Source organism: Adiantum capillus-veneris, chromosome 9 (assembly GCF_014529385.1).
Source record: "Adiantum capillus-veneris isolate H3 chromosome 9, ASM1452938v2, whole genome shotgun sequence".
NCBI lineage: Eukaryota > Viridiplantae > Streptophyta > Polypodiopsida > Polypodiales > Pteridaceae > Adiantum > Adiantum capillus-veneris.
In genome coordinates, this window is record NC_140939.1 from 1,136,020 (window position 1) to 1,280,198 (window position 144,179).

General features: G+C 43.2%; 1 protein-coding gene across 2 annotated transcripts; it reads left to right on the forward strand.

Moving 5' to 3' along the window:
- Positions 1 to 13,352: 13,352 nt before the first annotated feature.
- On the forward strand, positions 13,353 to 75,698 carry LOC147450019 (Major facilitator superfamily protein). 2 transcript variants are annotated; one of them, XM_086519387.1, is made up of 10 exons: positions 13,354 to 13,696; positions 13,772 to 13,916; positions 35,895 to 36,063; positions 73,689 to 73,947; positions 74,046 to 74,134; positions 74,218 to 74,400; positions 74,509 to 74,594; positions 74,714 to 74,798; positions 74,908 to 75,022; positions 75,163 to 75,698. In XM_086519387.1, exons 1-10 carry the CDS (start codon positions 13,483 to 13,485, stop codon positions 75,186 to 75,188), a joined length of 1,371 nt encoding a protein of 456 aa, XP_086375513.1. In that variant the 5' UTR covers positions 13,354 to 13,482; the 3' UTR covers positions 75,189 to 75,698. The 2 variants fall into 2 exon arrangements, 1 of the variants encoding a protein (XP_086375513.1); XR_015189076.1 differs by lacking the exon at positions 75,163 to 75,698 and having other exon boundaries at positions 13,353 to 13,696; positions 74,509 to 74,590.
- The last annotated feature ends 68,481 nt before the right edge of the window (positions 75,699 to 144,179 follow it).

The following is a 144,179-nucleotide window of genomic DNA, read 5'->3' on the forward strand; positions in this document are numbered from 1 at the left end:
TTTGGCTAGTTTAGCATAATACTTTTGATGGCCCATAGGATTTTTGCCCGTCGTTTGCCTCAATCAAGCCTTAGGAAACTTAAGTAAGACCCAATCATTTTCTTTGAACGTTAAGGCCCTTCTGTGATTGTCAGCAGCAGCTTTTTGCCTTAGTTGGGAGATGGATATAGCCTCCTTAATCTTTTGAAAAGATGTTTGCAGGTCACGGCTATACTCATCGGCAGCGAAGATCTTCCCATGTACTTTAAGTAGCAAGGAACCTTTATGTCTTCCTTATATGATTTCAAGAGGTGCTTTTCCTGTAGAAGTATGGATAGTATTATTATACGCATACTCTACAAGAGGTAAGTACTTTTCCCATTGTGAGCGTTGATCTACTTTTGTAACATAGGTCTTTAGTAGATTAAGAATCGTAAGATTGGCTATCTCACTTGGCCATCCATTTGTGGGTGATAGGCTGAAGAGAAATTCAATCTTGTACCTAGATTTTCAAAGAGACCTTTCCAAAAATTACAAGTCATTCTAGGATCTCTATCTGACACACTGGATGTTGGCAATCCATGGTGTTTGAAAATCTGGGATATGAAGAGAGTTGCCATTTGGTGTGCCTTAATAGTCTTCTTGACAGGGATAAAGTGTGCTTGCTTGCTAAACATGTCGACTATTGTCCATATTCCTGTATTCCCATGGATAGATTTTGGTAATCCAAAGATAAAATCCATGGATATACTCTCCCATGGTGAATTAGGAATTGGCAATGGCTGGAGTAATCCAGGTTGCTTCCCTCTATCATACTTGGTCTTTTGGCATACTGCACATTTTGAAACATACTCTTGTATGTCCACTTTCATGGTAGGCCAATAAAAGTACGTCTTTACTCCTCGAAGAGTAGGTTGAATACCTCTATGCCCCACATAGGGAGGAGCATGGGATTCATACACGAATTTCTCACGAAGGGAGTGGGTAACACATAGCCTATTGCCATGGAGAAGATAACCATCATGCAAGGTGAATGGTTCCTCTTTCTTCCCCAAAGCAAGGGCTGACATTATGTCTTTAAAGTCAGGGTCAGTAGCATACTCATCTATCATAGAAGATAGATCATTGTGAGTTGCTATTGACACAACATTAACTTTTGGTTGTCGTGAAAGTGCATCAGCTACTTGATTGTGCTTACCATCAATGTGAGCAATATGGAAATTAAATTGTGAAAGAAAATTTGCCCACCTCATTTGTTTGTCTCGGAAAGCTTTGTTTGCGTCATGAAGTACTTGAGACTTTGATGGTATGTTTGTAAGATGAATGGAGTCCCCAATAGATAGTGCTTCCATGTGTCTAGGGAATGTAGAATAGCTAACATCTCTTTCTCATAAATGCCTAAGACCCGTTCATCCGTGTTGAGCCTTCGGCTCTCGTATGCTATGGCATGCCCTTCTTGAAGCAAGACTACTCCAAGGCAATCACCACAAGCATCACATTGGACCTCAAATGGCTTTGAGAGATCCGGAAGCATAAGGACTGGTTGGGAGATAAGCTTCTCTTTGAGCTTGTCAAAAGCACTTTGCTCCTTAGGAGTTCATGAATACTTAAGGTTTTTCTTTGTTAAGTCATGTAATGGTCCTACTATTTGAGAGAATTGTGCTATGAAGCGTCAGTATGCACACATACCACTAAAGCTTCTTAGCTCATGTAATTTCCTTGGATTAGGCCATGCTTTTATTACCTCCAACTTTGATGGATCCATACGGATACCATCTCGAGAGATAATATGAGCTAAGTATTGAACCTCTTGAAGGAGATGCTGCTTGTGTTCCTCCAAGGATTGGAGTGGATGATGATATCATCAAAGAGCACTCTAGTGAATTTGCGATAGGGTCTAAAAATATTCTCTATTAATCGATTGAATGTAGTTGTTGCATTAATCAAGCCAAAAGGCATGAGTAGATATTCATAAAGGCCAAACATTGTACGAAACATGGTCTTTACGATATCTTCATTCACTATCCTTATTTGATGGTAGCCAGTTTTAAGGTCAATCCTACTGAAGTAGGTAGAGCCTTGTAGCTTATCAAACAGATCTTCTACCCGAGGTACAAGAAATCTTTTTTTGATAGTGATATGGTTTAGTGGGTGATAGTCCACACACATGGGGTATGTACCATCTTTTGCCCTAAAAGGACTAGAGCGAAAAAGGGAGAGGAGCTAGGCCTCACCATTCCTTTGTCTACCAATACTTGTACTTGCCTCATGATCTCCTCTTGTTGAGCTTGTGAAACTCGATAGGGAGGCTTGTTAGGCGGTGAGCTTCCTGATAGGAGCTCAATTTGATGGTCATCATCCCCTCGTTTTGGAGGTAATTCCATAGGGATATCATCAATGAACACATCTTGGAATCCTTTTAGAAATTTATACAAGTCTAACTCTTCTTGATTCCTACCATTCACCTTTGATGAAACATTAGGACCTTTTAGGGATTCTTTGAAAAAAATCATGTACGCAAAAACTGAGCTTTTCATTGATTTATCAAGGGCTAGAGGATTTACAAGTGGTATAGTATGACCAGACTCATTAGCATGTATATACATATTCTTTTCTCTGTAGGTGAAGTAGATTTTGCTTTCAGGGAACTTCATGTTGACTGCCATGCGGTTGAACCATGGTATCCCTAGGATAGCATCCTCACGTTGGAGAGGAGAGATTAAGAAGTCTTATTTGTCGACATAGCTTTGGACATGAAGCCTCAACTTCCCAATCAAGGGAGTAACGGAGGCTTGATGTCCCTTGAAAGCGGCATCGACATTTACAACATCTCCCATCTCAAAGCTTGAATGCCCAACTTGGTGGCCAACTCCATTGATATGAAGTTGAGAGTAGAACCATGGTCAAACAAGATGAAGGAATCATGCTCCCTTACCTTTCCTCAAGCATAGGAGAGATGTGATCCTTTGCAATGAGTATCCTCTTTTGGAGCTTGGATAGTGGAAGCTCTAGGAATCTCATTGCGAGCATTTCTTTTGGGGCAAGAACAATAGCCATGTCCTTGCTCCCCACACTTAAAACATTTGTGATCCTTGCAAAAAGTTTCAAGCTCTTCATGAGAGAGTTTATTTTTACCTTTGTAAACTCCTTTCTCCTTGGACCAATTGTTGTTGTTGTTGTTGGAATGGCCGTGGGAAAAAAATTGGGCATTAATTTTTCCCTTTGCATCACTTTTGTCTTTATTTTCCATGGGTTTGACATTCCGTCTAACCCCTTTTTCAAAATTGATGCATGAAGCAACCATGGTATGGTGTATTACTTCACTGATAGAGTCAGGCCGTTGAGAGTTGACATACTCGGCCATCTCTTCATGTAATCCCGCACAGAATTGTTGTTTTTGCTCATCAAAGTCTATCTTTTGAAAGAAGTAGCCTTGAGATGTAAATCCCAAAACTTGTCCACATATTTGTGGATAGACTCATGAGAGAGAAGCCTTAAACTCCGCCATTCGATGAGCACTTTGTCCTTTGCATCGCTTGCAAGGAATTGCTTCATGATGGAAACTCGTAGAGTTTTCCATGTCTTTGGGGCTTCGCCATTGCCACGAAGGCTAGCCCACCATTGACGAGCCGATTTTTGAAAGTGCATAGCTACATGGCGTAGCTTGGAGGACTCCATGAAGCCCTCGTCTCCAAAGGCCGCATCAAATTGTTGGATGAAGGCCAATACTTTGTCGGTAGCACCAAAGGTGCCATCATAGGTGAGAAAAAAGATACTCTTTCCTCCCTCTTTGAACTTCTTGAGCTTTTGTGACCTTCGCCATGCAGGGTAAGATTTGCGATGTCCTCCCCTCTTAAATTCTCTAGGAGAATAGCCATAGCTTTCATCGGTAGAGGAGAAAAGTTGAAGAAGAAGGAGAAGACGGTGACATCTTTCTTGCCCTTTTCTTCCTTGGTTTCCTCTCTTCCCTTTTAGAGTGACAAAGAGAAGGACTATGTGTTAACCGTATCCTCTTGGGAGGAGTTGGCGATCTTTTAGTCCGCCTTCTTCGTGGAGCCACATCTTCGGAGGAATTTAGGGATTAATTCCTTTCTTGATCTTTGGATTCCTCCTCTCGTATGGCAGAGAGTCTTCTTTTGGGGGTCTCTTCAAGAGGCCCCGTAAGCTCTCTCTCCTCTTGGAAAGGAAAGGAAATCCCATAAGCATGAAGTTGTTGAGTAACTTCGGCTTGCAAAGTGGGGTTGCCCATAGCTTGTTGCAACCTAGTGACAAGATAATTAACAAACATGGGGGCATCATCATTGGCATCTTCATGTGCAAAATCAAAGTTATCTATGTTCATTCTACTCTTTTGGTTATTGTCAGCCATGCTAATTAAACTTATGTGTTTACTTAGTGTATGCTTTGGCAATTCAAAACCTTAGTTGCTACTCTTCTTAGCCTTTGAAAATAAGCACTTAATTATCTACACCCACGGCTCGAATTGGTTAATTATAGAGAGTAGTGGAGTGAGTCTAACATAGCAAAGTTGTCGAGGGATAGCTCCTTTCGGACTTCTTATGGCTCAATAATGGTAAAGCCGTAGGCAAGTCTAAAAAGATTCCATTATTAAGACCAAAGCTCCCGAGGTGTGCACCATACCCCACATAGTGGGCTCAACAAAACCGATAATAGATCCCAAACCCACTTACCCTAATATAATTAACAAAAACAACCATTAATAGGCTACTTAAGGACCTCTCTTCTTAAGCAAGAAAAGAGAAACCAAATGCTCTGATACCAATGTAATGGAAATTGCCTATGAACTTTGAGCGTAGCGGAATTAGGAAATTAGGTGAAGCACTTTTGAGAGATTCTTTGTGAGCATAGCGGGTGAACTTATTTGATGGTAGCAACATAAACATGGTACTTAGTTAACTTGGCATGAATAATACTTTTGCAAGAGAGAGAGTTTAGAGAAAATGACAATAGTTGAGGACCGGATTCATATGGAGCCGGTCCCCCCTCCAATAGGCATTTGTATTATAGTTTCTCCCGTCAAGAGAGACTTGGTACAATACAATCTTTGTGTTCCTTGTGACCTACGTGATGGAATGAAGATGGAAAGCTTCATGCATCACAAGCATAACATAAACTTAAAGAAAGCATTAACTATCCCAAGCCTCAGTTTCAAGGTGTAAAAAACTTTCGAAGGTGGAGAGAGCTAGCGGGGAATGAGGATAGGAAAGAGGAAGAAGAAACATTCCATAAGAGAAAGAAATAGTTCCTCACTTATCATTACTCTTCTTGCTAGCATACATAATAGCATAGTAATGAAGATGCAGAAGATGGCAAGCTTAAGCATTGAAGCATGACTCTTGGTTGGATTTGCATTCCATAGCCAAGAGGTTAGTGTAGGCTTTCACTCTCACAAGCTTGGAGAAGGAGGTGGTGTTCCTCAACTTTCACCAAGTGAGAATGGTGTACCAAATGAGTGTGTGAGATGGTGTATTTCCCCCTAGCACCCCATCTCGTTGATTTGGGCGAGTGGTAGCTTTTCCACATGCCTCAAGTTCATTGGACCCCTCTCCCCTTAGCCAATCACATGCAGCATGCAGTCAAGTACATGGGTAGTCTTTTGACAAGTGTCCTCCTTACTCCTTAGAGAGAGAGAGAGAGAGAGAGAGAGAGAGAGAGAGCTTTGAAAATATCTAGATATTTGTTAGATGGAAGTAGAAGCTCATTGGACCCCTCTTTAGCCCAACCAATAGCATTCAAGCACACCATGTGGTTAAGCTTAGTAAGAGTCTACATGTGTCCCATGTGCTCTTTTAGAATTCCCCTAACTTTGAGATTTTTATGCATAGGAAGTTTTTCAAGCAACTTCCTCATTAAGTGTGTAGGTTCTCTTTTTGATACCCCCAATGCATAGGAAGCTTCTCAAGCAACTTCCTCATTAAATGTGACAAGTATCTCAAGTACTTTAGTCATCAAGCATGACAAGCACCTTAGGTGGAGTTCCCACCTCAAGCACAGCCCTAGCTTGCTTAAGTTTAGGTGGGTTCCCACCTCAAGCACAACCCTAGCTTGCTTAAGTTTAGGTCAGGTTCCCACCTCAAGCTCAGCCCTAGTTTGCTTAAGGCCAAAGGACTTTTAACACTAACCATTGGAGGTCTTTAATGAAGTTAACCCTAAGGTATTTTAAGCTTCATTAGTTAACCTTGCTCTTTGACATACCATCTCTCATTTGGGCCCCTTTACCATTGGCCCCGTGTTGAAATAGATCCGTAAGCACATGTCTATATTCTAACCCTTGTTCCTGTTTATTATCCCATATTAAATGGTCAGTTTAATTTGAAATCATTTGGGTTGGTTAGATATTGACGCGCTTGGCAAGTAGTTGAAGATGGTTGAGAAGGAGCAGCAAACACTTGTCGACAATACAAAACCATAGCATTAGCAAGTTCTTGCTTCAAAGAAGTCCAAGCACCTGAGGGAAGCATAACCCGCTTGATTGCTTGTGAGACCCTTGTATGATGCAGATGCTTAAAAATTTCCTTTGAAGCATAACCTTTATCCATAAAAGCCTATTGACGGGCACACATTTGTCATCTAGCAATTTTTTGCTTATCATTTTTTTTAATATACACATAAGCAACACACCACACACACATAAAGATAGACTTATGAGGTTTGTTGAGACTATTCCTACAATGTTAAAAGTTCTTCCGCTATCTATACTATAGTGGCCGGTAGGGACCTCGTTCCAAATTGTAGGGCTGATAGAGGCCTCGTTCCATGCTATAACTTTTACATGACACGTTCCATTAATGACAACACTTTTGTTGGAGAAATAACTGAATGTATTGAAATAAGGAAAAAAAATTCAAAGACCCCTTAAGAAGGAAAGGGATAATCCTAGCTAACAAAGATAAATCTATAGAGCTATACATCAAAAGGTTAAAAAATTGAGAAATATCTCATAATCAGATACATTCTAGAGGGTACATAAAATGAGAGGATGGAAACTCTCCATCTTTTCCATCTAACGGTTGTTTGGAGGTCTTTAAATTCCATAGTTGCAGCTTCACTGATACAACCATAAATTTCCTTCATAGCTCTCAATAAATCTGGCAGACAATGGTATTGCAGATAGGGAGTAAGATCTCCCAAAAAGGGCATTATGCCTTGCTACCCAAATATGCCACAAAGAAACACCTCCGAGGTAGGTCCAAAGGGGTACATCACCAAAATTGCATTCCCTCAACAAAAGGGATCTGTAGTTACGCTTTGAACCATCAACACCAAAAAAAAATTGAAGCTCTGATTTGAACAATATGTTGAATTCACATTGAACAAAAAGGTGAATCAAAGATTCTTCATGGCACTTGCACCTTGGGCAAATACCATTAGCAATCCCCTGCTTCTTCACTTTTGCACCTGACTAGACCACTAGGTGTAGGACAAGCCACATGAGACAGCTGTGCTCTACGTTAAGTGGCTAAGCCCAAAGACACTTGGATCTGTAACTCCACTGCTTGGCATTCCATGACAAATCCCATTTGAGATTAAGCTTTCTAACAAGACTTGGCTCCATAATGCATTTAGAATATTTAGCAAGATATGTGTGAGAACAAATCTAGGAGAGATAAGTTGTATGACCCTTGGCACATCTTTGCAGCCAGTCTTGAAACTTGAAACATCTTGTTAAGACTAAATCTGCACACCCTTGGGTGATCTGGAGAGTTCTTCAAAAGGAAGTTTCCCTCTTTTTACACATCTTTTGAGCATCTAATACCCGCTTTGAAGCATTTATGTGCCCTCCTGGATAGCTCCCAATCTTCTGTAAGCCCAAACCTTCCAAACTAGATGGAGTCTTAAAGATAAAACTAAGCTGAGAATTCCCAAATATTAGGAGGGGATCACCTGATCTTTTGGTTCCATGCTTTCCAAAACCTGCATACAAGGTTACACCCTCTAGGAGTGATATTAGCATTAGAAGTTAAATTTTCTTGAAGAGATAGATCAGTCTAGGCTCTATAACCCTTGAGGTGGAGCAAATGGATCTTCCTTTTGATTAGAATGGCTCGGAATTCTGTAGAGGAGACTGCCCTCACGATCCTTTTACTAGCAAGTTTATTGGAGAGGTGCTGAAGATTAAGAATTCACAGCGGTCCTTGTTCTTTCAAGCATCTAAGACGCGCTTTGAAGCATTTATGTGCCCTTCTGGACAGCTCTCAACCTTGTGTAAGTCCAAACCTTCCAAACTAGATGGAGTCGTAAAGCCAAAACTGAGCTGCGAATTCCCAGATTTTGGGAGGGGACCACCTGATCTTTTAAATGTTCCATGCTTTCAAGAACCTGCATAGAAGGTGAGACCCTCTAGGAGTGAAATTAACATTAGAAGTTAAATCTTCTTGAAGAGATAGCTCAGTCCAGGCTCTATAACCCTTGAGGTGAAGTAGCTCTTCCATTTGATTAGAATCGCTCGAAAATCTGTAGAGGAGGCTTCCCTCATGATCCTTTTACTAGCAAGTTTATTGAAGAGGTGCTGAAGATTAAGAATTCATAGTGGTCCTTGTTCTTTAGGACTGCAACAAACCTACCATGAGACTTTTGGAATTCTACCATCTACTTATCTCGTTTGAGCCCCTCATAGAGAAACCTTCTTGCAAGAGTGAAGATCTTGTTCAATTGGTACTCGGAAGGAGACCAACAAGACGAGGAAAAGACCAATTTTCAAGTAATGATTTAGCACAAAAACTTTAGCAAAAATGTAAGGCTGATGATTTTTCCAGCATAACAGTTTCTTCCTTATCCATCTGTGGTTGAAGGAGACGTTGAATCCCATGGAATACCAAGCAACCTAAAAATTTGACCTTCTTCGATAAGTTTACATCTAGCCTGAATGATGATGGGACAAGTACCTTTGGACACTCTATAACCTATCTTATCATCATTTATGACGGAACCACTAGCCAGACAGCAGATGTTAAGGCATTTCCAAAAACTCTTCACAGATTGTTGATTGTTCTTAACTAGAGCATTACTATCATTTTCAAATTGTTGCAAACAAGATTCTCATCGCAATCTGGAATGTCAATTGCATTGATCTTACCTTGATGAATGAAATCTTTGACAAGCCATCCTAGAGAAATTGCATGAAGTAATGGAGATAAAGGACAACCTTGTCTGATAGATGGATAACTTGAGGCGAGATAGCAACATGAGGAGACGTCGTGTCCTCATGGCAAGGGATAACAACGTATCTACAAATGGTGAGAGTAAAATGGAGATCAATAATGTTAGGCTGAGTGATGGTTGTTTCTCATAGAAATCTTGGTAGCACTGCTAGTTTCTAGTTCATCACTTCACTCCACTCGAAACCACAAGCTCATGTAGCTCTTGTCATCCGAAGGATTGCCTTCTCACCTGCCTTTAGAAGGGAAGACGATGGGTTCCATGAAATTTTCAGCATCTTGTGCAAGAACTTTAAATCACAAGCATGGGCCGCCAAACAACACAAAAACAATCTGCCATACAAATGAGAGGCTCCAACACAATACGAGAATATGTTTGAAGGGCCAACATGGCTTCATTAAAGGAAGGTCAATATAAAAAAACATTCTACAAACGATGGTCAGCAGAATATGCAAACTTCAGAGTGTATCCTTCTCCAATTCGACCTTGATAAATCTTATGATGGGGTCTCTTGGTTGTACATTGAAGAAGTAATGAAGGCTCTAGGCTTTGGACCCATATGTGTCAGATGGTACACACCCTTGGAGCAGGCAGCTTTTTAGAACTTCTCTTTAACAATAGAGTCGGAGCCTTCACACTCCAAAGATCAATCAAACCAGGCTTTCCTTTGGACACTCTTTTCTTTGCAAGTGGCTCTCACCTCCTTGCTACCACACGCAAGAAAATATTTGAGAAAGGGGACATTCAAGGCCTCTCTCTCCTAGGTAACAAACAACTCCTGGCCAAGATCTTTGTTAAGTATGGAGCATGATTTACCCTTGTAATACTTATTTTAGAAATGCACATATGTAAGGCCCTGTTATGAGGAGAATCCATCGTTCAAGAACCACTCACTGGAATATTCCTTTTCACTAAAATACCTTGGCCGGGCGGTGGTCGAAAAGTTGCCGATAGACACATGACCAATGGTCAATGGCTGGTGGGTGGCCAGTAGGCGGCGTTCAATGGCCGATGCTCGATGGTCAATGGTTGGTGCATGATTTAGGGTGGACACGTCTACACATGGGCGGCTACCTCTAATATGAGAGGGCAACCCATAGAGGCTCCTTTGCATCTATAAAAGGATGTCTTCTATACATGATGAAGAAGCAAGAAGTGTAAGCTAGAGGGAGAATTGGGCAAGACGACCATTAAGGGCTTCTAAGCTCTTTGTAAATTACTTCCTGTTTGAAGTGTAAAGCCATAGAGTGGCTGCTTTCTCGTAGAGGTAACTCACACTTGAGTGACTCTCTCTCTCTCTCTCGTGAATGTTACATCTCTCTCCATTAAGTACATAACTCTAATCTCTACCTAGTAACTCATTAATCCTAACAATCTGTGTTGATGACTCCTTGATGTTCCTAAAAGCCACTCTGCAGCTTCAACGATAGTGATCATACAAATTTTTGCCACCGCCTCGGGCTCCAAATGCAACATTGAGAAGTCAAAATTGATCTCCCTCTCAAAAAATGACTCATTTTCTCCCATCTGATTAATCGGGAGAAATGTCTTTAGAAGAACAGTGCTTCGCCACCTTGCGGCCCCACTGGGGGGCGGCGGCAGCGACGGGGGGGGGGGGGGGGGGATCGTTGACAAGCAAAGGTTTCATTTGGTTACGGATAAAATCAGAAGCAAGATGAAAAGCTGGGATTATGTGGTTCTTCCCTTCCACAACAGAGCAAATGTTGTCAACTCAATAGTGCTCCCTTACTTATTCGAAAGATGTCCAAATGCAAATGGAAAATGTTTTTGAAACCTATGAAATGCTTTTTATGGGAAAACATTTCCAAAGCCATGACACTGTGGCAGTGGGGAAAACGGGAGTGGGTTTGTTAGACCTAGGGAGCAGGGTGGAATTGGAATACTCAACCCGACTATTCATGCAGAAGCCTAAAGTGCCAAGTTTGTGGTGGAAATAATGAACAAGGATCAGGCTTGGGACACTATGACATGGGATATGATGGACAAGGTAAAGCTCCCGGTAGGAGTGCACGGCAAACTGCTTGCACTAGTATGGACCAATCTAAAACTAAGCGGCATCACGTGCGAGCTTGTGCATAAGTGAGCCAAAGCTTCAGAAGCACTTGAATGGGGGGAGGAAACCGAATACTTCATAAGTTCCGTCACCCACCATTGGTCCCCCTGGCTCACTAAAATTGGAGGTGTTTCATGAAAGCCCTTATGGAGCCAAGAAATTCAACAATAAAGGATTAATATACTTATCTCAGATCTAGGATAGTAACATGACCAATTGACTACCCAGTCCGACAACGGAAATGAAAGCCTAAGTCATTCTTGAAGAAACGGATCTTCCAAGTCTTTACTTGGTGAGCCCAAGGTTCTTTTTGCAGTATCTCAACGCAGAAGCCACCATGTGGCATTATATATATATTGTAAAAAACATCGCTGCCATGAAAAGCTCTAAAAAAAACTCCGCTATGAAAAGCTACTAGGTGAATAAAATAAAAAAAGACTTCGGGTTGCCTGCATTGCAGTTCGATCTTCTGTTCGCAGATAATCAAGCTGAAGGGTGCTTCGGATGCTTTTGCCAACGTGATGAGCACTCAACTTGATTATGATAAACTGACAAGATGCATACAATGATAATGGGTTGGAAATGTGTACAAGAAAATAACTACTTATATAGTACCTGCTAGTGGCTGGATGCACCTCTCAAGGGTCACAGGTGCCTTTTTTCCCCAAGGGTCAATGGGCAACTCTCCAAAGGTCAAGAGTGGCTCCATAAAGTGTGGAAAAGCCATGCTGATTGGGATGGAAAATTGGACTCTTGTGCAACTCATTTGCCACATGTGCTAAGCCATGTGCCCTCACATGCTTACTTGTTTACTGGATTGCTTAATGTACAAGAGACGATTCTCACACCAGCTGTCGGTGTTAGGCCAAAGTTCGCAAACCCAATAATGAGCACCATTTAGAATACTACCCGGGGGGGAATATTGGGCCATCACACCGCCTAGGCTTGAACCCTCGATCTAACGATGATGATTTCACCATGAATTTGCTAACCACCCAAGCAGTGGGCGTTGCGTGTCTCAACACCGACTCAAAAACATATATTCACCCGTCTTTTTACGGGCCCCTTAGGCCTATTATTACAACAACCTCCTTTATTAAAAGCTTTCCACGTTTCCCAATTACACTCTCAAGTCTTTATAAATGTGTCCATCAACTAATAAGGACATGGTCACGCGAGGCTTAGTTTTTTATAATTCGCGACAGATTCTAACCACAGCAGGTAAGACAACTCAAAGGGTGACGGGGAGGAGTCTCTAGTGAGAGGGAGTGTGAGGTGCAGACAGGAGAGAGAAAGGAGAACTCACCGGCACGCAACGGGCTTAGTTTGAAAACTACACCAAAAAAGGCATAGTCACAAGTTTCCACAACACTATGCCGGTGGAAAGCTGCATGCTGTCAGGCTTGGTAGGCCGTTGTCTGTGGAAACTAAGCCTCGAGTGACCACAGCCTAAGACATTTCTTGCTTTTTCGAGATCTAAAAAAGTAATTTTCATTAACAAAAAGGGAAGGCATCATTAAGGCCGGTTACACATCAATGGGTAGGCACTCATAGTCACTTTGGGGTGGGCGGGCACGTAATGGGCTTAGTTTGAAAACTACACCAAGAAAGGCATAGTCACAAGTTTCCACAACACTATGCCGGTGGAAAGCTGTTTACTGTCAGGCTTGGTAGGCTGCTATATGTGAAAACTAAGCCTCTTGTGACCATAGCTTAAGACATTTCTTGCTTTTCCAAGATCTAAAGAAGTAATTTTCACTAAAAAAAAAAGGGAAGGCATCACTAAGGCCGGTTACACATCAATGGGCAAGCACTCATAGTCACTTTGGGGTGGGCGGCTGAGCTTTACACACCTGCCTGCCCAACTTAAAATATTAATTAAATTCAAGCTGCTCATTTCAATGACTGCTGCGTAACCGATTGGTTGCGCCTAGTTGCGGGTGCTGTCGCAACGTGAGCTCAACCCGCCCAACGAAGGACAGGGGAGCTTGGCTGTCCCTCTTCTTGGGCGCCCCTCTTTTTGTGCAGCTAACGGCTGATCGCCACTTGGAATCCACGCCAGCACGCCCAAGCTTGGGCAGGGAGTGTGTAACCAGCCTAAGGCCTTTGCCCTTTGGGCAGGCCAACAAGCAGACTGTTTTGCTTGGGCAGCAGACTACTCACTAAACTGAAACTTTTTGCGCATTTATACTCACCTTTCCCGCCTCGGGATCTGCAGGGGGCGAGAGTCGTGTAGAGCTCGTAGAGCAATGGCGTTAGAGGACGATGACGAGCTGTGGCGAAGTCCTGGGTGGCTTTACCCCGCCATTCTCATTGCCTCGGCGGCCGTCCTTTCTTATCGCTCTCGATTGCTGTCCACCAAGGATCACAAGGATATCAAACCTTTTCTGCCCGCCTCCTGCCCTCCCGCTTCGTTTCTCTCTTCGCAGCGAAAGTTTTTGGGCGTCTTCTTCCTTGCATTGGGTGAGTCATCTAATTTCTCACATCGTGGTGTCTAAAGCGCCCATAATTTTTCGTTAACATAGCTGGATGCTGCAGCTGCCCAGGACCTTCAAATCATTTATGGAGAGTCGTTCCTAGCGCACAAGGGCTTTAAAAGGGATCGCATTGCTTTGTTTTTCATCTTCTCGCACTTGACCTCCCTCCTTCTTGGCCCCTTGATTGGGATTGTGGCGGATCATATGTTAGTTTACTGTCTCTTATCTTGGTTTCAAGCTAAATTCACAGGTTGAACTATTGCTTGCTCTTATTGCTCATCGTGCTGTACGTCCTGGATGTAAATGCATCCATCTTCAAATCCTTTACATTCTTATGTTTGTTCACAATACTGACTCATTCACCTTCAATAACTACTAACTAAATTTCATTTTCTAGTCTAGTAGCTGATGCTTCTTTTTGGTAAATGGCATATTTTCTAGGGTGCCCTCCTCTTGTCATGTTGTGTATGGGAGTTGGGAATGTAGAGGTTGCAATGTAGTCTGTGCACATTCTTCAAGATCCGTCGTGCTGAAAAAGAAGCGTAAGTGAACAATTGAGCGATGAAATTGGTTGAAAAAAGTGCACGGTCCTACTGGCAATGGCAAGCTTGCTGTTTCGAGAGTGGGAAGAGTGCTCCGAAACACTTCAAAACACGCAAACATGAGTTTTTTTTCTTTGAGTTATGGTTAGTGCAACAATGAAAATCTTCCATACTAATGTCATGCCTAGAGGTTGACATAAACGTGACAAAGATAAAAATCACACTAACCCAAAAACACCCCCGATTGTGCTACTACTTAAATCCTTGGTTCTTTGCTTAGAGAAAGTTCCTGGACCTTCGTGGAGAGAGAGCAGGATGGGGTTCCAGCCAATCCCCTCAATGGCTTCCCACTACGTCACCAAAGTGGTATTTGCTTCTCAATTGCACAAAGGATGGGTACAAAATGCGTATCAAGATGCGATGAGATGCTTGAGCAATACGTTGCAAATATCGATTTTGTAGACATCTTTGATAGGGTACAACGTATCCGGGAAGGTTATTTGATGCTAAAATCCATGTCGTGCGTGATACGTGGTTTGAGACAAGGTGTGTTGACGGAATGTCCTTTTGTTGGGCACAGGGGCATAAAGGTGACATTGAAGTGACTTGAGAAGTACTTGTATTGTTCTCAGCTTAAGAAGGATGTTGATGCATTTGTCTGTACTTGTTTGGTATGTAGGAAAGTCAAATTTGACGGGCACAAGTTGGCAAGACTCAGACACTCTTTACCCATCCTAGACCAATCGTGGGAAAGCATAGCGATGGATTTTATCTTTGATCTTCCAAGGAATCAGGGTAGGCAGGTTGGTATTTGGACCATTGTAACAAGCTTGACACCCAAAGCGAGAAATCAATAGCAACACACAAATAGAACCTGAACTTGAATAGGGAGAGAGGAAAGAAGAGAAGAGTCAACATGAAGCATTGGCCCCAAAGATTGGCGTGTGATTCTAACATGGCAAGTGATGTTGATACCTGCAAGTCAACTAGTGGGTACATTTACACCCTGGCAGGTGGTGCTATTTCATGGTGCTCTAGACTTTAGAGGATAGTTTCAGTCTCTACTACTGAGGTTGAATGTGATAGCCAGAGTGCAATTTGTTTGGCTAAAATTGCCATGTTTCATGCGTACGCCGTATACTAAACACATTGATATGCGGTACCATTTTATCAAACAAATGCTTGATGATGGTTTGGTCTGAGTGATCGAAATCAGCATGTACGAAAACCTTGCAGATGCTCTTACCAAAAATCTGTTCAAGGCACAACATGAGCATTGCCTACAGATGGTGGGAGTTATATAGCTTAAAGGTGACTCTTTGGGCTTTTAAGTGGGAGATTGTTGGAGGTAAATGCCTAGAGGTCACTGCTGATCTCCTTAGGACCGTTTCCAACGCATAGATGTCACGTGCGCACTACACTTGCGCCACGTGCACAAGCTACTGCTACAGTCTAGCGTTAGTCTTAGCTAGCTTAGGATCTAGCCTGGCATTTTGTTAACCTCTAGAAGGACGTGCATGATCAGGCAGGTCATAGTTGCATACCCTCACTCGCACAATATAGGCATATGAACAACACTTAAGTAATTTATTAATAAGTGACTTTGACATGACATTTTGTAAGGTGCAACGGAAGCGAATGTTGAACTTTGCTCAAGATGAGTGCTCCGAACTGTGCTCAAGGTTCCTTTTACTCACGGAAGGGAGAGCCTTCCGTGCCTTTAATGAGAGAGTGCAAGTGATCACAAACAAAGGGAATAAACACGTGAATGAAGGTGATGTCACGTGACACATCCAACCCTATGCGTCCGTGGACAAGCTACAACATGATCAGGGTTCAGTCAATCCAGTCAGTTTAGATTAGAAGTGATCTGGCACTTTTGTGAGTCTATTAGTAGACCGTGCATGCCCAGACACTTAGTGTAGATGCATATCCTTTGGTTGCACACAGCATGATCATCAGTATTCCCATCAGAATCCATCAGATTCCATCAGGGGAATTTTCCAGTGCATTTAGCCTATTTTACCTATTTTAGACATTTTTCACTTATTATTTTTAAGTGACTTTTGTTGGAAAGTAGGTAGGGCAATTTTGCTAAGTTTGTATATAAGCAAACTAGAGCTAGCACTATTTGGCAGAATAGGCAACAGGAGCCAAGCTCAGCAGGCAACTTTTCAACAAGACCTTGGTGGATTCCCTCCAAGCTTGAAGAACCCTTGTCCCTAGTGTTTTTCTCATGAGCGGATCCTCGCCAGAAGCAAGATTAGACATAGCGTTTTTGCACCAGCACACCATCGCCAGAAGATCACAGCAGATAACGTTTTTGCATCAGTAGCCATCGCCAACAGAAGACCTTTCCTAGCGTTTTTGGGAACTTCAGCCTCTAGCATTTTTGGTCCCAAATTCAGCCCTTGCAGATTCAGCATGCAGCGTTTTCATCATTAAAGAACCGGCAAGATCAGCCCCTTAGGAAGTAGCAGATTTGGGCCAGAAAGACCATCAGTTTTCAGCCTTAAGAACCTCTGTTTCAGCCCTAAACCTGCAGATTTTCAGCGTCAAAGACCTACAGAAACAGTCCCAGAATCAGCGTTTTTGGACTAGTCGCAGATTTCAGCCCATAGCGTTTTTGGACAGCAGATACAAGATTGCAGATTTCAGCCCTTAGGTCGGTCTCATCGTCCTCGTCGTCATCGCCGACATAGCCTAGACTTACATCGGTCTCATGCATACCGTTTGTACCAGATTGTGCAATCATAAGTAGACCACTCTCGCCGATGAGAGTGGGGCCTTTGGAGGAGGGTTTTACAACGTCTCTGGTGTCAAATCTCTCTTCTCTCTATCTCTCTCTCAGTTTCATACACTTGCACGCACAGTGTCCATTCACTTTGTTTGTGATCATAGCATTCTCTCATTAAGAACGGAAGGCTCTACCTTCCATAAGAACAAAAGGAACCTTGAGCACAGTTCGAAGCACTTATCTTGAGCAAAGCGCAAACATTCATTCTGCTGCACCTAACATTGATATCAGAGCTTTGGCAGTGTTCTGTATCACTCAAGGAAAGAACCACAAGAATCAAAAGAATTTTTTTTGCTTGTTGCGGTCGCACGAACCCAAGTTCGCTTGGGCATGTCGATTCCTAATCGTGTTTTTGAAGAGTGACAGGAATCCCAAGAAAGAAGGGCTTGTCGAGCCTCCCCTTGTGTCTCTTTTCAGTCATTGAGAGCGGACCGTGCACTTAGTGGCCCGGCCAATCGACGTGAGGTGGGAAAAAGCAACCTTGGTGTGAGCGCAAGGCCGCCAAGGGGTGCGCCTGCAGAAAGGAGTAGAACTCGGGTGAAGAGAAGATCCTTCTCAAACAAGGTTTGCAAGCGAAAGAAAACCTCAAGAACCTCAAGAACCCAAGAACTCAAGTTCCTCGTGAACTTAAGAACCCAAGACCACAAGAACCCACGACTTCAGAATGGTCATCACTCGAAGTAGAATGGATACTTTGCTTGGAGGTGATGAGCATGAGAGAGGCGAAGAAGAATTTTCCCCACCAGGAGGTTTTTCCGACCCTTCCCCTTTCCTATCTACATCAAGGATTGCACTAACTCCTATGGAGGCTTTGGAGCTGATGTTTATGGAAAGGAACTTAGAACGCGAAGCAAGAAATGCAGAAAGAATAGCAGAAATGAATCGCAGACACACAGAAATAAAAGCAGAAATGGATCACAGGCACGTAGAAGACAAAGCAGAAAGAGAAGCAGAAAGAAAGGCAAGACAATAACAGCGCGAACGACACATGCAAGAGTTCTTGCAACTCTTTTCTCAAGTGCCGGCACAGATGCAAGAGATTCAGGAGACGGAGACTCTCTCAGTCTCTTCTTCTCCAAAGCATGACACACACGATTTGCATGATGATGATTTGATTGACAATGATCAGCATGATGATTTGGATGATAAAGACAAGCATGATGATTTGCATGATCAAGATGTGATTTCTCACAAGCATGATGCGTTGCATGAAGATGATGTGATTATTCACAAGGATGATGTGTTAGTGGATGGAAGATGCTTTTTCTAGCGAAGCTAACCTCGTTGTAGATTCGATCAATCACGAAGAACCGATCTTGGCTTTCGAGTCGAGGTCTAAAGAACCCCCACAGGACGATTTGATCATTCAGGAAGAAGCGATCTTGGCTCTCGAGCCTAGGTCCAAGGACCCCTCACATGAAGTATTATGTGTTCGCATGATTGATACGCACGCATTGTTCGAGTGTTTCATTCGTGATCGTTTCCTGTATTTTAGTCAGTGTCTTTATGTAATCCCTTTTTCTAGGCATGACATATTGTACATTGAGCACGTTTCACTCATGGATGAGCACGAATGTATGCGGATTTTTCATGAAAAACTGACAAGTATGCATTCAAGGAAGTCACAGTCCATGTCTCTTCCTTGGCATGACACATTCGTAGAAAGAGCACATGAAAGTATGAGCGCTAAGCATGGGCATTTCCGCTGTGAATGGCCACAGTTGATTGCTCTAGATCATAAGAGAAAGATTCGATCTCATTCTTTGCGTGTGTGTGGTGAATGATTTGGCACTCAGTCTCTTTGTTCATCTACATTGCATGCACAGTCTTTGAGGAAGTCAAAGATGTTTTCCACTCACTTTACATGGGATAGGTATGTTCATGGTTTTGTGTTGGAAATGGTTTCAAGAATTTTCAGCCATGGAGATTTTTGAAGAAGGAAGAAGCACGACTCTAGACAAAGTTGAAGCATCGAAGGAGCCACAGAAGACTTTGTGTCGCTTTCGGCGCGGCCCAAAGAAGAAGACTTTGCAGACCTTTATGAAGTTCAAGTACCGCATGACCCACACATCAGAGTGGGCTGGCGAAGAGTCCCTTCCAGGATTTCGGATGCTGTTGGCGATCTCCCTCGACGCCATACTGTTCGGTACCAGTATCTCACTTTGAAAAGGAGGGGATGTCACGTGACACATCCAACCCTATGCGTCCGTGGACAAGCTACAGCATGATCAGGGTTTAGTCAGTCCAATCAGTCTAGATTAGAAGTGATCTGGCACTTTTGTGAGTCTATTCGTAGACCGTGCATGCCAAGACACTTAGTGTAGATGCATATCCTCTGGTTGCACACAACATGATCATCAGTATTCCCATCAGAATCCATCAAGGGAATTTTCCGGTGCATTTAGCCTATTTTACCTATTTTTGACATTTTTCACTTATTATTTTTAATTGACTTTTGTTGGAAAGTAGGTAGGGCAATTTTGCTAAGTTTGTATATAAGCAAACTAGAGCTAGCACTATTTGGCAGAAGAGGCAACAGGAGCCAAGCTCAGCAGACAACTTCTCAACAAGACCTTAGTGGATTCCCTCCAAGCCAAAAGAACCCTTGCCCCTAGCGTTTTTCTCATTAGCGAATCCTCGCCAGAAGCAAGATCAGACATAGCGTTTTTGCACCAGCACACCATCGCTAGAAGACCACAACAGATAGCGTTTTTGCATCAGTAGCCATCACCAGCAGAAGACCTTTCCTAGCGTTTTTGGGAACTTTAGCCTCCAGCGTTTTTGGTCCCAAATTCAGCCCTTGCAGATTCAGCATGCAGCGTTTTCATCATTAAAGAACCGGCAAGATCAACCCCTTAGGAAGTAGCATATTCGGGCCAGAAAGACAATCAGTTTTCAGCCAAAAGAAACCATCAATTTTCAGCCTTAAGAACTTCTGTTTCAGCCCTAAACCTGCAGATTTTCAGCGTCAAAGACCTACAGAAACAGTCCCAGAATCAGCGTTTTTGGACTAGTCGCAGATTTCAGCCCATAGCGTTTTTGGACAGCAGATACAAGATTGCAGATTTCAGCCCTTAGGTCGGTCTCATCGTCCTCGTCGTCATCGCCGACATAGCCTAGACTTGCATCAATCTCATGCATACCGTTTGTACCAGATTGTGCAATCATAAGTAGAACACTCTCGCCGACGAGAGTGGGGCCTTTGGAGGAGGGTTTTACAACGTCTCTGGTGTCAAATCTCTCTTCTCTCTCTATCTCTGTCTCATACACTTGCATGCACAGTGTCCATTCACTTTGTTTGTGATCATAGCATTCTCTCATTAAGAACGGAAGGCTCTACCTTCCATAAGAACAAAAGGAACCTTGAGCACAGTTCGGAGCACTTATCTTGAGCAAAGCGCAAACATTCATTCCGTTGCACCTTACAGGTGCTGAGACTGAGAGATAGAGAGAGAAGAATACGACACCAGACAAGTTGCCAAACCCTCCTCTGAAGGCCCTTCTCTCGATGGCGAGAGAAGTCTATGCGATTGATTGCGCGAAACTGGTACAAGATGCTGATGCAAACTCGTGAGGCTATGATGCAATGTATGTAGACGACGGTGACGACGACGACGACGACTGGCTGAATTAGCTCTTTTCGGCCTTTCTTTCTTTGCTGAATTTTTTGATTCTATCTGCTGAGTTGCTGCTGAAAAAATGCTGATTTGTTGCTGTCCAAATACGCTAGTTGCATGGCTTCAAAACGCTGAATGGCTGGTTATGAAAACACTAGTTTTTGTTGTCCTAAAACGCTGATCTGCTGTACTTGGAAACGTTGGAATGCTGCCTTTAAAAACGTTGGTTTGATGGCTTTAGAAATGCTGGAGTTTAGGACTGAAAACGCTGATGGTTTAGGGCTGAAACGCCAGGGCTTAAGGGGGTGGTTCTTGCTTGAGAGAGCAGGAGAGATGCCTGTCGCAAAGTACCTTGCTTGTGCACTTCCTCCTCTTCTGCCAGACACTAGGGCTAGGTTTTCTTTTATATTGCCTTGCTCATTTGCCCTACCCAATTCCCAACAAAAGTCACTTAAAAATAATAAGTGAAAAATGTCTAAAATAGGGAAAATAGGTTCAATGCACTGGAAAATGCTCCTGGTGGATTCTGATGGTAATGTTGATGATCATGCTGTGTGCAACCAGAGGATATGCATCTACTCTAAGTGCCTAGGCATGCATGGTCTGCGAACAGACTCACAAAAGTGCCAGAACACTTCCTAAGCTAAACTGACTGGACTGAACTGGACCCTTGTCATGAAGTAGCTTGTCCACGTACACATAGGGTTAGACGTGTCACGTGACACATTTATTAAAAGTAGGTAGGGCAAATGGCTAAAGGACCTATAAAAGAAGCCCTTTGGGCGCCAGTAGAAGGCAGAGGATCAGAGAAGCAAAGCCTCTCAAGGACGAGCAATACCAGTGTTTTTGCAACCTTGCATCAGCTTTTTTCAGCCAAGTTCCAACAACATCAGCGTTTTTCAGTCAGCATTCAACCCTACCCTCATCGTTGATTTTCGCTCTTCGCCTCATCATCGATTCAGCCCTCAGCCATTAGCAGCACCAACGATTTTCAATTTTCAGCCATCGCCACTCTCTGCGGTAGCAGATCAGCCCACAGCCTCGTCGTCGTCGTCGTACCAAGCATCTCCACTAGTACCCATTAGTACCTCAACAACACCGCAATACAAGTACCCTCGTCGTCGTTGTCGTCATCGTCATTGTATTTTGGCTTGGCTCCTACCTAGCTCAGCGTAGGGATCATCAGGATCTCCGTGTCCTTAGCACCAAAGTACCTTCAATACCCAGCAGTATCCGCAGTACCAAGTATTAAAGTACCCACAGAACCAAGCACCAAGTACCCGCAGTATCCAGTCTTTAGCCTCTCAGTATCCAACACCTCCAACAAGTATCCATCAACACCTCAACATTACTCAATATCATTAGCATCAAGTAACCATTAGCATTAGCATCTCAACGTCTCATCATTTAGCATCATTGTATCAACATTTTTGTGCAAGAAATGAAGCAAGTACTTGCTCAATGCTCTGGCAACAAAGCAAGGGGGCCCTTGAGGGTGGTTGGGACGCGACATGCCGTGTCGTCTCTTTTCTCCCTCTCTCTCTCTCTCTTGCGTCTTTCTCTTTCATTCAGTTCAGTTTAGTTCTTTCAAGTGAACTAAAGTAACCTTGTGTTTGTGCGGAATACTAGATTTGAGCTCAATCCTTAAAACACTTACGTTGCACCTAACATTAGCTTTGCTGGAGAGCTTTGCATCTATATTTTTAATGTATTTTTAGCCCACCATTTTGGGCATGTACATGCATTATCCTTCATTTATTGACCTTTGGGCCACTTGGACTATTTTTAAAGGTTCACATTGTCCAAGTGGCCAAATGGCACATTTTAATAGAAGAGTCCTAAAAACCTCATCACTTGAGTTTTTGGACTTCTTAAAACTTACGTAGCCTCTTCTCCTGCAACCAACACTGCCTCTCTCTCTCTCTCTCTCTCTCTCTCTCTCTCTCTCTCTCTCTCTCTCTCTCTCTCTCTCTCTCTCTCTCTCTCTCTCTGTGCACTCCACCTGCACACACGCAGCACCGCTCAAAATCACCCAACCCGGGCTCGCGTACCTCCTCTTTTAGTTTCAAGGCATGTAACTTCGGCAAAAATTTTCTTGAAAGCTTGCGAAGTTCTTGGAGTGTGCGGCTTGGTAGCTATAGACATTCACCACTTCATGGCATTGCCTCTGAGAAAAATGGTGGCTCAAACAAAAACTTTGATCCTTCTCTTGCAAGTGGTCTTGCTTCTTAAAGGCTTATGCCCCTTAAGAGAAAGCGAGAAGACGTGAGCGCGCCCGGTGCGTGATGGACTAAGGGTGGGAGTGGCTATTATGTCCGGGGTAGGCTAGTAAGTCTAGGGTAAGGACACGAGTGGCTAGTAAGTGGGGGGCAGGGACATGAAGATTCTTTGATAGAAATTTCTGAAAAATTAGGAAGCGCCATCTTGCTCTTGCTGCTCTTTGATAGGACCGGTATACTTTCAAAAAGGCATACGATTGCAGCTTTGATACCATTGTAAGGAGGGCCCACGTGCCAACAAAAAGAACAGACTGAACAACTTTAAGCACTTCAAATAAGGATTGAACTGAAAGAGATGCACAACACACGAGACGCAGAGTTCCACTCCAAGAGTGTCACTTGCACATCTAACCCTATGTGCATGTGGACAAGCTACTTCAGGTCCAGGGTTCACGTCAGCTTAGGAAGTGTTCTGGACCTTTGTGAGCCTGTGTGCAGGCCGTGCATCTTCAGGCACGTAGAGTAGTTGCATATCCTGTGGCTGCACACAACATGATCATCAGCATGACAGTCAGTAACCATCATGAGCGTTTTTCGTATGCACAAAATCTATTTTATCCATTTTTCACTTCTTATCAATAAGTGACTTTGTTGTGAAACTGGATAGAGCAATTTTGCTAAGCATCTATAAAAGAAACCTAGCGCTAGCACTTTTTGGTAGACGAGGTAGCAGAAGTTCCCACAACTTGCAGTGCACCTTCTCAGTAAGACTGGAAAGAGACCCTCGCGTTTTCAACCAGCAAGACAGCTTGGCGGTCTGGACTCTAGATCAGTAGCCAGCGTTTTCTAGATCCCAGCCCTAGCATTAGCAGATTGTAGATCAGCATAGCGTTTTTTGCAACAGAATCAGCCTTGCGTTTTTCAACAGATCAGACTTGGCATTTTTGCAGATAGCATCAGTGTTTTGCAATTTTTCGGCGTCAGAGCAGCCATTACATCAGCGTTTTTCAGTTTTCAGCATTTAGACACAGCAGATCCCGCCCCTAGCCCCTAGCCGTACGGTCAGATCAGCCAGCGTATTCAGATTCAGCCCGCTGTTCGCAGATTTCAACATCTGCATTTTTAGTGCTTTGTCGTCGCGCCCTCGTCGATACAGTGTCAGAATTCAACAATTAGCAGATTTGCAGATTTTAGCCCTGTCATCATCATTGTCGTCGACATCGTGGGCAAGTCCATTGCATCTAGACCATTGTACCAAATTTGTGCAATCAATAGCATAGACCTCTCTCGCCATAGAGAGGGGGGTCCTTGGAGGAGGGTTTGGCAACCGTCTGGTGTCGTATTCCTCTCTCTCTCTCTCTCTCAGCACCTTCATTCACAGTGTCGTCACTTTGTTTGTGATCATTGCACTCTCACTAAAGGAACGGAAGGCTCTCCCTCCCGTAAGTTAAAGAAACCCTTGAGCACAGTCCGAAGCACTCATCTTGAGCAAAGTTCAACATTCACTTCTGCTGCACCTTACATTGGTATCAGAGCTTTGGCACTGTTCTGTATCACTCAAGGAAAGAACCACAATAAATTTTTTGTTTGCTGCAATCGCACTTAATCCAAGTCCACTTGGGCGTGTTGATTCCTAATCGTGGTTTTGAAGAGTGACAGGTAACCCAAGAAAGAAGGGCTTGTTTGGCCTCCCCTTACCGCCTTGTTGAGATCTATTGGATTGAGTACTTCGACATCATACTTGATATACTCGTCCAATCCGTAAAGGAATGCCTCTTTGTGCTCATCATCTGATTTGCATAATTGGGTGCCGAGCTGCAAAACACAATTAGAGAAAGGCATAACTGGCATACCATTTTGCTTGAGACCGCGCCAATCGTCTTTCAACCGTGCTAGATACTGAGGTGGCATAACTCGCGCCTTGAGCTTGTCTCGGATGTCGGCCCAATTGAAGGAAAGGGACGTGCCTTCCTCGGCTTCCTCTAGGTGCGTGGTCAATTGTGCCTCTTGCCATGCGTGGTACCTAATGGCATCACCGACAAGGTACATGGCTGCCGTCAAAACCTTGCTATTTCCTTGTAAGGTGCAGTGGAATGAATGTTGTATTTTCTCAAGATTAGTGATCCTTATTGCTCAAGGTTCCTTTTAGTTCTTAGGGAAAGAGAGCTTTCCATCTTATGAAGAATGCTATGATCACGAACAAAGTGAGTGGATATTGTGCATGCAAGTGAATGAGACTGAGAGAAGGAGAGAGAAGAGATACGACACCCGAGAGGTTGTAAAACCCTCCTCCGAAGGCCCCACTCTCGTCGGCGAGAGTGGTCTAACTTGATTGCACAAAGGTGTACAATGCATATGCAATGGACTGATGCAACTTGGACTATGCCGATGAAGACGACTTGGTGGCTGAAATCTGTGGTCTTCTAACTGCTGATTTTCGTGGACTGTTCGGTGGCTGAAAATGACTGTTTTGGCTGCGTTTTTATGGCTGAAAATGGAGGAACATCTGCAACCAACTTGGGGCTGATTTGTTGCTATGTCTAAGGCTGAGAATAAAAAATGCTGGCTGGATCTGTCTCTTGCCAAAAACGCTAGGCTGATCTGCATCTTCAAAGCAAAAACGCTGAAATGCTTGTAAAAATGCTGAGATGGCTGATTTGTGGAAACGCTAGCAAATCTGATGGATCTCTGTCGATGGCAACAATCTGCTAACGCTAGGGTGTTGAGTGTGATGGCGATGGTCTGCCATGAGGAAACGCCAAGGGAAATGAGTGGATGTTGCTGGGAACAGAAAATGCTAGGGGTCCTTGAGGGGTACTGCTGAGAAGTTGCCTGTTGAGCGGGAAGCTCCTGCTGCCTCTTTTGCAAGAAAGTGCTAACTTGGGTTTGCTTATATATTAACTTAGCAAAATTGCCCTACCTACTTTTGTTGGAAAGTCACTTAAAAATAATAAGTGAAAATAACCAAAAATAGGAAAATAGGCTAAATGCACTGGAAAATTCCCCTGACTGAATCTGTTGGATTCTGAAGGGAATATTGATGATCATGCTGTGTGCAATCGGAGGATATGCATCTATTCTAAGTGACTGGGCATGCACGGTCTACGAATAGACTCACAAAAGTGCCAGATCACTGCTAATCTAAACTTGATTGAACTGACTGAACCCAACTGTGGTGTAGCTTGTCCACGGACACATAGGGTTGGGATGTGTCACGTGACATCCCCTCCTTTTCAAAGTGAGGTACTGATACCGAACTGTATGTCGTTGAGGGAGATCGCCAACAGCATCCGGAATCCTGGAAGGGACTCATCGCCGGCCCACTCTGCTGTGTGGGTCGAGCGGTACTTGAACTTCATAAAGGTCTGCAACGCTTGCTTCTTTGGGCCGCGCCGAAAACGACTCAAAGTCTTCTGTGGCTCCTTTGATGCTTCAACTTCGTCTAGAGTCCTGCTTCTTTCGTCTAGAGTCCTGCTTCTTTCGTCTTCAAGAATCTCCATGGTTGAAAATTCCTGAAACCATCTCCAACACAAAACCATGAACATACCCATTCCATGTAAAGTGAAGGAAAAAAATCTTGTCTTCTCTAAAGATTGTGCATGCAATGTAGATGAACATAGAGACGGAGTGACAACCCGTTCATCAAACACATGCAAACAATGCGATCGAATCTTTTCTGTTTGATCGAAATCAATCAACTGTGGCAAATCCCAATGGAAATGCCCATACTTGGTGCTCATACTATCATGTGCTGGTTCGGAAACTGTGTCATGCCAAGGAAGAGACATGAAATGTGACTTCCTGACATACAAACTTTTCAGCTTTTCATGAACAATCCGCATACATTCGTGCTCATCCATGAGAGAAACGTGCTCAACATGCAATATGTCATGCCTAGGATAAGGGATCACATAACGCTGCTGACTAAAATACACGAAACCTTCACGAATGAAACACTCGAACAATGCGTACGTATCAATCATGCGAACACATAATACTTCCTGTGAGGGTTCTTTGGACCAAGGCTCGAGAGCCAAGATCAGTTCGTCCTGAATGATCGAATCGTCCTGTGGGGGTTCTTTGGACCTTGACTCGAAAGCCAAGATCGGATCTTCGCGAATCTACAACGAAGTTAGCTTCGCTAGGAAAAGCATCCACTAACACATCTTCCTTGTGAACAATCACATCATCTTCATGCAACTCATCATGCTTGTGAGAAATCACATCGTGATCATGCAAATCATCATGCTTGTGAGAAATCACGTTGTGAGCGGGATGAAAACACACACAGCGCCTCTATAATGACCCGACACACACTCTTGGAAAGATACACACACACACTATGGGGCACCACTCGGCTTACACAACACACCTGGCCGAGACAGGGAACACACCTCTAGAGTGAGAGGAGAGAGACTATCCACTTTCCCACTCCACACAGACACACACACACACACACACCCAAAAAACTCAGCTCAAAAGAGGAGAATTTCTGATGTTTAGATATAATTGAGCTTGGGCCAACACCAATGGGGCAAACAGCTCACACAATATGGGTAAAATAAGCCAGATACAATCACAAACTGGAGCAGAAACTTCGCTCATAGGAGAAACTTACACAGAAAAACAGCAGGAAAAGAGTGAGGAATTTGGCAAAATGGACAGCGCCATCGCGTCCGGAACGGCCCAAAACCCCAGTCTACAATGTCAAAGTGCTCAAATCCGACCTCGGATGAGCAGTTTACGGCCAAAACAGGCTCCAAAATGAGCAAAAACACACCTGCGGCTGTTCCTCCTCTCTTCTCCACGTTTTTTCTGGTCTTCTCTCTCTTTTTTCAGTTCCCACACTTAGATTTATTATTTGGGCACCCTTGGCCTTTTAGATGACCTCAAACGGACCCCGAACAGGCCAAAAACTGACCTCGCAGTGCATAGTTGTCACCTTTTTGCATCATTCGCACACCTGGCACTCAGCTTTTTTCCAATAATGCATCTCGCCACCACGTGAAGTGGCCCCAAAAAAAGGTCCTCATGATGACCTTTCTGCATAATTCTCACAAGCAAACACCCACGTTGTGTCCGTCCTCATCCGCGTGCAAATATTGACCTCGTTCGCCCTCCTGACGCCACTAGATGCCTTCTGACGTACCTGCTGACCTCACGTCGTCGGCCCGCGGATAGCTTCCTCGAGAAGTTTTACGCGCTACCAACTCCTCCTTATTGTAGAAAAAACACACTAATACTGATAATAGAGAAAATCGTTGCACTATGTACATGCTGTCCTACCTGTACACATGTGGGCCCCACGTAACCACCTGGCTCTGGAAAATGGGCAATCCTTTATTTGATGCACCATGCATGTATATGTACATATGCGCAATCCCTTGCTCCAAAAAACTCCTGACAACGTCTTGATCATGCAAATCATCATGCTTCTCATCATCATGCAAATCATTGTGCTTATCATTGTCGTTCAAAACATCATCATGCTTCATACAATCATGCAAATCCTGTGTATCATGCGATGGAGAAGAAGAGACTGAGAGAGTCTCCTTTCCCCAAATCTCTTGCATCGGTGTCTGCACTTGAGAAAAGAGTCGCAACATCTCTTGCAGGCGTGCTTTGTTCTTCCGACGTAATGTATCCTCCTACAATTCCTTGTGCTACCTTTTCATATGGAGTAAGCTTAGGTTTAGCAATTGTGTTAGCCTTACCGTTAGATTCGTTGGAAGAATTCTTTGATGAGAGACTGTTGGAAGGTTGGTTAGAAGAGTTATCATTCTTACCATTCTTACCGTTCTTACCGTTATGCGGGTTCTGAGAAGTCTGCTAGGTACTTGTGGAAGTCTTGTTCTCCTTAGGCTTTCCCTTGTTGTGCTTCATCTCCTGTGCGAGAGCAATCGCTACCGCCTCGTTGAGATCGATTGGATCGAATACCTCGAAATCGTACTTGATATACTCGTCCAATCCAAAGAGAAAAGCTTCTTTGCGTTCATCATCCGACATGCGTAATTGGGTACCTAGTTGCAAAATACGATTAGAAAAAGACATAATTGGCATACCATTTTGCTTGAGAGCGCCAATCGTCCTTCAATCGTGCAAGGTACTGAGGTGGCATAAACCGCGCCTTGAGCTTGTCTTGGAAATCAGCTCAACTAAAAGAGAGGGGCGTGAAATCGTCGGCTGCCTCTAGGTGCGCGGCTAACTGTGCCTCTTGCCATGCGTGGTACCAATTGATGGCATCACCAGCAAGGTACATAGCCGTCGTCAAAACTTTGCTATTTCCTGTCTTCTTAGTTGTCGCAAAATAAGCATTAAATTGATGCAACCAAGAATGAATAACTGTAGCATCCATCTTACCGTCATACTTATTGAAAGTCAACTTTTCTGTAACTGGATGGTTGGGATCCGCGTCGTGGCTTGCGCCACTTGACGAACTCCCATGATCTTTGGGTGGCTCTCGTCTTCGAGGCTAGCAATCGGGAAATAAATTCTTGATTGCGAATCTCCCTTTGAGCTTCTCGCTCGGCGTCCCTTTCTGCTTTGCGTTCATTTCGTTCATTGCGCTCGCGTTCAAGAGCAACTCGATTTTCTTCTTGTTGTGCGGCCAATCTTGCGTTTCTTTCGTCGCGCTCGCGGTCCTTGGCTGCTTGGTCTGCGGCCATTCTTGTAATTCTGTCGTCGCGCTCCCGGTCCTTGGCTGCTTGGTCTGTTGCCATTCTTGCAATTCTATCGTCGCGCTCATGGTCCTGAGCAAGGCGCTCGCGTTCTAAAGCAAGTCGTTTGTCTTCCTGTCTATCCATCATGGCCATCATCTGCTTGACCATTGCCTCCATAGGGTCTGGTGCACTTGGTGGCGTAGATGGCGAAGGGGGAGGGTTGAAGGAATCATCTCCGGGTGGGGACGAGTCTTCGGCGCCTCTCTCATGCTCATCACCTGTATACGGAGTATCCATTCCGCTTCGAGTGACGACCATGCACTATGATCTTGGGGTCTTAAGCTCGCGAGGAACTTGGGTTCTTGAGGGTCTTGAAGTTCTTGAGGTCCTTGATTCGTGAGAATCTTGGGTTCTTGAGGTTCTTGAGTCTTGAGGGACTTGGGTTCTTGGGTTCTTGAGGTTTTTTTTTTTTTTTTTTTCCGCTTGCAAATCGCGTTGAGAAGGATCTTCTCTTCACCCGAGTTCTACTCTTTTCTGCGGGCGCACCCCTTGGCGGCCTTGCGCTCACACCAAGGTTGCTTTTTCCTACCTCACGTCGATTGGCCGGCCGCTAAGTGCACGGTCCACTCTCAATGAGTGAAAAGAGACACAAGGGGAGGCTGGACAAGGCCTTCTTTCTTGGGATTCCTGTCCCTCTCAACAAAACACGATTAGGAATCGCCACGCCCAAGTAAACTTGGGTTCGTGCGATCGCAACAAGCAAAAAAAATTCTTGTGGTTCTTGTGGTTCTTGTGGTTCTTTCCTTGAGTAATGCAGAACACTTCCAAAGCTCTGATACCAATGTTAGGTGCAGCGGAATGAATGTTGTATTTTCTCAAGATTAGTGATCCTTATTGCTCAAGGTTCCTTTTAGTTCTTAGGGAAAGAGAGAGCTTTCCGTCTTATGAAGAATGCTATGATCACGAACATAGTGAGTGGATATTGTGCGTGCAAGTGAATGACACTGAGAGAAGGAGAGAGAAGAGATACGACACCCGAGAGGTTGTAAAACCCTCCTCCGAAGGCCCCACTCTCGTCGGCGAGAGTGGTCTAACTTGATTGCACAAAGGTGTACAATGCATATGCAATGGACTGATGCAACTTGGACTATGCCGATGAAGACGACTTGGTGGCTGAAATCTGTGGTCTTCTAACTGCTGATTTTCGTGGACTGTTCGGTGGCTGAAAATGACTGTTTTGGCTGCGTTTTTATGGCTGAAAATGGAGGAACATCTGCAACCAACTTGGGGCTGATTTGTTGCTATGTCTAAGGCTGAGAATAAAAAATGCTGGCTGGATCTGTCTCTTGCCAAAAACGCTAGGCTGATCTGCATCTTCAAAGCAAAAACGCTGAAATGCTTGTAAAAATGCTGAGATGGCTGATTTGTGGAAACGCTAGCAAATCTGATGGATCTCTGTCGATGGCAACAATCTGCTAACGCTAGGGTGTTGAGTGTGATGGCGATGGTCTGCCATGAGGAAACGCCAAGGGAAATGAGTGGATGTTGCTGGGAACAGAAAATGCTAGGGGTCCTTGAGGGGTACTGCTGAGAAGTTGCCTGTTGAGCGGGAAGCTCCTGCTGCCTCTTTTGCAAGAAAGTGCTAACTTGGGTTTGCTTATATATTAACTTAGCAAAATTGCCCTACCTACTTTTGTTGGAAAGTCTCTTAAAAATAATAAGTGAAAATAACCAAAAATAGGAAAATAGGCTAAATGCACTGGAAAATTCCCCTGATTGAATTTGTTGGATTCTGAAGGGAATACTGATGATCATGCTGTGTGTAACCGGAGGATATGCATCTATGCTAAGTGACTGGGCATGCACGGTCTACGAATAGACTCACAAAAGTGCCAGATCACTGCTAATCTAAACTTGACTGAACTGACTGAACCCAACTGTGGTGTAGCTTGTCCACGGACACATAGGGTTGGGATGTGTCACGTGACGTTCCTGTTTTTTTAGTTGTCGCAAAGTAAGCATTAACTTGACGCAACCAAGAATGAATAATAGTAGCATCCATCTTACTGTCATACTTACTGAACGTCAACTTCTCAGTAACGGGGTTGTTGGAGTCCAAATCTCTGCTTGTGGTACTTGATCATGTAAGGTACAGCGGAATGAATGTTTGAACTTTGCTCAAGATGAGTGCTCCGAACTGTGCTCAAGGTTCCTTTTGTTCTTATGGAATGGAGAGCCTTCTGTTCTTAATGAGAGAGTGCAATGATCACAAACAAAGTGAACGGACACTATGCGAGAGAGTGTGTGAGACTGAGAGATAGAGAGAGAAGAGAATACGACACCAGAGATGTTGTAAAACCCTCCTCCGAAGGCCCCACTCTTGTCGGCGAGAGTGGTCTACTATTGATTGCACAAACTGGTACAAAGTGGATGCATGTGATTGAATGCAAGTCTAGGCTGATCGATGTCGACGACGGGGATGACGAGACTGAAGTTGTGGCTGAAATCTGATGCTCTTTATCTGCTGTCTAGAAATGCTACTGGCTGAATTCCGCTACTGCTGAAACGCTATGAGAAACACTGGTTTGCTGGTCTTTATCGCTGAATTCTGCTGCTGCTGTTAGGCTGAATTTGCTATGGATAGAGGGTGACAATGGCCTGCTGAAAACGCCCAAGTACTGAGATCTGTGGCGATGGGTGCTTGGAGGAAAAACGCTAGGCTGAGAAGACTGGACGATTGTGGTTGCTTGCTAAAAACGCCAAGGGCTGAAGTCTTCTAGCGATAGTGGCTTGCTGATGAAAACGCTAGGGGGTGCTTGCTTGGAGAATCGCAAAGGTTTGGTCTTGTTGAGAGAGAGGGTGAACCTGCTGCCGAGGGCATGTGTTCTCCTTGCTCATCTGCCAAATAGTGCTAGCCTTGGTTTGCTTATATATTATCTTACCCAATTTGCCCTACTCAGTTCCGAACAAAAGTCACTTAAAATTAATAAGTGAAAATTGTCAAAAATAGGGAAAATAGGTAAAATACACTGGAAAATTCCCCTGAAGGATTCTGATGGATTCTGATGGGAATGCTTATGATCATGCTGTGTGCAACTAGAGGATATGCATCTACAGTAAGTGCTTGGGCATGCACGGTCTGCAAACAGACTCAGAAAAGCGCCAGAACACTTCTAATCTAGACTGACTGGATTGATTGAACCCTTGTCGTGCTGTAGCTGGTCCACTGACACATAGGGTTGGATGTGTCATGTGACATCCCCTCCCTTTCAAAGTGAGGTACCGGTAGCGAACTGTATGGCGTCGAGGGAGATCGCCAATAGCATCCGGAATCCTGGAAGGGACTCTTCACCGGCCCACTCTGATGTATGGGTCGTGCGGTACTTGAACTTTATAAAGGTCTGCAACGCTTGCTTCTTTGGGTCGCGCCGAAAGCGACACAAAGTCTTCTGAGGCTCCTTCGATGCTTCAACTTCGTCGAGAGTCATGCTTCTTTCTTCTTCAAGAATCTCCATGGCTGAAAATTCCTGAAACCACTTCCAACACAAAAACATGAACATACCCATTCCATGTAAAGTGAGTGGAAAAGTTCTTGTCTTCCTAAAAGAATGTGCATGCAATGTAGATAAACAAATAGACGGAGCGTTAAACCGTTCACCACACACACGCAAACAATGAGATCGACTCTTTCTCTTTTGATCTAAAGCAATCAACTGTGGCAATTCACAACGGAAATGCCCATGCTTGGTGCTCATACTTTCATGTGCTCTTTCTACAACTGTGTCATGCCAAGGAAGAGACATGAAATGTGACTTCCTTGAATGCATACTTTTCAACTTTTCATGAACAATCCGCATACATCCGTGCTCATTCATGAGTGAAACGTGCTCAACGTACAATATGTCATGCCTAAGAAAAGGGATCACATAAAGACGTTGACTATAATACAGGAAACGATCACGAATCAAACACTTGTACAATGCGTGGTGACTAATCATGCAAACACATAATACTTCCTGTAAGGGTTCTTTGGACCTAGGCTCGAGAGCCAAGATCTGTTCGTTGGGTCTGCCTGGGGGGTTGTTGTGGACCTCAACTCGAAAGTCAAGATCGATTCTTCGTGATTGATCGAATCTGAAACGAGGTTAGCTTTGCTAGAAAAAGCATCAACAAAACCATCATCCTTGTGAACAATCACGTCTTGATCATACAAATCATCATGCTCATGAGAAATCACATCTTGATCATGCAAATCATCATGCTTGTCATTGTCATCCAAATCATCATGCTCATCATTATCAGGCAATTCATTATGCTTATCATCATGCAAATCATGTCTGTCATGCTTGGGAGAAGAAGAGACTGAGAGAGTCTCCTTTTCCTGATTCTGTGCAAAGTGTGCCTACACTTGAGAAAAAAGTCGCCACAACTCTTTCATGTGTTGATCGCTCTTCTCTTGTCTTGCTTTGTTCTCGCGGTCATATTCTGCTTGTCTTTCGTTGTTTTCGCGATCAAATTTGGCTTGTCTTTCTTTGGCTTCCAAGCGTGCTTGCTAGTACTTGTGCTCGATGGCTGCCAATCTTTCTTCGCGTTCACGTGCTATGACTGCCCTTCGTTCTTCGTATTTCCATTCTATGGCTGCCATTTTTAAATTGCTTTCTAGCGTATTGTCCATCATCATCATGTTGAAAGCTGCCATAGGATCTGGTGCAATCTTTGGCGTAGATGGGGAAGGGGGAGGGTCGGAAAAACCTCTTGGTGGGGAAAATTCTTCTTCGCCTCTCTCATGCTCATCACCTCCAAGCCGAAGTATCCATTCCGCTTTGAGTGATGACCATCCACTGAAGTCTTGGTCTTGGGTTCTAAGTTCACGAGGAACTTGGGTTCTTGCGGGTCTTGGGGTTCTAGGGTTCTTGAGGGTCTTGAGGTTCTTGAGGTTCTTGAGTTCTTCTTTAGCTTGCAATCTGTGTTCGAGAAGGATCTTCTCTTCACCCGAGTTCTGCTCTTTTCTGCGGGCGTACCCCTTGGCGGCCTTGCGCTCACACCAAGGTTGCTTTTTTCCACCTCACGTCGATTGGCCGGCTGCTTAGCGCACGGTCCGCTCTCAATGAGTGAAAAGAGGCACAAGGGGAGGCTGGACAAGCCCTTCTTTCCTAGGATTCCTGTCACTCTTCAAAAACACGATTAGGAATCTACACGCCCAAGCGAACTTGGGTTTGTGCGATTGCAACAAGCAAAAAAATTCTTGTGATTCTTGTGGTTCTTTCCTTGAGTTATACAGAACACTATCAAAGCTCTGATACCAATGTAAGGTGCAGGGGAATGAATGGTTGAACTTTGCTCAAGATGAGTGCTCCGAACTGTGCTCAAGGTTCCTTTTGTTCTTATGGAAGTGAGAGCCTTCCCTTCTTAATGAGAGAGTGCAATGATCACAAACAAAGTGAACGGAAACTGTGCGAGAGAGTGTGTGAGACTGAGAGATAGAGAGAGAAGAGAATACGACCCCAGAGACGTTGTAAAACCCTCCTCCACCCTCTCTTGTAGAGGAGGTTGTAGCCTTATGGGCAGTTTCATTAACTAATAGAAGGATCTTTTTCTCGGAAAAAAAAAACATATCATAAGATCATGCATAACTTGGGATCCATATTAAACTTAGAAGCATCAAAGTTAGTATTTTCAATCTCAACAAAGAAAGCAATAAACCATCTGCATTGCAACAATCTATGGCATGATTGGCAACCATAGGCATCTCATCAAATAGGTTATACATATAGACAAAGTCTTCATCCATGCTAGTATCATGGTGAGAACCCACAACACCATGATGATCCTCCAAATCAGCACTTTCCACGCAAGAGGAGAGTCCATATGGTTTACATCATGAGTTTCAGCCGTAACTTTAGCATCATCTCTCACAATGATGCATTTTTCATCTTCTCATCAAACAACCCATATGTATAAACAATCTTCATCCATCTCAAAGTATGCATATCAATGGCACCAAATCCTTTACAAAAAGCATCTAGAGTAGAGTTTTCACATCTCAGCACGATAATCAAGGAGGCAATTGAATCATATTTATCCATGGCACATTCCACATCCACATCCACATCTATTTTATGATCTGGCATTCTCTTTTGATCCTCTTTGAAGTGTGTCTCAAGCTTCCTTCATTTTATTTACGAATTAAGTTTGGTTAAATTTCTTTGCTTCAACTGGACAGACTCACTGAATGTTATGAGAGTGCCATGGTCAAATGGTAGGAATTTGATTCTTCTGAATGAGCTCTTCAATGAAACAGCCGATTTTTTGTCTGCTCTAAAAATGGTTTTTGTTTTGTCTTTGAGCAGTGGGCGTAAAAAGGCTTGTGTATTCTACTGTCTCTTGCAGTTGATTGGTTCATTAACCAAGCAGTCTGCAAACAATCTTATTTTATGGAGTGCAAGCATTAGCCATGGGCTTGCAACATCATTACTTTCATCGACATTTGAGAGTTGGTTGGTAGCAGAGCACGAGAAGGTATCAATGTTTTCTTTTTTTTGTCATAGTAGTCAAATGTACTTCATTGCTTTGTGATGATATTTGATCCTTGATGGAAAGTGATGGGCATTTGAGACTCATTCAGTAATACCTGTATTCTGTTTCCATCATTGGTATTCACTGAGTGCTAATAAGGAACAAGGGTTTGCTGTATGGGCAAGTTTGTTAATACGACATAAATTATTGAGAGGCTAAGCTTCACTTGCTGTAGGGGTTCTCCATTAAGAATGATCTAGGGTTAAAGCACTCTATAAAAAAATTCAAGGGTGAATTCTGAGGCAGTCCGAAAATACTCTTTGGATAAATCAAACCTTGCTTTCTCAGAAAAAAAAGAAGGAAACACTGCATTCCTCAATAGTGTGTGTGTAATGAGACCTGATCCTCTATAGGTTTTGCCACCACCATCTAATTGCTTGTGTCAAAATTTTCTAAACCTTTAAAGAAAAAAGTGAGCTTTGACTCTATATTGCTGCCTTTCTAATGGCCAAGGAGGCTGGCCAGTGGCTTCTCATCGATTTGAAAGCGACTATGGCTGAGGCTATTGTAAGAGATTTTCTCGTTTTAGATTTGCCCAAACTAACCTTTATGAATAAATTAGTTTTTATGAAATGCAACCTAAAAGGAAGTTGAAAACCTACTCCTCCTCACATCTGAATCACAAGAACTGTCCTAAAGCACCTGGAAACCTTTTGACTCTAGATTGCTGCCTTTTTAATGGCCAAGGAGGCATCCATTTGAAAGAGACTATGGCTGAGGCTACTGTAGGAGATTTTCTCGTTTTAGATTTGCCAAAATTAGTTTTTATGAAATGCAATCTAAAAGGAAGTTGAAAACCTACTCCTCACACCTGAATCACAGGTACTTTCTAAAAACCTTCAAAAGTATGTGAAAAACACGACGTACATACATGTGGGATAACCTGTCCATCTCATAACAAAACTCTTGCAACCATTCTGTCATTGCAGCATACCAAATGCGATCTTCCCTTGGCTCCACAAGTTTTGTGAAGCCTCGTAAGCAAACATCTCCTCGTTTCGAGCCAAAGTTGTTCCTCCGCATCTAGATGCCTTATGGTTCCATCATCATCGCTATCTACCCTTTTGCAGGTGACCACGAATATAGTCTTGCATAAGCTGTTTGCTTTTTTGTATGCTCAAAAGTGCTCAGTTCTGCCCCAATTGGAAGATCATGTCAAAGTGAGCAACGGAGGAGGAGACACACACACACACACACACACACACACACACACACACACACACACAACACACTTTCTTTTGTAAATCAATTTGATTTAACTATTTGTGGGAAACCTCAAAGAGAGGAAAACCCACCAAAAAGATGTACAAGGAAAGGAACACAACAGTGTTCGGCTGTAGCCTGTACAAAATATCTAAAAGCATTCATAAGAAAGCTGATGTATCTCTGCCGTGATATCACCAACTTCCAAGGCGAACCGCAAAGATTGCCGAAGGGAAATCTTGAAGAAAGGTAGGGGATCCGTATGAATGCGATGGAACATATAGCCATTACGCTGTTGCCACAGGCTCCAGTATACCCAAAACTTGACCCACATGAAGAAGGCTGCAAAGCACTGCAACGCCGGCGAGAAGATACCAAAAACCCAAAACTGCTTATGGAAGACCGTCGTGGGAAAACGTAGCCGCATACCCGACGAAGGAATTCTCGAGTGACACAGCAATCCCACAAGAGGTGACAAACATCCTCCTCGGCAGATAAGCAACGGACACATGATGAAGGGCGGATACGGCGCATCCTAAGAAAGGTACCCACTGGGAGCACACCAAGTAAACACCGCCAAAGAAACAAACGTTCTTTCAACGGCAAACGGCTTTCCCATATTGCAAATATAATCTTGCGCCACCAAATATCTGATTTATGTATGTGCCAAATAGCGTTGCAATGATCAGCAATCCATGGACGAGGCAGAAGAAGAGCATATGCCCAGCCAACAGAAATATCTTGAAATGGCATTTCCCCAAGCTTCCAGTCAGACATGCGATCACCATCAGCCAAAGGTGAAACGGGCAAGAAACCTGCCAACATTTGCTGTAATTCTCTCCAAAACATGCCCAATCCAAAGCGGCGAGCGGCAAAATGGAAACTCGAAAGTGAAACCAGCTGCATCCACCACATCCTCAACCACTCGAATGCCACGGCAGGAGAGAAAATACGCCTGGCGAGGCGAGCGGTCGACCAAAGTAAGAGAAAAAGCCCGACTCCAATGAAGGCTCTCCGCACGAAGTGAGTTTCCTTCCCCTGAGCATTCCATGAGAGATGAATCGTAACCTGTTTTCATGCAGAAAGCAAGGTGGAAGAAAGTGGGCATCCAGGAATATGACCATCCATCTTACCAAATACTGCCTCCCACATGGATGATTGATAGTGACCAAATGAGGATGTAACCACATGCTGACTCAAGTGTGCAAACATAAGAGTCCAAGGCTGAGATTGTTGCACGAGTGTAGGCAAAAGCATAGCCTTTCTAGCAATGACATGCCTACGCAGGTCCAAAATATTCAAACCACCAAAGCGCTTTGGTGTACAAAGTTTTGCCATCGATATCAAGCGCAAACCTTTTTTGTGAGCACGCGTTCGCCACAAATGAGACAAAATGGCCGACATGAGAGAGTCAAGACAATGATGGGGCCAATGCAACAATGGCAAAAAGAACTGAACATATGCCATGAGGATACTCTGAACAATTCACAGGCGAACATGTAGCGGCCAGGTAGAAAGCTTCCAGTAATGCAATTTAACATTCAAACGCTTCATAACTCAATCCACTTTTTGCGTGTGAGTAACATTCCATCCAATTGGAGAACCCAAATGCCTAGTGATTACATTTGGAAGAACAATCTCTCCTGGCCACAACAGAGCATGCCAATCACAAGAACGAAGTGGCAGAAGCTTTGATTTACGGAAATTGACTTTAAGACCAGCCGTAAGTGCAAACAATTCCAAAGCGTTCATAATCTCTTGAACATTGTTTTGCTGATTGCAGGGCATAAATAGCGAGTCATCTGCATAAGCCTGCCCAATAAAAGTATGACCTGATGGTAGCTGCAAACCATGAAGACGTTGCGCAGAGGTCAAGTGATCAAGATACATCAAAAAAGGATGAGAAGCAATTGCATACAACAAAGCACTAATAGGGCAACCTTGCCTAACCGAACAACCCAACGGCCACGATTCTGTCAATTCCCCGTCCATGATTCCTGAAGACGTACTACAATCATACAAGAAATAAACCACATTGGCCAACTTAGGACCAAGTCCTAGACATCTCATTGTGGCAGCATTGAAGTCCCAGTGCACAGTGTCAAAGGCCTTTTCAATATCAACTTGCATGACCAGCACATCTTGTTGCGTATACTTAGCATATTCCATGCCAATCATAATATTGGCCAAATTGTCCATGATTTGACGACGAGGAATGAAACCATACTGAGCCTGATAAAGTCCTGTAAACAAATAGTCCTTTATGCGGTGGACCAACGTTTTAGCCAAAATCTTGTATATCACCGGCATCAAAGCTATGGGCCGCCAATGAGAGAACTGCTCGCAAAGTGCTTCCTTGGGCAACAACTTAAGTAAGCCCTCTTTCCATGAAATTGGTAGATCCTGTTTTTCCATGCCACATTTATCATGAAGATCAGGGGTTGTTTAAGAGCATCCCAAAATGAGAGGAAAAATTCCACAGTAAGTCCATCCCAACTAGGAGATCTCCACCGGCCCAATGCAAGCAAGGCACCATACAATTCGGCGACAGAGAAAGGATCCTCAAGGCATTGTGCCTCTTGCGAAGACAGGATCGGATGAACATAAGAAAGCAACAATTCACGCGCTCGACAAGCTGCCGAAGAAGGCTGAGATGGAGCAGCAAACACCTTACGGTAATGTGAAACCATAACCTCAGCCAGTTCCTGCTTCGAAGAAGTCCAAGCACCCGAGGGAAGCATAACCCGTTTAATTGACTGTGAGACTCTCGAATGATGCAAATGCTTAAAAAATTTCTTCGAAGCACAACCTTTATCCATAAAGGCCTGTTGACGTGCACACGTCTACCACTTAGCAAGCTTCCTCTTATCATTTTGCTGAATACACACTTTAGCTTCACATAACTCCGTCATCTCAGAGTCAGACAATGGACGGAAATCAGCCAATTGTTGTAATCGTTGACTAACCTGTTTCGCATCACCGACATTCTCCCGAATACGCTGCATATGTTGCCTACCATAGTCAGAAATCACACTTTGTACTCTCATGACAAAAAGATACCAAGCAGCATCCAAATCAATATGCATTTGAGCCAACAACGGAGGAATAATATCGGCAACCATGTGACGAAAAGCTTCATGAGTAAGATACGCTTTATTAACATGCAACAAACACTTCCTGTGAAGAGGCCGATCACAAAGAGATTGTCCAAAATACAACGACAGCAAAAGAGGATAATGATCTGATAACTGCAGAGCATAATCTATCAACTGCAGAGCATAATCTATCCTCATGTCACATACAAATTCTTCATATTGTTGCCCGTTAAGCAAATACCAACGATCCAATCGTGCTCTATAAGAGGAATGAGCAGCATGCTAAAAGGTAAAACCAGAGGCATCAGGATGCAAAGAACGCCATATATCAATCATTTGAGCAAAGGCAACAAGAAGATCCCAGTTATGTTTCTGCGCAAGCAGCATATGCGAATTTCCTATGGTGCTGTCAAGCAAATCAGGAGTATTATTGAAATCTCCACACGGAAATGCATTCGATGTCCATGAGTGAGACGAGATTTCTCGCCACAAAGCAGCTCTTTGCCCAGAGGCCGTATATGCATATGTACCTCCAAATTCATGAACTCGACCATTCAACAAACACTGTACAACCATCCACCGACCATGCGGATCATTGTATAACAGAACAAGCTGAAGCTCATGTCGAATCAGCATCAATACACCATTGCGAGCTAGCATACGCAATCCAATATCCTGCAAAATAGGAACATTGACCAGCAAACTCGTGTTGAATGTGCTCTTGCAATACAACTATGTTCTCCCTACATGTATGTACATAGTGCCAGGTCAGCTGCCATTTGTCAAGGTTGCATAATCCAGGCACATTGTATGCGATGCATTTAATACAACTTTGCATTGGAAACATATGTACACAAAGCAACAAGTATCAAAATCAAGTGGAGGTGCCCATAGACAGCCTCCATCCACTGCATCCGTACGAGGACCCATCCTCTGAGTCAAGGCAGGAAACATGTCCACAGTGTTCACATGCGATGTGGAAGGCTCACCAAGGAGTACATCTTTGTAAGAGTGCATCGCTTTGTCCCATGCATCAATCAACGTGCGATTGTCGTTGCATGGAAGTTGCTTAAACGATGCTTCTTGTTAGCATTAACAGAAGGAACGTAATTACGAGAAGAAAGTGGCGTGCGAATCTTCAATGCTTTTTTCGGCACCACCCATGTATTGACATCAGCAGGTCCAACATTCTTGCCTTTAGGAGCAGTCCCATTCCCAGGATCAGTAACTTGTTGTACCTTGCCTTTCCCTTTGTCCACATTCGAAGCTACTTTAGCAGTAGAAACTCTACTTTGCTCGGCGTCACTTGTGGGTTTCCCAGCAAGGATAGAGGTGGACAAAGGAACAGCAGAGGGAGGAGGTTGCAAGACCGGCTCTGGACATTCGGGTTGCATATGACCAAATTTGCCGCATCGAAAACATGAATTCGCAAATTTTTCCCATTTAATTTTAAAGGGATGCTTGTCTACCCACGGATCACTTGAGTCAACGATAATACCATCAGGGGTAATCTTGTCCGTGTCCCATAGAATACAGACCCTGTTGGTATTCGCATCCAATTTTGGAGGACAGATAACCTTTCCAAGCTACGCAGCCAACAACGGCAGGAAATGTCTCCACGTGCGGGGGAAATCAACAATTTCCACCCACACCGGGCATTTGTGACGAATAAGACTCTGGTAGTCTTTAGTGAGTGCCCACTGGAGAACATGTGTCATCTGCGTATTAAAAAAGAGGGGAGACATCTCAAGAAAAAGATTTTGAGCTTCTATATCTGCGAGCAAAACTTCATAAAATCCACGCGCCCCAAAGTAAACACCACGGACAGCTTGTCGCTTAAGTAGAAAATCGACCCATTGGCCGACATCTTGCGCAGTAGGCATTTTCCCCGGGAAAAACAGAATAACTGCATTCATAGCGTACTGCGCAACTGGGTCCATGAGGTACTGTACTGGAATGTGCACCTCAAGAGTAGGCGCCTGACCATTCCATTCCTGTCGAGCCTCCTCAAAGTCCTCATACAAGCATGCCTTGATCTCAAAAGCTGCCTCCGACGTAGGTTCCATCGCTTTCCGACGCTTAAAGACGCACAGCGAGTCAAACATAAATTAAAAGAAACCCCTCTTCAAACAAAACCTACTGGCGAGAAAATTCTGCAATCTACTGTGGAGAAAACCTTGCAAATAACATACGAAATAACATACGAACCACAGCTCTGTACATACTTCACAGAAAGCAGCAACCAAAACCCACAGCAATATACATCTGCTGAATTCTGCCCAAAGAAATGGAGCTTGACTAAGACTCTAACCTGTATACAATCTGCCCTGCCAGTCCTGCACAGCGAGACCACAACTTGGCGTGCAAAACCTGCTGCACTGTCACTGACAGACGTGCTGGGCAATACTGCACTTCTCAGCTGCGACGAGCATGAGGGCGTGCTGGAGCAGTCAGGCAGGGGCAATAGTGCGTACCCCAACACACACCCTCGCTGGCGAAACGATAGAGGGCTGCTGTTGACGCGCTGTCACATACACACACACACGTGCAGACCTGCTTACTGCTGATTACTGCTGTTGTGCACAGGGAATTCACGCGACAGGAGAACTCCACGCATTGTCCTGCTTACTGTTGATTCACACACACACACACACACACACACACACACACACGAGAACAAGAGAGAAACTGAAATGAAATGTTATATTAAGTTTTAACGTTGGTTCAGCCAAAGTGTGTTGATCCTAACAGAGGGCACATGCAGTGATGTGTATGCTTACAGATGCATAGCAGAGGGCTAGAGCAGATGGGAAGAGCCTGGGCAGGCAAGTGACAACGGAGATGTATGCTTTATGTGATTTTCTAGGCCAAAACGGCTTCAGATAAGTCCTGACAGGGTGGCAGATGAAGGGTGATCAAAGTGTTGGTTTTTTGGTCGTGACATGTGGAGCTTGAAGTGCTGAAGGAACAGGTCCAGACGGCCCGTCAAACGGAGCCATAGTGTGTAAGATACGGGGCTTTGAAGTTGGAGGTGGTTGCAGATCTGAGACGGATAGGCCAAGTGATGCCAGGTGGTCCGAGCCAGTTTGAAGCTATGGGCGTGTAGTGCTTGATTTATGGAGCGTGTCAGTCTTCTCAAATCGGCCATCCGAGTCCTGGATACAAGTTATAGCCAGTCAAAGTTTTGTCGGGGTCAGGTTGGTGCTTGGTTGGCCGCCTCAGGAGATGTGCCACATGATGGTTTTGGGGCTTCGCCAGGAATTGTATGTGTTCTATGCGGCAAGTGAAGACTACGGGAAGTTACAGTGCATTAAATGGAGTCCGAGTCTACAAGTTACAGCAGTCTGAAACTGGAGTGGGATTGCAGTGAAGTAACGCCAGATGTTTTTTTCCAGTTTTGGCGTGCTTCATTGGAGTGCCCAGGAAGGTCAAAAGTTTGTGAGAATTGCACATGCTCAAGCTGAGGGTTGGGGCTTGCATAAGGATTCAATTGCTCGGGAATTGGAATTGCAAGCAGTAAGTGGCATGTGTAAGAAGTCGGGGTAGAATGGAGTTTTTTGTGAGGTCTTTTGTGGTGAACCTAGAGGAACTTGGAGGGGAACCCCTGTGGTGCTGCCACGTGGCGAGGGGTGAGCCCACATGCGCAAGCGAGGAGCTCAAGGCAGGGGTATATACGTTGGAGCATGGGTGCAAGTTGGTATTGCAAGGTGAAGGGGTGAAGCTCCGAAGAGCATTGGCGATGGCGGGCTGCGGACGCTGTGCGTGGTGGCGCGGGGGCGGTATGGCCAGCGGTTCAATGGCGCTGGTGGCTGTTTGGCGGCGCCGCCAGCGGGAGGAAGATGATGACGTGGCAGACCCTTGGGGGGTCGTGTCCCGCGCAAGCTTTTTGAAGACCAAGTGGCGAGAGCACCGACGACTCCATGGGTGCACCGCTTGAAGGGGGAATTCACACGGAGAGTGTGGTGCTCAAGGCAAGTCCACAGGGGGCGCACATGCAAAAAGGAGGTCTAAAAATAGACGGGGGAACAAAAAAGTGCAAGAAGTCTCCCATAGGCTAAGTAGGAGGCCGACCTTTTGCATGATAGAGGAGCTGTTTTTGAGCGAGGAAGAAGAAGGAGAGAAGGCGCTCCCCGAGCACTAGGGGCGGAGATTCTTTTGGGTATAGGGCTTGAGAAGAAGCCTCCGATAGCCCTGCAGAGGAGGTCTCGAGGCCTTTTTGAGCCGATGAAGACTCTCTTACTTGCGTTCTCAAGCAGGGAACCATTCCGAGGCAGCATCAGTGATCTTTTAAACCCCTTGTTGCTCGTCGTATTGAAGACGACTAAGCCGTGTCATAGTAGGGAAGTCTTGGAGTTGTAATAGATTTTTTTTGTCATTAGAAAGGAAGCCATAGCCGAGTTTGGTGTCATCTCCTTCCCCTATTTCCCCCTTCTTGTCTTTGCTCTATCCTTACTGTGTGGTGCCGATTTGAGAAGTGTGTGCCTCTCCGGACATGTGGTGTGAGTGGGAGAGAAAGAGAGAGTGGTTTGTGTTGTGTGGGAGCTGATAGCAGGCTAGATTAGTGCAAAGGTTGTGTGTGCACGGTCGTGTGCAAGATTTGTAGACAAATTGTCGAGTTTCGAAGGTAAAATCTAGTGGAACGGGTGCAGTGGTTATCTTGGGCTATAGAGAGGCTTGCTATTTTGTGCCGGGTGTGTTCCCCTTTCCCCCCTTCCATCTTCTGGTGCCCCCACTAAGGAGCATCTGATTGCTCTTCGGATTTGATCAAAGAAGCTTTTTCATCAAGGAAAGATGGCAACAAGAGGTTATGGTCCGATTTTCACCGGAGAAGAAGATCCTGAGGAGTGGATGGCCGACTTTGAGTTATATATGCTGTCATTGCATATGCCTATGGAGGATAACAAGATGCAGACGGTTCTACTGCTGATGCGAGGAAGGGCAAAGACTTGGTTCTATGATTTGGAGGGCGAACTGAGATTTATGTGGCCACCATTGCGGACTCAGTTTCTACAGGACTTTCGAAAAGACTGCAGGACTTTCGAAAAGAGGTATCTTCTGTTGAATTAGAAATTGAAGAATTTGAAGCAGGATGTGAACGAAGAATTTGGGGTTTTTCTAGCCCGTTATGAAGAGCATTGGAGGGATTTTGCAGTCGCCATGCAGTTGGCAGGTGGCGGTGAGTACTTCAAGTTAGAGAAGTTCATGGCATTTTTGCATCCCAAGGTTCGAGAAAAGGGGGATTTTGAAAGCTCGGAAAATTACAACGGGGCTGTTGCCATTGCACGGGCCAAAAGCAGGAAAATAAAAAAGAAGATAGAGCAAGGCGCATTGGAGTACGAGTTGGTGGCCCCGAACACTGCTCCAAATCCAAGGGAAGAAGCTCAGGCGGATAACCAAGGGAATCGGGGGGTGGCAATTCCTCAACAATGGGTACGTACTGTCCAAGATTTGAGTGAGCAAATGCAAGAATTACGCTTGAGTGTAATGGACAGAGGGCAGCCAAGAGCAGGTAGAGGCAGGGCCAAGCAGCTGCCTGGTAGGTTTTATAATTGCTGAGAAGAGGGCCATTATGCTCCAAGACTGCCTTCATCCGCCAAGGGAAAGAGGTGGCGTGTACCCTCTATTTGGTTGAGGCAGAGGACAAGCACAATTCAATGGTCAAAAGCAAGCTATTGAAAATCAGGCACCACTTGTAACAGACTTGGACACTCCAAGTCAAGAATCAACCGCGACAGCACCAAATAACCACTTCAAAACAATTCACAGATCACAATAGATTTGCACTGGCCCGGCGGAGTTCCGTGCCTAGAGATATTGGCCCCAAAGACTGGCGCCCCTTTCGGTATTTCTTTTTATATTAATCAATCATCAAAGTACAAGAGAGCGGTTAGGGTTTCACTCTCAGACTCTGCGTCCAGATGCTCTGAGAAGTGAGGCCCTCACCACTAATTTAAAGGTTACAAGGGATGCCCAAAAGCAGAGCCCCAAAAGCTTCAAATCAAAAGCAATTGCTCTCTCTCTCACAGAGAGTCAAAACATGAAAGCAAAAGCATTCTCTCTCTCTTTCTCATTTAAGTAGAGAAAAAGCGAAATTTGCGTCGCTCATCATTTTCCATTTTTTTTTTTTAATAATCCGCCTCCGCGATTTCCGGAAATTAGGGTTTCTGGCAGAAATTAGGGTTTGCAGGAATTTTAGGGTTTCTGGCAGAAATTAGGGTTTCTGCTGTCTGCCACGTCATCACTTTGTGACACCACTAGTTCTGCCAGGTAATGATGAAGTGCAAAGAGTGAACATTATAGGGGTTGATCGGCAGGAGGTTGATGTTATGGCCAATAAAAGAGCAAGAGGCGGAAGGGAGACTGAAACAGAGCGGGAAGCCAGAGCTAGGAAAGGGAAAGAGAAAGTGAATGAGAGGAAAGAGCAACCCGAGTCAAGTAGACGGAGACGGTGACGGAAGATCAAGCAGGCAGATTTTCAGCTGGGACGAGGTAACCCGGACTATGATATGGTGAGTGATGTTCAAAAACAAAAAGCTAATATCACTTTTGGACAGTTGCTTGCATTGAACCCCGGATTGAGGAGACAGTGGTCGACCAGTGTTAGTACAAGGCTACCCCGTGCAAGAGGTGATGCAGATGCAGTGTAGAATCTGGCCTTGAGGGTGGGGAGTTCCACGGATGTGCTTCCAGTGGTGGAGGTTTTGGTGGAAAGGAAGAAGCAGGGGCAAGCCTATATCGATGGTGGTGCCCAAGTCTGCGTGATAACGGAGTCTGCTATGAAAGATATAGGCATCAAGTCTATGGTTAGATCTAATGTTCGAATGAGAGTGGCCAACCATGTCAAAGCTCGACGTTTGGGAGTGGCCCAAGATGCGAAGGTAAAAGTTATGGGTATTGAATGCCTCATTGACTTCTTTGTTATGAAAGCAGGTGAAAATGCATATCCAATCATACTGGGGAGGCCGTGGTTGTTGGCAATCGGGGCCAAATAGGATGGGGGAATAGGGTTTTTACCTTGCCGGACTGGGAGAATGGCGGGCAAATTGTGCTTGACTTGAAGGCTAGAGAAAGCCGCTTTCACCCAGGGGCTGAAATTGGTCAAGACGGCTCCACTACAAGCTACGAGTATAAGACGGAGTTGACTTATGATGAAGGCTCGAGTAGTGTGGAAGAGGAAGAGAGCGATGAAGACCTGCTAAAGCTGGACACGGACCTATTTGGAGTTATGGTTGATTCTACTAAACCCTCTAAAGGTATGCAAGCTTCGATTTGTGGTCTTGAAGCTGGTGAAGTAGAGAATATGTTGGGAAAGGAACTGACCAAGCAGGAAAAGGAAAGCTATGTCGAGCTATGTGCATCGTATCCTAATTGTTCGCCACGGAGTACAAGGATTTGCGGGGAGCTAAAGGAGTGGAGCATCGAATTCTTCTTAAGCCTGGATACAAGCCAAAGGCACAAAAACTGAGAAGGCTGGGAGACATTCAAAAGGAGGCTTTGTGGCAGGAGATAAACAAGCTGTTGGAGGCAGGTATTATATATCCCGTAAAAGAGGCTGAGTGGGTTTCCCCTATTGTCATTACACCAAAGAAGAACGGGAAGTGGAGAGTTTGTGTAGACTATAAACCAGTGAATGCTGCTACCAAGCGGAACCACTACCCTTTGTCGTTTCAGGGTGAAATTTTGAACCAAGTCGCAGGACATGAGCGGTATTCTATTATGGATGGTTTTTCAGGCTACTTTCAGATTGGTATCGTGTTGTTCCCAAAGACTAGATGAAGAGGAGGGCAATTGAACACGAAGAAGTGCAAATTGGCACAGCCGTGGGCTCATCTTTTGGGCCATCTGGTCTCATAGAATAGTATTGAAGCGGATCCTGAAAAAGTGAAGATTTTAGTTTTGATGGAGCCTCCCACCGATGCGACAGGTTTGGCTTCTTTTGTGCACAAACTCAAGTATTTGGCTAGGTTCTTCTGGATGCTCTCCCAAATGTGTACCCCCTTCAAGAGTTGAGCGAGCAGGTTCATGGTTTTTGGACTGAGGATGCATAGGTAGCCTTTGATAAGGTGAAGGAGATATTGTGTCAGTTGCCTACGGTGTGTCCTCCTAACAATGAGGATGCTTTTTATTTGGCCACAATAGTGGGTACGGTTGCTATAGGTGCGGTATTAATGCAAAAGGTGGGTAAGTGCTACAAGCCGATCTATTTTGATAGCAGAGTGATCAGCCAAGGGGAGAAATCATATACGGAGGCTGAATAGTGGGTGATGGCCTTGGTCTTTGCTTGCCGCAAGTTCAAAGTGCATTTAATCATGTGAAAGTTTTATGTGCTTACATCTAACAATTCGTTGCCTGAAGTGGTGCTTCATCTACAGCCAGGGAGAAGAATAAGGAAGTGGGTACTGGAATTGCAAGAGTTTGAATTCGAATTTAAAATTGATTATACTAGTAGGTCTCATTTGGCGGATATCTTGGTCAACAAGGATGCGGACTTACCCATCTACCCGAGGGTGGTGAAAGAGGATGTTGCAGAGGAACCAGATTTGAAGGAAGCTTTTACCATGTGGTTTGATGGCGCTTATAGAAGAGTTGTGCAGAAGGCAAGAGGTGGTGTGGTCATTCAGGATCCTCACGGTGCCGTAATTTTTTCTAAGGCCTATGATTTGAAGGGTGTTCACACGAATAATGAAGCAGAATACTTGACACATCACTTGGGGCTCAAGCAATGTGTTGAATTTGGCATCTCGAGAGTTGATAGTTAAGGGTGATGCCCTCTTAGTTATAAAGCAGCTTTTGGGGCAGTGGCAGGTAAAAAGATATTCTCTACCCTAGATCACTTTCTCACGTTACGAGCTATTATTGAGGAGGCCAGTTTTCATGGAGGGAGGATTTTTGTAGCTTTGTTGATTTCCGCAAAGCTCTTGATACAATTCCAACAGATCGATGCACAGACTACAAGAGGTGGGAGTGCCGGTAGAGCTCATATGGGGGATCATGGCCTTGTATAGGACAATTACATGATGACAAGACATAGATAGATGTTTCCGTGATGGATTTTGTTCTTCGCCACACCTTGCAGGCTATCCAGATCTGGGCAGGCTGCATTCCATCATGCAGTGCTATAGACAGACCGTCACATTTTTTTGCCATAGAGAGAGATAGATTGAAGGTTGAATTATCGCCCACGGAGGTCAGATATGACTTATGGGACCGAGAACAAAACATTACAACTTCTTTGTCGAGTTAAGAGTGTGGGATACATGTCAATTAAGGACTGAGGGTCCGTCAAAGGATAAAAGAGAGGGAAAGAAAAGCAAAAGGAAAGAACCTAGGGAGGGTTAGGTGGAGAGGGGGCTGGTTTGGGAGATCACAATTCTTGAATGATGGCTTTTCCGCCTTGATAGACTGCCCATTTGCCTTCTTTATGAGCATCGTGCATCTTCTTGAGTTCGCTTGCCTTAGCCTTGAGCTGATTTATAGTCAGTTCTTTGGCTATCCAAAAATTTCTTCCTTTGAGAAGGCCGGATTGTCGTAATAGCTTCGTTCGCTTCTCTTTGTCCTTGAATGTGAGGATGCACTGCTTGGGTGGAACACGTCGATGTGTGTCGTTTATCCAAGAAATGGTTTTAGGCTTGATGTGGATGGGTTGAAGAATGTCGTTGAGCTTGGTGATTGCATCTTCAAGTGTGTCCTCCTCGGTGCACCATGGTGTGTGGAGCCCCCCGATTCTAACTTGAAGACCTAGAGATTCTTGTTTTCTGCATTCTTGTAAGGCCGCATGTATCGTGGTGTCGATCTTTGTATGTGTCACCTTGTGAACTTCCTTTTGAACTTCCTTGACTGTCTCTGTGAGGGAGGCTTCGACTGCGTTTGTTTTTGCAAGTAGAGCTTGGCTCTCTACTGCTTGTTTGTCCTTAAGCTTATGCACTCGTTGCTTGAGTGTTTCGTTCTCCTTGATGAGCTCTTGAATCTGAGCCTCCAAAGCTGTGATCCGTGCATCTTAGCGGGCAAGGGGGTCTTTCCTTGGCGCAGCCACCATTGCAAGAAAGCTCTTGCGTGTGGGGGTTGGGGTACCAAGGAAAGACATTGTCTCTGTCTGCTGATAATCTGCTTGTTTATTCTTAACACAGGTGCTATGTTGTTAGGTTCACCACCCGTTTAATGGAGAGAGAGAGAGAGAGAGAGAGAGAGAGAGAGAGAGAGAGAGAGAGAGAGAGAGAGAGAGAGAGAGAGAGAGAGAGAGAGAGAGAGAGAGAGAGAGAGAGAAAACGTTGCAAGTCATCACTGAAGAGTATCTTTGCAGTCGAGTCTGTAGTTCAAGGTCGGTCAGTGGGAGCTTGAAACTGGCCGTGTTGAAGCTGTTTGGGGTTGAGGCCTGCAGAAGTGCGTGAAGTGTGGAGGGCGAATCCGAATGGTGCACGAGCGCGAGCAGGGCCAACTCTGTTTGGAGTGAGCAAGGCTTGCGCGAGCAGGGCCGACTGTGGTTGGAGCGGGAGCAGGGTTGACTGTCTATTCATGCGCCCCCCTAGGGCAGCCCCTTGCCCAGGGGTGGGCTGAGGCTGAATGACGAAGACGACGAGGCGCTAGGGTTTCCGAGGCGCTAGAGAGAGAGAGAGAGAGAGAGAGAGAGAGAGAGAGAGAGAGAGAGAGAGAGAGAGAGAGAGAGAGAGAGAGAGAGAGAGAGAGAGAGAGAGAGAGAGAGAGAGAGAGAGAGAGAGAGAGAGAGAGAGAAAAAGAAAGAAAGATTTTTAACGTCTATATCAGGCCGAAATCGGCCTATGAGACAAATCAAATGTACATGGTGTGTATGTCATCCGTCTATCGGAAAGACAAATGAAACAAAGCTGATACAAAACTGAACTGAACTGAATGTAAGGTAGTGGAGTATCTCAGGAGGGATGGAGCTCTATCTCTAGGGGTATATGCATGTCTATGTGCTCAAGGTAGTACAGTCATGAGAATGCATCAAGCTATCTAGCTCCATCCTGTACTAATGGGGGGATGTAAGATGTGGTACATGGGCGGGTCTGGTGCCAAGGCTACCCGGATGAAAGCTGTCGGGTCGGCCCTCATCTGAGCCACTCGCTCCTCAGTGGCACGGCGCTCCCGGGCTCGGATCTCCTCGATCTGTCGGTGGTGGGAGCTCGCGCCCCTGTAGCCTGTGACTCGTGGTCGTCGTCTAGCTCGGTTCACCTCCGCCTGTGGGAGTGTCACTCCCCTCTGAGTGTCTGGTGAGGGAAGGGCGGAAATCCTCTGAAAGAAGTCTGTGAGCTGCGACTGTCTCCCCTCTGTCTGTGTAGCTGTGTGGGGCTGTCGTAGTGTGTCCCGATGGCTCTGTATCTCTAGTAAGAAACGTCCGAGCTGTCTCTGATCTCGAGATTCCATGATCTCTCGAAGAGTGGGCTGTCCTCTGAATAAGGCCTCATACCTGCCTCTGATCTCAGTGTATGCTTTGCATCTACATACAAAGTGCTCCTCACTCTCCACCTCCTCTGTGCAGGCTCTGCAGATCCGCTCCTCCCTGGGAACACCAGTATGTCTCCCGATCTCAATCTCTAACCTGTGTGAAGCCACTCTCAGCTGACCAATCACCACCCGTGAGCTATGTGGCATATATGTGTCCATGTAGCGTGGTCTCTGTATGAACCCCCCAGACAATATGGTGAGAAACTGGTCTCTGTAATCTGACATCCTCGTCCCCAAGCCAGGTGCCTCCCAGACTCTCCTAGTGTATAGCTGCCACAGATCCTGTCTCAATACCAAGTTCCTCTCACTGCGAGAGAGGTGAACATATGGTGAGTGGGGGTCGTACTGGAATGGTGGTAGGCTCTCCATGTCAAGACCGTGTCCCTCAAACCATGCTCTGACCTGTGAGTACCATGCTCTCTCATGCCCATTCTCTGATAGCTGTATAGCTGCCTCAAATGCTCTACGGGTAAGTCTGTCAGGAGGTAGGTCTCTCATCCTCTGGATGAAGCAAACTGTCTGGAATAGTGCCTCTACAACCATAGGTGGTGTGGCGAGCTCGGCTCTAATAATGTCATGTGGCACTGTCTTCTTGCTGCGGAGCAAGCGTGAGATCATACATACCTGAGGTCTCTCAAGCTGTGTCCACTGGTCAGCTGTCAATCCTGGTGCCCATATTGCCGCTGAGTACATCAAGGCCGAGGTGACTAAGGTGTCGAAAAGCCACCCCTTCGTGCGGGGCTCCTGAAAGTGTGCCTGGTGGCATCTTCGCTCTAGCATGGCCAGAGCTGCATATCCTCGGGTGAGCCTGTCAACAGCAGCCTGCCTCATAGTGAAGGGTCCTGGTAGGCTGGTGAATGTGATGCCAAGGTAGACATAGGAGGTGACTACATCAACCTGTCCTCCTGCTGCTGTGAAGGTGGCGACGCTCCTCACTGCACTGGATGTGTGAAAGATCATAACCTTGGTTTTGCCAAGGTTCACAGTCAACCCCCTGTGTGTGCTGAATTCGTCCAAGGCCTCAAGATGGCGTTGCAAGCCCTCGGGTGACTCTGAAATCAACACAATATCGTCAGCATATAACATGATGTGGACCGGAGTACCTGCCAAGTCTCTCCCCTCTCCCCCTGCTCCCAGTATGTAGTCGGAGATCTCGTCGATGTAGAGCCCAAGAGTGTCGGGGAGAGTGGGCATCCTTGCTTAACACCAATGGTGCTAGCAATGGTCTCTGAAAAACCGCTTGGGCAACGAACCCGACCCGTCACCCTCTCATAGAGAGCATATATGGCCCAAATCATCTCTGTTGGTACCCCAATGCTGTGAAGGCGCTGGAAGAGTCTCTCGCGTGGGACTGTGTCAAAGGCCTTGCAGAAGTCCACAAAGCAGCAGTAAAGCCGCTTCTTCCGCGCCTTTGCCCCATCAATGAGGCAGCACAGAACGAAGATGTGGTCAGTGGTGGAGAAAGCTCGTCTGAAACCTGCCTGGCGTGGAGCTCGTAAACCCTCGGTCTCTGCGTAGCAGCTGAGCTGTGCCTCAAGTACTGCTCCATATAGCCTGGCCATCGTGTGGCCAATCATGATAGTCCTGTAGTTCCCTGGGTCCAGGGTGTTGCCAGATTTGTGGATAGGCACTATGGTGTGCTGTGTCCACTCCTTTGGGAAGCCCTCCCCTATAGCCCGGTTGAAGACATGTGCAATCAATGGGGCTATAGTGGAGGCCGCATAAATGATGTGCTCACTCTGTAATCCAGTATGGTCAGCTGATCGTCTGTGCTGCATGCGGCGTATGGCCCTCTCTACCATCTCTGCTGTAAAGAAGGAGGAGCACGTGGGGCGTGGCTCGTGTGGCTGTGGGATAGGAGGCTGCCCTGGCACCTCATAAAGTCGCTCTGCATAATCATGCCATATCTGTGGATCCTCAATAGTTGTAGTCGGACGTGGCTCGCGCAGGGTGCGCCATGCCGTCGCGCTATCCATGCTCATGAATAGGCGGTATAGCTCAAGCTCCTGTGCCTCTTCGAATGCTCGCCGCTTTTGGCGTGTCATCGTCTTCATATGCCGTCTGGCCTCTCTCTCTGTGATCTCTCCTAAGGCTCGCCGTGCACGGAGGCGTCGGTATAGCTCTCTGCACTCATCATCATACGAGCGGTTCTGAGGCATAGTCCCGGGGGGGGGGAGTGCGTCCTGTGTGAGTGGTGTGTGGAAAAGAGCTAATAGCTGAAGTGTGGAGAATGGAAGAGATATGTGATGTGAGAACTGAGAGTGGTGTGGATGGGTGGAGGAGGCATAGGCCATGTTCGACCTTGGCCGAGTAAAGAGAGGCTAGCTCATGTGTGAAATGGATGGTGGTGTGTGGAGTGTGTGCTGTGGAGCTGTGTGGGATGGTATCTCCGGTGATGGAGAAAGAGAGGTATGTGTGGTCGGCTCCGATGGGTATGGGTGGAATGGTGAAGGATGTGATAAGGTGTGTAGCCTCCCTGTGTCCCATAATATAGTTGACTGTACTCCCCCCTCCTTCTGCAACTCCATGTGGCATACAAGTCAGGCCCCCTGAGGTGGGCCACTGGACCATCCCGTTATAAATAACGAGACGGTGCTGGGAGTTAAGTCGAAGTAGATGTCGTCCGTAGGCTGTGACTGGAGCTCTGTCTGCTGTATCTCTCATAGTAGCCTCCTCATCTAGAGTGTGTAGTGCCTCTGGGTCCTCATGGTCATATGCCTCACACTGCTCACTGCGCGTACGAGCATTGAAGTCTCCCATAAGGAAGACTTCACCCAGTGTGGAGTACTCCATAATCTCCTCCGTGAGGCATGCGTACGGTGACTCCTGCTCAATAGGGGCGAATCTGGAGCCTGTGGGAGCAAAGTAGCAAAGGGCAATGTAGACGATCCTGTCTCGTGAGAGCTCGAGGCGAATCCACATGTAGCGGGCCTGTGGGTCCCGGGCAACAATCTGTAGTCTGCTGTGAAGTCCCTGTCTGAAGAGTATGGCCACTCCTCCTGAGCCGCGAGTGGTGTGCTGGCGCATACATCCTCGATGTAGAGACTCCCATTGGAATCCATGTATCCGTGGTAACCCTCTCTCCGGGCTCTCGTGTGTCTCTGTAAGTAGAATGATGTCTCGACCTCTCATCACCTCCTCAAGTCTCTCTGGGTGTGTCCATAGGTCTCCATTGCAATTCCAAACCGTGACATGAATCTCCTCGTGTGTCCCACAGGCCGCGAGTCCCTATGCGATGGTCTTGCCATCAATGATAACCCTACCATCTCGATATACTGCCTTCTTCCCTTCTTTGCGGGCTTGGTGGACTCGAGGCATGCACGCGCGACGGTGATCTTGTTGCATCTTTGTGAGGTCATCATCAAGATAAATCGGGGGGCCTTCTATCCCTCTCAAGATGACCCTCTTTCGGAGGAAGGAAGTTCGAGACTCCTCGGAGGCGAATTGGAGGATGAGAGCTCTCTTCTTTGGATCTTTGCCGGCTCTCCAAACTTTGGAGAAAGGGATCTCTTCTTCCTTGTATCCCACTTTCTTGCATAAAGCTTTCCCATTGCTCTCGGGTGTAGACCCTTCTTCTTCTTTGATGCCGGTCACTCGCACATTGAGACGGCGAGCTTGTCGCATCTTCTCCTCTTCGATGGTTGTGTGTACGATGAGTACCTCATCTTTTTGGGCTTCCTCTCTTGCTACCTTCTTGATGTTCTTTTTGACCACTTCGACCCATCCTTCTTTGGTGGCCTCTAATTGGTCCTCAATGCTTGTGGTGAGGGCTTTGGTGATCTCCTCCTTGAGGGCTTCCTTAGCCTCCTCTTTAATCTCTCCTTCCTCGGGGGTGAGGGATGTGATGGAAGCATGAAGGAGATCGATTTGTGCCTTCATCTCTTCTTGCTCTTTCCTCCATCTCTCCCTCTCCTTCTCGTTCTCCCGTTCCCTTCTCTCCTTCTCCTCTTTGAGATTTTGGATTTCCGCTCTCATGTCCTCCTTCTCTTCGTTCCATAGCTTGATGAGGGTGGCTTTCTCCTCCTTCCATATCTCTCTCTCCATCCGCCATTCTTTCATGTCCTTCTCCAGTTGTGCAAGCCTCTTGTTCGTGAGCATGAAGGTTGTCTTCGTTGTCGGTGTCGGCGTCTTGATGATGGGGGAAGACATGGTTGTCTTCGTAGCTACCCTCTCTTCATATTGTGAAGAAGAGGGGAGAAGGGGAAGAGAGCACTCAACGTGTGTGTATGTGTGTAGTGTGTGTGTGGGTATTTATCCGTCTTGGCGTGCAGGGAGCAGCGCACAGGGGGGGGGGCAGCGCGCAGGGGTGGGGCAGCGCGCAGGGGAGGGCAGCAGAGAGCAGGAGGGGGCAGCGCGCAGGAGGGGGCAGCGCACAGGAGAGAAATCTTAGAGAGAGAGAGAGAGAGAGAGAGAGAGAGAGAGAGAGAGAGAGAGAGAGAGAGAGAGAGAAAGAGAGAGAGAGAGAAAAGAAAGAAAGATTTTTAACGTCTATGTCAGGCCAAAATCGGCCTATGAGACAAATCAAATGTACATGGTGTGTATGTCATCCGTCTATCGGAAAGACAAATGAAACAAAGCTGATACAAAACTGAACTGAACTGAATGTAAGGTAGTGGAGTATCTCAGGAGGGATGGAGCTCTATCTCTAGGGGTATATGCATGTCTATGTGCTCAAGGTAGTACAATCATGAGAATGCATCAAGCTATCTAGCTCCATCCTGTACTAATGGGGGGATGTAAGATGTGGTACATGGGCGGGTCTGGTGTCAAGGCTACCCGGATGAAAGCTGTCGGGTCGGCCCTCATCTGAGCCACTCGCTCCTCAGTGGCACGGCGCTCCCGGGCTCGGATCTCCTCGATCTGTCAATGGTGGGAGCTCGCGCCCCTGTAGCCTGTGACTCGTGGTCGTCGTCTAGCTCGGCTCACCTCCGCCTGTGGGAGTGTCACTCCCCTCTGAGTGTTTGGTGAGGGAGGGGCGGCAATCCTCTGAAAGAAGTCTGTGAGCTGCGACTGTCTCCCCTCTGTCTGTGTAGCTGTGTGTGGCTGTAGTAGTGTGTCCCGATGGCTCTGTATCTCTAGTAAGAAACGTCCGAACTGTCTCTGATCTCGAGAGTCCATGATCTCTCAGAGAGTGGGCTGTCCTGTGAATAAGGCCTCATACCTGCCTCTGATCTCAGTGTATGCTCTGCATCTACATACAAAGTGCTCCTCACTCTCCACCTCCTCTGTGCAGGCTCTGCAGACTCGCTCCTCCTTGGGAACACCAGTATGTCTCCCGATCTCAATCTCTAACCTGTGTGAAGCCACTCTCAGCTGACCAATCGCCACCCGTGAGCTGTGTGGCATATATGTGTCCATGTAGCGTGGTCTCTGTATGAACCCCCCAGACAATATGGTGAGAAACTGGTCTCTGTAATCTGACATCCTCGTCCCCAAGCCAGGTGACTCCCAGACTCTCCTAGTGTATAGCTGCCACAGATCCTGTCTCAATACCAAGTTCCTCTCACTGCGAGAGAGGTGAACATATGGTGAGTGGGGGTCGTACTGGAATGGTGGTAGGCTCTCCAGGTCAAGACCATGTCCCTCAAACCATGCTCTGACCTGTGAGTACCATGCTCTCTCATGCCCACTCTCTGATAGCTGTATAGCTGCCTCAAATGCTCTACGGGTAAGTCTGTCAGGAGGTAGCTCTCTCATCCTCTGGATGAAGCAGACTGTCTGGAATAGTGCCTCTACAACCATAGGTGGTGTGGCGAGCTCGGCTCTAATAATGTCATGTGGCACTGTCTTCTTGTTGCGGAGCAAGCGTGAGATCATACATACCTGTGGCCTCTCAAGCTGTGTCCACTGGTCAGCTGTCAATCCTGGTGCCCATACTGCCGCCGAGTACATCATGGCCGGGGTGACTAAGGTGTCGAAAAGCCACCCCTTCGTGCCAGGCTCCTGAAAGTGTGCCTGGTGGCATCTCCGCTCTAGCATGGTCAGAGCTGCATATCCTCGGGTGAGCCTGTCAGCAGCAGCCTGCCTCATAGTGAAGGGTCCTGGTAGGCTGGTGAATGTGATGCCAAGGTAGACATAGGAGGTGACTACATCAACCTGTCCTCCTGCTGCTGTGAAGGTGGCAGCGCTCCTCACTGCATTGGATGTGTGAAAGATCATAACCTTGGTTTTGCCAAGGTTCACAGTCAACCCCCTGTGTGTGCTGAATTCGTCCAAGGCCTCAAGATGGCGTTGCAAGCCCTCGGGTGACTCTGAAATCAACACAATATCGTCAGCATATAACATGATGTGGACCGGAGTACCTGCCAAGTCTCTCCCCTCTCCCCTTGCTCGCAGTATGTAGTCCGAGATCTCGTCGATGTAGAGCCCAAAGAGTGTCGGGGAGAGTGGGCATCCTTACTTAACACCAATGGTGCTAGCAATGGTCTCTGAAAAACCGCCTGGGCAACGAACCCGACCCGTCACCCTCTCGTAGAGAGCATATATGGCCCAAATCATCTCTGTTGGTACCCCAATGCTGTGAAGGCGCTGGAAGAGCCTCTCGCGTGGGACTGTGTCAAAGGCCTTGTGGAAATCCACAAAGCAGCAGTAAAGCCGCTTCTTCCGCGCCTTTGCCCCATCAATGAGGCAGCGCAGAACGAAGATGTGATCGGTGGTGGAGAAAGCTCGTCTGAAACCTGCCTGGCCTGGAGCTCGTAAACCCTCGATCTCTGCGTAGCAGCTGAGCTGTGCCTCAAGTACTGCTCCATATAGCTTGGCCATCGTGTGGCCAATCATGATAGTCCTGTAGTTCCCTGGGTCCAGGGTGTCGCCAGATTTGTGGATAGGCACTATGGTGTGCTGTGTCCACTCCTTTGGGAAGCCCTCCCCTATAGCCCGGTTGAAGACATGTGCAATCAACGGGGCTATAGTGGAGGCCGCATAAATGATGTGCTCACTCTGTAATCCAGTATGGTCAGCTGATCGTCTGTGCTGCATGCGGCGTATGGCCCTCTCTACCATCTCTGCTGTAAAGAAGGAGGAGCACGTGGGGCGTGGCTCGTGTGGCTGCGGGATAGGAGGATGCCCTAGCACCTCATAAAGTCGCTCTGCATAATCATGCCATATCTGTGGATCCTCAATAGCTGTAGTCAGACGTGGCTCGCGCAGGGTGCGCCATGCCGTCGCGCTATCCATGCTCATGAATAGGCGGTATAGCTCAAGCTCCTGTGCCTTTTCGAACGCTCGCCGCTTTTGGCGTGTCAGCTTCTTCATATGCCGTCTGGCCTCTCTCTCTGTGATCTCTCCTAAGGCTCGCCGTGCACGGAGGCGTCGGTATAGCTCTCTGCACTCATCATCATACCAGCGGTTCTGAGGCATAGTCCCGGGGGGGGGAGTGCGTCCTGTGTGAGTGGTGTGTGGAAAAGAGGTAATAGCTGAAGTGTGGAGAACGGAACAGATATGTGATGTGAGAACTGAGAGTGGTGTGGATGGGTGGAGGAGGGATAGGCCATGCTCGACCTCGGCCGAGTAAAGAGAGGCTAGCTCATGTGTGAAATGGATGGTGGTGTGTGGAGTGTGTGCTGTGGAGCTGTGTGGGATGGTATCTCCGGTGATGGAGAAAGAGAGGTATGTGTGGTCGGCTCCGATGGGTATGGGTGGAATGGTGAAGGATGTGATAAGGTGTGTAGCCTCCCTGGGTCCCAGAATATAGTCGGTTGTACTCCCCCCTCCCTCTGCAACTCCATGTGGCATACAAGTCAGGCCCCCTGAGGTGGGCCACTGGACCATCCCGTTATAAATAACGAGACGGTGTTGGGAGCCAAGTCGAAGTAGATGTCGTCCGTAGGCTGTGACTGGAGCTCTGTCTGCTGTATCTCTCATAGTAGCTTCCTCATCTAGAGTGTGTAGTGCCTCTGGGTCCTCGTGGTCATATGCCTCACACTGCTCACTGTGAGTATGAGCATTGAAGTCTCCCATAAGGAAGACTTCACCCAGTGTGGAGTACTCCATAATCTCCTCCGAGAGAGAGAGAGAGAGAGAGAGAGAGAGAGAGAGAGAGAGAGAGAGAGAGAGAGAGAGAGAGAGAGAGAGAGAGAGAGAGAGAGAGAGATTTTTAACGTCTACTATAGGTCGAAATCGACTTATAAGACAAATTAAAGTACATGAGGTGGGTGTCCTGTGTGTGTCCATGAATGATAAAAGATACAAAAGTAAAGATAGTATCTCATGGGATGGTTGGGGGATGAGGGGAGTGATACATGGAGTGGGGGGATGGAGCTCTAGATCTAGGGGGAAGGTGCAATCCTATATGCTGAGGGAAGTACAATCATGAAAAGGAATGTCATCATAACTCTAGTGCCATCCATTACTATGTTCAGGGTGTAAGACATGATGCATGGGTGGGTAAGGTGTGAACCATTCGCGCAAGATGGCGGCCGGATTTACCCGGGTGGGCCTCTCCTCTAGAGATCTGTAGTAGCACTCTTGGATCTCTCTCTGGTGTAGTCGTGGTGCCCTGCGTCCATGGGCATTTGCGAGCTCGGATCTCCTGAGCATGCTGTAGAGTGACCCCTGTATGTGTGGTCCGGGTCATATTGAAAAGGAGGTAGGTTCGTGATGTCCAAGCCATGCGATGTAAACCACTCTGTGACCTGAGAGTACCATAATCTCGTCTCTTCCTCTTAATGCAGTTGTATCGATGCCTCAAAAGCTCTGCTTGTAAGTTTGTCTGATGGGAGGTCTCTCATGCGCTGGATGAAGTAGACTGTCTGAAATAAGGCCTCCACTAGCATCGGTGGTGCAACTAGCCCCGCTCTGAGAGAGACGAAATGTTAAATTAACGTCTTGTAAAGGCCATATTGACCTATGAGACCAAAGAGTTACATCATGGTGAATCTGATACCAAAAGAAAGAAAGGAACTAACTAAATAGAAACACTACTAAAGCTGTAAAAGGTGGGTATTAAGAGCCTGAGAGGCACATATACAAAGAGTGGGTGTATATCTTAGAGAACAGAGACAAATGGTGGGTATGTGTATCAGAATCCGGAGTTCCATGTGAGAGTCTGCACTGGGCATCTCCCTTGTCTCGCCAATATAGATGTGATTCTCTATTGCAACCATAGTTTTTTTCGTACCCGTGTGGTTGCCCAGTCGTACTTCTGTACTCGTCCGAGTACGGAAATGTATAGAAAGTGATTCCGCACCCGGCAAAAAATTTGGGGCAAATTTTTTTTGCCTGCAGTTTTTTGGCCGCGCGAGTTGGGTTGCTAACTCTGTTATGCATGCATTGCAACACATCAGTGAGCTGCGAGCCAAATCAGCGGCCAGCCCATCCTCTTGCCCTCTCTTGCTCACCTTCAACTTCTCCCGTGCCCACAAGTTAGTCTCTAAATTTTAATTTCTGATTTTTCCGATTTAATGCTTCTTTTAGTGCTAGGCTTCATTATGGCTGAGTCTGCCTTTACATGTGATTGACCACCTGTAGGCTGCCAGACTGAAGAAAACGCTGGGCTGAGCAAAAACGCCAGTAAGCTGATCTGCTCTCTACCCATCGCCCACCCTAGGGCTGCCCCTAGGGGACCCATAACCAAAGGCACTGTGCACTCACTACTCCCTCTAGTGCCCTTGCCCATAGATATATACTCCCAAGCATGCTGGTCGCCACCAGCCCCATGACCTCAGAAATAGGGAGAAAAGCCAAGTATAGGCACCAACTGCCCTATAGGGCTCTGGAAAAAACCAGGCAAGTCAGGGAAACATAGTAAATTTTCGAGCCTGCAGGAGACTAATTGTAACAACCTTGGACACTCCAAGTCAAGATTCTACCGTGACACAGCAGTGTTTCACTTCAAAACAATTCACAATTCACACTTGATTCGACACGGCCCGGCGTAGTTACGTGCCTAGAGATATTGGCCCCAAAGACTGGCGCCCCTTTCGGTATTTCTTTTTGTATTAATTTGTGTTCAAAGTACAAGAGAGTGGGTAGGTGCTCACTCTCAGACTCTGTGTCCAGATGCTCTGAGAAGTGAGGCCCTACCCACTTATTTATTGGTTACAAGGGATGCCCAAAAGCAGAGCCCCAAAAGCATTCATCTTTTAAAATCTTTCAAAATAAAGCAACTGGCTCAAAAAGCTGCCAAATTCAACCAGCATAATTTCCGAAAGCCGGTACGCTTTGCCACGTCAGCAAATCAACACAAAAAGCGGGATTTCCGTATGGCAGGCCACATCAGCACTTTCAACGTGAATTGCGGGATTTCCGTACAGTTGCCACACAACATCGTTTTCTTCATCAAGTAGCCATCCTGTATGGAATATCCCGCTACTACCTCCCCATTCTGTATTTGACCGAATACATCTGAAAAATCTGGATCTGTGGCGTACTGATCGACCATGTCCTCAAAGCTTCTATGATGAATCACGGAAATAGCCAAGACCAACGGCTTCCGGGACAAAGCATCTGCTACCAAGTTCTTTTGTCCCTGCACATGGACAATCTGGAAGTGAAACTGTGACAAGATGTTAGCCCACCGCATTTGCTTTTCCGATAGCTGCTTCTGTGACAAGAAGTAGCGTAAACTCTGATGATCAGTAAAGACCGTAAAATCGGCTCCGAGTAGGTAATGCCGCCACTGAGTAAGAGCATGGATAACCGCCAAAAGCTCTTTCTCATAAATATGCGTTGTCAATTTCGGCCTTGAAAACAATCAGCTCTCATAGGCAATGACATGGCCTTCTTGCATTAAGACCGCACCCAGACTACGACCACAAGCATCACAATATACTTCAAATGACTTCTGCAAACCTGGCAAAGTGGTTTAATGTGAAAACACCTTGCAAACCATCAAACATTGCTTCTTCAACATCTCCAATACTTGTGGAAGAAGATTAGAATCAATTGTAGACTCCATCTTCTCAAGAATAAGGTTTTCTTGAACTTCTCAACTCATATCAGGCAAAAAATAGCCAAATTGATCTTTGCTTCTTGCATCTTGCTTCATTTCCCTTCTATAAAGTAGCAAAATCTCCTCTTCTTCAAGTAATTTTCAGGTTTTCATATCCATTTTCAGATTCAGGTATACATTCAAGAACAAATTCAGCTTCCATTCCAGGTTCAGGTTCAGGTTCAGGTTCAGGTTCAGGTTCAGGTCCAGGTTCAAGTTCAAGTTGAGGGTCAGGTTTCTCGTTAAAAAAAGAAGAAGAAAGATTCAATTTAGGATGCAAACTAAGACACTTTGTCTTGAGCATCTCCAACATCTTTGCATGCAGACGAAGCAACCTCTGCGAACTTTCTAATAAACCGCCGGTAGTAAGAACATAAGCTTAAGAAGCTTCTAACTTCATGGACATTCTTCAAATCGGGCCAATCACGTATAGTCTCAATCTTGGCCGGGTCCATCTGTTCTCCAGCGGCTGGACGAAAGTGCATCTCCGGTAGGAAAAAGAAAATTCACTCTTCTTGGCAGTGATCACCAACTTGTGATGTCGCAATGCCTGAAAGACATGTATCAGATGATGTCTATGTTTTGCCTCATCCTTGGAGAAGACAGTAATGTCATCAAAGAAAGTGCCAACAAAAGATCTGTACTCTCTGAAAATCCTGTCCATCATTCGGTTAAAAGTCATTGGAGCATTGCTAGGGCCAAAAGGAATCACCAAAAATTCATATAAACCGAAGGTCGTCCGAAAAGCTGTCTTGTAGACATCTCCCGATGCGATTCGGATCTGATGATACCCGCTTTTCAAATCGATCCTACTGAAACAAGAGGATCCCTGTAGTCTATCAAGAATATCATTGATCCTCGGAATCAGAAATTTGTTCTTGATGGTGATTTTATTGAGAGCTCTATAATCAATGCACATTTTCCAAGATCCGTCTTTCTTCAAAAACAACAACACCGGAGAGGAGTAGAGTGAAGTACTCGGCTGGATAAGACCCTTATCGAAGAGGTCTTTCACTTGGTTCATAATCTCTTCATTTTGGGCTCGGCTCACACGGTAAGGTGGCCGGTTCGGTGGTGTGCTTCCTGGTACCAGATCAATAGTATGATCCTCAAGACGAGCTGGTGGCAACTCGCTTGGCAGGCTCTCTGAAAAGCAATCGGCATGAGTGTGGAGAAAATCTTGGCGTTCTTTTTGGAGGTCAAAACATATTCGACCTTCAATCATCATTCAGTTCTCTCGAGAAATTCGAGTAAAGAAACTGAATTTCATTAAGTACAATCTCTGTGCCCTTCATTTGTCAAAGTTGCTTTCTCAGCCCGATAGTCAACCACGGCGTTGTTCTTGTGGTACCAAGGGATTTTGAGGAGGACGTCACAACCTCGTAAGGGCATTACATAGAAGTCCTCGTGCCCTAAACACCCTAGACATTGCATACGAAGTTTGCCAATGATCGGTGGAAGGGCAACATCCCGTCCGGGTGTCGCTAGAACTGCCTCCGCCTGTGGCCTCAGCCTGTGGCCTCAGCCTGTCGGGCATGATTCCAAATCGAGCTGCCAATTCAAGTGAAAAGAAGTTGGCCTTGGCTCCATTCATAGAAAATGAGGGCTTCTTCATCTTTCACTTTGCCCCAAGAGCGGCAAAGTTTTGTACTTTAATTTATCTGATTCGTGTCGGCCCCACGCAATGTGGTACCAGTTCCGTTTTCATCTGCCTTTTCTGCCACATTCCTCTATTGCTCTAGAACTCTCTGGCGTGTCTTCAATCTGTTCTTGCAGTGCCTTTTTGGGGCACTTTGCGGAGATGTGTCCAAATTCCCCGTAACCAAAACACTTCCCCTCTTTGAGATGGATAGCCCTTTCTCTAAGAGTCTGTTAGGGACGTGTATCTTTCTTTTCTTTGTCTAGGGAACTCTCTCTCTTTCTACTTTCATTATTAGAAGTCTGTTGGGTTCTTTGAGTCAAGATCTCATCAGTAGGGTAAGTCAGATTGCCTGAATGTATGGCAAAACCCCGTTTCGCATGACCCATCAATTCTTAAATAGAATTTGACTATTGTTCCAAGTAGTAGTCTCGGATCTCTGTAGGAAGTCCGTAACAAAACCGCTCAATCTGTTCTTTAAACGAGACTTTCTTAAATGAAGAGGTTGGTAGAAAAGAGTTCCAAAATCTCTCGCAATAAGCGTCCAGAGAATCTCCCTTGGTCATCCGAAGATGATTCCAAGCGATTTATATATCTCTTTCGTACTCCCGAGTCAGCCAAGAAGAAATAAAGAGCTTGTTGAATTTCAACCATGTAATTGGAGCTTCCTTCCTTAGAAGAAGAGTGGACCACCATGTTCGAGCATCTCGGAACCTTGAAAAGGATTCAAATTTAATGGACTGGTTACCTTCTTTAAATTCTTTTGTTGTCTTGCTCTTGTCTTCGAGGAAGTCATATTGGTTGGCTCTGTAGAAGTGCTTCTTTTCAAGAGTGCTTGTCCATGTCTTTCTGCGAATACAGGTTCCGCTTTTCTACACTCGTCTGTCTTTTCGGCTTACCTTCCTACGTGAGAAGAGAAGCAATGGCCACATGCCATCTCGAGTAAGTCTTATCAATCGGGTAATCCTTCAGGTGTTTCGCCAACCTCATGGGTCCCTGGAGTACTTAATCAATCTGTTCACACATATGCCAATCTGCAGTTGACGTTTGTGTTCCTTTTTGGCAAACTTGTCCGATTTTTTTTTTACCCAAATCGTCATTCTTTTCTTTAGTTCCCGCGCCGGATCTTCAACTTTTCTTTGCCTTCCCACTGAGAGGTGTCATCTCTATCAGATTCTTGTAAGGTGCAGCGGAATGAATGTTGTATTTTCTCAAGATTAGTGATCTTTATTGCTCAAGGTTCCTTTTAGTTCTTAGGGAAGGAGAGGGCCTTCCGTCTTATGGAGAGTGCTATGATCACGAACAAAGTGAGTGGATATTGTGCGTGCAAGTGAATGAGATTGAGAGAAGGAGAGAGAAGAGATACGACACCCGAGAGGTTGTAAAACCCTCCTCCGAAGGCCCCACTCTCGTCGGTGAGAGTCGTCTACTTTGATTGCACAAAGGTGTACAATGCGAATGCAATGGACTGATGCAACTTGGACTATGCCGACGACGACGACGGTGGTGACGACGACGACTTGATGGCTGAAATCTGAGATCTTCTAATCGCTGAATTTCGGGACTGTTTCGGTGGCTGAAAATGACTGTTTTGGCTGCGTTTTTATGGCTGAAAATGGGGGAACATCTGCAACCAACTTGGGGCTGATCTGCTACTGTCATAGGCTGAAAACTGTGTGTATCTGTTGCGGTAGGGACTGAGAATCAAAAACGCTGATGTCCTTTGCTGCTAGCCAAAAACGCCAGGCTGTTCTGGATCAGAAAACCAAAATGCTGATGTGCTCTGATGCTTGCAAAAACGCTACTGCTGATCTATGAAAAAACGTTAGGGCTGAATGGTGCTGGGGGGGGGGGGGGGGGCGATCATGCAAGGGATCTGCTGTTGCCGACGGGAACTGCAATGGAAAACACTGGCTGATGCTGAGAAAATGCTGAGGATGGGAACTTGCCCGGCGAGGATGGGATCCAAAAACGCTAGGGGTGCTGGGGGGTACTGCTGAGAAGTTGCTTGTTGAGCGGGAAGCTCCTGCTGCCTCTTCTGCCAATTACTGCTAACTTGGGTTTGCTTATGTATTAACTTAGCAAAATTGCCCTACCTACTTTTGTTGGAAAGTCACTTAAAAATAATAAGTGAAAAATACCAAAAATAGGGAAATAGGCTAAATGCACCGGAAAATTCCCCTAACTGATGCTAATGGATTCTGATGGGAATTCCGATGATCATGTTGTGTGCAACCGGAGGATATGCATCTATGCTAAGTGACTGGGCATGCACGGTCTACGAATAGACTCACAAAAGTGTCAGATCACTGCTAATCTAAACTGACTGGACTGATTGAATCCTGCTGTGGTATAGCTTGTCCACAGACACATAGGGTTGGGATGTGTCACGTGACAATTCTCCACAAGAACCCATGTGTAAGCTGGGATTCTTTATGGCTTTATGCCCCGTAAGACAGAGCGATGAAGACGGGAGCACGCCTGCTGCGCGATGTATGAAGGGTGGGAGTCCTAATAAGTCCGGAATCGAGACCCGAAGATTCTTTTCCAAAAACTGTGTGCGCTGCAAAAAGGATCGGATCCTTCGTAGAAGAAGAATCTATCTGTGCTCTGGTCCCACTGTAACAAACTTGGACACTCCAAGTCAAGATTCTACCGCGACACATCAGTGTTTCACTTCAAAACAGTTCACACTTGATTCGACATTGTCGTCGTAGTTCCGTGCCTAGAGATATTGGCCCCAAAGACTGGCACCTCTTTTGTTATTTCTTTTTGTATTAATCTGGGTTCAAAGTATAAGAGAGTGGATAGGTGCTCACTCTCAGACTCTGTGTCGAGATGCTCTGAGAATTGAGGTCCTGCCCACTTATTTATTGGTTACAAAGGATGCCCAAAAGCAGAGCCCCAAAAGCATTCATCTCTTAAAATCTTTCAAAATAAAGCAACTAGCTCAAAAAGCTGCCAAGCTCAGCCAACGTTATTTCCGGAAGTCCATACGCTTTGCCACGTTAGCAAATCAGCGCAAAAAGCAAGATTTTCGTACGGCAGGCCACGTCAGCACTCTCAGCGTGAATTGCGAGATTTTCGTACAGCTGCCACGTCACTGTTGCATATGTCCGGGTCTACTGCCCCACTCTGTGAGTGTGTCCAGGGCCATGCCACGTCACCCATTTGTGACACTAATGGCCACGGAACTAATCAGCAAAACCGAGCTAAACATGGCTAAACCCATCCAAAGATGAGAAAACAACCTCACTCTGACTGGGCACAGCAACAAAACAGCCCTCACTCCCTACTACCTGTCCTTGGGAGATAATAGGATTGACTGGATGAATCGAGAGAGATGCCATTACTCTAACGTTAAAGTAGACTAGAGAAGGTACAGATCAAAAGGTACAAGGCATAGGACAAAACCCACAATTCCTAACAAACTGCAGATGCTGAAACTTAGAAGGAAAACTATCTGCTTAAAAAATGCTGATGCTGTGGCTGATGGTAGGCTTTTGGGTGAAAGACCTGCAAGTAGTGGGTACCTTGTTGGGCTATGGAAGTGGCTGATGAATGCTCCTCAAATTGCAAAGAAATGAAATGAAATGAAATGTAATATTAACATCTTCAAAAGGCCAAAATGACATATGAGACTAAAAGGTTACATGTGGTGAATCTAATACCAGGTCTGGGTACAAAAAGTACAAAGAACTGAAAAGAAAATAGTAGGTAGGGGTGGGGTGAAAGCTAATGCAAAGGGAAGACAAAGGGTGAGCTGATACAATGGAGCTCTCTGACAAGCGAGGCATCATATACATATACATCAGCATCCGAGACGGCTCCTATGTTGCGCCAGTATGGTATGAATCCTCTGTCGCAATCTGCGTCGATATCGAGAGGGCCCTCTCATCCGTGGGCGACGGGACCACCCCAAGTCTATTGCCCGATCAAGCAGTATGCCTTGGGTACCTCTGGTATTATTGTTATGCTATGGGGGCTGCTCGAACTCCTCTGTCTGTGACTGAAAGAAATCTGTGATCTTCGGTTGTCGCTGGATCTCTCTCATTGTGCCCCTCTTTAAGAGGTCCTCTCTGTGTTTGCGAATCTCCAGTAAGTATAATCCGAGGCATCTCTGATCTTGGTATCTCATGACTATAGAAAGTGGCCCAAAACCCTCTCTGAATAGACAGTGGAAGCGGCCTCGTATCTCATAGTATACTGGGCAGTGACATATGTAATGTAGCTCTGGCTCTGGCTCTATTTGGCACACCTGACAAATCTTGGACTCAGCGGGTACTCCTCTAAATTTGCCTGCCTCAATTTCTAGCTGATGTGAGGATGTGCGTATCTGACCAATAGCACATCGTATCTCGTGGGATAGATGAGTATCCATGTATCTGTTCTGATCACAAAACCATCCTCCGTGAGTTGGAGAAGATGCTCTCTATAGAAAGTCATCTTCGTACCTAGCTCATGTGTAGGTTGTATCCATGTCCTCTTTGTATCCAACTGAATCAATGATGAGCCTGGTAATCTCTGCCCTTGTGAGGGGGATGTAGGGTGCATCCAGAGAGTATTGAAATGGGGGTAGCCGGTCCATACTAAAGCCATGTAACTAAAACCAAGATGCCGTCTCTGCATACCAACATGATCTATCTCCCTGCAATGCCAGTTGTCGCGAAGACTCTAGTGCTAATCGAGCATATCTGTCTCTAGGGAGAGCCCAAGTGCTATGCGTAAATGAAATTGATTGAGTGAGTGCCTCCACTACCAATGGAGGAGCAGCGAGCTCCGCCCTAACGTCATGTGGTACTGAGGCCTTGGCCCTAATCATCCAAGAAATCATAGACACCAATGGCTTCTCCATACATCTCCATCCATTAGTACTGCCAGCTCTGCTATGATGATCAACTGAGGGGCCCCATATCTCCACTCCGTACAGCATGGCCGAAGTGACCAAAGTGTCAAAGAGCCAAAGCTTTGTCCGAGGTTCCTGGAACTGAACCTGTGAACATATCCTCTCAAGTCTCCCTAATACTGCACAGACTCTGGTCAATCGTGTATTTGCTGCACGCCTCAGGGAAAATACTGGACCACTGAAAACCGCCCCAAGATAAGTGTATGTATCTGCATACTCCACAGTCTCTCGATCGGACCTCCTTACCCACTGCGCCGTGGTGTTAAACACCAGTACCTTGGTCTTACCAAGGTTCACATACAATCCACTGTCCCGTGCAAATACATGCAGTGCATCGAAATGACGCTGCATCCCTTCTAGAGAATTGGAGATCAGCACAATATCATCAGCATATAATAGCGACGGAATCCATGTCCCTGCAAGCTGAGCACCTCTATCACCCGTTGTATGTACATAATCTGAAAACTCATCTGCGTATATCCAAAGAGAGTCAGAGATAGGGGACAACCTTGCTTCACCCCAATGGTGGAGTGAACCATGTCGGACATGCCCTGAGTAGTGCGTACCTATCCTACCACTATCGTGTATAAAGCTAAGATCCCCCAGATCAACTCTGTGGGCACCCCCATGTCTTGCAGTCTGCGTATGAGTCTGGCTCGTGGCACTGTATCAAAGGCTTTGCGGAAATCCACAAAGCTACAATGTATCCTCCTGCCATGGTGTCTACCCTCCTCAATAATGGCTCTGAGTGTCAAAATCTGGTCAAGAGTGGAGAAACCTCTCGTGAACCCTGCCTGTCCTGCTGCCCGTATGCCCCCTCTCTCTGCCCATCCACTTAACTCATGCTCAAGAATTGATGTATAGCCTAGCCAGAGTGTGACCAACCATGATGGTTCGGTAATTCCCGGGAAGCATAGGATCTCCCGACTTGAAGATAGGCATAATAGTGGACATACTCCAAGTCTTAGGGAAACCCTCATACATGGCTCTATTAAACATCATAGCAAGAGGCTTTGCAAGCATATCTCTGGCATGGATAAAGTGCTTTGCTACCAGACCATCATGTTCCTGTGCTCTTCCTGTCTTCATCTTGTCAATGGCTTTCCTTACTCTCTCAGCAGTAAAGAAAGTACATGTTTCTGGGCATCCTATGGAGGGTCAAGCAAAGGTGGCTGCCCAGATACTGTAGAGATGTAGAATATTCCCCCCATGTCTCTGTGGAAGTGATGGCTGGCGGTGGAGAGTGCTTATTGAAAAGCCTCCATGCCTCATTAGAGTCCCGACTCATAAACAGCTGATACAGATCATGCTCTAATTGAGATAGGTAAGCTCTCTTCTTTCGTCGCGCTAGGCAGCGGAAGATAACACGTGACTGTCTATGTGTAGTAGTACCCATGAGCACCTCTCTGTAATCTGATCCTTGTCTCTCTACACTCCTCATCATACCAATTGTTTTGAGGCATGCTCCCAGATCGTCTGTGTGTAGGCTGGGTGTGGGGATATGCCTCTGATGGTGCATCATGCAACGTCTCTGTCATAATTTGGGTGAGCTCATCTAGTGGTCGTTCTGGCTCTTGAGTGCATAGCTGCCTGTATATCTCATCAATGTACACGTGATCCGTCTCCCTCGTGAAGGTATACTGAGTATGTGTGGAGGCCTTTCCCAATGGATTTGTGTTGAACTGGAATGATAGAGTGAAAGACAAAATAGCATGATCGATTGCTACCCCAACTGGTCTAGTTCCCACCACGAAATCTTGAAAGGAAGGAATGAGTCCTGGTGGAGCCATAACATAATCCACTGTACTAGCGCCATGCTGATGTGGAAAGCATGTAAAACCACCAGCTGCAGGGAATCTCTGTAGGCCATTCAAAATGGCCAATCCATGTGCAGTCCCCATATCAATCAAGTATCTTCCATACTTAGTGTGCTCCTCATCCTGTGATAATCTAGACATGCCTATTTCTGTAATATCAAGCTCCCGCATCAACTCCTTTGAGGTATCATAGAATACTGTCTAGTGGTGGGCAGTTTGAAATCCCCCAACATAATAATGTCGCCGTCTCTGGAAAACTCCCATATATCATCATCTAAAATAGAGAAGGGGGACTATCCTCTAGGTGATGCATATACTGACGTACTAGGAGGAAAATAGCAAATAGCGATGTAGAGATATCTGCCTGTCTCTACCTTCAGTCTCACCCACATGTATCTCGCATGCTCATCCCTCCGAGCTATATGTATCAGAGACTGTAGCTCCTCCTGGAATAAGACTGCCACTCCTCCTGAACCTCGTCCTCTACGCTCTGATCGAGTCTCCTGTTTGCAAGTTGTCTCCCATCTGTATCCGCTCACATCAGGCATGGACTGCCCCGGGGCTTGATGCGTCTTAGAGTAGAAAATGATGTCTCTCCTTGTGAAACTATCCTCAAAGGCCCCTACATCAAGGCGCAAAGATCCATTACAATTCCATGTAGCCACTCTGAGTGTGGTCCCACAGGTCTTGCGCCGTCATGCGGTGCGCTTCTCCAGAATAACCACTCGTCCATCCTTGTAGAAGGCCACTTTCCCCTTCTCTCGAGCTGTCATTATCTCGGGCATAACTTCTTTCATATGAGCAAGCTGTGTGAGTGTGAGGTCATCTCCAAGGAATATACCCGTTTTCTTTAGTGTAGGATGCTTCTTCAAGAAGTCCTTCTTTGCCTCCATTGATGGGAAGCGCATGATTAGAGCTCTTTCTTTTGAAGTCTCCCCATTTCCTTGTGTCTTCTTCCCTACCCTCCATGTTTTTGTATGAGTAGCCTCACTACCTATCATGCGGAGAAGTTCTTTGACTTCCCCTTCCACATCATCTCGGTCTTTTAGACCGGTTATTCGTATGTGCAAAGCTCTAGTCTTCCTTCGCTGCTCTTCTTCTAAGTCATGTTGATGATTGTAGGAGTGGGGGTTAGACGTGGTTTCTTTCCCTTTCCCTTTCTTAGCGACTTCTATCCATTTCTCGGCCTCATCCGCCTTCTTCTGTGTCTTCGTGATTACATCCACCCACGAAGACGTCTTCGCCCCTTTGTGTTTCTCTTCCTCTTTTGATCATCCGTACCTGTTCCTTGATGACCTTGATTTCCTCTATCAACGAGGGCTGGAATTCACCTTCCTCTAGTCCATTGCTTGCTCTGTCAGCAAGCTCTCGCTTGAGGGCTGAGACCTCTTCTTTGAGTGCTTGTGAATCCGCCTTAAGTGCTTGTATCACTACGTGCAGGTCCTCTTTCTCCTTCCATCATCGCGTGCCTTCGTTGAGAAACATGCTTACAAAGGTGTTGGTACTAGATCCCCTTCTCTTTCCTAGTTTATGGGTGGTCTTTGGTTGTAGTAGCATGTCCATTTGGCACATCAAGCCGAAATGCGCATGACTCTTGGCCTCCAATCTTCATGTCTCTAGGCCAGCATGTGACAATCAGGGTCCGATCGTTTCCCCATCTTATGTACAGGCTAACAAAAGTGTCGGTGCTAGTTCTCCTTCTCTTAGTTTATGTGTGGTCTCTGGTTGTAATAGCATGTCCATTTGGCACATCAAGCCTAAATGCGCGTGACTGTTGACCTCCAATAGCACTACTTCATATCTCTTGGCCAGCATGTGACAATCAGGGTCCATTTGTTTCCCCATCTTATGTACAGCAATTATGTTATGCATCGTCTGAGTATCGTAAATCCCATCAGTGTAAATCAAAACCAGACAGAAGATACAAGCACTGATGGTGGGAGGGAGGGGTGAGTGTGTGAGGTGGTGGCAACGTGTATCAGGAAAAAAAGGGAAGGGGGGGGGGGGGGGGGGTTGGTGTATGTAATGTGTTTTTGCAGGTGGAGGAGGTCAAGACATCGAGAATCCTATGCTGATTGCATACACTTGGCAGGAATGTAGTGTTTTTTGTGCTTTATCTTTTCATGTGATTTATGAGCACTATGTTTCAAGATGATCTTGAGACTTGTAGACACGAGAAACTGAGAAGGCAAAAAGAAGTGTTTGTATTTAGCATCATCAGATACAATTACATCATTACACTGTATTCATGAGCACTATGTTGAATGATCTTGAGACTTGTAGACACGAGAAACTGAGAAGGCTAAAAAAATTGTTTGTATTTGGCATCATCAGATACAATTACATAATTACACTGTTTTTCAAATGAAACTCATTTATTTGTGATCCTCAAGAGTTATAGGATAAGCTTTAACCATACAAATTCTCCGCTTTGGTCAACCATGCTCATGTTTTATGTTCTTTCAGTTCAACAGATTAAAATTGAGCTATGAGCTTTTTGTTTTGGCTTGTGTAGTCTGGTTTTCGGCAAGAATGGATAAGTGACACTTTCTGGCTGTTAAGTTTTGGGGCGTCAGTAGTTGCAATTGGAGCTGGTGGTCTTGCAAACTATCTTGTGGGCCAACTGTCTCTGGGAGTAGCAGCTCCATCTCTTGCAGCTGCAGTGGTGGCAAGTTTCGCAGCTTTTAGTATCTTCCTCTTCTGGGAAGAAAACCCATTGCCCTCACATGCTAAATTTATGGGAGGTTTGAAAAATGATATCATCCTTTGCTTCGGTAATAATAAATTCATCACTCAGTGCCATGTTGATTGTAACGATGGACGCTTCTTAGGTGCATGACGTTTACCTTTCTCGTTTATGTGTTTTTCATAGAGAAGAAGATGCTTCTCCTTGGGTGTGTTCATGCATGCCTTGACTTCGCAAACACAGCCTTTTGGTTTCTATGGACTCCAACCCTTGTTGTACGTGTGCTCGAAGTTTGTATGAGATTCCTATATGTTTGAGAAAATATGTGCTTATTATTGTGTTTTCAACAATTTGATAGGCTGATGGTCGTGGACTGCACAGTGGTTTGCTATTCCCATGTTTAATGGCCTGTGAAATGCTAGGCAGTGCAGTTTCAGCCATGATTCTCTGTGGACCATGGAATGTACGGGCAGAGGACGTCCTTCGTTGGATTTACCCCTGTGCTGCTATCTCATTGACGGTTCCTGCCTATGATTATCAGGTAATACTTCAGCCAAGGGAATGCAAATTCAGATTTTGTTTTATTGAGCGGTAGAATGTTGAGCTATCAAACTGTCTCGTGTTTCAAATGTTGCTGGTCTCATCTCAGGAAATTGGGGTGCTAATTTGCGCGTTTTGCATCTTTCATGTATGCTATGGCATTTCTTGGCCGCTCTTAGCACGTTTGAGGAGTATGTAAGTTTGGTCTTTATTTATTCTCAGCACCTTTTACAGCATGCAGGTCTGAGTCACATACTCAAGATGTGTTGTTGTATGGGACTGATAATCAATGTTATTTATTTACTGCTTTGCAGTTATGTACCCACAGAACATCGAGCTGCTATTATGACCATGTTCCAGGCACCTGCGCATGCTGTAGTGGTGTTTATTCTCATCAATGTGAGACAATCAGTCAATTAGATAGGTCATGTAAAGTTGGGTGTAGACATCAATTTTGCAAACAATATTAGTTCTGACTTTATCCTTTGTTTGGATGTTTTTACATTAGGGTAGCATCTACCAGCAGCTTGAAAACAGTAGGATTTTTGGTATGTCAGTTGCGGGCCTTTGCCTGGGAGGCTACTGCTTACATCTTATCTATCGCTCTAGGCAGCAATTACTTGGTAAGCTGCAAATAAACCACTCATGGACTGGTTTTCATTAATAGAAATCTTCATGTCGAATACACCACTAAAAGGCAGGCCTTCCTGGGTTATCACCATGTTTTCTTTGTTTAAGAGGTTTCTTGTTCTGATACTTGCAGAAAAGTTTTCGACACAGCGTCCTTAGAGAGTTTCTGAGTTTTTGGATCACAATTTCTCTCGCCCTTGTTGTCGTGGACATACGCCTGTGAAAGAGAGTTTCTGAGTTTGCAGTTCACTGTCTCTCTTGCCCTTGTTGTCATGGATATAGGCCTATGAAGCGAGTAATCTCTTTTGGCCTTTCAGAAATAATCGAAAACCTTATCCTCTTCATCATACGTACCACACGATGAGTGTAAATGTTAAAGGTAATGATTGAAGACTATGCAGAATCCTCATCCTTCTAAAGTAGCTCCGAAGATGATGAAGGGCATGCAGAATCCTCATCATTTCAGGATAGTTTTACAAAAATAGGATAAAGTGATAAATAGAGAACTGGCTTCTCCTTACATATCACAATACAGGGATACAAAATTGCACCATGTGTTTCAACATTGAGTTATTTGCAAGCCATTCTTTCTCAACTTTGTCGGAAAGGCTCTCTTTGCAGCCATCATGTGCTCAAAAATGAGAATGCTATTGCCTGTGCTACTGTGGTTCATGTTGTAGTTTGGAGAAATGCGTGTCTGACCTGTTATTTGAGAAGTCGGGGCTGAAGGCCTTGTGAGTTTGCGGCGGCATTATTAATTGCTTTCTGATGTTGTGTATAAAGCTAGCACATGAATGATTTGTACTTCATGAAAAGTGTGCTCTTATATTCTTAAATTCAGGGTATCACAGAAGATGTGTGCAAGTGTTGAAAAGGAGAGAGATTATCCTTTCAAGCAAGACATGCACTAGATTAATTTCACTCTTACAGTTGGTTGGAGGGAGAATTTCAGCCAATAGCAGGGGGAGTCGGTTAAAAATGAGCTTATGATAAAGCTGGAAATGCAGGACGTATGGAAGAGGTGGTGTGTGTGTGTAGCCATGCCTGCAGCATGGCAAGTACAAGCTATCTCCATTGCTGGGCAGAAGCTGGGTGGGCGAAGACGAGGGGGAGAAAGTGCCAAAGGAGACATTTCAGGGAAGTGCAAAACATGGAAGCAAGGGTTAGGTGAAAGTAATGAGTCAAAATTGAACAAGAATTGCCAATTGGGTCGGTATTCAAAGAAGAAAAAGGGATGAAATAAGAGTCTAGCCAAACATTGCGTGGCTGATAGGGTAATGGGCGGTGCGGAGCAGAAAGAATTTTGAATTAGGTGGAAAAAAGCTCCAAAAATATAAAAGTGGCTTATTGAAACTCTAAAACAATGGTAGAAATCGGAGAGAGTGGTGAGCTTATACGTTTCTATGTCAAAGGGGCTAAATTTGGAGCAAGAATTCTGTTTTGAGGGTGTAGGCAAGGCGGTCGAAGATGCTCGTAGAGACCATCTATCAGGCTATCTACAATTGATTTTACACACAATATCACCTCTTCCGAAAGCCAATTTATTTTGAATGCTCCCAAAATTAATTTACTTAGTATACTCGTTCGATCTCTTGGGCTGATATATTCTCTCTCAAAGTTCTTTATCAGGAAACTTGGGATTAGGAACTTGGTGGTAAATTTCAATGCTTTTTACTGCTATGTCTAGTTACTAAGCATTAGGATTGCTTCACAAGCTTTGTGACTCCTATGGTGGGCCTTTATTTTTAAGCAAGTATATCATCCCACCGTGATTTCAGCGAGGAGGATGTTTTACCAAATTGTTGATATGAAAGAGCATGAAATTCTTTATCTTACCACATCAGTTAGCTGACATTTTGTTAATTAAAAATCAGAAGAAATGAAGGAAGAATATGGAAGTAGGGCTACTGTCCCTTGGAAATTGTCAAAATTAGTACAAGCTTGCAAAAAACATGCTCGAAGCGTAAGTGTAAGTTTGAAAATGTCATTCCTTACAACAAATTTACCCTAATCTACTTCCTCAACAAAGTCCACATGCAAAATTCTTGCTAATTGTCACCCCTTCACAGTAAGGTCATCTATGTGGATTACAATGGCCACATTCTTGTTAGGGTTAAAAACTCTGTGGTCCTTCCCATGTGCATCCTCTCTAGTTAAGTCCATGTATATTGTCATGTGTATACCCATGAGAAGTGTGCATCTCTTTTGCCGTCACGAAAAGTCGATCCCACCAACTCAACGCCACAAAGCACCCAATCCTTTTGAGTGGAACTATTCCTCAATTAAGGGAAACCCAAGCTATGCTCTCTTGCCTGATTGTGAGCGTGCTTAGCCCGGCACCACAAGATTGTTGAGTGCAAATTGGTGTGGGTTGGAGCCACCTGATCCTGTGACTTTTAAGGTTTCATTGATTGGAAGGGAAGCCTCCAAGGATGAGAAGATGAAAAATTGGAGCGAGTAGCAGTATTAGTAGTTAGTTACTGATGCAATGCAATAGAAGACATGTTTGATTGTAGATACGAATTCTTGGTCACGTTGGTGAATGTTTTATCCTACAAGTGAGCATCGACATACTACACAAACGATTTTGAGAGGGGGTGGTGGTGGTATTACAACATTGCACGGGTTTTGCAATGCTTGATAAAAGATAGCCTATGCTTGCTTCTTGTAAGGACTATGCATACATGCACAACTGCCACAAACACTCAAAAATGTTTCAATTAATGAGCACTACCTTACAAGTTTTTAAATGCAGACAAGTTTATACAATTATAAGCATAAACCTTAAGGATCAACATTCTAGTAGTGGGCTTGTTACATCATCAATGGCATCTCAATGGAAAGTTTTAGGTTCACATCCAACTTAACTAACTCTAAATTAACAGATCATTCACTACCAAAAAGACTAGCCTCTTCATCTCTTGCGATTGATTGTCCTCAAGAATCTAGCCTTGAGCTACAATTGATTCGTCCGCATATCGTAGAGTGGCATGGCTTTTGTGTGGCTTGATTTAGCATAAGAAAGGAGACACCCAAAGTAAAATAATTAAATGGATGTTTAAACCCTCCATCTTTTTTTCCCTTTTACTTTCACATATTTTTTTTTTGGGCCATACTCACAATTGAGTGGCAGAGTTGTATTAACTTGAAAAAGAATGTACATTAAGCCTCAAGCACACCCGATGCCTTCAGGAGTCAACAAAATACAGAGGGTCTCTAGAGTGGGCGAAGATGTTATGGCCCCTATTTGCGAGGCTGAACTAAATTGAAAAGTTTGGCATTGGCCCATGAACAGGAAGTTTGCTCTACCAAAAGCAAAGGGAACTTACGCGAACTCTGCTGCAAGGCTGAACAGACTACAGCGGCCTGAGGCAAAGTAGGCAACATATAGAAGGTGTTGTGGGGGGCTCTACCAATAGGTTTCAATGTAAAAGCGAGAGGAATAGGCACCTATGTTTATCATGTAAAATAGCAATCGAAGACCCCCTTTATCTTTTCCCAGAGAGCCCTCGGGAGGTCTTATAGATGAAATCTGTTAAATGGGTGTAAACTAGTCTTGCTTGGTGGGCCTTGCATTATAACATCTATAGAATACAAAAGGACATATGCAAATTGACATTTAGTATCTAGCATTGCTGTGTAGCTTATTGATACTTGGTATGTAATCTTCTAGGTCTTGAGAACTTCAGATTGACACCTAGTAAGAGAGAAACGAGGACACATACAATATGACATCAATCATTTTCACACCTAGTGTGGTATCAATTATTTAGAGCTTAAAGTAAAGATGTACAAGGTGAATTCACTACTGTGATACACCATATGCATTCACTACTGTAATACATCACATGCTTTGGCTAGCAAGCGCATGTAAAGAGTTGCATGTGTAACCAACATGTGCAGATGTTGATTGACATCAAATGTATAGTCTTGAAAACGAGATCCAAATAAACCGAAGCAAAGGAAGTAATGCAAAAAATTCTAAAACAAGAAAATAGATAAAGCATGAATGAGCTGCAACAATAAATGAGGTGCTTTATTGATCTGCAATGTTGTACTGCTGCTTTTTGATTATCTAATCTACAGGCTGACTTTTGAGTCAAGCTACAAAAAGGAAATGTGAATAGTTAAACATATCGCCTTGCAATGAAACATCATAGATTGAAAGTGCAAAGTATATAGTGCATGTTATACAGAGGTGCCATACAAAAGTATGGTGGAGAGTTGGCACTGTGGTCTCTCCAAGAATTATAAGAAACGGAAGCCGTGCCCTATCCCGTAGCATTTATGTGTTGTGCCAAGCAAATGTGTGCGTGTGGAAAATTGGATGTAGATAATGAACCTTGCACTGTTGTCGAGCTGGAGTCGCGCTTGTGTGTAGTGTTGTGAATATATGTCCTCCCTGCCATACAAAAAACACGTAGATGTAACTTTATGTTCTATGTCCTCTGACCAGTATTACGTTCTGTGTGTGTGTGTGTGTGTGTGTGTGTATTGTAAGCTTCTTCGATCAGCAATTATGTCTTCTTGCCATAGAGACGGTATACTCAAGCTCGTCACCAACAACTGTAAAAGATCTATTGATGCCTTTGACAATCTCATTTTCAAGAGCAATAGATTTGTTTGCCTCTCCGAACTTCCGTGAGTCCCGTGCTTTGAGCAGTAATGAGCAAAAAACAACTCTAAAGATTCATCGATTTTGGGCCTCCAATAAACACTTTCCGCGTGTAGGGGACACAACATCCATCCAATAGAAACTAATATCCCTTGTCAAAACATACAACTTGAAGGCTCTCAAGGTGGGATCCCTCCAAAAGATGTAGAATTCAATGCTTACGACAATGGTACTAGTAGTTATGTTAATGATGCAGTTGAGGTGGCAGCATGAAGCTTGTGAGAAATCTAACTCTTTTTTGCATACAACTAGATGCCATATGTTTAGTCCAGTCGATGTCGCCGCCACCATCCCATGCAACCAACTTTCCTTCTCAAGCCTTGACGGCCCTCCAATCAACAACACCCAGCCAAACCCTTTGTCCAAACAACCCTCCTTGAATTTTTGCCGATGTAATGGATCTTATATGCTAAGCCACTACGAGATGCAAAGAAAGCTGACTCACTGTCCGCCCTTAAGTAGCTTTCCTCCAAGGGAAAATGAGGGTCTGTGTGTTGGCTACAATACCAAATTGATGTCTGTCATCTGCAGCCATCTGAACTTGATCCGATAGCTGCTATGTACATAGACCTTTGCTCATAGGATCAACTCTACTGAATCATGGTTATTTAGCAAGAGAAGCTCTTTACATGCCGCATTATTGGCCATATTGTCTATAGATTTTCTGCTATCCCACCTCGTTGTTGAATGGGTAGCAGTGAACTGCTCCTGGAGGCTAATAGGTGCTGACATATTGGTATGCCTATCTCTAGAAATGCCATTACTCTGCAGTCCGTGTTCGTCAGTTTCCCAACATCAAATTTCTTTGTATGGAAAAAAGAATTACCTTCTGCTTCTTCTCTTTGACTATTCTTTTGATCTTGATCGGCAGCGTAGGCACCTGCATGATTTACTACTTGACTTAGATCCACTGTAATGCTGTTCCATCTCCTTGAAGCTACACATTAACCAACTACCGCGGACACCATATTCTGCGTTGAATTGGTCATGAGAGATGTTTCTATTTTTCTACAGATCGTTTCAAAATGCTTGCCTCATCAATTTTCAGATAGGCTATCATTCGAGTTGAACGAGGAGTGCGACTGAAGCCAATGGCTCATCAGACCATAACTTGCACTAGTGGCAATATTCCCCAATGTGCTGAACGGGCTTGCGAAGGCAATGAGATTAGGCCAACTGATCATTGATTGAAATCTGATATCTTATGTTTCAATAGCACTAGAATAGACCTCTGCCATGGGTAGAAAACCCAATTTTGACCTGCTTGTGAGGCTCCCTATCCTATAAGTGTGCGTGTGTGTGTGTTGCGATGATGACCTCTTGCAAGTGCTCACCTCGACGTGTGGACATTGTACATGGTCAAGGTAAGTTGCATGTTGAGCAATTCCAAAGTCGCAGGTGATTGTCGTGAAGACCTGAAATCAAACTAGCAAAGGGCTGCACCTTCTGAGCAGCGGATGACGGTACATGGAGAAATATTATGTTTTGAGTCTACACTCTCTCACTCTCTAATTACTAGTGTAATTAAGCAATGCTATCACCATGAATGCTAGTCTTGTCAATCCACCCTAGCCCAACACTCATTTTTGGTACACAGAGTTATAGATTTTGCGTCGTTCTTTGTTATCGAAGTGTCAATTGTTCTCAGATTTTTGTTGGAGAGAGGTGTTATGCAGATCTTCTATTTTCACATATCCACGATCAAAATGGTACAGTAGATGGGCGGGAATTTGTTGCCCAAGTTCACTATCTCTATATTGGCCCCTCTACCCTACAACCTAAGGTAGCATCATTCATATTGTGGACTATTCACGCTCCAGGGCTGTCCATAATTTCCTCATGAGTCTTAACTAGCCATTTAGATTTTTTGCTAACGTGGCCTCATCCCTCTCTCTCTCTTTGTGGTTTTCTTGATTAAGATTTACCAGCCATCCGTCTCATTGATTATCTTAGCTTGTAAAGCTAGACCATCGATGTTGCCGCCACCACCCCATGCAACCAACTCTCCTTCTCAAGCCATGGCGGCCCTCCAATCCACATCACCCCATCCAACCCCTTTGTCGAGACAACCCTCCTTGAATTTTTGCCAATGTAATGGATCTTATATGCTAAGCCACTACGAGATGCAAAGAAAGCTGACTCACTGCCCGTCCTAAAGTAGCTTTCCTCCAAGGGAAAATGAGGGTTTGTGTTGGCTACAATACAAAATTGATGTCTATCATCTGCAACCATCTGAACTCAATCCGATAGCTGCTGCGTACATAGACCTTTGCTCATAGGATCTGCTACCAAATCATGGTTATTTAGCAAGAGAAGCTCTTTACAGGCTGCATTATTGGCCATATTGTCTATAGAGTTTCTGCTATCCCACCCAATTGTTGAATGGGCAGTAGTGACCTGCTCCTAGAGGCTAATAGGTGATAACCTATTGGTATGCCTATCTCTAGAAATGCCATTACTCTGCAGTTTGTGTTTGTCAGTTTCTCCAGCATCAAATCTCTTTGTGTGGAAAAAAGAATTAGTTTCTGCTTCTTCTCTTTAACTATTCTTTTGCTCTTGATCAGCAGCGTAGGCACCTGCATGATTTACTACTTGACTTCGATCCACTGCAATGCTGCTACATCTCCTTGGAGCTACACATTAACCAACTACCGCGGACACCATATTCTGCGTTGAATTGGTCATGAGAGATGTTTCTGTTTTTCTACAGATCGTTTCAAAATGCTTGCCTCATCAAATTTTTAGATAGGCTCTCATCAGAGCTAGATGAGGAGTGCAGCTGAAGCCAGCGGCTCATCAGATCAGGACTTGCACTAGTGGCAATATTCCCCAATGTGCTGAACGGGCTTGCGAAGGTAATGAGATTAGGCCAAGTGATCATTGATTGAAATCTGATATCTTATGTTTCAGTAGCACTAGAATAGACCTCTACCATGGGTCGAAAACCCAATCCTGACCTGCTATAGAGGCTCCCTATCTTGTAAGTGTGTGTGTGTGTGTGTGTGTGTGTGTGTGTGTGTGTGTGTGTGTGTGTGTGTGTGTGTGTGTGTGTGTGTGTGTGTTGCGATGATGACCTCTTGCAAGTGCTCACCTCGACGTGTGGACATTGTACTCGTCAAGGTAAGTTGCATGTTGAGCAATTCCGAAGTCGTAGGTGATTATCATGAAGACCTGAAATCAAATTAGCAAAGGGCTGCACATTCTGAGCAGCGGATAACGGTACATGGCGAAATATTATGTTTTGAGTCTACACTCTCTCACTCTCTAATTACTAGTGTAATTAAGCAATGCGGTCACCATGAATGCTAGTCTTGTCGATCCACCCTAGCCCAACACTCATTTTTGTTACACAGAGTTACAGATTTTGCGTCGTTCTTCGTTATCGAAGTCTCAATTGTTCTCAGATTTTTGTTGGGGAGAGGTGTTGTGCAGATCTTCTATTTTCGCCTATCCACGATCAAAATGGTACAATAGATGGGCGGGAATTTGTTGCCCAAGTTCTCTATCTCTATATTGGCCCCTCTACCCTACAACCTAAGGTAGCAACATTCATATTGTGGACAGTGGATGTGGGCATATAGGGCCATCCAGAATTTCCTCGTGAGTCTTAACTAGCCACTTAGATTTTTTGCTGACATGGCTCATCCCTCTCTCTTTGTGATTTTTTGCTGACATGGCCTAATTAATCATTACTTCACCCATAAAAAGGCAAAAAAATGGGACTTCAACCCCATAATTTTTATACTTAAGAAAATACTTGCAATGCAACATACCATTGCGTGTCAAAGTGTCTTGATGGTTTACAATAGTCTTAGGTACAAGGATTTTAGAATCTTGTCAACTGCCTTTGTACATAATACTGATTTCCATAGTTTTGAAATCCTTGAGTAGGTTTTGATGTGAACTTTGTATATGTGTCATCTGCAAACATATATCGCAGTGAAAAATGCCCTCTTTCCCATCCACACATTGAGAAGCATGCCTTATGTGATGAGAACTTCCCTTAAGAAAGATATTTGAACATGAGTGATGCAACAATAAGTGTATCAATCTCAAAGTTTGCAAATGAAATAAGGTTTCAACTTCTCAAGTTCCGTTTGATGAATCTCAATCTTTGAGTGAATCTATTTAAAGGCAAGAAATAATTCCAATTGCGTAATATATTTTTTATTCAGGGAACTTAGAAAGAAAGAGTATTAAATATTGATCGTAAATAATGTGCTAGCTAGCACAAGTAGCAAGCAATATTTGAATGGTAGGCCAAGAGTGAGCTACCATGTTCAACTTTGACAAATATCAATTTTAGTTATAGTAGCCACTAGGTGAAACTATGGTATCTTACAGGTTCAAGTTTGAAAGTTGTCACGTTCAGCTCTGGGTTTAAGTCTAGTAGCCACCATGTTTAATTTAGTAGCTACTAGATCTAGTAGCTTTCAAAGGTGGTAGCTACCAGAGTTGGTAGATGACAAACTCTGGTAGATCATGCTATTTGGGTTTTTTCAAGCCCTTTCGTGCCCATGGGAACATACCCTAGTAGCATGCAAATAGCTACATTGTAGCTAGAGTTTGCATGGCAAGTTTCACCTTATATATATGTAAAAGGCTTTGAATACAACACTCTCATAGCGTTATAATTTTGTTCTACATTTTGTGTCGAAACTCCTCTCTCTCTTTCACCTTCTCTGCACGTCTATCCATGCCATGGCCTGCTCAAGGTGGCACCCACCCTAGACAAATCTTACAAGTTGTATCAGTGCCCGATGGGGCATATCAAAATGCCATCTCCTTTACAGGCAATTGCAGCAGAGGCAATCCCTAACAGTGGTCCTTGGCGAGCCCTAGAGATTGTGACAACATATCGGAAAGCCATTGTTTGTTGTGGTCTCCTAAGCAACAAAAAATCTCATACAAGTCGTTTGGGACAACCTCTCAAAACGTCGTCCTTTGTGGTCATTGTTGGTAAATGTTCTATGCACAGTAAGGGCGTGCTAAAATGGTGGCAATAGTGCAACAAGAGCAAAGCTTTCAGAGAAGCATTCCAAAACGCAAGGCAAGAGGGTGCAATGGTGGATATTTCTTGCTAGCATCTCAAAACGCTGCTAAAGCAGTTTACTTGGCTCTTGTACTTCTCAAAATGCTATAGTGGAGGAAACCTGTGAGAGCAACATATCAAAATGCCCTCTTGCATAGGTAAGGCATTGGTGGCTAGCAACGACTTTTCAAAACGTTGTCTACTTGGTCTCAATGGTAGAGCTTGTTTGCTGCAGCATCTCAAAAAGCTCACAGTACTCAAGCCAACAAGGTCCGTCAACAATAGCATATCAAATGCCCTTGGATATCAAGGTTCACGATTTTTCAGCATCTCAAAAGGCAAGTAGTAGAGGAACATTTCTTTGGCAATTTTCATAGCATCTCAAGATGCTTTATGTGTACCACCTCAAAGTGTTGCCAATTACCTACTCCATCTCAACTTTGCCATGGCATGGATGCAATGGAGGATTTGGGGATTTCAAATATCTAGCAAGACTTCAAAAATTGGCAAAAACAACATGCCACATATGTGCTGAAGGTTGCTCCAGAAATACATTGGTTTACATATGAGTTGCGCTCAAGGCACATGAAAAAGAGGAGATTTTGGAGACATGAAGCATCGGCAGATGTCATGCACAAAGACTTGCTTCAAGCACGTGGTATACGACTTCAAAAATTATTATTCCTTGTTTAGTGTCCTAGATTTGTTACGTTTTGTTAGGTTGTCCACACAATCATATATTTTCAGTCAAAGCCTTCTTTTAGCTTATCAATTGTCAGTTATTGCCATGTCAAAATTTTGTACGGGTTATAGACACTACCAGATATAAGTGGTAAGATATTCCAAAAACATATGTTCTCAGCCTATTGTCCCACTTCTCATGAGGTTATTGGGTACATCTTAAGCCCAAGGTTTGGTAGTGAACCGAAAACTCCATATGTTGGTAGCTAAATTTTAACCTACACCCTATTTGTACACGGGGGGGTTTTACTGACTTAGAACCAGGTTATGGGTATACCAAAAATCTTGGTTGTGAGAGAACCTAAAACTCACGGTTGACGAGTACACCAGAAACTCGAGATATCATGAGAGTGGTGTATCTAGTTCGGGCTTGAGGGGGGATTGTTGGATTTTTAAAGCCCTTTGGTGCCTATTGGAAAATACCGTAGTAGCGTGTAGGTATACCTCCATTGTAGGTAGAATTTGCATGGAAAGTTTCACCTTAAATATATGTAAAAGGCTTTTAATACAACTCTCTCATAGTGTTATAATTTTGTTCTACCTTTTGTCTGGAAGCTCCTCTCTCTCTTTCACCTTCTCTACACGTCCATCCATGCCATGGCCTGCTCACGATTGCACCCACCGTAGACAAAGATTACAAGTGGTATCAGAGCGCAAGTGGGGCATATCAAAATGCCATCTTCTTTACAGGAAATTGCAGCAGAAACAAACCCTAACATTGGTCCTCGGTGAACCATAGCAATTGTGGCAGCATATCAGAAAGCCATCGTTTGTTGTGGTCTCCTAAGTGGCAAAAAATCTCACGCAATTGGTTTGGGGCAACCTCTTAAAACATCCTCCTATGCGGTCATTGTTAATAAATGTTTTATGCGCAATTAGGGTGTATTGAGACGGTCAAAATAGCGCAGCAATAACAAAGCTTTTAGAGAAGCTTTCTAAAACGCAAGGCAAGAGGGTGCAATGGTGGATATTTCTTGCTAGCAGCTCAAAACGTTGCTAAATCAGTTTACTTGGCTCTTGTGCTTCTCAAAATGCTACAGTGGAGAAACCCTGTGAGAGCAACATATAAAAACATCCTCTTGCATAGGTAAGGCATTGGTGGTGCTAGGCCGTGGTGGCTAGCAACGACTTTTCAAAACGCTGTCTGCTTGGTCTCAATGGTCTTAGTGGTAGAGCTTGTTTGCTGCAACATCTCAAAAAGCTCAGAACAGTCAAGAAAACAAGGTCTGTCAACAATAGCATATCAAAATGCCCTTGGATATCAAGGTTCACAGTTTTTCAGCATCTCAAAAGGCAAGCAGTAGAGGACCATTTCTTTGGCAATGTTCACAACATCTCAAGATGCTTATGTGTACCACCTCACAAGTGCTACCAATTACCTACTCCATCTCAAAACTTTGCCATGGCATGGATGCAATGGAAGATTTGGGGATTTCGAATATCCGGCAAGACTTCAAAAACTAGCACAAACAACATGCCATTTATGTGTTGAAGTTTGCTCCAAAAATTCATTGGTTTACATATGAGTTGCGCTCGAGGCACATGAAGAAGAGGAGATTTTTGAGCCATGAAGCACGGGATGTCATGTACAAAGACTTGCTTCAAGCACGTGGTATACAAATTCAAAAATTATTCTTCCTTGTTTAGTGTCCTAGATTTGTTTTGTTGTCGACACAATCATACATTTTCAGTCAAAGCCTTCTTTTAGCTTATTAATTGTCAGCTACTACCATGTCAAAATTTTGTATGGGTTATAGACACTCGCACATATAAGTGTACGCTTTGTCGTATGTGTCAAAGCTGGGAACTTGCCTGTGCACTGTGTGTGAGCCTTGAAAGGTTGCAAACACACAACTAGATCTCTCTCTCTCTCTCTCTCTCTCTCTCTCTCTCTCAAGCGCGTGCGTGCGCGCGCGCGCACGCACACACACACACACACACACACACACACACACACACACACACACACACACACACACACACACACACACACACACACACACACACACACACACCTGTGAGCACACGAAGGAGAAGGAGACAGAGATGGAGCAAGATCACTTCTTAGCTTACACCTCAGAGAATGAGGATCTTTAGGTAAAATGGACCTTTTATAAGAGTTTGACCCATTCACATATGGATGCCCACAGTGGCCGGTTGTTGCAAAACTACTTTAGAAATAAGATAAGTGGTGCGCCTCTCATCGGTGATCACTTACACACCTATTGGACCGGAAAGCCCGGTCCATGACTCAATTAAATAAATTATATGCGTCCGTCAAAGGTGATAGGGTGTCCATGAGGGTTAACATGCCCCCCTTCCTGATGTAGATTCCGTCCTCGAAAGCTATTGAGATGAAGCCCGTTCGTCAAGGGGAAGAGCATCCGAGATTGAATGTCCTTAGCCTTCTTCAATCACTACAAAATCAACCAAAATTGGCATAGTAACTGCATTCTCATATACAATTAAAAAGCATATGCAGTTGTAGGCACACAAATCGATTGGTAACAGAATATTAAACAATTTGTCAGCAGTAAGTTAATTGTGAAGTCGCGGAGCGGAGCGTAGATCGACTTACACACACACAGAGAGATACACATAGAGAGAGCTTACATGATGCATAGTACGCAGAGAATTCATTGAAGGGTTATCTCCCAAAACCTTATTATCCACAAAAGTATAAGTGAGTATATACAAAGATTTAGTGATAAGTGAGTTAGGCGAGCCTAGGTGGGGTATATCAAAATGCCATCTCCTTTACAAGAAATTGCAGCTGAGGTAAACCCTAATAGTGGTCCTTGGCGAGCCCTAGTGATTGTGATAGCATATCGAAAAGCCATCGTTTTTTGTGGTCTGCTAAGAGGCAAAAAATCTCATGCACGTTGTTTGGGACAGCCTCCCAAAACGTTGTCCTTTATGACAACCTCTCAAAACGTTGTCCTTTATGGTCATTGTCGGTAAATGTTCTATGTGCAATAAGGGCATGTTGAAACAATGGCAATAGTGTAGCAATAGAAAAGCTTCCAGAGAAGCATTCTAAAATGCAAGGCAAGAGGTGCAGTGGTGGATATTTATTGCGAGCGTCGCAAATCGCTGCTAAAGCAGTTTACTTGGCTCTTGTGCTTCTCAAAATGATACAAGGGAGAAACCCTGTGAGAGCAGCGTATCAAAACGCCCTCTTGCATAAGGAAGTGGTGGTTAGCAACAATAACTTTTGAAAACACTGTCTGCTTGGTCTCAATGGCAGTGCTTGTTTGCTGTAGCATCTCAAAAAGCTCGCTATAGTCAAGCCAACAAGGTCTGTCAACAATAGCATATCAAAACACCCTTGGATATCAAGGTTCATAGTTTTTCAACATCTCAAAAGGCAAACAGTAGAGGGCCATTTCTTTGGCAATTTTCACAGTATCTCAAGATGCTTATGTGTACCACCCCACAAGTGCTGCCAATTACCTACTCCATCTCAAAAATTTTCCATGGCATGGATGCAATGGAGGATTTGGGGGATTCAAATATCCGGCAAGACCTCAAAAATTGTCAAAAACAACATGCCATATATGTGCTAAAGGTTGCTCCAAAAATTCATTTGTTTACATATGAGTTGCACTTGAGGCACATGAAGAAGAAAAGATTTTGGAGCCATGAAGGAGCGGATGTCATGCAAAAAGGCTTGCTTCAAGCACTTGGTATATGACTTCAAAAATTAATACTCCTTGTTTAGTGTCCTAGATATGTTATGTTGTCAACACAATCATATATTTTTATTCAAAGCCTTCTTTTAGCTTATCAGTTGTCAGTTACTGCCATCTCAAAATTTTGTATGGGTTATAGACACGTCCACATATAATTGGTAAGACCTCACAAAAAACATAATTTTTTGGACTCTTGTTCCACTTCTCATGAGGTTATTGGCTACAGCTTAAACCCAAGGCTTGGTAGTGAACAAAAAACTCCATATGTTGGTAGATAAATTTTAACGTACACCCTGTGTGTTCAAGGGGGGTTTTACTGACCTAGCACTAGGTTATGGGTATACCAAAACTCTTGGTTGTGAGAGAACCTAAAACTCACGGTTGACGAGTACACCAGAAACTTGAGATATCATGAGAATGGTGTATCTAGCTCGGGTTTGAGGGGGCGATTGTTGGATTTTTCCAAGCCCTTTGGTGCCCATGGGAACATGCCCTAGTAGCATGCACGTATAGCTCCACTGTAGATAGAATTTTCATGGAAATTTTCACCTTATATATATATATATATATATGTGAAAGGCCTTGAATACAACTCTCTCAGAGCGTTATAATTTTGTTCTACCTTTTGTGTCGAAGCTCCTTTCTCTCTTTCACCTTCTCTGCACGTTCATCCACACCATGGATTACTCACGGTGGCACCCACCCTCAACAAAGCTTACACATGCTTTGGGTGGCTATCAGCTCTTGTGAAGCCCAAGTAGCTACTAGATCTCCCCTAGTAGAGGAGTGGGAGCTTTCATGATCATGAATGCTAGCTTCCATGTTGAGTTGGGCTAGCTACATGTAGGACACATATCTACATATTAGGAAGTGGCAGTTATGAGGTCTACAATGTCGCTATTCTATTCAAGCCTACAATGTAGCTACCATATGATGTCAACAGGTTGTGAGTGGTAGCTACCATAACGTCTACAATGTAGTGATATATGTCTTTTGGTCAAGTTGCCATGGAAGAGGAAAAAGGAGAAACCTTAAACATAATCCTAAATAAACCAAATGTCCATATATGTAAATCATAGTTCTAATAAGATTATTTAGCATAGGTAAAGCAATGATGACCAAGCGTGCCATCAACCTTCCTTGTGGGGGCACCTATTTTTTGTGCCTTATCCTTACTCTGTGTGTTATTAATGAGTGTGAGTTTGCATAATTATTTTATGGTTTGGGGAAGTTATGTAATAAGACTTATTTTCAAAGTTTTTAGTAATAAATTTTGTTTGAACAGAATTTTGGTTGTTTTTAAGTTTTACATAGTTTAGGGGTTCAATCTAATTGTTTTTGTTCAGTTTCAAATTTTTGACCTGGAGCACTCTTTGGGAGACACTTTTAAAGGTGTTAATGCAAGATTTAAGAAGTTTTTTATGTGGGAAATGCAGCTCTTAACACAAGGAAAAATATTGTTACTTTGAGTATTTGCAGATTCCATGTTCTCGATGTTGTTTGAAGCCACTAGATGAAGGAAAAAGTAAGAAACGTCTATTTTTACATTGTTTTTGTAAAAATTTCCAACTTGTAGTTTGATTTTTTGAGACTCCAAGTAGGATGTGACTTTTTGGCATCACACGACGATTGAGAGCACAACGAGACAAACAAATTGATGTGAGACAAGTTCGGGCTGATTCGCAGTTGATTAGGAGCTAGGAGCCATTGCAAAATGCCTAAAAATCATGGTCGTGTACAAGATGCTGATGCAACTAAAGAGTGTCAATGTCGGGAAAGATGGAAAGCGGGATCAAGGATGCATATAGGTGTATGCATGAATGTTAAACCAAGTGTGAAGACCCAGTGCAGGCAAATGAGTCTATGATTTATGCGGTTATGTAGGCATAGTGCAAGGATTCAATGCGTGAAAAAGCCCGCTTAAGACATGCACGGTAAGTTGGGTAGGTTGAGGTCACGTGGCCAATGATAGAGAGGAACATGGGTGAGAGACTAACTCAACCATATGAGGGAGGCTTGAAAGTGCTATACTGTAAATTCTATGTAAAATATGTTTTCAATACAAATCGCTCAATGTGGACAAGAAAAACTCCATTTTGAACATTTTTTGCGTCTCATGCACATAAGCAAATTACACACCAATTGAGAGATTTTAAAGGTTTTGTGCTTTGCTCTTTTTGAGACTGTGGGCAAGATAGAGAAGGAGAGAGCTTTGAGAGAGACTTTTATTTTGTATTCTCCACTATATCCCATCACTTTGGAAAGAATCAAGCTTTGATTGCATCTTCTCTCTGGTTTCATCTCCCCCCATCCCTTGTTTGTTGGAAATAGGGTTGTAGGAAAAACACACAGCGTGGATAAGATGAAGGAAGATCAAGGCACACAGTAGAGAGTATGTATTTCTTAGTGCACAATGAAAGATATATAGCCCTAGAAAGATGGGTGTATATACAATGCAGGGAGGAAAACTCCTAGTGAGAGAAAATATGCCCCGGCGGTCCTAAGTGTTGATGGGGGCTTTTCACAAGCCAAGCTCCCATACCCCTCTTCTCTCGTCCCCACCCCATGAAAACCCCCTCTTAGGGAGGGAGTGATAAAAAGCATTGGAAAAAGTAAGAAAAAAATAAAGTATGATTATGTAAATATATAAGAAAGGTAAAATAGGCCACCTCATGCCTGCGGGGTAGCCCATCCCCACCTTGCCTCCTTTTTCTTCACTGTTGCCCCGCCGTGTGTCCCTTTTCCTCTCCTCCACTCAAAAGGTCAACCCCCTCTCTCTTCCCCTTGTCCTTTCTCCTTTCTCTCTCCCCTCAAGCTACCCCACCTCTCACCAATAATGCATTATAACTCATCAATAATGCACCCTAACTCACATGCAACTTACCCTATCTTCCAAAATAGTATACCCCACCCCCTCTTTCTCTCTCCTATCATATCCCATGACCCAAATTCCCCCCCTCTATCTCTAAAGGGTGCCATGTCTCTTGTCTTGTAGCTAAATAACCTCCCCCACACTCACACACACTCAGTTTCACTGAAAAAGGTGCCCACAGACCCATCCCCACCCGGTGGTTACCTGATTTTTTTTGTGTTCACACACATCTGCACACAAATTCACCTCTGAATACACTCCCCTCTCTCCCCTCTTGTAATTACTTTATTCTCCATGTCACCTCTCACTTTTTTTCATCAACCCATCTCTCTCTCTTAGTCTCTCTCTCATGAGACTGCTGTTCTGGCACATATACACACAGCCAGACAAGTGGGGCCCATAGTCACATGGCCTATGTAGATAATGATTTCTTCATTTCTAAATTCTAGAATTTCTCCCCCCTCCTCCCCTATATAAAGAGGGGTCACCATCATACTAAGGACACAACATCACCAAAGAACACACTATGCAGTGTGTGTGCCTAGTGCACACACACACACCCACACCATCACCATCACCATCACCATCACCGCAATCACCATGCTTGTCTTGAGCATGACCTCTACACCCTTGGCTATGGAAGATGAAGGGCAACTAAATGAAGGATGATGTCCATAATCCTCGTGTGAGTCTTCGCCATCAACTCCCACCTATCCGCCATGTGCTCTACCACTCTCTCCCTTCTCATTCCCCTACCCTATGCTCCCCATTTCATGGCCTAATTCTCTAAATAAAGCTTGAGGTTTTGTGAGTATGTTTTCTTGCAATGTTTTGCCCATGTGAGGTGTGCGGAATCGCCACCTAGTCTTGTGTTTTGGAGTGAGCTTGTGTATGTGTGAAGGGTGTGCGGATTCACCATCCTTTTGTGGTGCCTAAGTACTAAGCCGCTATACCCCCTCCCTCACTCTCTCTCTCTCTCTCTCTCTCTCTCTCACTTGATCTCATTCCCTTTCCTCTTCATCATTACTCCCAAGCATCCATCTCTCTTGGATGAAAAATTTCTTATGGTGGTGTGTTGTTTGCGTCCTAGCCGCTGAAGCTAGGTGGTGCCCCCTGTTTGCTTTACCATGACAGGCTCGAGGCGCGCCATTCGGTCCCCGGTGTTTTAGAGGCCGTCGGGGGTTCGGGGTTCGCTTTGCTCTCTTCATTTGGTGATGGTTACCGTCTGTGATGGTTATTCTGGATACTTTCAAATACGCATAGCCTTGGAAGATCAGCTAAAAACCATTTTTATCATGCCATGGGGTTGTTTTGCATACAGGGTTATGCCATTTGGTCTCACAAATGCACCTGCCACATTCCAGAGATATGTCACATATGTTTTTCAACCGTTCTTTGGAACATCCATAAGAGTGTTCATTGATGATTTTTGTATATATAGCTCCCGTATTTCACATTTAGAAAAGGTAACTGAAGGTTTGGCCAGGTTGCAGAGCGTAGGTGGGCAATTAAATGTGGATAAATGTCACATTGGGGAGAGTAAAGTCATTCTACTAGGCCATGAAATTTCAGCAAAAGGTATCAACGCCGACCCAAGTAAGGTGTCCGCACTCATAGCCCTACCTTCACCAACGACCGCACGTCAACTGGTCTCTTTTCTACGGAAGGTGAGGTACTTAAGTAAATTCATAAATCTACTATCACAACTTGTTCTACCACTGCAACAACTCACTCAAAGATCAACTTTCACTTGGGACGAGGAAAGCGAACATCACTACAACAAGGTAAAGGAGGTCTTAGCCACTCTGCCAACTATCTCACCACCTAAGTGGGATGAAAAATTCTATGTCACCTCAAGTGTTGGTGACGACTCATTGGGGGCTGTGCTACTCCAAAAGGATACGACGACATCTTTCATGAGGCCAATCTACTTCTCTAGTCGAATGATGACAGCAAGAGAGAAAGGTTTCACCCATGTGGAACACTTAGTCCTAGCTCTTAGATTTGCAACTACAAAGTTTAGGTCATATTTGCTGCCTAAGCAATTTGTGATTCTAACCACGGATGAAATATTTCCCTATGTTGTACAACACATGGATGTGTCTGCTAGAATTACTAAATGGCTAGTTCGTCTGCAAGAGTTTGACTACACGGTACAGGTAGAAAGCACGACAAGGGCAAGTTTGGGGGGACTCATGACCTACCAAGTCTTTGAAAGGAAGGAGAAGCAATCTAAGGAAGGAGAAGTCCAATTACCTCCAGTACCACCGATGGTAGAAGGAGCAGACTCTCTCTACTTTGATGGAGCCTACAAGCGAGCGTCCGACAAAGCAGCTGCAGGCATAGTGGTCTTTGATGACAAAGGTATTTTCGTTGGGCCAATTGTTAGATTCACATTCTAACAATGAAGCTGAGTATGCAGCACTAACCAAGGGTCTACAATGGTGCGTCTCGCAAGGTGTACAACGCCTTAATGTATTTGGGGATACTCTACTTCTGGTAAGGCAAGTAAATGGAGCATGGATATGCAAGAATCCTAGTTTAAGGACTCACTTAAGTGGTGTAAAAACCTTGTTGGGTAAGTTTGAAGAAGTTCAAATACACCATATCCCAAGGGCTCAAAACCAAGAAGCAGATGCCCTAGCAAGTGAAAGACTACAGGAAGTGGTGGTTGGAGCAATAAAACTAAAGCTCCCTCTATTTCAAGGAAGTGATGCCTTGCCTGACATCATGCATTTTTTGGAAACAGGGGAATGCCCATCATATTTAACAAAGGGACAGAAGCAATGGCTGACGCGGAAGGCCACAAGGTATCGACTCATCAATGACGGTTTGTACTGTAAGGGTAAGGACCAAATACTCAGGAAGGTCCCTCTCTCTCAGGAAATCACGGGAGTAATTGCTAGTTGTCACGACGGGGTTTGTGGTGGTCACTTTGCCCTAGACATAACAAGTAGGAAAATCTTGCAGGCAGGATTCATATGGCCTAGCCTCAACCGTGATGTACACCATTGGTGCAAAACGTGTAAGTTGTGTCAAAAGGCCGGCACTAGGTCACTTATGCCTGAACCACAGACACCTATTCTCTCATATGGCCTATTTGAAAAATGGGGTATCGATGCTATTGGGCCATTACCTAGGGCCAACTCAGGAAAATTCTACATTATCATGGGGGTCGACTACATGACTAGATGGGCAGAGGCTACAACCACCACTAGAATCACAACGGTAGAGGTAGCTAAATTTATCTACGAGCACATATGCTGTAGGTTTGACACACCTTTAGAGATCATCTCTGATAGAGGGCCAGGTTTCAGAGCAGACTTGGTAGGAGAATTAATGCAGAAACTGGGCATTACAAGGAGGCACTCTTCACCATATTACCCTCAATGTAATGGCCTAGTTGAAAAGGTAAATGGAATGGTTTCTAAAATTATTCCTAAGCAGGTAAACAATCATCCTGGAGACTGGGATAAGTATCTACTACCAGCTTTATGGGCCTACAGAACTTCATTTCGTACATCCTTGGGATTCACACCGTATCATCTAGTATTTGGTAAGAAAGCAATCTTGCCCATTGAAGTGCAACTACAAAGTCTCAGAGTAATGGCAAGCCAGCTTCAACAGCCCAACATGCATTTGAGAGATCACATCATCAACTTGGAAAGACTGCAGCTAGACAGAGAAGAAGCAATAAATTATTATGCAGCACAAGCAGAGCATAGACGGCTTAGCTTTAACGAGCATCTCCGGAAAAAAGAATTGAAGAAAGGAATGTTGGTGCTCCGCTACGAAAATCGCTTCGACACGCACAAGGATAAGAAACTCCTACTCTGATGGGAAGGCCCTTTCATCATCAGGAAAAAGTATGCCAATGGAAGCTACCAGCTTATGGAGGCTGATGGAAAACTTCATAAAACCAGGGTAAATGGTTGGCGACTTAAACCTTATTTTCTTCGATTTGACCAGGCTCCACCAATTGACATTCCAGATGAGAACACAGCATCAGCCACCACCTCCGATGATAATGATCAAACAGATGAGCTAGAGACATGAATGCCTCTAGCCAAATGGGGAGGGCTAACGATGGGGGCTTTTCACAAGCCAAGCTCCCATACCCCTCTTCTCTCGTCCCCACCCCATGAAAACCCTCTCTTAGGGAGGGAGTGATAAAAAGCATTGGAAAAAGTAAGAAAAAAATAAAGTATGATTATGTAAATATATAAGAAAGGTAAAATAGGCCACCTCATGCCTGCGGGGTAGCCCATCCCCACCTTGCCTCCTTTTTCTTCACTGTTGCCCCGCCGTGTGTCCCTTTTCCTCTCCTCCACTCAAAAGGTCAACCCCCTCTCTCTTCCCCTTGTCCTTTCTCCTTTCTCTCTCCCCTCAAGCTACCCCACCTCTCACCAATAATGCATTATAACTCACCAATAATGCACCCTAACTCACATGCAACTTACCCTATCTTCCAAAAGAGTATACCCCACCCCCTCTTTCTCTCTCCTATCATATCCCATGACCCAAATACCCCCCCCTCTCTCTAAAGGGCACCATGTCTCTTGTCTTGTAGCTAAATAATCTCCCCCACACTCACACACACACTCAGTTTCACTGAAAAAGGTGCCCACAGACCCATCCCCACCCGGTGGTTACCTGATTTTTTTTGTGTTCACACACATCTGCACACAAATTCACCTCTGAATACACTCCCCTCTCTCCCCTCTTGTAATTACTTTATTCTCCATGTCACCTCTCACTTTTTTTCATCAACCCATCTCTCTCTCTTAGTCTCTCTCTCTCATGAGACTGCTGTTCTGGCACATATACACACAGCCAGACAAGTGGGGCCCACAGTCACATGGCCTATGTAGATAATGATTTCTTTATTTCTAAATTCTATAATTTCTCCCCCCTCCTCCCCTATATAAAGAGGGGTCACCATCACACTAAGGACACAATATCACCAAAGAACACACTATGCAGTGTGTGTGCCTAGTGCACACACACACACCCACACCATCACCATCACCATCACCATCACCATCACCATCACCATCACCATCACCATCACCGCAATCACCATGCTTGTCTTGAGCATGACCTCTACACCCTTGGCTATGGAAGATGAAGGGCAACTAAATGAAGGATGATGGCCATAATCCTCGTGCGAATCTTCGCCATCAACTCCCACCTATCCGCCATGTGCTCTACCACTCTCTCCCTTCTCATTCCCCTACCCTATGCTCCCCATTTCATGGCCTAATTCTCTAAATAAAGCTTGAGGTTTTGTGAGTATGTTTTCTTGCAATGTTTTGCCCATGTGAGGTGTGCGGAATCGCCACCTAGTCTTGTGTTTTGGAGTGAGCTTGTGTATGTGTGAAGGGTGTGCAGATTCACCATCCTTTTGTGGTGCCTAAGTACTAAGCCGCTATACCCCCTCCCTCACTCTCTCTCTCTCTCTCTCTCTCTCTCTCACTTGATCTCATTCCCTTTCCTCTTCATCATTACTCCCAAGCATCCATCTCTCTTGGATGAAAAATTTGTTATGGTGGTGTGTTGTTTGCGTCCTAGCAGCTGAAGCTAGGTGGTGCCCCCTGTTTGCTTTACCATGATAGGCTCGAGGCGCGCCATTCGGTCCCCGGTGTTTTAGAGGCCGTCGGGGGTTCGGGGTTCGCTTTGCTCTTGTCAGTGTGTTCCACACATCACTACCACACATGTATTGCTTAGTGCAAAAAGACTATGTATTTCTTAGTGCACAATGATGGGCGTATATACAATGCATGGGGGTGGAAAAACGTCCTAGTGAGGGAAAAATTGCCTCGGGGGTCCTAAGTGTGTTCACACACATCACTACCACATCAAAGGTATATGGTAACAAAGAAGGCTTGGACAATATTTTGATGTTGATCTAGAAATCTACTTTTGAATGGAAAGCTTGGAAATGGCCAATGAGTAGCAAGTTCTCTTAACCTCATACCAAGGTGATGTGTGTGAACACATTTAGGACCATTGGAGAAATTTTTCCCTCTTTAGGAGGTTTTTTTCCTCGTGCATTGTATATACACCCATTCATTCTAGGGCTATCTATCTTTCTATTGCACACTAAGTAAAACACTCTTTGTTGTGTGCCTTGAGCTTCCTTCGTCTTCTGCAAGCTGTGTGTGCTTGCCTGCAACCCTAATTCCAACATTCTTCAGCCTTGTTGACAAGTATCTTCTCAGTACCATTGAGTTGAAATTGGGAAGTCAACTGGTCATACAATTTCTAGCACTTGTTGTTTCCATCCCATAAGTGGATCAACCGCTGTAGTCCTTTATTGTTCATTCTTCTTGCAATTTCTCTCCAATAAGGGTTCATAATTACACCAAAAAATTTAGACAGCCAAGAGGACGAGTGTGAGATGGAGTTCTGGAAGTATTTGATTAAGTCACTCCGTTCCACTATCCATGTTTCTCTATTTCACTTTTGAACCAACTCTCCCATGATGCCACCTAGTCTCAACCTAGACCACCTCGTGGCTAATAGTTTGTTGTGCACCTTGATCCTTTTCCACTGATCACATTTAGAGAAAATTTTTTCCTTGTCTATCATATACGTGGTCATGATAGCCAAAGATTGGTCTTGCTTTGCAATTGAGACCACAAACTTGGCACATAGGGCCTTAACATGAACAACATGGTCTAGAATTTTGAGGCCACCTTGGACCACTGGTCGAGCAATAACTTCCCACTTTTCCATTGCCGAGGTGAAGAGGCTTTAATGTTGTTCCTCCTTAAGAATGTTTTAATAGGTTTCAAAAACTCCATCTAGTTACATTTGGCTATTTTGAGGAGCCAGTTGGTGAAGGCAATTTAAGGAAGCATAAATGAATTGGTTTTTTTAAAAATGACTCAAGAAGGGAATCAACACATACTCCCACCATCTCATTTTTCTTTGGATCTTCTTCAAGACCCACTGGACCCTTTTCTTGTGAGTAATATCCATCAGCAAGGGGACATCCAGATGTCAAAATATCCTTCCTCTAGACACAATCTCCCATGACCAGACTAATGGGTCAAGTGTGCCATTTTCATGAGGGAGATCAGTCTAGACTTCTCAATACTACACTTCGACCCCAAAGCCACAATTTGTTTACACGATCTCTAGCACCTTCTTGAGTACCTGAGGGCTGGCTCTCAAAAAGAGAAGCAAATTGCCTACAAACATCTTGGCTAGGAGTTGCTCGTTGTCGGGCAAAGTTAAACCTTGATTTTCACCGCGCGAAGCAGTAGCTTTGAGCATCATTATTAGAGAATGCAACCCAATGGAAAAGATAAGAGGGGCCAGAGAGAATCCTTGATTGATAGATCTTTTGGCTTCAAAGGAGCCCACTATCCTATCATTGAACAAGAGCTCAAATGGATTGACTACACACAGAGTGTGTATAAGTTGACAAAGGCAAGGCCCAAAGCCCAATGATTTCATTAAATATTCAATGAAGAACCATATAATCCTATCATATGCCTTGTCCATGTCTAGCTGAAGAAAAATGCACTCCTGCTTTGTGAAGGCTGTGTACTCAATGCCAACCATTGTTGCCAAGATATTGTCATATATTGACCTTCCTTTGATAAACTCATAAGAGCGACTACCTTGGGAAATGATTTTGTATGCCGCAGACATCATTGTTATGGGACGCCATTGCTTAAGATGCAAGCAACAAAGGTGTTTTGGGATAGGCTTGATAAGCCCTCTTTTTACACTAGGATCCAACGACCCTTTGACAAAATCTTGGTTAGCTATATACATGATTGGGACCTTGAGGTCATTCCAAAACTCCCTGAAGAATTCAAAGGTCATACCATCCCAGCCAGGGGACTTCTCCTTGCCAAGAGATTGCAATGCAAGGGAGCACTCATCTTCAAAAAAGGCCATCTCAACACGATTGGCTTCAAGTTGGAGAATTCTCCTATTGACACTCTCGAGCAAGGTCAATGTGGCTGTTAGCAGCAAGCTAACGTGGACACCATTTTTCAGAGTTCTCCTTGTAAAACAATTATTATTTTGATAAATTGGGAATATTGTAACTCCTATTTTCTTGGTAAACTTTGTAATTAATGAGCCGGGGCTACAAGCTTCCAGATTGTATCAGCCAGTCATTTCCCAGCTTTGGTAGAACTCTAGATTATTAGTTTTGACCACCCAAAAACCTTGGCTAAGGTATAAAAGCCAATTTTTGTATGTTTTTTTAAAGTTTTGGATAAGAAATACACAGCGTGAGCTAACGACGCTCACTTCTCTCCTTCTCGCGCTTCCTACTCCCTCTCCGGTTGTCACATTGTGATTGCACTTATTGCATTGATGTTATAGAAATGATATTTTATGATTTATTGCAGCTGACAGGTGGAAAAGACTAGACCGAGCTAGGCCTATGCGAATGGATATATATATATATATATACATATATATATATATATATACATATATATATATATATATATATACATATATATATATATATATATATATATATATACATATATATATATATATATATATACCTATATATATATATATATATACATATATATATATATACATATATATATATATATATATATATATATATATATATATTGTACATTTTATTATTCAAGTGCTCTTTTTGAGCTTTGGCCATTTATGACCGGCCGGCCAGTTTGTACTCACTTTGACCATTCAAGAATCTATAAATTAAATACGTGCAAGAGGGAAATGGTGACTCTTGCATGGGGGGAGATTGCACCCAGTGTCTGTGTATTCTTCTCTCCTCTCCTCTCTTCTCTTCTCTTCTCTTGTCTCTCACCGTGCCAACGTAGCACTCCGCTCTAGGAGGTGCGCCTGCACGTGCTCGCTTACTCTGTCTTGCTCCCTAGTGCCTCTTTCATGTGAGATTTGCTATGGCGTTTACGCGTACACGATGGCGTAGGTATGGAGATCTATTGATTTATGGTCTGTAGCATGTTATTCTATGTATTTTGCAGGGAGTCACAACTTCTGGCTGTAGCAGTGGTATCAGAGCCTAGGCTACACTCCAAGACTGAAGATTTTTTTAATGAGTAGCAGCTAAGTGTTTTGTTTCCTTATGCTTGTAGATTTGGTTAATTGCTTCAATTTATAATAATTAGCGTCGATTGTATGAGATCGATAGTGATCATTAGAAATTGTAGAGAATCCTTTCGTTATTGTCATAATATAGTGCTTATATAACTACGTTAATTAAACATATTAATAGAATAGGTTAAATTTAATCTACGATGATACTCGAGGACGAGAAAGGAGTAGTAGCTAGTGAGATAGACTCCGGAAGGGGAAACGAGATGAAGAAGGGAGACGTGGCTTGCTTAATGCTTCATAGTCTTGGAAACCAATCCCGAGAAATACGAGCAAACTGTCTAGATAAAGTCGTGCGAAACAACCCTTTCATTAGCTATGTTTTCAACTCTATGATGAGCCACAGTATTGCTTTATTTTTTTTATTTTTTATTTCCTAATTAACACAAGAACACTGGCGGTTGCTCATCATTGTGCAAACCTGCAAAGACAACATTTTCTGTGGGGTCGCCAACTTTCTACACACCACCGCCCTCACTTGCTTCAATAGATGCTTGGTGTCGACGTCTACATGTAGGTTGACAAAAATAATCAGGCATGGACAAACACCAGAATAAGAAGTTGATGAAAGCCTGAGTAAACAATAGATGGCAATAGAGAAAAGGAGTCGGCCGTGTGGACGTTTTTTAGTCGCAGGCTCTGCAAACATGGATAACTACTACAACTGAACCACCTCATCATCGCTTTCTCTCTCTATAGGACTACCCCTATCCATGCAGAGTTGGCATCGCCTAAGAGTTTCACCAATGTACACTGCAGCTCACCAACACTGCATCTCGACCACCATGCACAGACCCACACACACCATGCAAATGCAGGGAACCCTCTCTTTCTCTCTCCCAATGCCTCTTTCTACCAACCACGGGTGCACAGTGCAGACGTCAGACTCTCTTTCTCTCTCGCCGTGCCAGTGTAGCACTCCACTCTAGGAGGTGCGCCCGCACGTGCTCTCTCGTTCTATTACTCTCTCTTTATCTCTCTGTTCGTGTACAACTTGGATTATGCATTGTGAGATTCGAGGTATGCAGATTTGTTCGTTTCATGGCTTGTAGTATATTGTTTTTGCTATTTTGCAGGGCCCGTAAGTTCATTTATACAGCTCAGCTTGCTCACTTGCATAAAGCCCTAAGTACTCATGAGTATGAATTGAGAGTTTGTCAGCATGAAGATCATGGCTTCTACGTAGCATAAACATCAATCATCACAGTGAGCTGCATATGAGAATTTGTGTGTGTGTGTGTGAGAGAGCTCCTCGATCGCGACCTGCACATGCTACGTTCTCTGTAGCATTCGTTCCTTCATAAACTGCAACTTACCCCCCCTTAGCCAGTGGTGCTCTCTCTTCATCTGATACGGCAGCCTCCCCCCTCATGCAATTGGCGAGCATTGACAATGCTCTTGAGCGACTGCTGCAAGGCTTTTTTTTCCACGTTTTTTTTAATAAACTTTAGTCTTGCCATTTTGTTTTGTATGCAGACATTGGATTTGATTCACATGGATTATCTCAGTTTGGCATTTTGGCCTTTTGAAGCCACGTAATATAGCATTTCATTTCATTTTTGCTCTATCTCTCTTCCCCCTCCAAGAATGACTCCCTACCGTAGTAGACATCGACGAAGCTATGTAGTACCGTTGCAATACTTTCTCAGACGATGCCCAATGTACATCATCCTCAGGCATTGACACCGACGCTGATGATGATTTTTTCAATCTTTTGTTGTACTACATTTTATTTTGTACCTAGACATTGTATTGGATCCATAAGGATTATATCAATTTGGTCTCATTAGCTTTTTGCAGACAGTTAATACATTAAGGAAGTCATGCTGTCCTTCGTAAGCATATGTGCTTGTATTTTTTATCATCAACTCCGGTGTTCTGTTGTTGCATATTCTAGATGTGGTAGCATAAACAAATTTAAAATAATACTAATCATAATAATAAAAATCATCACCTTACGTAGGTTCCATGACTATCATTGGCCAATTCAAAAATTGATGACCACATTAAAATTAGAGACGATAATCACGATCCCAGACCTTGGTTGATGAAGTCAGATACTCGTCGGCTGCAAGGTATCCACGGGGCTGCGCAATCTAGGACGATTAGGCTCATCGACACAACACGATATGGAATTATATCAAATCATTATTATAATTTAGGCTAGGCAGTGATAATTTTTTCATTACTGGTTTTTGCATAATGTATTTGCTACTCATTTTGCTGCTTGCCACCTGTAGTAAGAATAAAAATAAAAGTGGATACAATTAAATTTTTACACACCTTGGGTCACATTAAGGCAAAGAATCCTTCCACATTACTGATAGGTCCTTTCATTTTATCTCATATAAATAGTCAGAATTTTCTAACTATGTACAATTCGTAAACCTTACAGCAAGGACATCCTTAACCAATACCTCGTGCTAATTGCCCAACACAACCCCATTTTAATATTGTTCGATTTCGACCAATGCAGGTAGCAATATTGCAATTTTGTGTGCTTATTTTCTAGAAATATCACACTCTCACCTAGCACATGAGCTGAGTATTCTAACAAGATAAATTGAACCGTTTGCTTTCTGATTTCAAGTATGTATTGAGACACAAATGATGGGATAGAAAATGGTGTTTACAAGAACAAAATTTCAAGTAGTACGAGAGTTACACTGCTCAACACATGAGTTGAAATATTACAAGACCCTCATGCTCGCCACACACAGGAATTTTTATCGAGATGATTTCTCAATAAGCTATGTAGTTACTCTGGTGAGCTACGGTGCTTTGGGATACTGAACAACAATTTGTAAGTACTTTGATATACTCCAAAGTGGTGTCACACAGAAAGCTAATATTTTTATGTCTAGCCTAGTCCATTGGTCACGAACACACAGATTCACCGATTTAGGCAGTGTGTAGATACTCAACTTGGTGCAGATCCGTCGATTTAGGCAGCACATTGATAAATTGCAGATTCATGATTTTTAAACTTATACCAAATGCAGATTCACCGATTTAGGCAGCATTAGTGCAGATTCGCCGATTTAGGCAGCACGTCATATTGGTGTAGATTCGCCGATATAGGCAACACAAATCACAAAATCATGTTGTAGTGGCTGGCCACCACTGTAACTGGTATGATTTTGTTACCCGGGTATAGAAAATGAAAGATATTTTGAAGTTGGATTTGGAATTGATACATGATGATTTTCTACTGTGACAATATTTATGGAAGTGAACTTGAGATTGATGAGAATTGATTTATACAATGATGAGTGTGACCAGTGATATCCTGATTCATCAGGGTATGACATATACTGCTTATTCTAGTGGTATGGGACACTAGAATAGGTAGTATGTGGATGACGGCAGGCATAAGCTAATGTTGTTTAGTTTCATATATTATGTGATGTTTTTGACACAACGTACTAATCACTGTTTTTGACAAGTATTGTTTGCAGATTTTTATCTTCGCAACTGAGGACAATTGCTTTCCAACGAAGAGGTATGTTATAGAAATGATATTTTATGATTTATTGCAGCTGACAGGTGGAAAAGACTAGACCGAGCTAGGCCTATGCGAATGGATATATATATATATATATATATATATATATATATATATATATATATATATATATATATATATATATATATATATATATATATATTGTACATTTTATTATTCAAGTGCTCTTTATGAGCTTTGGCCATTTATGACCGTCCGGCCAGTTTGTACTCACTTTGACCATTCAAGAATCTATAAATTAAATACGTGCAAGAGGGAAATGGTGACTCTTGCACGGGGGGAGATTGCACCCAGTGTCTGTGTATTCTTCTCTCCTCTCCTCTCTTCTCTTCTCTTCTCTTGTCTCTCACCGTGCCGACGTAGCACTCCGCTCTAGGAGGTGCGCCTACACGTGCTCGCTTACTCTGTCTTGCTCCCTAGTGCCTCTTTCATGTGAGATTTGCTATGGAGTTTACGCGTACACGATGGCGCAGGTATGGAGATCTATTGATTTATGGTCTGTAGCATGTTATTCTATGTATTTTGCAGGGAGCCACGACTTCCGGCTGTAGCAATTGAAACCGCATGTAAGAGCTCTACGCATTGACGTAAGCCATTCACAATGTTTCGTAGCTTTTGGCATCGCTGACCCGCGGCCTAATTTCATCATAACTAGGAATTTACATGTTCAAATCAAAAACTAAGCATAGGCGGGGTATTGGGGCATCATTGCTAAAGCATTTAGATACATTCTGGGTCGAAAATGACTAGATCAAAAATCTATTGCTGTTAATAATTACGATTTTGGAACTTGACCTAAAGTGGGGTTTGAAGCCTTAGGCATGTGTGCTTAGGTCCTATAAACTTGTCCTAGAAGTTTCGTTACGTTTGGATGTCATTTGATGCTGTAATGGATGTGATTTGCTTGCCAATGAGCGATTGGTATTTCAGTCACTTGAGTGTAGCCTGAGTTAGATGCGAGTTGTTAGTTGTTTTCCGAGAGATTGACAACCTTTTGTAGCCTCTATGCACTAGTCGAGTCAACTTCATCCCATGGTTTGACAAATTAATCGTGGTTCTCGCTAATACTGCAATAAGATAGGATGGTGAGGTTAGACATGCATCCCACATTTGGCACCACTGTCGGGGATCGAAGAGACCTAAACTAGGGAAAAACATGAGCGTCTGGTGTGGTTGTTCTTTAACTTACTCTAGGTTTTCCTAGAGTTCCAAAACTTTCTTTTAGAAACCACATACCTTAAGATTGTCGTCTTTTGCTGTGTAGAGGTAGCTTGGAAGTAACCGTACTTGCTGAGTACCTTTAGGAATGTAGGATTCTAGATTTAGATTAGGATTTGGAGAATGATTGGTAGATGAGACAAGTCTTAAGATCAAAACTCTGAAAAACATAAAAAACACAAGAAAACAAGTGTTTGTGGACACTTTCCACAACCCCATTGCATGAGAATCTAGGAGTAGGGTAAGTAGGATCCGAGGTGGATTTCAGAACATTGCTCTCTTTGAAAGAATCAATTGTGAGTTGTTATTGGAAGTGCATAATTTCAGGTCTACGGCTAGAAATAGCTTGAAAAGACTCGAATCCACTCAATCCGATTGGAGAGTAAGCCTAAGAGTTGTTTAGTGGGTAAGCTCAAAGACACTTCGAGGTAAAAATTTCCAGAAGTTGACCAAAACTCATATTATTTACTTTTTCTTGACATTTTAGGCCAAATTAAGCTTTGACTTGATTTATAGGCTTAAAAAACATTATAAAAAGACTGTTTTTGAGAAAATTGCAAAAAAGTACTCATTTCAAGCCTAAAGTTAATAATTGCGATTATTAACTTTCTGTTGTAAATCGGCCAAGGTTCATATTATTGACTCATATTGCATGTGTACAAACAACTTTTGTAAAGACCCAAAAGATTTGGATCACTAAACTGGCAAAAAACAAGGTAAAAACTAAAGTTTGTACTAACTTTTTGAATCTTGAGTATAAATTTGGGGAAAATTTGTCCAAACTTGTTGAAATTTGATTCATAGGCTTATGTTGATGTGATAAACATGTGTATATGCTCAGTTGACCAAAAATTTGTGAAAATTTGTCAGAAGTAAATAATTGCAATTATTTACATCTGTCCTATTTTTCAACTTTTTTGACCAAATTTGCATACCACTAGCTTCACCATGTTGTAATAAGCCCACAAACCACATTTGCTAAGATTTGGACCATTGGAGTGAAATTGGTGACTAAAATTGCAAAGTTAGTAAGCAAACAGATAATTGATGACCATTTGACCAAAAATTGTCCAAACTGGATGGAAATTGGCTAGTGACCTTAACTTAAGGTGCTTAACAGATCTGTGTCAAAGTTGGGGCAAAAATTTGCAAAAATTTGTCAGAAGTAAATAATCACGATTATTTACATCTGCTCAAAACTTGATGATTTTGCAAATTTGAGTATACCACAAGGTCAACCACATCAAGTAGACCTCACAAATCAATTTTCGTGAAATTTGGATCCCAAAAGTGAGACTTAAGCCAGATTCTCGAAATCAGAGTCTGCGGACATCAAACAATTAATAAATTTGATTAGAATTGGTCCAAACTTGTTGAAATTTTCCCAGAGACTCTAACAAGTTGTATACTTGCCAAACCTATCAAAAAAGTACAAAACATTGATAAAAGTAAATAATCGTGATTATTTACTTCTGCTATCCAGAGATATCATTTTGGACTTTTGAACTCATACAGTGATAAACCAACATAATATAAGGCCACAGGGTTGTTCAATCGGATCAAAATTGGTATAGATACACTCAGTTTATAGGTTGCAGATTAGACCTTTGATTTTTGCTAAAGTCGAATCTGAAAGTCAAATTTTGATTCCTATAGCTCGATTTGAAGTGATACACAGAGACCAATCACGAGAGTTCTCAAGAGCTCCACTGTCTTTATAGAAGAATGGCTAACTTGATTAAATTTGTACAGGAATCAGGTTGCAGACGAGGAATCAGTGGCTTGACAGAAAGTTGTAATTGAATTGAGTGAAAATTGATGACAAGTCAGATAAAAGGTGAGTACTCTATCCAGGGCTTCATAAGCCTATATGAACCTTAGATCTGGTCGTGTACTAGGAAATCAGGGCATACTCGGAGAAACCTCCAATAGAGTATCTATCGAAGAAAGCGTGAATCAAGGCAATTCCTTGCACACAATTCCTGAAGAAGTCTCAGACACTTTTTCAGATTCAACATCCGAAATGTCTTCTTACTCGACTCGCTCGAAAACCGGAATGATAGTGCGCTATAAGCATATACTATCTTTTTACAAGACTAACCGTTATGGAGCCCAAGTTTACTTGGACCCTAACGAGGAGTATGCTATTCGCATTGATGACCATGGTATTGAGTTCGAAGAAGAGGTTAGGACAAACAAACAAGGAAAAATGTACATGGATCAAAATGGAACTCAGTATTTACAGGCCGAAAACCCTGATGTGATAGACAAATGGGGGTTAGAAGTAAACACTATAATCCCAGATACGTCAACAAAAGAAGGACCACCAACTTTGGTATTCGAGGGATACGATCAAGTAGACTTGAAGCCTTTGAAATGGCTTAGTACGGATAATCCTAGGATCGGAGTCTATTGTTGGGAAGATAGAAACATAAAAGATCTTTTGTGGACTTCTCATGCCAAACCAGGACAATTAACGGCCATGAAGATCATCTATATCTTCAAGATCAAAGATAAGGGATCAAAAGACCTACCAACCTATCTGTTTAGGGATTGTTATAACAACAACTTTGTTATGATGACTCTTGAGGAGGTAGAACAAACCAAATACCAAGGGTGTTCCATACGGGATTGGATATTGGGGCAAGGACCAGAAATAATTCCAAGGGATGAACACCGTGAGAGATCATCTGAGAGTAATGTGAAGAAACCAGAAACCACCCCATCACGTAGAAAATCGGGTGACACTAAGGCTAGTCCAGGGCTACATGAGTCACTATTTGCGACAGGTTGGTTCGAAGGACTCGAAACAGGACCAACTCCTAGAAGACCGAGAGTTGAACCAAATAGACATGTCAGACCAGCTGATTTTCAAAAATGGGTCAAAAAATACAGTGGATCAAGGGATCCATATGACCACTTAACAAGCTTTAAGCAAGTGCTAAGAGCAGAATGTATATTTGATTTCCATACTCAATTCGAGGGGTTTGGAATGACATTAGAAGGAAAAGCTTTGACATGGTTCCAAAACATTCCACCAAGGTCAATCATGGACTTGAACACGTTAGCTCAAGGATTTGTAGCTGCTTGTTTTAAAACGAGGATTACACATAATACGGTAGCTCAAATCTACAACTTTAAACAGAAACATGGTGAGTCTGTTAGGGATTGTGAAACTCGAATGAAACAATACATTGCTAGATGTCCAAAGATGGAGATACCTGTAGAAGAACGACTTGTATCTTTGTTTCCGGAGGGACTGCTAAACAAAGAACTTCATGCTATACTCTATAGTAAAAAGCATACAACACTAGAAGCGTGTGTGTCTGATGCTATTGACCTAGGAGACAATTGCAAGATCTTCAATGAAGAAGATGTCCCTAAGGATAACCAAAGTGAGAAGACAACATCTATTAAACCAGCACAAGTGGGAACGACTGCTGTGGCATCACTCTCAGCCATAGAAGATATGCTAAAAAGGATGAATGACATGATGAACAATATGCAAAAAGCACCTATGAGAGGACCAAGACAAGGGATACCTCCATACGGAAAACCAACTAGGCCACAAAAGTGGTCTGCAATCGAGAGTAAATGGACCAACCATGAGACCCACGAGTGCTCTTCAGACCAAAGTATGATGGGAATGTTCAGTACGTGCCCATGAGGCCCCAAGGACAACACATGTATAGATATCAGCCTAATATGGCCCAAGCTCAAAGACCACCAATGGGTATGGAAAGACCTCAACCTATGTTGGGACAACAACCTCCGTATCCAGAACATAATGCAGTGCTTGTAAAATACATGCACTCGGAAGGAGTCATAGATGAACAAGCATTAGTGCCTGTTACACCCTATGCAGAGCCTAGTCCATCTACAGTAATGGTAGAAGGAGATTGGTATAGTCCACATCCACCACCACTAGAAGAAACCATGACTTATTCTCCACCAGAGCTCGCACCAATGTATTATGTAGCTAATCAAGGTGTTAGACCTCCCATGGGAAGACCCATGATGAAACTTAGAACATGAAATTGTCATAACTGTGGTGTTGATGACCATTGGAAGAACGAATGTCCAAAGCCTGACAAAAATCTCAAACCAATTGAAGCCTATTACATACAATGTTGCAAAAAGGGAGGACACTTTTGAGAAGATTGTCCTAAGAATCTTTTGAACAAGGAAAAAACTGTCTAAATGTAGTCCAAGTGTGATGCCTAGTAGCTCATCAGAGAGTGAACCGATTGCTCCAATCAAGGTAATCACTAGAGCCCAGGCAAAGAAAAAGAAACACAACTCCTCTGATGATTCGGAGAACAAAAAAGTTTCTTCTCAAAGAATCAAAAGGAGCAGAAGCAAAAAATATGAGATGAGAAAACAAAAACAACGGGTTGAAAACGAAGAGAAAGCAAAAATGCTAGCCCAAGACAAGTTGAAACAAACTGGCAGTGAATTCAAGGAAACAACCGTGAAATCTGGAGGATCCGTTCTGGTTGATAAAATTTTTGAGCCTATTAATGCTGCCTTGGAAGCCTACCAAGCAGGACTTAAATCAGGCCAAAACATGGAAAACAAATGGAAAAACTATCCATCTCCAGACATGGAAGCAACAAAGCTTGGGGCTTATCAAAATTTGGTAAGAATCACGCAAGAAATGCTGGATAAACGAAAACCCAAGCTTGAAAGTATTGCAAAACCTGAAGAGCTTGCGGTAGAAGGAACAAAAGCAAAATCCGATGTGGTGGTAGAACCCCACCTTGAAACAAATGAACCAGAGCTTATAGTGCCGGACAACGAAGATGCCTTAGACGGAATTCCATTCGTAGAGGAAGACTAGATAGGACACTTATGGGAAAAGGTGAGAGAGATCAATGATGGGAGCCTAACTTTAAAGTCAGCTCCTATAGAGGAAGGCTGGTTGGATAACCTACCATCTGATATGAACATGGATTTACAATCCTTGTACGGGGATTGCAGATCGGAAGCTTCAGGAATATCTAAACCATTAACATTAAAAACATTACCTTCTTACTTGGGAGATAACGAAGATGAATCCATCATTTGCAAGACCACTCAAGTAAAAAGAGCCAAAATGACCCTAGAAGTAGACAACATTCATTCAATCATGTCGACACCCATCCAATGCACTCTTACTTTGGGAGAGCTGTTGAAACTCAGACCATACTTGTGGAACACTTTACAGAAAACCCTAGAGAAGGTGGGGATAACGGGGTTAATCTTTAAGAATTTGAGAAAATTGAAAAATGAAATGAAAAACAAAGAGATTCGATCAGTTCCTATGAACAAGGTCAGAGAATATTATGAAGGGGAAGAAGGAAACACCACCCTCCCAGTGAAATATAATGACATTGAAACCATGGCAATACTAGATAGTGGAGCTGGCATAGCCATAGCCACTAAAGCAATATGGGACTCCTGGGGACAGCCAGCCATTAGACAAACGCGAATGAACTTACAGTTGGCTGATGGACACATTAAGAGACCACTAGGGCTATTTGAAAAAGTGATAGTTAATTCCTGTGGAATTGAATATCAACACACTTTTGCCATAGTAGACTCTGGGAAAAAACTCAACTATGAAATCATATTGGGAAGACCTTTCATGCAATAGGTACAACTTATCCAAGATGGGGGAAACAACTATCTATACTTGAAGCAGGTGGGATCTAGAACAAGAGTCAATCTAAAATATCACACTTATAGAGATGTCTTGAAAACACCCATCCAAGAGTTTGATTCAATCTCTTCGGCAGAAACTAAACTCCCATCCTGGTTAAACAAAGACACTCCTATTTGGATGTGCGGAGCTTCAGAAAATGGAAGCTTAAGACGAGAGGAATGTGTCCTAGAAAGGGACTGTACAGACGAAGCCTACATACTTGAACCCTTTCCAGAGCATTTATTTGAACCATTTGAGTGGACTCAAATTTTAGCGACAATGGATGTATGTGTTAATACGTCTATGCCTACTCAATTTTGCAATGAGGATGGCTACGACATAATTCCCATTCAAATGATATCACTACTCAACATTGAAAACGAAGATGAGGAACCCAAGGACTTGATGAAAGCTCAACAAGTCTTTTCAGACCTCTATTACGATGCAACTGATGAGTTAGATGAACACTCAGCTACCTCAGAAGATTCGGGGTCAGAAAAAGAGAATACAAGAGCTCAGTTACTCTTTAAAGGGAGGGGAGGAAAAGTTTTTTGACTTTCCAAACCAGAAATCAAGAAGACAAAAATGGTATAGACAAAAGAGAGACACCAATATCATGAAACCACGACCTATGCCATCAGTCTCCAGTAAAACATAATTCTTGATGCAGATAGATGCAAATGATTGTGTCAAGGACAAAATAACTGGTAGATATCCTTCAAACAAAAATTCAAAAATATCTCAGACATAGAGAAAAACAAGAAAGGGTACTCAAGAAAAATCACAGAATAAGAAACCACTCATGACTAGAGTCTAGCGGAAAAAGAAATATCAAGAGTTGAAAAAAGCTCTAAAGGAGATATACACAACCAAAATGGAAACCACGGAAGAGGATGGTAAGGATGTAATGCATGTTCCATCCCATTACGAAAGGTATACTCTCCAAGATCGAAAAATCATAATTGAACAACCTGTTAGGGAACTACGAAAACAAAGCGAATCTTACGAAGGGCCTGAAAACGCTAAAAGGGTAGACTTGGCTGAACCAGGAGAAGAGCCTAGACCTGCTTACATTGCGAATGACCCAATACAAGAAGAAGAAAAGCTTTTGCTGAGCTTGTTAAAGGAATACTGGGATATCTTCGCTTGGTCTTACAAGGATCTCAAGGGTGTTGATCCGGAAATCTGTCAACATACTATACCCATGAGAGATGATGCGAAACCAAGTAGATAGAGACCTTACGAAGGGCCTGAAAACGCTAAAAGGGTAGACTTGGCTGAACCAGGAAAAGAGCCTAGACCTGCTTACATTACAAATGACCTAACAGAAGAAGAAGAAAAGCTTTTGCTGAGCTTGTTAAAGGAATACTGGGATATCTTCGCTTGGTCTTACAAGGATCTCAAGGGTGTTGATCCAGAAATCTATCAGCATACTATATGCATGAGAGATGATGCAAAACCAAGTAGACGAAGACCTTACAAAGGGCCTAAAAATGCTAAAAGGGTAGACGTGGCTGAACGAGGAGAAGAGCCTAGACCTGCTTACATTGCAAATGACCTAACAGAAGAAGAAGAAAAGCTTTTGATGAGCTTGTTAAAGGAATACCGGGATATCTTTGCTTGGTCTTACAAGGATCTCAAGGGTGTTGATCCAGAAATCTGTTAACATACTATACCCATGAGGGATGATGCAAAACCAAGTAGATAGAGACCATACACTTATAACGAAACATTTGCCAGGAAGATCAAAGAAGAGATTGAAAAACTAAAGGAAGATAAATTCATTTACGAAATTGAACACACAGATTGGGTGTCTCCAATTGTGGTAGTACCTAAGAAGAATGGGAAATTACGAGTCTGTGTTAATCTCAAAAAGGTGAATGCAGCTACCATAAGAGACAACTTTCCTCTTCCGATAACTGAGCATGTTTTAGAATGAGTGGCAGGAAAAGAAGCTTACAGCTTCTTAGACGGCTTTTCGAGATACAATCAACTTTTGGTTGACCCAAAAGATCAGCATAAAACTGCTTTTGCAACAGAATGGGATATATTTTCCTATCGGGTTATGCCGTTTGTGTTAACTAATGCTCCAGCCACGTTTCAGAGGTTGATAAGCCATGCTTTCAAAGAGTATCTTTGGAAATTCTTAGAAGTATACATGGATGATCTATGCGTACATTCGTCAATCCGGGCTGATTATTTTGAACACCTCAAAAAGGTATTCCATAAATATAGACTTTATAGGATTTGCTTAAATCCTGAAAAGTGCACATTCATGGGAAGACAAAGGAAAATTCTTGGATATATAGTGTCTAAAAATGGCATAGCTACTGATATTGAGAAGATTCATGTCATTGCTGATTTACCTAGACCAACAACAGTCAAGGGGGTACAAGCCTTCATGGGACATTGTGGATATTACCGACGGTTCATCTACATGTATGCTATAATTGTAAAACCCATGTATAGCTTGATTACGCACTTTGAATGGACCGAGGCATGTGAAGAATCCTTCATTGCATCAATCCCCTACTTTGATGAGTTTGAAAAGTGGGGGATTGATGCAATAGGCCCGTTACCTATCACAAGCGGGGGCAAAAGCTATATTTTGACTGCAGTGGACTATCTCTCTAGATGGGAAGAGGCTATAGCAGTAAAACAAATCACTGCAAAGGATGTGGAAAAATTTGTGTACAATGAAATATGTTGCAAGTTTGGGGTGCCACTAGAGCTACTTCAGATAAGGGGCCAGGATTTAGAGCTAAACTGCTAGACTTTTTATGCACGAAGATGAAGATTAGGCACCAGAAAACCACTCCTTATCATCCCCAATGTAATGGCTTAAATGAAAGATTCAAGGGTAAGTTGGTAGAAATTCTTTCAAAAGTGACAGAGCACCAAGGAAAGAATTGGGATTTGGAATTGCCTAGTGCATTATGGGCTTACCGTACTTCGGTGAAGACAGGTACAGGGTTTACTCCATTTCACTTGGTATATGGAAAGGAAGCACTATTGCCTGTGGAAGTAGAGTTGTCTGCGATCAAGATGTTAGAGAAGTTGCTTGGGCCGCCTAGTGATGCATTCAAAGAGAGGCTCTTACAATTACAAGAGGTTCAACTGGATAGGATGAGCGCATTGGAACATTATGGGCAGATGCAAGATAAGGCTTTAGAAATAATAAATGAAAAGTTCAAGAGTAAGGGTATCAAGAAACATGACTTTGTTTTGTGCTACAACAGTAAGCTGGACAAGACATTCCAAAAGAAGTTTCAAATTAAGTGAGAAGGCCCTTTCAAGGTAGTGGAATGTTTTTCGAATGGTACATATCAGCTGGCTAACCTGGATGGGATTTTACATAAGTCAAGGGTAAATGGATTGCATCTTAAATTATATCATGTCAGGTTAATGATGGTGGACCAAGATGAGTTATCTGTGGACCAAGTAATGTTGGTAAGGGATGAGGAGACTTGTGACGCGGTGAGTCTCATATCTCTTATTGTTGTTGCTGATCATGAATGATCTAGCAGGCTAGAGGATGGACAAATTATGTTAAGAGTTTTTTGGAAGAAGTAATTGTGCATATGTACATACGATGCATGGTGCATCAAATAAAGAATTGCCCATTTTCCAGAGCCAGGTGGTTACGTGGGGCCCACATGTGTACAGGTAGGACAACATGTACATAGTACATCGATTTTCATTATCAGGAGTATCAATGTGTTTTTTCTATAATAATGAAGAGTTGGTAGCACATAAAAATTCTCAAGGAAGCTATCCGCGGGCCGACGACATGAAGTAAGCAGGTGCGTCAGATGGCATCTAGTGGCGCCAGGAGGTCGAATGGGGTCAATATTTACACGTGGATAAGTACGGACACAACGTGGGTGTTTTCTTGTGATAATTATGCAGAAAGGTCATCATGAGAATTGTATTTGGGGTCCACTTCACGTGATTGCGGGATGCATTATTGGAAAAAGTTGAGTGCCAGGTGTGCGGATGGATGCAGCAGTGTGACAACTATGCACTACAAGGCCATTTTTTGGCATGTTCGGGGTCCGTTTGAGGTCAACTAAAAGGCCAAAGGTGCCCAAGTAATAAAGCTAAGTGTGGGAATTGAAACACCTGAGAGAAGACTAGAAAAAACATGGAGAGAAGATGAGGAACAACCGGAATTGAGTTTTTGCTGTTTTTGGAGCCTGTTTTGGCCATAAACTGCTCATCCGAGGTCGGATTTGAGCACTTTGACATTGTAGACATGGATTTTGGGCCGTTCTAGACGCGATGTTGCTGTCCATTTTGCCAAATTACACACCTTTTTTCTTTTGTTTTGACTGTCTAAGTCTCTCCTATGAGTGAAGCTTCTGCTCCAATTTGTGACTGTATCTGGCATATTTTACCTATATTGTGTGAGCTATTTGCCCCATTGGTGTTGGCCCAAGCTCAATTGTATCTAAACATAAAAAATTCTCCTCTTTGGAGCTGAGTATTTTGGGTGTGGGTGTATGTGTGTCTCTTTGTGTGGAGTGGGAAAATGTATAGTCTCTCTCCTCTCACTCCATCGGTGTGTTCCCTGTCTTGGCTAGGTGGGTTGTGTAAGACGTGTTAGGAAATAAGACGTAGCTAAATAGATAATTGAGTAGATTACTTGATGGAGAGAGACAGATTTATATACACGAGATTATAGAGTAGAGAGAGAGAGAGAGAGAGAGAGAGAGAGAGAGAGAGAGAGAGAGAGAGAGAGAGAGAGAGAGAGAGAGAGAGAGAGAGAGTACACACGATATACGTGGTTCACCCAATGTGGGCTACGTCCACAGGAAAGCAGCCACTCAATGGCTTTAGTACTTCAAAACAAGAAGTAGTTTACAAAGGGATTATACCCTTAATGGAGCTCCCGCCTTGCTTCACTCTCACCACCTCACACTCACCTTGTTGCATAAACTTCACACTATGAAATGTGTGTAGAAATGGCCTCCTTTTATAGGCCAAAAGGGCTGCCCTCTCTTATGAGAGACAGCCATGTGTAGCCGTCCTTGTGCGAATAAGTCCAAATCGGACCCTCCAATCCGCCCATGTGTGGCCGCCCTTGAGAAGACAAGTCCGCTTTTGAATTCGGCCACCGGCCACCGGCCATTGACTTCCGACCACCGGCCATCAGCCATTGACTACCGGCCACCGGCCAACCGATCGGTTGTTTTCCGACCACTTTCCGGCCGCCGTCCGGCCATAATATTCCGGTGAAAAAAAAAGTATCGAGGGCCTCCGCCCTCGAGGCCTTTAAAGTTGCCCCTGATTCTTGTCCGTGAAAATTTTGGTTTCTGGTGAGTGATTTTCCTTCACGCACGATGGCTTCTCCTTATAATGGGGGCCTTACAAATGTGCGCTTTTACCACAGAAAATTACAAGGGTAAATCAAGCTCCATACTTAACAATCTCCCACTTGGAGACTGATCTCCAAACCAAACCTGTGACTGCTTTCCATTCTTGCTTCTTATCCTTGAATGCCGATTGAAGATGTGCAAAAGCTCAACTTCTCCTTGTTGACCACCTTTGTAAACATGTTTGCAGGATTTTCACTTGTATGCACCTTTCCTAGCTTTAGTTGTCCCTCTTCCAAAAGAGTGCGTATGAAGTGATATCTCACCTCAATGTGCTTTGTCCTTGAATGAAAGGCTGAGTTCTTCGCAAGATGGATAGCGCTTTGGCTATCACTGTACAAGACACAATTGTCTTGTTTGAATCCAAGCTCTTCTAAGAATCTGTGAAGCCACAGAATTTCTTTGCTTGCCTCCATCATTGCTACATACTCTGCTTCCGTGGTAGAAAGTGAAACCACTTTCTGCAGCTTTGAAGCCCAGCTTACTGCTGTGCCTCCAACCGTGAACACATAGCCAGTAGTGCTCCTTCGAGTATCTTTGTCACTTGCCATATCTGCATCAGCATACCCTTCTAGAAAAATATCAGTTCCTCCAAAATACAAAGCATTTGTTGTTGTCCCTTTTAGATACCTAAGTATCCACTTCATAGCTTGCCAATGCTCTTTACCTGGGTTGTCCATGAACCTACTCACAACTCCCACTGCATGTGCAATGTCTGGCCTTGTCTAGACCATAGCATACATTAGAGAACCTACCGCTGCAGCATATGGAACTTTAGACATATAGGCTATCTCCTCTTGTGTCTTTGGACACATATCCTTCGTTAGTTTAAAATGACCAGCCAAAGGTGTAGAAACTGGTTTTGCATTTTGCATTGCAAACCTTCCTAGTACCTTCTTGATGTAATCTTCTTGAGATAGCTTTATTGTCTTCTTCGTCCTGTCCCTTGATATTTTCATACCAAGTATCCTCTTTGCAGCACCTAAATCTTTCATTGAAAAAGATTTGGACAGCTCCTCTTTTAGGTCTTTGATGTCCTGCATGTTAGCACTTGCAATCAACATGTCATCAACATACAACATTAGGATGATGAATTTTCCATCTCCCAAATTCTCCGTGTAGACGCAGTGATCCGAGTTGCATCTTGTGAATCCGTGATCCAACATCCATCGATCAAACTTCAAGTACCATTGTCTTGATGCTTGCTTTAAACCATACAAGCTCTTCTTTAATCTGCAAACCATTTTCTCCTTACCTTTTACTTCATACCCCTTTGGTTGAAGCATGTAGATTTCCTCCTCTAAGTCACCGTGAGGGAATGCCGTATTTACATCCATTTGCTCTAGATTTAGATCATGAGCAGCCACAAGGCTTAAGACAAGCCTAATTGAGTTCATTTTTACAACAGGAGAAAATATTTCATTGAAGTCAATACCTTTCTTTTGAGAAAAACCTTTTACCACAAGCCTAGACTTGTACCTTTTCTTCCCACCTTCTTCTTCCTTTAGCTTGTACACCCATTTGTTTTGAAGTGCCCGCTTACCTTTAGGCAACTCAACCAACTCCCATGTTAGGTTGTGATGTAGTGAGTCCATCTCCACTTGCATGCTCTTCGTCCATTCTTCTTTGGATTCATGTTGCATAGCTTCTTCATATGATTCCGGCTCTCCAGAATCTGAGATCAAGAGATGGTTGAAGGAAGGAACAAACCTTTCTGGAGGTCTACTTGCTCTTGTAGATCTTCGGGGAATAGGTTGAGGCTCCTCATTTGGTTGACGTTGTTGCACATTGTCACCGTTTGCAGTCCTTGAGTCTTCACCGTCCTCAAGCTCCATGTACTCATCACCTGTTTCTTTTGTTTGTTTTCTTTCCAAGTAATCTTTGTACATATTTTGTTCGTTAAAAATTACATCCCTACTCCTTAAGATTTTACCATCTTCAGGATTCCATAGGCGATACCCAAAGTCTCCTTCTCCATAAACAATGAAGAAACACTTTTTGGACTTTGCATCTAACTTTGATCTTAGGCTTCTATCTATGTGCATGAAAGCCTCACACCCAAACACTTTGAGAAATGCATAATTCACCAGTTTACCTGTCCATGCCTCTTCTGGAACTCCCCCATCCAATGCCGTTGAGGGTGACCGATTGATTAAGTACACAGACGTACTTACAACTTCCGCCCAAAGCTCAAGCGGTAGGCCTGCAAGTAGCCGCATGCTTCGTGCTCGTTCCATGATTGTCCTGTTCATCCTTTCCGAAATCCCATTTTGTTGAGGTGTCCTTGGGGTTGTCCTTTGCCTCCGAATGCCATTGCTAGCACAAAAGCTTTCAAAAGCTTGGCTGCAATATTCGCCTCCATTGTCGGATCTGAGGCATTTAACCTTGGTACCTGTTTCATTCTCCACAAAGGCTTTCCACCTTTGAAATATGGAAAATACATCGGATTTATTCTTCATGACATAAACCCATGTTTTTCTAGTCGCATCGTCTATGAATGTTACATAGTACAATGCGCCACCAAGTGATGGTGTACTTGCAGGACCCCAAACATCAGAATGAACCAACTCAAGTATTTTATTTTTTCTTTCATTTCCTGATTTTTGAAATTTTACCCTCTTTTGTTTACCATAAACACAATCTTCACAGAACTCTAAGTCCACTTCTTTCAAACCTGGTAGAAGCTTCTTTGTTTGAAGGATTTGCATTCCTTTGGCACTCATATGTCCAAGTTGGTAGTGCCACACCGCACTGTCAACTTCTGTAGTTGCTGCACAAGCTGAAGGTTGCGTGCTAACAGTACACAAGTAAAGTGTACCGACTTTTTCACCCTTGGCAACCACCAAAGATCCCTTTGAGATCTTCCACCGTTTGTTTCCGAATGCAATGTTGTGACCTTCATCGTCCAATTGTCCTGTAGAGATCAAATTTTTGTGAAGAGAAGGAACATGCCTAACATCTTTAAGCTTCCATTCATTTCCGTTAGCAGTTTTGACAGAAACTGTACCTTTGCCGAAAATCTCACAAGCTTCATCATCTCCCAAGTATACATACCCAAAATTACCTTTGGTGTAGTCTTGGAAATGTTGCTTGTGTGGTGTCGCATGGAATGAAGCCCCGGAATCTACCATCCAGGAATTAGACACATTGTCTAATGAGAGAATTAGAGCATCTTGCTCTACTTTACCTGCCACATTGGCCTCCGATGTTGGCTTGTTGTCTTGAGACTTTGTCTCCTTCCTCTTCTTGGACCAACAATCCTTCTTGACGTGGCCCTTCTTGCCGCAGTTCCAACATTCAAGAACTGACTTTGTGCGTGACTTGCTCCACCTTGAGCGATCACGACCCCTTTGGTTTTTGAACCTCTCCTTAAGCCTTCCTCTTGTTTCCACTGATAGTGCAGCACTTGATGATTCTCCTGTGCTTCTCCTTCGCATTTCCTCGCTTAGGAGAACACCCACAACATCATCAAACTTAAGAGTATTTGTGCCAGAGATAGAATTACTTACAGCCATCACAAGGTTGTCCCAACTATCCGGTAGAGATGATAGTATAAGGAGAGCTCGCACTTCGTCATTGAAATTGATTTTCACTGATCGAAGTTGACTTATGTTTGTGTTAAAGTCATTTAGGTGTTCTGCAACTGAACCATTCTCTGCCATCTTTAGATTGAACAAGCGCTTCATAAGAAATACCTTATTGGATGCCGATGGTTTCTCGTAGAAGTCGTCAAGTGACTTCATCAAGTCCTCCGTGGTCTTCATCTCCGAAACATTGAAGGCCACCGTTGATGCCAAGCTTAACCGGATTGTTCCCAGTGCCTTTCGATAAAGGACAATCCATGCTTCATCTGCCATTGTTGCGGGCTTCTTCGCAAGACCGCCTAGTGGAAAATAGAGGTTCTTCTGGTAGAGATAGTCTTCAATCTGCATCTTCCAATGTTGGTAGTTTTTGCCGTTGAACTTCTCAATCTTGAGCTTCCCATCCTCCGCCATAACTCCCACTCAATTCAAGGAATCCTTTCCTTGAGATAATTTAGCTACGAGCAAACCTTGCTCTGATACCAGCTGTTAGGAAATAAGACGTAGCTAAATAGATAATTGAGTAGATTACTTAATGGAGAGAGACAGATTTATATACACGAGATTATAGAGTAGAGAGAGAGAGAGAGAGAGAGAGAGAGAGAGAGAGAGAGAGAGAGAGAGTACACACGATATACGTGGTTCACCCAATGTGGGCTACGTCCACGGGAAAGCAGCCACTCAATGTCTTTAGTACTTCAAAACAAGAAGTAGTTTACAAAGGGATTATACCCTTAATGGAGCTCCCGCCTTGCTTCACTCTCACCACCTCACACTCACCTTGTTGCATCAACTTCACACTATGAAATGTGTGTAGAAATGGCCTCCTTTTATAGGCCAAAAGGACTGCCCTCTCTTATGAGAGACAGCCATGTGTAGCCGTCCTTGTGCGAATAAGTCCAAATCGGACCCTCCAATCCGCCCATGTGTGGCCGCCCTTGAGAAGACAAGTCCGCTTCTGAATTCGGCCACCGGCCACCGGCCATTGACTTCCGACCACCGGCCACCGGCCATTGACTTCCAACCACCGGCCATCGGCCAACCGACCGGTTGTATTCCGATCGCCGTCCGGCCATAATATTCCGGCGAAAAAGAATATTCCGGCGAAAAAAAAAAGTCTCGGGGGCCTCCGCCCTCGAGGCCTTTAAAGTTGCCCCTGATTCTTGTCCGTGAAAATTTTGGTTTCCGGTGAATGATTTTCCTTCACGCACGATGGCTTCTCCTTATAATGGGGGCCTTACAAATGTGCGCTTTTACCACAGAAAATTACAAGGGTAAATCAGGCTCCATACTTAACAAGACGAGTGGTGCCCCATAGTGTGTGTGTGTGTGTGTATCATCCCAAGAGTGTGGTGTTGGGTGATTATAGGGGCATTGTGTGTGTTTCCATCCCGCTCACACCGGAGATCAATTCACTTTTGTTCACGGAACTTCGCAATGAATTTTTGGATTCTCTGAAGGGCAAACATGAGCATGATGACGCATACTCCAAACTGTGGAGCCATGTGCAAATGAGGGATCCTTCTCACTCCAATGCTGGTAGTGTGTTGTTAACCTCCACACGCAGTTGTCCTCCATCGAGTGATGAACTACAGGGATGGAAGAATTTTTCCATCGCCTACTCCATAAGGGGAGAGTTTGTGTACTGACGGACACAGACGTTTGACACCAAATTATTTATGAATGTCATGACAGTCCAAGTGCAGGGCACCCGGGTAGTAAAAAGACTTATGCTCTCGTATGATGACATTTTTATTGGGCAGATTTACATGGCTTTGTTCAAGACTATGTCTTGCATTGCCGAAAATGTCAAGTTAACAAAGCAGAGCGCCTGAAGGCAGGAGGACTCTTACATCCTTTGGAGATTCCCAATGGGAAATGGGAAAGTATCTCTATGGATTTTATTGTGGGTTTACCAACCACTGTACGAGGTCACGACTCAGTATGGGTGGTCGTAGACCGATTGACTAAACTATGCAAATTTATTCCAATTAAGTCGACCATAAGGACTCCAGAATTAGCTAAATTATTTGTGAAAAATCTGTACAAGTTGTATGGCTTGCCAAATAACATTGTGAGTGATCATGATCCCAAGTTTAATAGTCATTTTTGGAGGGTTGTGTTTGAACGATTGGGTACACAACTCAACCTTAGTACAACAGATCATCCAGAAACGGATGGTCAAACTGAACGAGTTAACAAAGTGCTAGAGAATATGCTACACGCATACGTTACCAAGAAACAAACAGACTGGTAAGAGTATCTACCTCTTCTTGAGTTTTCTTACAACAGTGCTAAGCATGTCATGACTGGATTTAGTCCTTTCATGCTCATGTATGGTTTTCAACCTAGGTCACCCGTTATGGTGGGGTTGGCAACCGAAAAACTCCAGCAGGTTAAGGATTTTCTCCAAGACCATATGGATATGTTGAAACTCGTTTGTCAGAATGTCTGGCAAGCGCAGGATCCGTATAAGAAGTACGCTGATGAGAAAAATCGGCAAGTTACCTTTGAGGAAGGGGAAGAAGTGTTTTTTCGTGTGCAAAAGCATTCGGAAAGTCTGAAGACTGGGCCAACACCTAAATTATCTCCAAGATATTATGGGCCTTTCAAGATACTCAAGCAAGTCAATGATCATGCCTACAAACTCTTGTTATTGACACACTCTCGTGTCCATTTGGTATTTCATGTAATTCCATTTACGTAGACGATTACATGGGGATGACAATGTCATTGACTAACAGATTCTGGTCGATCTCGTTGTATCTCATACCCCACCGCATGAACCTAAGTGACTTCTTGACTATTATGATTTATGTACCCGTCATCATGTATGTTGTCAAGCTTTAATCAAGTGGAAAGATCGACCTGAAGAAGGTGCCATGTGGAAAAACATTAGTGTTCTTAAGAGGAAGTTTCCCACTTTTGTTTTTGTCCTCAAAAACACTTCTCCAAGGGGGGAGTAATGTCATGCCAAGGGCATACCCAGGGGGGGGGGGTCACGGGCTTGGGCCAGTAGGTGGCCGGTTGCCAGTGTGGAACAGGGGATTTGATAGCCAGGGGCTATATAAGGGAGGTTGGGTGGTGAATCCAACCATGGCAGTTCCCTGGGCCTCTCAATGTAAATTAATAAACATGTGCTTTTTTTCCCTAGTTGTGTTGCTTTGGTGTGCATAGCATGAAGCAATAGAGTACACTTAAATTAAGTTTTGGGCCCTAGGTAACATTATCTTTGTGTCAAAAAAATATGATGTACTTCCTTTTGGCTTTGGAATTTAAGCTAGCATGTCATTAAAAAATAGGCATAAATTATTATAAATGTGCTTGCGTGTTTAGGGTATGGCTATGGTTGAGAGGGTGAGCTTCAAGGTTGAAATAAAATACTAAAAAATTTAACATGTTCGAGGTTGCTTTTTTTTGTTGGATATTTATGACAATTATCGTAGGGTTTACGGTAGCAACTATCTTACTTTCTTAGATTTGGCTCACCTTTTGTAGTCCCAAATTATTGGGTAGCACTTTTGAGGCCCCTTTATATTGTGATGAACGTTATAGAAGACTTTAGACATGGGTAATGCACATTGAAACACTTTAAGTGAGTTTTTTTAGGGCATTGATGCATATGTATTTGGCCAAAGTTTGTCTCCTCTTTGCAAACATCAAAGTTCCTCCTATGGAATGCTTTGCTTTGGAAATCATGGAGTAGTTGACTGAACATGATGAGATGCATCCACAAGCCATGCATAATGTATAGCTTGTGGAAGCCTCAAACAAAGGTAAATGATAGAATTTATGGGGTTTCATTTGTAAGAAGGTTGATCGATGTATGATACATATAAGGAATTTGGGTGTTGTTATAGTTATTATGTGCCACCAACAGAGACTCTACCAAAACATCCTTCGTATGACAATGGTATGTGACTAACTATTTTATTGTTTCTCGAGAGTTTAGACCTTTTATGTGGAGTGGACAATGGAAATCTTGAATAGACTATTTTGGTGTTTGCACGGTTGTCATAAAATCTAATATCTAACCAACCCAAATGATTTTCTCATTTTAAACTGATCATTTAATGTGGGAGAATAAACGGGAACAAGGGTTAGAATATAGACATGTGCTTATGGATCTGTCTCAACACAGGGCCAAGGTTAAAGGGGTCCAAATGAGAGATGATATGTTAAAGAGCGATGCTACCTAATGGAGCTTAAATACCTTAGGATTATCTTCATTAAAGACCTCCAAAAGTTAGTGTTAAAAAATCCTTTGATCTTAGGCAAGCTAGGGCTGACCTTGAGGTGGGAATCCTACCCAAGCATGAGGTGCTTGTCGGCTTGCTAAGGGTTAGTTGAACCTTGCCCAAAAGCTTGAGGTGCTTCTCACATGCTTAAATGACTAAGGTTCTTGAAGTGTTCAATTCAAAGATAAACTCTCAAGAGGCATCAACGTTTCTATGTTTGATTGACGAAGTGATTGAAGTATTCAATTCAAACCAAATAACTTAATAAGCGTAAAAGACACATGTTCAAATGAATCTCCACATGTGACCCTCATGATGTGCTTGAATGCTATTGGATAGGTTTTAAAGGGGTCCAATGAGAATCTAAATACATAAAAATATATAATTAAGTTCTTTCTCTAAAAGAGGAAAATAGGACACATGTCCAAATAAAATAATCAAATAATATGAGAGAGAGAGAGAGAGAGAGAGAGAGAGAGAGAGAGAGAGAGAGAGAGAGAGAGAGAGAGAGGTGTGGACCAAGCATGAGAGGGGGGTATACTCTCCCACACACACACACACACACATTCTCTCATTGTGTGAATTGCAAAGTGCAAGAGCTCCATATCCTTCTCCAAGATTGTTGAGAAGTGGAGAGCCTACACCAACACTCTTGGCTATGGAATGCAAATCCAACCAAGAGCCATGCTTCAATGCTTAAGCTTTCCATCTTCTTCATCTTCATTACTATGGTATTATGCTATGCTAAGAAATATATGTGATAATAAGTGAGGAACTATTTCTTTCTCCTATGGATGATTCTTCTTCCTCTCCCTACCATCATTCCCTACTAGCTCTCTCCACCTTCAAAGGTGTTTGAGGCCTTGGAACTGAGGCTTGGGATAGTTAATGATTTTTGCAAAGTTTATGTTATGCTCGGGATGCATGAAGCTTTTCATCTTCATAGCATCACCAAGGTCACAAGGAACACAAAGATTGTATTGTAACAAGTCTCTCTTGATGGGAGAATCTATAATAAAAACGCCTTTTGGAGGGGGGACCGTCGGCTCCAAGTAAATCTGGTCTTCAACTATTGTCATGTTCTCTATTACTCTCTCTCTTGCAAAATTATTGTTCATGCCAAGTTAATTAAGTACTATGTTGATGTTGCTACCATCAATTAAGTTCACGCTCTATGTTCTCAAAGTAATCTCACAAAAATGCTCACTCTAATTCTTTTAATTCCGCTATTCTCAAAGTTCATAGGCCATTTCCATTACATTGGTATCAGAGCATTTGATTTCTCTTTTCTTGCTTAAGAAGAGAGGTCCTTAAGTAGCCTATTAATGGTTGATTTTGTTATTTATACTAGGGTAAGGGGTACTAGGATCTATTATTGATTTTGTTGAGCTCAACGTGTGGGATATGGTGCACAGCTCGAGAGCTTTGGTCTTAATAATGGGGTCTTTTTAGACTTGCCTACGGCTTTACCATTATCGAGCCATAAGAAGTCGGAAAGGAGCTATCCCTCTGCGCTATGTTAGACCCACCCCACTACTCTCTATAATTAACCAATTCAAGCCGTGGATGTAGATTTATTGAGTGTTTATTTTGAAAGGCATTTTCATATGCTCACTCTAGTGCAACATTGTAAGCATTGACAAGGTTCATATTATCCTTAAGCTAGGTTCCTTGCATCCATTTAGCATCTTTAAAAGGATAATTCTCTAACTTAATAAGATATCGTCAGATAATCTTACTGTTTCTTTTAACACTAGGTTGGTAATGGGACACTTTTATGTCCTGTTAAGTGACCATTTTCCTTGAATTATGTCAAGAGTTTCAAAATGGATTTTGAGGTGCTATCTATCTAGAAAGTTGTCTCATGAGCTGAAAAAAACTAGATATTTTTTTGGAATATCAATTCCATGTTTAACCTTGTCCTTGCACAACATTTCACAACCTAAACTGTGTGAAAAAACGGGTCCTATTTTTGGTTTTTTTCAACTTTTTGCAGGTATACCACTCTAGAATTCATGTTTGTGAGGTCTATAATCCTAGAGAACTATCTTTAGTAGTCCTCAACATGTCTTGATGCTTCTAGGGAGAAATAAATGTTAAAGTTGTAAGTTATGACCAAATTACAAAAATTATCAAATCCTGTTTTTTAGCCAATTTTAGCTCTTGTATGAATTTTTTGGTGGCTTTCATGATATCCAAATGCAGTTTTGATTTTCTATGTCACATATTGTAACATAAAGCTAATATTCCTTGAGTTTTGGGGCACCTAATACCCTATTTTGCATAGTAGACAACGATGGTTGATTTTTTCAATTATAGAAGAAAACAAAACATTCTAGTATATCAAGTATAGCTTTTTCAATATTGTTAGTTTCTTGTGACAACTACATGCATTTTGTAGTTAGTAACCATATCTAGTCATAAGGATCAAATTTGGCTAGATATTGAATAGTTTCTATGGGATTCTACAACTCATAATGTTGAATCCAGTTTTTTCATGTTTGCTGTATTTAGCACTTCATCTTTGTCCCCAAGATTCCCCTTGGTAAGAGATCTATTATTTTTTTGACATGCTCCATAGCTCCTTATGAACCTAAAGGACAATAGGGAACTAAGAAAACATGCATATATTATTTGTATTGAGCGTGGCTATAGAAACTTTGATGACAGGTTTGCAGAATGGTAAAAATTCAACGTTTTTGTACCTATTTCTTTTGGCAAAACAAAAAATAGTGAGTGAGAAGCAATCATATGTTCTGATCACCAACCCATTGAAGTTAACTAGGGAATTTATCTCAAGTCCTACAAAAATCCCTAATCTTATTTTTATACAACAAAACGTAAGAAATGACTGTTTTGATGAAAATGTACTGGTCCATCAACTTTGGAGGCTTGGTGTGACCAAAAGATGAGAAATTTCACAAGTTTCTTATTTTTTCCATGTGTAGTAGGCCTTGAACTATAACCTCATTAAAGGATTTTACAAAATGAGTGGATCTACTATGGTTTTGGAGGTTTTTTTCAAAACCCTGAAAGGACACTTTTATGTCCTGTTAGGTTACCAACCTAGTGTTAATACCTTGTCTTCATGTCATAGGATGGACTTAGATTGATGTACTTCTTCTTGATCTTTGATTTTTGGAGGGTCTGCAAATATTGCTTCTTTTGATGACGCTCCTATGTAGGCTTATGTAGGTACTCATGGAAAACATTGTGCATGAGCCAATGGTTGGGCAACTTCAATTGATAAGCCATCTCATTGACTGCCTGAAGAATTTTAAGGACCATAGTATCTTTTTGCTAGTTTAGCATCATACTCTTGGTGGTCTGTAGGACTGTTGCCTAGAGTATGCCTTAGATGAGCCTTGAGAAACTTTAGCAAGACCCAATCATTTTGCTTAAAGGCTAAGGTTCTTGTCTGATTATTAGCAGCAACCCTTTTTGCCTTTCCTGTAGGATGGATATAACCCCTTTAATCTTTTGAAAAGATTTTTGTAGGTCTCGGCTATATTCATCAGCAGCGAAGATCTTCTGATGTATTTTAAGTAGTAAGGGACTTTTGGATCTTCCTTCTTTAACCTCAAAAGGTACTTTCCCCATAGAAGTATGTATAATATCATTGTACGCATACTCTATAAGAGGTAGGTACTTCTATCATTGAGAACATTGATCTACTTCCATGACATAGGCTTTTAGTATATCAAGAATCGTTAGATTAGTTATTACACTTTGGTCATCCGTTTTTGGATGATAGGCCAAAAGAGAAATTTAAACTACTTCCTACATTCTCAAAGAGACCCTTCTAGAACTTACTGGTCACTCTAGGATCTTTGTCCAACACTATGGGTGTTGGAAAGCCATGATGCTTGAAAATTTTATATATGAAGAGGGTTACCATTTGATGTGCGTTAATAGTCTTTTTTTGACAGGAATAGATTGTGTTTTCTTGTTAAGCCTGTTGATTGAAACAATCCAAGTTGCTTCCCTCGATCAAATTTCAACTTTTGGTATACCACGCATTTTGAAACATACTCTTGTATGTTTACTTTTCATGGTAGACCAACATGAATACATTTCTACTCCTTGAAGAGTAGATTATGGATTCCCTCTTTGCCCCGCATAAGGAGAAGTATGGGATTCATACATGACTTTCTTATTCTATAGGTACTCACATAGCCTATTTCCATTTGGTAGATAACCATCCTTCAAGGTGAATGGTTTTTTTTCCCCCTATTGCAAAGGTTGTAATTACGTACTTAAAGTTTCAGTCAGTAGCATACTCATCTATCATAAAAGATAGATCAATGTGAGTTGCTATAGACACCACATTTACCCTTGGTCGTTGTGAAAGTGCATCGACCACTTGACTGTGCTTGTTAGCCATGTGAGCAATATGAAATTGAAATTGAAAAAGAAATTTTTCCCACCTCATTTGCTTGGTTTGTGTCATGAAGTTCTTGAGGCTTTGTGATCAATTTGTAGGATGAATGAAGTCCCCAAGAGAGTGTTCCCACGTGTTTAGGGCATATAGAATAGCTAGTAGCTCTTTTTTGTATTTGCCCAATACTCGCTTATCGAAGTGGAGTCTTTGACTCTCATATGCTATAGCATGCCCTTATTGAAGCAAAAATAGCTCCAAGGCAATCACCACAAGCATCACATTGGACCTCAAATGGCTTTGAGAGATCTAGTAGTGTGAGCACACGTTGAGAGATAAGCTTCTCAAAAGCTTCTTGCACTTTTGCAATCCATGAATACTTAACGTTCTTTTTTTTGTTAAGTCATGTAATGGGCCTACTATTAGAGAGTTGTTTTTCTATGAAGCATCTATAGTATGCACACATACCTATGAAGCTTCATACCTCCTATAGATTCCTTGGATAAGGCCATCCTTTTATTATCTCTAACTTTGTTGGATCCATACGGGTGCCATCTTTAGAGATAATGTGACCTAAATATTGAATCTCTTGTAGGAAAAATTCACTTTTTTTAAAAAAACTAATGAAAAGCTTATTCTCTCTCACAACTTGAAAGATTACCTGGAGGTGTCCCTTGTACTCCTCAAGAGAATTTGAATGGCCTGAAGATTTTTGTCCATCATGAGTTTGAATGCGTATGGAGAATTTGTCAGGCAAAAACTTGTAAATTATCAAATAAATCTTCTACCCGTGGCACGGGAAATCTATTTTTGATGGTGATCTTATTTAGTGCTCTATAGTCAACACACATGTGATATGTGTCATCTTTCTTTTGCACTAAAAGCAATGGTGAACAAAATGGAGAGGAGCTAGACTTCACAATCCCTTTTTCCACCAAATTCATGCACTTGCCTCATGATCTCTTCTTGTTGATCTTGTGAAAATCGATAAGGAGGCTTGTTAGGCGGTGAGCTTTTTGGTAGGAGCTCAATTGCATGGTCATCATCCCTCATTTTAGAGGTAGCTCACTAGGGATGTCATCAATGAAAACATCTTGGAATCCATTTGGGAAATTAGACAACTCTAATTCCTCTTGATTCCCTTTATTGCAGGGATATGGTGTTCCTCAAGTCATTAGTATCTACATACATGCTCTCTTCCCTGTAGGTGAAGTAGATTCTCCTTTTAGGGAGCTTCATGTTGGAAGCCATGTGGTTAAACCATGGTGCCCCAATGATAACATTCTGATGTTTGAGAGGGGAGATGAATAAATCCTTTTTGTCCACATGGACATGAAGCCTTAAGTTTCCAATTAAGGAAGTAACAGAAACGTCTTGTCCCTTGATAGCTCCATTGGCTTTCAATGCATCTCCCATCTCGTGGGCTTGTATGCCTAGCTTAGTGGTCAACTTTGTGGATATGAAGTTGTCAGTTGAACTAGGGTCAAACAAAATAAAGTCATCATGCTCTTCCATCTTTCCCCAAGCATAGGAAAGGAGAAATCCTTGGCAATGAGCATCCTCTTTTGGAGCTTCAAACATAAAGGCTCTAGGAGTCTCATTGCGGGCACTTCTCTTGGGGCAAGGACGATAACTATGGCCTTGCTTCCCACACTTAAAACATTTGTGGTCCTTATGAAAATCTTCTAGCTCTTTAGGAGAGAGTTTATATTTACCTTTGTAAAATCCCTTCTCTTTGGACTGATTGTGTTGTTGTTGGAATAGCCTTGGTAAGAATTTTGGGCATTGGTTTTCCTATGGGCATCAATTTTGTCTTTATTTTCCACGGGCTTGACATTGCTTCTAGCCCCTTGTTGGAAATTGATGCGCAAAGCAACCATGGTATGGTGGATTACTTCGGTGATACAACCAAGCCGTTGAGAGTTGACATACTCGGCCATCTCTTTGGGTAATCCCGCACAGAATTGTTGCTTTCACTCGGCAAAGTCTATCTTTTGAAAGAAAATAGCCTTGAGATATAAATCCCAAAACTTGTCCACATATTTGTGGATAGACTCATAAGAGAGAAGCCTCTAACTCTGGCATTCGGTGAGCACTTTGTACTTTGCACTGCTTGCAAGGAATTGCATTATGATGGATACTCGTAGAGTTTCCCATGTCTTTGGGGCTTCGTCGTTGCCACGAAGGCTAGCCCACCATTGATGAGCCAATTTCTGGAAGTGCATAGCTACATGCTGTAGCTTGGAGGACTCCGTGCAGCTCTCATCTCCAAAGGCCACATCAAATTGCTGGATGAAGGCCAATACTTTGTCGATAGCACCAAAGGTGCCATCATAGGTGAGAAAAGAGCATGTTTCAAGCTCATTGGACCCCTCTCCCCCCTAGCCAATCACATGAAGCATGCGTTCAAGTACATGGGTAGTCTTTGGACAAGTGTCCTCCTTACTCCTTAGAGAGAGAGATCTTGAAAACATCTAGATATTTGTTGGATGGAACTAGAAGCGCATTGGACCCCTCTTTAGCCCAACCAATAGCATTCAAGCACACCATGTGGTTAAGCATAGGGAGAGTCTGACATGTGTCCCATGTGCCCTTTGAGAAAAGGGGTTCCCTTTGGGTGAGTGGAAGGTTAAGTCAAAGATTCCCCTAACTTTGGGACTTTCATGCATAGGAAGCTTCTCAAGAACCTTCCTCATTAAGTTTGTAGCGTCTCTTTTTGACTCAAGAACCTTACCCCCCATGCATGGGAAACTTCTCAAGCACCTTCCTCATTAAGTATGACAAGCATCTCAAGTACCTTACTCATCAAGCATGACAAGCACCTCAAGAACCTTACTCATCAAACATGACAAGCACCTCAAGCACCTTAGTCATCAAGCACCTCAAGCTGAGGTCGGGTTCCCACCTCAAGCTCAACCCTAGCTTGCCTAAGGTCAAAGGACTTTTTAGACTAACTATTGGAGGTCTTTAATGAAGCTAACCCTAAGGTCTTTTAAGCTCCATTAGAAGCACATTGCTCTTTGATAGATGACCTCCTTTTGGACCCCTATTGAGATGTAACCATCTCTCCTCTTGGTCCCTTGTTGAGGTAAGTCTAGAAGCACTTATTGCACATTGCTCTTTGATAGACCATCTCCTTTTGGACCCCTATTGAGGTGAAACCATCTCTCCTTTTGGTCCCGTGTTGAGATAGGTGTAGAAGCACATGTCTCTATTCTAACTCTTGTTCCTGTTTATTCTCCCACATTAAATGATCAGCAGATGTCCATTTGGTGCTTGGGAGACATAGCTATCGCAAGCATGTCTACTCTTTAGTCCATATCATACTTCCAAAGTAGACGGACAAGTTCTACTTGGTGTTTGGGAGACGTCATCACCACAAACATGATTCTAAGCATGCATACTATTTAAATTTGTGCACAATAAAAAGAGAACTAGTCTTATAAGACAAAAACATTTTTCATTTAAAATGCATTTTCATATGCTTAATCTAGTGTAACATTGTAAGCATTGACAAGGTTCATATTATCCTTAATCTAGGTTCCTTGCATCCATTTACCATCTATAAAAGGATAATTCTTTAACTTGATAAGATATTGTCAGATAACCTTACCGTTTCTTAATACCTTGTCTTCATGTTATAGGATGGACTTAGATTGAAGTACTTCTTCTTGATCTATGATTTTTGGAGGGTCTGCAACTATTTCTTCTTTTGATGGCACTCCTTTGTAAGGCATATATTGTAGGTTCTCATGGACAAATTGTGCATGAGCCAATGGTTGGGCAACTTCAATTGATAAGCCATCTCATTGACTGGCTTAAGAATTTTAAGGACCATAGTATCTTTTTGCTAGTTTAGCATCATACTCTTGGTGTTCCGTAGGACTGTTGCCCGTAGTATGCCTCAAATGAGCCTTGAGAAACTTTAGCAAGACCCAATCATTTTCCTTAAAGGCTAAGGCTCTTTTGTGCTTATTAGCACTAACCCTTTTTGCCTTTCCTGTGGGATGGATATACCCCTTTAATCTTTGGAAAATATTTTTGTAGGTCTCGGCTATATTCATCAGCAGCAAAGATCTTCCCATGTACTTTATGTGCTCTGACTGTCAGTGTAGATAGTGTTGGCAGTGTCCTGTCCAACACCCAAATCAGCCATAAGGCGTCTGAACCATACACACTCAATTGTAGCTGTGAAGACTGCCCTGTACCCAGCCTCACAACTTGAAGTGGCCATAGTAGATTGCTTATTGTTCAACCATGATATACATGAATTTCCAAGCATGAAACAAAAACCACTTATGGACACTCGCGTGTTAAAACAACCAACCCAATCTGAGTCCCAAAAATTATGTAAGTGTGGCGGCAATGATCCCCCCTTGGGATAAAACAAGCCAAGATGTAAAGTGCCAATAACGTAGCGAAAAATCCTCTTGACAGCCTGCCAATGCTTAGACCCTGGGCTATGCATAAATCTGTTGACCTGTGAGACTACAAACTGAATATCCGGCCTCGTGTTGCATACATAAATGAGGCAGCAACAAAAATTTGGTAAAGAGTGACATCAGCAGGATTGCCAGCATCATGTAGATTCAACTTCAAACCTGTTTCCATGGGAGTGGCAATAGGTTTGCAATCCTCAAGTCCAAACTTACATAGCAATGTCTCTATGTAACTTTTCTGACACAAGGCAATACCACCATCACACTGCTTAAACTGTATACCCAAGTAATGATGCAATAGCCCCAAATATTTCATCTTGAAAGTAGCATTCAAATCAGACTTAAATTTAGCAATATGTCTCTCATTTGGTCCAGTGATCAGCAAACCATCAACATAAAGAACCACAATGAGAAGTACATCACCCTCACGCTTTACATACAATGTGCTTTCTATTGGACTGTTACAAAAGCCTCGTTTGACCAAATGAGTGTCAGCTTTCTCATACCAAGCACAAGGAGATTGCTTCAACCCATACAAAGCCTTCTTACATCTACACACTTTGTCCTCTTGTCCTTTTATGACAAAACCCCGAGGCTGCGTTACATAAACTTCCTCAAATATGTCACCATTCAAGAAAGCAGTAACAATGTTTGATTGATGTACATACGACAAGTGGGAGAAAAAGTCTCTTCATAATCTATGCCTTTTTGCTATGCATAACCCTTTGCAACAAATCGAGCCTTATGGCGATCGATCTCACCATCCGGCTTGCGTTTCAACTTGTAAATCCACTTCGTACCAATGGCCTTTTTGCTAGGAGGCAAATCACATAAAGTCCATGTGTCATTTTCTAAAAGTGCATCATATTTTGATTGCATGGCAGCCATCCAATTTTTTGAATTCTGTGCTTCATCAAAAGACAGAGGCTCCTCAACATCATGTAAGCTAGACACAGCCAAAGAATAACAATCTGATGCATAAGATGCATGGAAAGAGCCTGAACGAGTACAACTAGACAAAGGTGCATCCAATTTACTGTCATGCAAAGTGTGCACCAGCCATTTTGGCATACCTCTAGCCTACTCATTTTCATCCCTTTTCTCATCAAGTACATCATATATCTGCATCAGTAATAGGCTGATCTGTAACATTTTTAGAAACCCCCATAGGGTGTACATTTGCCTCATTGGAACTTACATTCGTATTTCCACCACTAAAAAGAGGCAACAAAGTGTCATAAATGTCCTGTGAGCTTACATTACTGTCTCTAGTACATGACATCAAGGGCTGAACAGAATCTTCCACAAACACTACATCCTGTGAAACCAGAATACGCTTTGTTTGTGGATGATATAACCTGTAACCTTTGCTTTCAGCACTATAACCAACAAAAATACATTTGACAACCTTATCATCCAATTTTCTACGCTGTGTTTGTGGCACCAAAGCATATGCCAAATAGCAAAAACACGCATGTGCTCAATAGAAGGCTTTCTATCATGCCATGCTTCATATGGAGTAATAGACTACAAATCTTTTGTAGGACACCTGTTAAGTACATAGGTGGCACACATGATGGCCTCAAGCCAAAAAGAATGCGGCAAAGCTTGACTTTTGATCATACATCGTGCCATTTCCGTCAGTGACCTATTTTTCCTCTCAGTAACACCATTTTTCTGAGGTGTATAAGGAACTGTACATTGGTGTTTTATCCCACGACTAGCCAGAAATGCATTAAATTCATGAGACATATACTCCCCCCCCTCGATTGGAACGGAGGGTGCCCATAGTACATTTCGAGACATTTTCAGCCATAGCCAGAAATTGTTTGAAGCACATAAAAACTTCGGACTTCGCTTTAAGCGGAAATACCCATGCATGCCTGGAGTAATCATCAGTGCAAGTCACGAAGTACAGGTAATTGCCCAAGGACGGAGTTTGCATGGGCCCACAAACATCAGATGCACAAGCTGCAACCTGCATGTGGCCCTAACTGAACCATCCTTTGGAAACTTAGAACGGTGCAACTTACCCAAAATATAGCCGTCATAAACATGTTTGACAGGTGCTTCAGGAGGCGCCAAAGAAGCAACCATATCAAATTTCTGCAAACGCAGCAAACTGGCAAAATTCAGATGACCAAAAACGTGCATGCCAAAGTTTTGCATCTGAAATAGTCCTTGAATTTGCAACAGCATTTGCAAAATTTTATCCACACTTGTCATACAAAGTGAGCTTATACAGCCCATGGCACAGAAGGCCAGATGCAGCAATTTCATCACCAAAACTGAGATCATGAACTGTACATCTGTCATCCACAAATTTGAGTACAAGTCCAAGTCTAGCAAGTGCGGATACAGACAAGAGATTCTTCTTGATCCCAGGTATATAAAGTGCATCAACAAGTGTGAAGGAACTGCCATTTGCAGCAGTAAGCACAATCTTTCCAACTCCCTAAACCGGATAAGAGGAATTGTTGGCACAAGTGACTGAATTCCCATGGGGGATAGACTCGAGAGAGGTAAACAATTTACGATGTGAGGTAATGTGCTTTATAGCACCACTGTCGAAATACCACACATGTGCATCTGTAGCAACTAACAAGCAAGCATCATGGACAACAGGATTGTGAGTGCACTCTGCGCTAAAAGCCCATTCTGCATCAACATTAGCAACACAGTCTCCTTTCACAGAAGACTCAGCGATGGTTGTAGTTGTAGTGGAACCAGTATTTGCAGTGGAACCACCCTCTTTCTTCTTAGCCTCTTTGGCCTTTAACTTAGGACATGACTTGATCAAGTGATCATTAGCTTTACAATAATGGCAATGCATCTTCTTTTTGCCCTTATCACCAAAATTTCCAGATGAATTGCTCCCAGCAGAAGCATTAGGAACAGAAGTTTTGCCACTCGCAGCAGAACCATAAGAAGTGGCTGCATTACTGTTACCACCCTTTCTTTCAGAAGTAATAAAAGCCTGTTCAACTGCACGCTGCCTAATCCTGTTTTTTCTGGAAAGTGACTCTTGCAATAGCAATGTGCATAATGCATCAAACTTGACAACTTCAGGATTTCCTTGGGTCATAAGTCTCCAAGTACTAGCAAAAGTCTGGTAAGAATCTGGTAAGGCATCAAGAACAGTCTGCACAAGGGAACTGTCTGAAATGACTTCACCTGTAGAAATAAGTTGCTCATTGATATCCTTGACACTAGCAAGGAAAGTGTCCATATCATCTTCCTCATGCATAATCTTCGACTCCAGCTCTTTACGCAGCAAAGCAATTTTAGCCTCATTGCGGCTTGCATAAAGACTAGCCAAAATATCCCGAGCCTATTTTGCAGATTTTGCTGAACGGATGTGAGGAACAATGGTGCGCTTCACAGACAACACATTCAATGCATGAGCCTGTGCATCCTTTACATCCCAACAAGCTTGTTTTGCCGTAGGCAAAACAACTCTAATAGCAGCAAGACCTGCAACATCCTCAACATCGCCTACATCCTCAGAACCAGGACGTACATCCATGCCCTGCACAATGTTCTAGATGCCCTTTGACACAAGAACATGTTGCATCATATAAGCCCACATAGGTTAGTTATCTCCATCCAACCTGTCCTCAACAGCAAACATCTTGAACACATCTGTGTTGTTGTTGTCAGCCATGGTAAATGCTGCACCTGATGTGAAAACTGTCCTAAAATAGGAGAAACGGAGCGGGAACAACACGTGCTATATAGCACAAACCGTAGAAGACTATGAGGCACATGTTATGCATAAAATGGCACTGACATAAATTCTGCACAAAATGACAAAATAGCATGTGTAGACGAAATAGCCAAAGCTCACTGAAATCGGAGAAAGTGAGCACGCATGTACTGGAGCTGCTGGCGACTAAGCCCGGGAGGATGCAACCTGATCTGATACAAATTGTTGGAATTAGGGTTGCAGAGAAACGCACACAGCTTGGAGAAGACGAAGGAAGCTCAAGGCACACAATAGAGACTATGTTACTTAGTGTGAAATGGAAAGATAGATAGCCCTAGAGTGATGGGCGTATATGCAATGCTCGGGGGAAAAAACCTCCTAAAGAGGGAAAAAATGCCCAGATGGTCCTAGTGTGTTCACACACATCACTACCACATGCATATGGTAACATGGGACTATATTATAAAAATGTGAATTAAATAATAATATTATTCCATGGGTGAGAAATATGATCTAATGTGTTATTGAGATGAGATCGATAGGCGAACATAAGGAAAACAAATTGTGGGGATAAATAAAGGGAGAAAAAAAGTTGTGTAGTTGGTTATCCACAAAATATGAGACACAAAGGTGATAACCTGCTAGAAGAGGTTGGCCACATCAATTGGGTCTTTGCTAAATATGAGGGTAAAAATTAGCTAGCAAGGCCGATGGGAGACTATAGACAAGCTTGTCTACTCTAGAGGGTTGCATATGGGGGTTAGATTGCTAGAGGCATGCCCTTTAATGAGAGTGAAATAGAGGATCATGAGAAGATATACAAATCCTCAAGAAGGTCGCAAGAGGATATTGCGAGCATCGAGGGACAAGAGATAAAGAAGTATAAATATTGTTCTAATATAAGGGGAGATCAAGAGTGTGTGATATTGAGAGCTCTACCGAGGGTTGGTGCAATAGTGTGTAGATAAAGGGCGATAACATGTCTCGTGATATTGCTGCAATGAACATGGAAACCTAAATTCTATTTCATAACATATAAAGCATTGTAAAATAAACATAGAGTTTACAAAAAAACTTGATCTGGAGTTCATCATTCAACATACACAAGAAGACAAACATTTTACAGAGACTAAATCTGCAAGATATCTAAGATACATCATTTAAAAAGCATAAATATGTACACAAATCATTCCTATCATCACCAAAATTAAAGCAGACTGGCACATCATCAACATAGATACATGAGAAAGCGTATGGAATAGATGGACCGTAGACAATATCCCCTAGAAATCAGTATCCCAGGTGCTGGAAAAGATTTGTGCCTGCAATAATTTTTTGATGATACTAATGTCCTAATGATTCTCAGACACTTGAAGTCTTCTAGAAGTGTTTGGACACTTTTTGTGCAGCTAGTGGCTCTATAATAAACCATCAAAAAACAAGTTATAAAATCAAAGAAGGTGAAGTTCCTCAAATTACTGCTAATGATGCCTGCAAAGAAATTGAAGATGGAAAGATTTTTAGGTTCTTTGGCATCCCTATTAGATTCAAAGTGTATTTCAACAAAAAATGGGAGTGGGTTTTATCTAAATTCATGGAAAATTTCTTTAAGTGGAGCTCACATCCCACTTCTCTTTCCTCCAGAGCTTTTTTACTGAACCACTATTTTCTCCCTTCAATTATATATTTTTGTCCTGCTGGTCCCGAATCAAATACCAACTCAACAAGGGTATATCCCTGTCTAGGACCTTCTTGTAGGGAGGAGATCTTGGTTTTAGTAAATTATCTAAGGTATCTTGGGACACTTGCTATATCCCCAATCATAAAGGGGGGTTGGGCATTCTCAACTTGGAATGAGTTTCCAAGAATATAACTGCCAAATGGATTCTCGGATCCACTAATTCACAAGATCATTGGGCTTTATTGCTTAAAAATGACACCAAGAAGTTCAGAATTCTTTCATACAAAACTTGGACCAACCTTTTTGTAATGAATTCACTTTTTGCAAAAATTACTATCCAACCCCGAGGTTCTAAGCTTGTTTGCAGGTTCTGGCAGTCCTTGTAGGAGATTAACAAGGAATAGATACTCTCTTGTGATATTGCATCTAATTATTTTTTCTTTCTTCAAGACTCACCATGTTTTGGCTATTTTGTAGACAAGTATTTGGCCCCTCAATGTAGGAGAGGCTATGAATGTTTCAAAGCTGGAATCAGTGAGTGAGGCCATCTCTCTTGCAACTAATCACTCAAAACAATTAACCAACTGTAGACTAAATACAATATCACCTTTAGATATGCTTCTTGGTGTATAGTGAGGGCTAAACAAGTCCTAGCATCATCTATTCTACCTTCCAGGTGTAGGCAATTCCAAGATCTCCCACAAGGGTTGCAAATGACAACTCTACAAACATTTCAGGTGGACCAAAGGGGAGGATACCTTGAAGGTCTCTATGAAAATAAAGTGGAGAGTTCAATGGAGTGCTAAACAATGGACCTATAAATTTAAGAGCATCTGGGAGTATCTCATAGCCAACAAGCATAGCACACTTCTTTGGTTGATTCTGCACCAAGGGGTTTGGACAGGTGAAAGGGCCTTAAGAATAGGCTTAAGTAATGGGCTTTGCTGCTACTATAAAAAGAAAGTGGAGTCCATTCCCACACTTATTTTTGAAATGTAAAGGGAAATCTTTAAAGATTATTCAATTTGTGATACTACATTAGGGAAAATTTGGACTCTCTAAGAGGCCCTATAAGGAGGTTTGACTTTGCCTCTCTTGTCCAAAGAGGGCTACCCGGTGAAGTACATAAACGGTATGTCAAAACCCTATCAACCAACATATCATCAGAAAGATCTTAGAAAGTGGGTTTTAAATCCCCAAACTCTGACAAATTTGGAGTTGATTTGTAGAAGTAATGGCCTCCCCACTGAAGCTGAAATGTGGGAAGAGATTCCCTTTATAAGACAGAGTTGTCACATCAAAAAATGGAATGTTTTAGGATATAAGGCTAGGATTCTAATGGCATGCTATATATCAATAGATAGATCTCAATGAGTACATTTTAAATCCAAAAGGCTCGACAAGTTTTTATTTCATTAGTAAAACTTTTACCGTACGCCCGTTTTGGACAAGAGAGAAAAAGTCAAAGTTCTTATATGCTCCCTTTGAGAGTCCAAATTTTCCCTAACCTTCTCCAGTCAACAAACTCTCTTCTTGGTCAAGACAAATGGATGGACATCCTGCTTTGAACATCTGGAGAGTGATGATACTTTGGCACATCTAGAGAAATAGGAACTTTAAAATTTTCTCTCAAGAGTCCGAGATTCATTTCAATGTGTTGATGTTTGATCTTAAAAGGAGTGCTATGTCTCTGTGTAATAGGACTGAAGTTGCTCCCCCTTCTAATTTAGATAAGGAACCCTTGTCTAATCAAGCTCTACAAAAATCCCTTAGATGGCAACAGTGAAGTATGTATATTCAAGAGTGCAGATCTAGATCTCTGACCAGATGACAAGGATGACCCTCCCCTTTCCTGTTGTACAAGTTTTTTCTCAGTTAGTTAATTGGATTCTACTTCTCTACAACAAAATTACCCTAGAAATATATGCAATAAATCCATGAAAAAGCTATCAGCCACCCCGTGCTGATAGAAGAATAATGGCCACGATAAGTTTGCTCATCATTTATGTAAAAAGTCCCTTCAAAATATGATTCTACTCGGTTATTCTTCCTCTCTGCTATGGGATAGGGCTCCTTTTCATCTTGAAACAAGATTCCCCTTCGGAGAGAGAAGAAGGAGCCTTGTTATCTTATCTTGATAACGTAATACCCAGAGAAGAAGGAGCCTTGATATCTTCTCTTGATAACATAATATTGGGAAATGTAAGGATAGAGTCTCTAGTTTCCACGATGAGAAAAAGAGGATAAATTTGCATTAGCAAAATTTACTTCATGAAAGAAATTTATCCATAGGATAAGGACTTAACTAAACTTTATGTGAGAAGGTGAGTTCTTGAGAGGCAGGACAAGGGCTCGGGTGGCCTGTGGTGGGCCTGAGGCCACAAATGGGAGAGAAGAAGAGTGGGTGGCACCAGTCTAAGCGCAAGGGCCACCAATGGTGAGCTAGACAATGGGCTTTAGGGAGAGGGCCTAACGCACCGGTCTAAGGACAAGGTCCACCAATGTTGAGCTAGGCAATGGGTTATAGGGCAATGGTGCGTTAGACAAAAATCCCAAGCCTAGTTGACCCAACCGGGGGGGGGGGGGGGGGGGGGGAAGCTAGGGATGGAGGCAGATAAGCTAAGGTGAGGCTTGTGGGGTCTCCATGAATATGGAGGGGATGGGCAGTGGGTGCGCATGCCATACCACCCTTATAGCTTTTATGTATCTATGTTTCTTCAAGAAATAACTTAAGGGCCCTAGGCACGTGTTCCCACAGTGAGAGGGTATCCATATGGATTGCCCTTTGATTCTTTCACAAACTCATAAAGCCCCAAGGGTCCATGCTCATGGCAAGAAAGAGGGATCAAGGGAGGGGCATGAGTCCTTGGCCCTTCTAAAATTTGGAATCCTTCAAGACTGACTCCCATATGCCATGAGGTGTCACGTAAAGGGTCCTCCCTTATTACTTCAAAATTTTCAAGGCTCTTAAGGCCATCTTTCCTCAGGTATTTCTTTCTTTTTTTTTTTTCCCGCGGGGGCCGGGAGGGGGGGGGGGGGGGTGCTCTCTGTCTTTTCTTCTAGGACCCTTGAGGGCCACTTAGGACACCCTATGGGGTTGCCCCTTGCTTTGCATTCACTGAACTTTTTGTTATGCCATCAAAGCATTTCGAGTGACCACACTCATGCAAACACACATCTAGCTTGCTAAAGGTTTTCAACCCAAAACTCCTAGTTCCATATTCCCATTTTTTTACAAGTACCTAAAAGGTTTCTAAATAGGCATCGAAGGACCACACTGCTCTTTTGGCTTGTAATACAAACTCGCACCCTCAAAGATGAATCATGATAATGTAGTGGTGTGCATTTTGTGCAAAAACAAATTCCCTTTATATCAAATTAAATTTTCTTTTCTTATCGTAAGCCCAGAGTGGCTATATGTGTTGGGTACCAACACAATTGTGATTGCGAGATTTCTTGGCCAATCCTTGTACTATTGGGATTTTTGCAAAATGATTGTCAAATTGTATTGATTGATATATATATAAAGATAGATAAAATCTTAATCAACATAAAAATTGATCGATGACTATATTGATTTAGTGTGTCATCTCCAGAAACTTGATAGTTTGTCCTTGGATTTCAACTTTTAATTGTTCCTACCTATTCATAAGTCTAGATAGGAGAAGGTGATTGAAAAATTAACTAAAAGTATTTTTTCAATATGTAAAAAATATGATTTTAAGAAATGGTAAGTAACCTTGCGACCTTAAGGTTAGAAAAGTAAAACCTTGGCCATGAAGGATAGTTTACCCTAACCTTGGTCCTTCAAGACTTTATACACTAATTTTGGAGGCCCTTTGAAGTAAAGATACCTTAACCCATTAAGGTTATGCATCCTTAACCTCCGTGACCTTTTGAGGTGAGGCTATCTAGCCTCAGAGATTGCCTCTATGGTTAGCTTAAGTTATCCTAGCCTTGGTAACCTTTTGAGGTTTTGATATCTTAGCTTTGGTTGGCTAGGCCATCTCTGAGGCTATCTAGCCTGAGAGATGGCCTTTATGGTTAGCCTAAGTTATCCTAGCGTTGGTAACCTTTTGAGGTTCTGATATCTTTGCTTTGGTTGGCTAGGATAACTTGGAATAACCATTGTGACAATGTCATCCAGCTTGTTAAGTTAGGATAATCTGACCTCAAGCTTAGTCTTCTTAAGATTGAGTTAAGATTATGTTTTTAAGGTGCATATGTTGTGAGAATCAAATTGTTTAATTAATTTTTATTTTTTTATTTTTCATGCATTTATTTAGATAGAAATAAACTAGGCTAGATATATGGACCTACCTAACTATGTGTGGCAAAATGCTAGCATATCTTGGTAGATATATATAAGATAATTCACATTCTTTACTTGTGATGTACTTGTGATGTATTAGACTAGTAAGCATTGATTTGTTTGTTTATTTACTTGCACTGTGTGAGGGTAAGCTCACCCTTCCAAAAAGACAAGGCTAATTATAGGGTGTACTTGTGTTAGAGGTAAGCTCACACTTTGAAGTACACATAGATTAGTTTTATGGTTTCCTTGAAAAAGAATCTAGTTTTGAAAAAGAATCTATAATTTTATGCTTATTTTGAAAAAGAATCTTCCAAAAAGAAAATTAATTCAATTAAATGCATTGTCATAAAATTTCATGTCTAACTTTTTCAAATGATTTTTTCATCTTAAACTTAAATGGGAAGATAAAGAGAACAAGAGTTAGAATATTAATATATGTTGTTACATTTATCTCAATCGTATAAGAAGACTAAGAGTCTACCAAAGAGCAATGTGAACTCAATGAAGCTTGACATGACCTAAGGGTAAGCTTCATTATGACTCCAAGCAAAAGTGCAAAAGACTTATAAGAAGGCTAAGTGGGAACCCCCACTTGAAAAGTCGAATCCTCCTTTGTAGGAGTGTGACTTTTCATGTTCAGTAAGTATTTACACTATTTTTAAGGTTTAGTACTATTTAGGTACTTGAATTTTAGTACTAAAGTTAGTATGAATCCTAGAAGGTCAAGTAAGTCTTTAGACTATTGCAGGGTTTAGGTTTTTTAAACTATTGTTTCTTAGTACTAAAGTTCATATGGAGTCCTACAAAAGTTCATATGGAGTTCATATGGGCATCCCCACTTGGAAAATTTGGATCCCCCTTTGAAG

What these genes read in the sequence shown, in the direction of transcription:
- LOC147450019 (XM_086519387.1), top strand. Translation starts at nt 13,483, where the DNA reads ATGGCGTTAGAGGACGATGACGAGCTGTGGCGAAGTCCTGGGTGGCTT. An exon ending in TGATATCATCCTTTGCTTCG is followed by an intron (nt 73,948 to 74,045) that starts GTAATAATAAAT and finishes TGTTTTTCATAG; the next exon opens with AGAAGAAGATGCTTCTCCTT. An exon ending in TATGGACTCCAACCCTTGTT is followed by an intron (nt 74,135 to 74,217) that starts GTACGTGTGCTC and finishes ACAATTTGATAG; the next exon opens with GCTGATGGTCGTGGACTGCA.